Raw genomic sequence first — 118,745 nt, 5'->3', positions numbered from 1 at the left:
GGGATTCAATCTCTGGTACCACCTGGTCCCTGAGTACTGCACAAAACATTTGTGCAAATAACTGCTTTTAAGTACACCATATTAAATAAGAACAATTAACTGGCCCTCTTTCCTCTGCATTTAGCCCTAGAGCACTTCTTCAATGTGACTCCAAGACCCAAAATATCAAAATTACCTGGAAACTCAAAAAAAAAAACAAACCAGCTCCACCCTAGACCTATGGAATCTGAAACTAAAGGTTGGGCCCAGTGACACGTTAATAAGCTCTCAGGTAACCCTGGTTGCCCTGTTTGGGCTTGAGAACACCTAGTAAAGGATTAGACTAGAGCAGATGTTTCAGGTTTGGGTTTCTTATGGGAAGAGGAGGGGAGTCGAATATCACCCTTAATACTAATAAAGATAATGGAACATATGGTTTCTGTCAGGCAAGTGAAACTTGTGGGGGTTTCGTTCATGGGGGGGTGCATTATTTTTTGTTTTGTTTTTAGGCACACCCTGTGATGCTCAGGGCTTACTCTGGGCTGTGCGTTCAGGGATCACTCTGGCAGGGCTCAGAGGATCATATGGGGTGGCAGGGATAGAACCCAGATCAGTCATGTACAAGGCAAGCACCCAACAGTTTCTGCACTCTTTTTGACTTTTATTTGTTCTTTTGGCTTTTTTTTTTTTTAGTGCCAGGAATGAAATCCAGGCTATCACACGCAAATGCCGATGCCACACATCCCACCCCTACAAATGGAATTTTTGTTCTGTTTTGGGCCCAGACATAGTGGTGCTCGGGGCTTATTCCTGGCAGTTTGGGGCACCATATGGGGTACTGGATACCCCAAGTAGGCTTTACCCAAAGCAAGTGCCCTTCCTGCTGTACTGTATCTCCAGCCCTGAATTTAGGTTCTCTTAACTGAAAAGGGTAAGGGGCCAGTGACTTGATACAAAGATGTAAAAGCCTGCCTGCCCATTCACCTCAGCAGTTTGAGGTTCTTGGTTGCAATCCCTTCAACCTTTCTGAGCCTGTGTGAAGTGATCATTTTCTCTTAGAGAATTATTAGGAGTGAAATGCATTCAAATGTGGTTCAGTAGTCCTCTAAATCAGTGTTTCTCAGTTGGCTCCAGGAAATTCCAAGGGAGCCACAGATGAAAAATCACTTAAGTGGGGGCACAAGGCATGAGACTAGGAGTCCACAGTAGGAGGGTTGAGAAACACTGCTGTAAAGAGATCTAGAGCATTACTACAGGATAGACCATAGATCTGGCGAGGGAACAGCGGTAGGGCACTTGTCTTGCATATGGCCAATGTTCGGTTCTCAGCATGGCCTATAGTCTTCTGAGTGAGCAGAGCCAAGAGATCCTTGAGGAACACACCGAGTGTGACCCAAAAACACAATAAAGAAGTTTCAGAAGCCCTTTTAGAGTTAAGAAATCAGGGACTGGAGTGATAGCACAGCGGGTAGGGCGTTTGCCTTGCACACGGCCGACCTGGGTTCTAATCCCAGCATCCCATATGGTCCCCTGAGCACCGCCAGGGGTGATTCCTGAGTGCAGAGCCAGGAGTGAGCCTTGTGCATTGCCAGGTGTGACCCAAAAAGCAAAAAAAAAAAAAAAAAAAAAAAAAAGAAATCAGGGGCAGGGGGGCAAAGGGGAAGGTATAGAGCTGGATCCCTGCCCAGCATGGTCCTGGTTCACCCCAGACCCCCGTACTACAGGGGAGATTCCCAGTGAAAAACACTTGTAGACCAAAGACATAGATAGAAATGTGAGTAAACCAGGACAAGGTGCCACGGCCCTCAAAAGTCCCTGCAAGACCAGTAATGGGAGAGGATGTTTAAACTAAACACCATACAAAGAGCACGGTTAGGAAAGATTTTGTCAAAGGAGGTTTTAGTAATTAGCTTTATCCTTGATGGAGACTAAAGTTCCACTGAGAAGCTCCTCACCTTCTACATCACAGGCAATGTCCACATTATTCTTTCCTACCATATAGAGCTGGGGGCCAGGGGATAGTAGAGAGGGCAGTGTGCTTGCTTCGCACAGGCAGACCCAGATTCGATCCTTGACATCCCATATGGCCCCCAGGGCCCACTAAGCACAAAGCCAGGAGCAAGCTCTGGGCACAGCTGGGTATGACCTTAAAAATAATAATAAAATAAAATACCAGGGGCTGGAGCACAGCGGGTAAGGCGTTTGCCTTGCACGCGGCAGACCCGCGTTCCATTCCCAGCATCCCATATAGTCCCCCACGCACCGCCAGGAGTAATTCCTGAGCGCATGTGCCAGGAGTAACCCGTGAGCGTCGCTGGGTGTGACCCAAAAGGCAAAAAAATAAATAAATAAATCCCACAAATCCTGGCCCTTGGGCCCTTTAGCTAGAATTAGGCGTTCCGGTCAATGAGAAAAGTACATGCACACAAGAACTTGAAAACAGAACAGAGACACGGTATAGCGGGTCCGGCCCCAGCTCTGCACACGGCCGACCAGGGTTTGATGCCAGGCAGTGGAAAGCGTCCTCCCAGCCCCTTCAGGGGTGGTCCCTGAGCTCAGAGAGAAGAGTAAGCCCGAGTACCACCGTGTGTGATCCAAAGCCCCTCACCCTCCAAACACTGCTATCAGCAATTTTCTCAAAAGAACTCAAGGCAGAAGGGAGCCAGAGTCAAGCCTCCCTTTACGTCCAGCACCAGAAGGGCGCTCCCGGAATAAGCCTTTTGGAGCACCTGCAAACCTCCGCTCCTTTGTGAGCCGCAGCCGCCAGGTCCACCCCGGAGATTAAAGAAGCCCCGCCCCGCGAGTCGGAGCCCGGCCCCAAGTTTCCGGGTTAGAGGTGACCACGTGCTTGTCGCCAATAACAACCCAGCACCGCTCCCTCCCGCCTTCTGGCTGAAATTCGCGAGCGACAGTCGAATACACCAATGGAACCCCGGAAGTAGTCTGAATGATAGCCAAATTAACCAATTAAAGAGCGATAGGCACGCGCCTAAGGCGGGACTCTGAGTACGGAAGCTGCCCTAGGACATGAGGAAAGGCGAGAAGGAAAGACTCGGTGAAGGGGCCCGAGAGGCAGGTGAGAACCTGGAATGGCTCAGTAGCCTGAACGTAGTGGGAAGAACGGGATTCCAGGCTTGAAAGGGTGCGGAAGGTTGCGAAACAAGGCGACTGAATTCTGGTTGGGGGTGGAGAGAGGACAACGCATTTAAAGGGGCGAAAGCCCAGGATAATGTAGACATTTAAAGGGACAGGTGCCCCAAGGAAAAGAGACATTTAAAGGAGCAGATAATGTAAGATTTGACAGACATTACAGGAGCCAGCCTCGGCAGACAAAGGACATTTTAAGTAGTAGGTACACGGAGGAGCAGAACACTTTCAGGAGCCTGGAGCCACGCTTGTAAGGCGTTTAAGGAAGCATGGGCTGGTGTTTGAGAACACGATTGTTAAAGCGGAGGTAAAGGTCAGAGTCAAGAAACTGACTAGAATGATATGCACTTCTGCTCTCCCATTGACCTTTCTGGCTTCTCCAGGTTCCTGGACCATCGGCCCCCTGTTCGGGCTATGGCCCCCAGTGTCCTGTAGACCTGGCGGGACTCCCATTCTTGCGACCCCTATCTTGGGGTCTGTGTGGCTACTGGAGGGCCCTGCAAAGGGCCAGAGAAAGCAGGACCATGGCGTCTGGGGCCTCTGATCCTCCCCAAAAGCACAACGTGACAGCGGGCATCATCATTGTGGGAGATGAAATACTCAAGGTGTGTGGGGACAGAAGCCTGGGAGGGAAGGTGTGGCCTTCTGTGCTTGGCTCTGCATTCTGTTGAGGGAGGGGCGGTGAGGGCCCCCTACTGCTGCATGAATCCAGAGAGAGCCGCTTTCTTTCATCTGTGTTAAAAATCTTACAGGGGGATGGCACTAGCTTCACATGTACCCCATATGGCCAGGTGGGCCCCAAAACCAAAGAAAGAAAGAGTTATAACGCGCCTATTTGGAAAATGACTCAAGACATTCAAAAGAATGGATCAAGAAGGAAAGTACTAGATAGAATGAGGTAGAAGGAAAGTACTAGAAGGGAGATATCCTCTAGAAGCTTAGGGAGGTATTACCTGAGGCCACAGTGGACATCTGGGTTCATTGTACTATTAATTAACCTCTGTTGACTTAGTGGTTACCGGGTCTGGCAGTGTGCTTATTATAACACCTGTGTGATTTGCTTATTCTCAGAGCAACCCCACAGTCAGTACTTTTATTATTAATCTTATGGGTCATAGATAAGTTATTATAAGTTTATCCTAATTATAAGTTATAAAATTAATAGATTAGGAGACTCAGACCGGGAGGAGTTCAGAAGGAGCCACAGGCTGAAGAGCTAATGGCAGGGTTCAAGTGCTCTCCTTGCACATGACTGTGACCATCCTGAGTGAATCCCAGCACCCCAGCACCACGCGGGGTGTGACCAGAAACAAAACAAAACAGGGGCTGGAACAATAGCACAGCGGGTAGGGTGTTTGTCTTGCACCCAGCCAACCCAGGTTCGATTCCCAGCATCCCATATGGTCCCCTGAGCACTGCCAGGAGTAATTCCTGAGTACAGAGCCAGGAGTAACCCCTGTGCATCACCGGGTGTGATCCAAAAAGAAAAGAAAAGAGAGGAAGAGAAAAGAAAGAAAGAAAGAAAGAAAGAAAGAAAGAAAGAAAGAAAGAAAGAAAGAAAGAAAGAAAGAAAGAAAGAAAGAAAGAAAGAGAGAGAGAAAGGAAGAAAGAAAGAAAGAAAGAAAGAAAGAAAGAAAGAAAGAAAGAAAGAAAGAAAGAAAGAAAGAAAGAAAGAAAGAAAGAAAGAAAGAAAGAAAGAAAGAAAGAAAGAAAGAACTGGAACTGGGGTTCTGGGCTGGGCTGGAGTGATAGCACAGCGGGTAGGGCGTTTGCCTTGCATGTGGCCAACCCAGGTTCGATTCCCAGCATCCCATATGGTCCCCTGAGCATGACCGGGGTAATTCCTGAGTGCAGAGCCAGGAGTAACCCCTGTGCATCACCAATGTGATCCAAAAAGAAAAGAAAAGAAAAGAAAGAGAGAAAGAGAAAAAGAAAGAAAGAAAGAAAGAAAGAAAGAAAGAAAGAAAGAAAGAAAGAAAGAAAGAAAGAAAGAAAGAAAGAAAGAAAGAAAGAAAGAAAGAAAGAACTGGAATTGGGGTTCTGGGCTGGGCTGGAGTGATAGCACAGCAAGTAGGGCGTTTGCCTTGCGCGCAGCCAACCCGGGTTCGATTCCCAGCATCCCATATGGTCTCCTGAGCATGGCCAGGGGTAATTCCTGAGTGCAGAGCTAGGAGTGACCCCTGAGCATCACTGGGTGTGACCCAAAAAGAAAAAAAAAAAAAGAACCGGGGTTCTAATCTCCATTCTCCTTTACTCCATATTACCCGTAACCACTAACCCTTCTGTAGAGAGAAGTAGGGATGGAGCTGGAAGTGAGGATGGACTCACAGGAAAGACAGTCCCAGATACTCTTAGCAGGAGTTTGAACTTTATTCTGCATAGGGCTGGAAACAACAAATAGCTTTGGGGCCCAAGAGTGAGGCAATCCCAGTGACACTTTGGGAGGTTATCCAGGAGCAGAGCGCTGTGGACCGAGGCCGGGAACCTGGCCAAGAGGCTGTTGCTGCAGTCCAGGTGAAAGGTGCCAAGGGCCTGCTGGGTGGCAGTGGAACCCAGGACAGACATTGCATCAGGCAGTCAAGCTGACAGGCTGAAGGACTGAGTGGCTGCAGACAGTGTCTGGGGCTGCCCTTGACCCAAATGATGCCATAAAGATGCCCCAAGAAATCCTGGGGACTAGGGCCATTCATCGGGGCTGAGGCAGGGGTATGTTTTCAAGCCTGAGTCATTGGTAGAATAAATAAGCTCAGACAAGGGCTGGAGCAATAGCACAGTGGGAAGGGCACTTGCTTGCACGTACTTGACCCAGGTTCAATCTCCAGCCTCCCACATGGTCTTCTGAGCCCCACTAGAAGTGATCCCTGAATACAAAGTCAGGGGTCAGCCGTGAGCACCATCAGGTGTGGCCCAAAAACCAAAACTAAACAAATCAGCCCAGGGAGGGAAGATGGGGGTCACTGTGCAGAAACCTCCCTGGGGAGAGAAGGAGAGGGTCGCTGTGTGCGGGAACCTCCCGGGGTTGGGGGGTGAAGGTGGGGGTCACTGTGTGTGGGAACCTCCCCTGGAGTGAAGCGTCATACATGCCCAGTCCAGCCTTTGTGGCTGCCCGAGGTACTCCCCAGAAGAGGGTTTCATTGTCAGGTTGCTGCTGCCCCCCAGCCCCACTGCACTGATGCTGTGGCCTTCCCGACCCCAGGGACACACTCAGGACACGAACACCTACTTCCTGTGCCGGACACTGCGCTCCCTGGGCGTCCAGGTTTGCCGAGTCTCCGTGGTGCCCGATGAGGTGGCCACCATCGCGGCCGAGGTGGCCGCTTTCTCCAGCCGCTTCACCCACGTGCTCACCGCAGGGGGCATCGGTCCCACTCATGACGACCTGACATTTGAAGCAGTCGCCCAGGCCTTCGGGGATGAGCTCCAGCCGCACCCGGAGCTGGAAGCCGCCATCCAGGCGCTGGGTGGGCAGGGCTGGGAGAAGATGTCACGGGTGCCCGCCTCAGCCCGTCTGCACTACGGCACCGACCCACACACGGGCCAGCGCTTCCGCTTCCCACTGGTGTCCGTCCGGAATGTCTACCTCTTCCCGGGCATCCCCCAGCTGCTGCGCCGCGTGCTGGAGGGCCTGAAGGGACTCTTCCAGAACACAGCCGTGCACTTCCACCTGCGCGAGCTCTACGTGGCGGCCAATGAGGCCTCCATCGCCCCCGTGCTGGCCCAGGCCCAGGCCCACTTTGGGCGCCGGCTGGGCATAGGCTCGTACCCAGACTGGGCTAACAACTACTACCAGGTGAAACTCACCCTGGACTCAGAGGAGGAAGGGCCGCTGGAGGAGTGCTTGGCTTACCTGTGTGCCCGACTGCCCCCCGGCTCGCTGGTGCCCTACGTACCTCATGCTGTGGAGCAGGCCAGTGAGGCCGTGTACAGACTCACCGAGTCAGGTACGGGCCTCCAGTGCAGAGGCAGCCAAGCCTGGGCCCCTCGTGTTGGCCAGTGAATGCAGGAGCTGTGGTGGCTCTCAGCGCCTCCCGGGAGGGTAGCAGGCGGCTGCAGGGCCGTGCTGGTCTGATAAATGTTGAAGGGAGCCTGCTTTCACTAGAACCAAACACTGGGGCTGGTACCCCAAAGGACAGTTGTGCAGTGTCCCTGCTGGCTGGGTCCCTATCGCACCCCAAGAAATGCCCTGATGCTTGAGAGTACCTCCAGGTCTGCTTCATGGACTGGTGGTTGGCTTATTTTGGAGTTTTGTTTTGTTTTTGGGCTTTATGAATCACACCAGCAAAGCTCAGGAGTTACTCTTAGCTCTGCACTCAAGAATTTAAATTCTTGGCGGTGCTTGAAGAACCATAATGGGATGCTGGGGATTGAACCCAGATTGGCTGTATGCAAGGCAAACACTCTAGACCCTGATTTCTTTTTCTTTCTTTCTTTCTTTCTTTTTTTTTTTTTTTGCTTTTTGGATCACATCCGGCGATGCACTCATGAATTACTCCTGGCGGTGCTTAGGAAACCATAACGGGATGCTGGGGATTGAACCCGGATTGGCTGTATGCAAGGCAAACACTCCAGCCCCTGGTTTCTTTTTTTTTTTTTTCTTTTTGGGTCACATCCAGTGATGCACAGGGGTTACTCCTGGCTCTGCACTCAGGAATTACTCCTGGTGGTGCTCAGGGGACCGTATGGGATGCTGGGAATCGAACCCAGGTTGGCCGCATGCAAGGCAAACACCCTACCCGCTGTGCTATTGATCCAGCCCTTTCAGCCCCTGATTTCTTTTGTTTGAGATCACATCAGTCATTGCTCAAGGGACCCTAGATGGTGCCTGGTCAGCTGCATGCAAGGCCGGCGCCTTCCCCCACTATCCTGTCTTTCCAGCTCCATGGGCTGGTGGTGTCCCAGGACAAGACAGCAGATGTCTGTGACAACAGAGATTCTGTAGTGGCCTCTCAGGAGGCAGAGAAAGTGCCTCTGAGTAAGTGACAGATAAGCAGATAGACAAGGAGGATTTGGCCAGACCAGGAGGTGGGCAAGAGCATGTTGTGGTGTGCTTGGAAGATTTAAGAAGGGACCATGATTGCACGCGGCCGACCCGGGTTTGATCCCCGGCATCCCATATGGTCCCCCAAGCACCGCCAGGAGTAATTCCTGAGTGCAAAGCCAGGAGTAACCCCTGAGCATCGCTGGGTGTGACCCAAAAAGAAAAAAAAAAAAAAAAGAAGGGACCATGAGGGGTTGGAGTGATAGTACAGCGGGGATCATGTTTGCCTTGCACACAGCCAATCTGGGTTTGATCCCTGGTATTTCATATGGTCCCCTGAGCACCTCCAGGAGTAATTCCTGAGTGCAGAGCCAGGAGTAACCTCTGAGCATCACTGTGTGTGACCCAAAAAGAAAAAAATAGAAGGGAGCTGAGTGATAGTACAGTGAGTAGGGTGTTTGCCTTGCAAATGCGACCCGGGTTCAATCCCCAGTATCTCATATGGTCCCCCAGCACCACCAGGAATAATTCCTGAGTGCAGATCCAGGAGTAACCCCTGATCGTTGCTGAGTATGACCCCAAAAATGAAAATAAAAAAGAAGAAGGACCATGAGGGGATTGGAGAGAGCTCTGTGGGCTTCGCATAGGCTTCGCATGCTGGAACCCAGCTCAGTTCCCCCAGCACCACACAGAACCCAGCACCCAGCCAGGAGTCAATTCTAGCACTGTTATATGTGACCGAAAACCCAAACCAGAGAGCCAGAGTGATAGTGCAACAGGTAAGGAACTCATCTTGCACGTGCCCAACCTGGGGTCAATCCAGCACCTCTTAGGGTTCCCCGAGCACCTCCAGGAGTGATCCCTGAGCACAGAGCCAGGAGTAAGCCCTGAGCACACGGGTGTGACCCAAAAAACAAATAAAAAGGGAAAAGGGTGTGGAAGGGGAGAGGCTGCAGCAGAAGAGGGAGGTGGTGCAGGGCCGGGCATCGGTACCACGTGGGGCGAGAGTTGGGCTCTAGCATGTGTGCACGCAGGGGGCTCAGCCAGAGGCCCTGGCTCTGTCTCACGCTCTCCCCGCTGTCTGCTGCCCGGCAGGGTCTCCTCTTGGAGACAAGGTGGCCGGGGCCCTGCAGACCATCGAGATGGCCCTGACACGCTACAAGCTCAGCCAGCTCTGCGTGGGCTTCAACGGAGGCAAGGACTGCACCGCCCTACTACATCTCTTCCATGCGGCCGTGCAGAGGTGAGTCGCTTCTCTTCCTGGAAACCGCCCACTGAGGACGGGCCGGAGGGAGCCTGCCGGCCTCTCCCCTGCCACTGCCTGGGCCTGCCAGGGTGGGGAGGACCTGTGTCGGGACCTCTCAGGGGCGAGTGCCCAGCCTGGGGAGGGGAGAGCTCAGGGGTTGCCTGGAGGAGGCGGGTTCTGGTGGCCAGGAAAGACCTGGGAAAAGGAGAAGGGGAGGATGTTAGGCCAAGAGATAGCACAGATAGGGGCTGGAGTGATAGCACAACAGGCAGGGCGTTTGCCTTGTATGCGGCCAACCCGGGTTCGATTCCCAGCATCCCATATGGTCCCCTGAGCACTGCCAGGGTTAATTCCTGAGTGCAGAACCAGGAGTGACCCTGTGCATCACCGGGTGTGACCCAAAAAGCAAAAAAAAAAAAAAGAGAGATAGCACAGACTCGGGGAGCCCTGGCCCCCACACCAGCGACTGTGGGTTCCACCTTCCCCAGGAGGCACCCCGATGCTCCGGAGCCCCTCCAGATCCTGTACATCCGCAGCGTCTCACCCTTCCCCGAGCTGGAACAGTTCCTACAGGACACCATCAAGAGGTACTGAGGCCTGGAGGCGGGGGCTCCGGGAGGGGCTTGGCAAGGCCCCTCCGGACTGCCCCCACATCACCATCGTGCACCTCCCCTGCACACCCCAGGTACCACCTGCAGGTGCTGGAGGCTGAGGGCGACATGAAGCAGGCCCTGAGCGAGCTGCAGGCGCGGCACCCGAAGCTGGAGGCAGTGCTCATGGGCACACGGCGCACAGACCCCTACTCCCGCAGCCTGTGCGCCTTTAGCCCCACCGACCCCGGCTGGCCCAGCTTCATGCGTGTCAACCCACTGCTGGTAACTAGCAGGGCCCACCCAGAGAAAGTTGGAAGTGTCCACTCAGCCTTTTGGCCAGTATTGGGGGAAAGCACCAAGCAGTGCTCCCAGGACCTAGTGACACCAGGCCCGAAGTCTCTGCCCAGCCATCCCAGGGGCACCTGGGCTGCCCCCAGTCATGCTGGGGGGCGGGGGGCTTGCCGTGTTGAGGAGGAAGCTCCGGTCTTTGAGCAATCCTTTGGGCCCATGTCCACTGTTGACTGAGCCTTTATTCAGAGGCAGGTGTTGTTCCTGCTGTGGACAGACACTGCCTCACGCCTGCACTCTCCCCCGAAGCAGTGACTCTGCATTTATGCTCACCTTGTAATTACAATGAAATATAAATTGACAAGCCTAGCTACTTGGTTGTGGGGCCAGAGCAATGGTACAGTGGATAAGGCATTTGCCGTGCACACAGCCGACCCGGGTTTGATCTCTGGTTCCCAGGGGTGATTCCTGAGTGCAGATCCAGGAGTAACCACTGAGTGTTGCTGGGTGTGGCCCCAAAAAGCAAAAAAAGGAGGGGGGCATTTCTGTCTCCTCAGAAAGCAAACACCACAGTCCATAGACATAGTTCACAGGTCCACGGAGAGCAGGCCCCGAGCTAAAGCTTCTCCATGTCTCACTGCTTGGCCTGCGCAGAACAAGCTGTCCCAGAGACTGGGACAGCAGATCTTTAGTCGAAGCCAAGGGAGGGGGAGGGGAGACGGCTGGAGCAAAGGCTTTGCTTGCAGGCAGCCTGGGCTTGATCCCCAGTGCTGCAGCATCCCTGGAGCACTGCTGGGAGTGACCCCCCCCCCCCAAGCCTAGAACCGGGCATAGCCCCTAAGCACTGACAGGTGTGGTTCAGATGCCAAACACTGGGGCCAAAGTGATAATTCAGAGGGTGGGGGCATTTGCTCTGCATGCAACAACTCAGGGTCGATCCTCAATATCCCACATGGTCCGGAGTATCCCATGAGGTCCCCTGAGCACTGCCAGGGTAACTCCTAAGCTCAGAGCCAGGAGTAAGCCCCAAGTATTACCAGGAGTGAACCCCTCCCCACAAAGAAGAAATAAAATGCAGCGGATAGCCACCTTGTGTGTGGCTGGCCCAGGTTCAGTCCAGGGCACCGCATATGGCCCTCCCCCAAGCCTACCAGAAGTGATCCCTGAGCTCAGAGCTAGGGGTAAGCCGTGAACATACAAGGCGTGGCCCAAAATCAAAACCAAACACCCCCAACACAGCAGCCAGCAAGCAGCAGAACTGGGCTGGGCCCTTCCTGAGCAGCAGGGGAGAGGGGGGCAGGGGCCCTGCGACCTTCCTGCCTCTCTGCCCTTCCAGGACTGGACCTACAGGGACATCTGGGACTTTCTGCGACAACTCTTTGTCCCCTACTGTATCCTGTATGACCGAGGGTAAGGGTGCTGGCGGTGGGGTGCGTGAGGGCGCTGGGAGGGGGGGTGCCGGGCCGACCCCAGCCTCTCTGCCCTCCCTGCTCCCGGCTGCAGGTACACGTCGCTGGGCAGCCGAGAGAACACCACGCGGAACCCAGCCCTGAAGTGCCTGAGCCCGGCGGGACAGCCTACCTACCGCCCGGCCTACCTCCTGGAAAACGAGGATGAGGAGCGCAACTCGCGCATGTGACCCGCAGCGGGCAGCCGGGCGGAGGGCCCAACAATAAACAGCCTCTGCTGTGTGCGTTGTGGTGTTGCTCTGGCTGCATCTTCCTGCCGAGGGCGGAGAGAGGCCCAAGGAGGCCATGCCCAGCTTGCACCAAGGGCCCAGGATGAGGCGGACGAGGCTGGACTGCAACTCTGATGGCTGTCAAGGCCCCATGGGCCAGAGGAGGGGGGGAGGGGGAGGGCACAGCACCAGCCAGGTAGGCAGGGCTGCAAGGGCTGACCCAGCTGGTGTAGCTTTGAAGAATGAAAGGTGGAGTGGCCAGGCCCTCCTGCCCACCCCCTTTCCTTCCCTGTTCCCTCCTGCAGACCCAGTGGCCACAAGGGGAGAGGGGGGGAGATGATTGATTAGCACGTCGATGCCGCGGCTGCCATTTGTATTAATTAAGCCACATCCAAGTGTGAGCCACCGGTGGTGCACACCGGGCATCAGTGCCTTGAGATCCCCGGATGCAGTTTCCACGACCTTCCTGGGCTCGGAGCTGCTGACCACACACACAGCGCTGAGCCCAGGCCCCCGCCTGCACTTCTCCCTCGGTTGCAGATGCGGGGCTCCTGGTGCCTGTCAAAAACTGGTGTGGGGTGGGAGGACCTGCTGCAGCCCCTGAGGGGAATCAAGTCCCCCTCTGCTGCTAGTGCACCCACAGCTGCTGGATTAGCACAGAGCTGGCATGGGGGGGCGTGGTTGGTATCAGACATGGCGGGGAGGCATCCCCTTACCTGAGCCTGTCACAGCTTCCTGTTCTGCTCTCTGCTGCCCCTCCCAGCCCCCATGAAGACTCCAGGGAGTCAGGGCTAGAGCAATAACACATGGGTAGGGCGTTTGCCTTGCACATGGGTTCGATTCCCAGTATCCCATATGGTCCCCCGAACACCACCAGGAGTAATTCCTGAGTGCATGAGCCAAGAGTAACTCATGTGCATCACTGGGTGTGACCCAAAAAGTAAAAAAGAAAAAGAATCCAGGGGATCTTTGTGTGCTTTAGCAAAAATGGACAAAGGAGAAGCAGGGAGAGCACTTAGCCTTCCATGCAGTCCACCCCGGTTGGATTCCTGGCATCCCCCGAACACTGCCAGGAGTGATCCCTGAGCGCAGCCAGGAGTCAGTCCTGTAGACTGCAGAGCAGGACTGAGTCGGCTGGCTAGGTCCCCTGCCATCGGACCTGGCACTCTGCCCCTGTGGCACTGTGGGCCCACCACCAGGAACAGACAGCTCCTGAAGGCTGGATCAGTCAACTCATCGGCAATAAACCCACCTTGAGGCCCACAGCTCAAAAGAGCCTAAGGGAAGCCGCCAGTCGGCCCCCAGAAGGGTGTAGAAGCAAGCTGATGGGAGCAGGGAGGGGTGAGCTGGGCCTGGACAAGGTCCTCGAAGCACTCCTTTATATGCTTCCCAGCGTGCCGGGAAGGAGTCTCTGGGAGGCCTGGGCTGGATCTTCACCCCACTTTAGGGAGCAGAAAGACTCAGCCTGCCAACTCACTGCTCGAGACGCCACTGAGACAAGATTGCTCGCAGAGGCCCAGCCTGCCCTCCCCCCCACTGATGTGGAGCTGAGAGAAGGGCCCTGTGGCTGCAAGACCCCTTGCTTATCACAGAACCCAAAGTGCCAGCCGGACACAAACAGCCCGTGAACAGAACCACGCCTGCCTTCCACTCTTCTGCCTGGCTACCCCCAGAGCAGGCTTGCCCTGGACCTCCCCACCGGGGTCAGCCCTACATCAGCCACTTCATTGTCTCACTCATGATTACTGAGGTGCTCACTCAGCCCCCCACAATCTCAGAGCCAGAAATAGAGCTTATTCAAAGTATTCTGTGGGGCTGGAGTGATAGCATATCGGGTAGGGCATTTGCCTTGCACACGGCTGACCCGGGTTCAATTCCCAGCATCCCATATGGTCCCCTGAGCACCGCAAGGAGTAATTCTCAAGTGTATAAGCCCTGTGCATCGCTGCGTGTGACCCAAAAAGCAAGAAAAAAAAAAAAGAGAAAACCTTCCAAGCAGTACTATCTCTCTGGCTCTCAGTGCATCTTCACTTACTAGATTCTTTTTTGTCGGGGGGTACCACATCCGGTGGTGCTCAGAGCTTACTCCTGGCCCTGTGCTCAGGAATCATTCCTAAGGAGATTTGGAGGACCATAGTGGGTGTCAGGAATTGAAGCTACATCAGTTGTGTGCAGGGCAAATGCCCTACCTGATATACAATCTCTCCAGCCCTGTTTACCAGATTCTCAAGCATCATCCATTCTATGCCAATTTCGGTGCTTTGAATATAACTGTGACAAAGAGATTGTTTTATATACTAGTTTGGAAATAGAATAAACTAAAACTACAACAATACCCAGAAAACATAATTTCTTAGATTTGGAAGGATGTGCTATGGCAAAAGGCCAGAATCAGTCTGGAGGCGGGTGTAGTGTAGTGATGAAGTCATAGTAGGAACTTTCTCTGAGTGAAATGAAGAACTATCGCAAGGCATTGAGTATGTGCTAAAGTTAATATTATGGGGGCTGGAGAGATAGCACAGCGGGTAGGGCGTTTGCCTTGCACGAGGCCAACCAGGTTCAAATACCAGCATCCCATATGGTCCCCTGAGCATGGCCAGGGGTAATTCCTGAGTGCAGAGCCAGGAGTAACCCCTGTGTATCGCCAGGTGTGACCCAAAAAGCAAATAAATAAATAAATAAATAAAGTTAATCTTATGGATCATGCTCATGCTAGGGACCAGAGAGCTAGTACAAGGGTATGTTTTGTTTGTTTTTAGGTTTTTTTTTTCTTTTTGGTCACACCCAGCGTTGCTCAGGGTTTGCTCCTGGCTCTGCACTCAGGAATTACTTCTGGCAGTGCTCAGGGGAACTTATGGGATGTTGGGGATTGAATCTTGGGTCAGCCACGTGCAAGGTAAATGCCCTAACTGCTGGACTATTGCTCCAGCCCCAGTACAGGGGTTAAAGCACTAGCTTTGCATACAGCTGAGGTTCGTTTCCCTGTACCACGTATGGTCCGCCAAGCATTGCCAGGAGTAATCCCTGACCATAGTCAGATGAGTTGCCCCCCACAGAGAGAGAGGAGAGAGAGAGAGAGAGAGAGAGAGAGAGAGAGAGAGAGAGAGAGAGAGAGAGAGAGAGAGAGAGAGAGAGAGAGAGATTGGGAAAAAATGGGTGTAAGCAGGCTGGAGGCTCAGAGCAGGCTGAATGCAAACCTGTGGGGAGAAGCCGGCTCCTGCGTCTGCCTGGCGCAATGCTCTCCACTCTGTTTCCAAACGGTTTTCTTCCCATCACAAACCCGGGACAGCGCTGTATCAGGACATTTAGTCCCAGCTGTTTCTGCAGTGTCCGGCCAGCTCCAAGGCCCCACACCAAGGCAAAGTGGCTTACCCCTGAGTCAGCTCCCCAGCACGAGAGCCTCCCCATTCTTTTTGCCTTGTTTCAGGGTTATTTTTGTTTGTTTGTTGGCATTGGGAGTCACACCCATGAGTACTTAGAGCTTACTCATGACTCAGTGCCTAAGGAATCACTCCTGAAAGTGCTGTGGAATAAACCAGGGTCAGCCACTTGCAGGACAAGTGCCTTAAACCCTATGCTATCTCTCTGACCCTAATTTCAGTTGATCTTCTTAAAATTTGGTTTGAGGGCCACAGCTGGCTCTGTGCTCTGGGTGACTCCTGGAGGGACCCAGGGGACTATTTTGGTGTCAGGGATAAAACCTGGGTCAGCCTTGAATAAGGCCTCTGACTTGTGGCTCTGCATTCAGGGTTCTTTCTTAGTGGGACTCAGGAGACCATATGGGATGCCAGAGACTGAACCCAGGTTGGCAGCTCGCAGGCAGGCCCACTATCCACTGCACTCTCTCCCTGGCCCCATGTTGAGCCTTGATCGCGTATCTTGTTTGTCTCTGCATCTCTTTGCTTTTCTCCACTTTGGAGAATCCCATGTTTTCTCTTGAACAGTATTCTCTCTCTCTCTCTCTCTCTCTCTCTCTCTCTCTCTCCCCTTTCACATTCTTTTTTGGGATTGTTATTCTTAATGGGCCACACCTGGCTGTGCTCAGGACCTACCCCTGGCTCTGCACTCAGGGATCAGTCCTGGGGATCTTGAGGGACCATATGTAGTGTCAGTGATTAAACTCAGGTGGGCCACATGCAAGGGAAACACCCTACCCCCTCTACTGTATCATTTTAGCCCCCAATGTCCTTCTAAATAAGTTTCATTCAATAAAAATTATCTTACTTCACTAAAGCTCAAAAATTTTAAAAAAGTTGGGGGCTGGAGCAATAGCACAGTGGGTAGGGCATTTGCCTTGCACACGGCCGACCCAGTTTCAACTCCCAGCATACCATATGGTCCGCCAGGAGTAATTCCTGAGCGCAGAGCCAAGTAACCCCTGTGCATCGCCAGGTGTGACCCAAAAAGCAAATAAATAAATAAGAAATGAAGTTTCTGGAAGCATAAACCCATGTTGCATTTCTCAGGGAATAAAGAATCACAAATGGAAGCAAGTTTTGTTTTCTTTATATTAATTTTTAATTTCGTTTTAGTTAAATTTTAAACAAATTATTTATTTTAGGGGCTGGAGTGATAGCACAGAGGGTAGGGTGCTTGCTTTGCACATGGGCAACCCAGCATCCCCTATGGTCCCCCGAGCACCACCAGGAGTAATTTCTGAGTACAGAGTCAGGACTAACTCCTGTGCATTGCCGGGTGTGACCCAAAAAGCAAAATTTTTTAAAAAATATTAATTTTGTTTAAATTTTTCAGCACAGGGGTCAGAGTGATAGTACAGCAGGTAGAGCGTTTGCCTTGCACGCAGCTGACCTGGGTTCGATTCCCAGCATCCCATATGGTTCCCCCAAGCACCGCCAGGAGTAATTCTTGAGGGCAGAACCAGGAGTAACCCCTAAGCATCACTGGGTGTAACCCAAAAAGCACTGTCACTGTCACTGTCATCCCATTGGTCATTGATTTGCTTGAGCGGGCACCAGTAATGTAACATTGTGAGACTGGTTGTTACTGTTTTTGGCATATCGAATACGCCACGGGTAGCTTGCCAGGCTCTGCCGTGTGGGCAAGATACTCTTGGTAACTTGCCGGGTTCTCTGAGAGGGATGGAGGAATCGAACCCGGGTCGGCTGCATGCAAGGTGAACGCTCTACTTGCTGCACTATCGCTCCAGCCCACCCAAAAAGCAAAAACAAACTAATTAATTAATTAATTAAATTCACTTGTATCACTTGTCACTCCGTCAATCTTCAATTTGCTCGAGCAGGTGCCAGTAACGTCCTCATTCGTCCCTGTCGTGTGCTAGTGATGGTATCTGCTCGCTCCAGGAACAGGAAGAGCCTCAGACTGTTCATTCAGGATTTTGACAAAGAAGTCTAACCATCTCCTCGTAAGTGGGCGGCCATGTGGTCTTTTGATGTCCCGTGGAATCCAGTCGATAACAGCTTCTAGTCCAGCAGTTGTCTCTGATTTGAATTACATGTCTGGACCATCTGATTTTCGACGCCTTGGCAAAGGAGACAGTGTCCCTGATTCTTGATCATCGACGGAGGTTGGAACTCCGGATTCCTTCTCTCACTTGAGTGAAACGTGATACCCCAAGCATAGCTCTTTTTTGATTCCTCTTTGGGATACTCGAATAGTGTTCTCATCCTGTTTTAATAGGGCCCAGGTCTCTGAGGAGTATGTTAGTGCAGGAGAAACGGTGGAGTCGAAAAGATGTGCCCGGAGTCAGAGTTTCTTTGTCCTCTTAACCACTTCTTTGACACTCTTGAAGGCGTTCCATGCTGCTCTCTTCCTCCTGCGCAGTTCTGGTGCCAAGTCATTGCTCATGTTGAGTTCTCGACCCAGGTACACATAGCTGCTGCATTCGGAGATGTTCGTTCTTTTGAGAACAAATGGAATGTCAGGGACTAGTTCGTTTTTCATAAACACTGTTTTGCTGAGATTCAGCTGCAGTAAAAAAGAAAAAAAATTTTCAGCACAGTTTAGGTCATCCTATTTAAGTTTATAGTATTGCTGTACAAAGTTACTTCCACCATCACCAAAGTGCAAAGGACCCTGAACCAGTCTTTACAAGTGGGAAAAGCTTAAGAAGCCCTGATCTTTTCCTTGCTAAGGCCCCACTCCCACAACTCAAAGCAATTCTCATTTTGTTTGTTTTTGTTTGGGGGTCACACCTGGCAGTGCTCAGGGGTTTCTCCTAGATCTGTGCTCAGGGATCACTCCTGGCTGTGCTCAGGGTTTCTCCTGGATCTGTGCTTGGGGATCACTCTTGGCAGTGCTCTGGGAACCACAGGCCATTCTGAGGACTGAACCTGGACCGACCTGCTGCACTCTCTTCAGCTCCTGTGAAACTATTTCTTATCCACAAATGCCGATCAGTGTTCCCCTGTTCTCTCCTCCGTCCCCCCTCCCCCGCTAGCCAGAGGTCAGTCCAGTAGAGTGGAGTGGTATGCAGTGGGGAGGTATCAGTCACAAGGACTCTTTCTGCACCTTCTCACACCCTGCAAAATGAATTTGCTCCCTACAGAGAATCTCTGATCCCAGCCATTTACAATTTTATAATCCAGAAGTGCATGGCCACTTTTGCAGCCATATGACCCCTCATGATATTCATAATAAGCAATAGAAAATAAAATATCTAGCATCTGCCCCTGGCAGGAAGACTTGAATGGTGGTGGGAACATTCAAAATAATGATGGTGGGAATGTATAATGGTGGTGGGATTGGTGTTGAAATTATTGAATGCGATCAGTTAATGAAAATAAAATTAAAAATAATTAAAAATAAGGGGCTGGAGCGATAGCACAGCGGGTAGGGCGTTTGCCTTGCACGCAGCCGACCCGGGTTCTAATCCCAGCATCCCATATGGTCTCCTGAGCACCGCCAGGGGTAATTCCTGAGTGAAGAACCAGGAATAACCCCTGTGCATCGTCGGGTGTGACCCAAAAACCAAAATAAATAAATAAATAAAATAATAATTAAAAATTAAATTAAATTAAAAAAACAAAACAAAAAAACATTGCGTGACAGGCAGAGGTGCGGTGGGGTGGCACCTGCAGGCCCCAGGCCGGCTTAGATCTTTGTGCAAACACCTGGCTTGGTGGTTGAGGAGCCCCGCATCAGGCTGAGTGTGCGACCTCAGGGCACTGCAGCCCAGGGTTCGAGCCCCACGACAGAGAACACCAGTGAGATCCCTGGAAGTCTGCAGCTCCTGTCCCAGCACTGCAGCCAGACGGCGAGCAAGTGTGTGACCTGCTCTCTGCCACCACGACAAAGGCAGGAAGGGAAGAGGAAAAAATAAAAATTCTGGGCTGGAGAGATAATATAGGGGTTAAGGTGCTGGCCTTGCATGTGGCCGCCCTGGGTCTCATGGTCTCGTCTGAGCCCAGCCAGGAGTGAACCCTGAGTACAGAGCCAGGAGTTACAGAGTGAACCCTGAGTACAGAGCCCTGAGCTCCACCAGGGTTGGACTCCACTCCGCCACCCCTGCGAAGAAAAAGAGTTTATGAGTAAACTACCATACATTTTAGAAATAAGTCACATCATACAAAAAAAAAAAGTCATTCATGAAATCATTAAACCTGAGTGCTGCTTTTAAATATTATAGGAACAATTAACTACATCATTCTGTGCTGGGCCAGAGAAGGTTAAATGACTGACCAGATGCTTTGTAGGCAGGAGGCCAGCTTAGATCCTTAGATCCAGCCCCCCCCACGCCCCCACAAGGAGTGATCCCTGAGCACAGAGCCGGGAGTAAGCCCTGAAGCCCTGAGTACAACCGGTGTGGTACAAACAGACTGCTTCCAAAGTAGGCAGGGTGGAGGAGGGTCCTTATTCCACGTTAATATGAAAGAAAGAGGGGCTGGAGCAATAGCACAGCGGGTGGGGCGTTTGCCTTGCACGCGGCCGACCCGGGTTCGATTCCCCGCGTCCCATATGGTCCCCTGGGCACCGCCAGGGGTGGTTCCTGAGTGCAGAGCCAGGAGCGACCCCTGTGCATCGCCGGGTGTGACCCAAAAAGAAAAAAATATATATGAAAGAAAGAGGCTGACTGGAGAAGTAGGTCCTGGGGGTCATCCCCACAGCGCCTTCCAACCCCATACTCAGTGAACCCACAACTCGGGATCTTAGAGTCTCCCCAATGAGCCGTTCTTCTGAATCAGTGCTGGTGGCAAGGCGGGAAGCAGGGCCGGGCAAGCAAAAGCAGATTCCGCATGCGCGCGAGGCTCTCCCCTTCCATCTCTATCCTGAGCTGCCCCAGAATTGGGGGATCATCTGCCTCCTCCTTCCCCCCTAATTCGGACAGGCCAGGAGATGGCTCTCCAGGACGCCCCGCTCCGGACTGCTGGGGGCCTTGGGTGGGGGAGAGCCGCCTCCTCTTCCTCGGATCTTCCCAGCTGGGGCAGACGGGGTTTGCGCGTTCAGACCAAGACGTCCCCCACCCGCGGCCTCTAGTGGCCACCGCGGGCAGCGGAGCGCGGCGGGGGCAGGGGCAGAAGGGAGAAGCGTCTGGGCGGAACTGGCAGCGACCCCCGCAATTAAGCAGCGTGCAGGAGGGGGAGGGCCTGACTCCCCGATCGCGCCGGCTGCAAGACCCTCAGTGTCGCTTGGAGAGAAGGGTCCGGGCCAAGTAGTCCGAGGCGCGTTGGGCAACAAACTGGCCCTTCTAAGTAATAGTCTTGGGAAGGTCCCCTCACCCGCAGAGAGGCGGGTGGGTGGAAGCGGGCACGTGACAGTCCCTGTCCCCAGGCGCGCCGGAGCCAGACCCTCGGCGCTCCGCGCGCCCGTGTGCGTTTCTATTTGCATCTCCAGGGCACAGCGCTGGACGTATTTCTCCGTCCAGACGCGAGTCCGGCCCCTCTTTTCAGTCCCTCCCTTCGGAGGCTTTAGCGCTGCGGCCTTTGCCTACTTCGGGGCGTACCCTCTTGGCCAGCCTCTGGCCCCTGTGACCTTCGGCCCCGGTCCCCTGCCACCTTTCGCCCGGGGCTCCTGCCCTGCCCCCCGCAGCCGAGCCGGCCCCGAGCCCCGGGACAGCGCCGCCTGCTGGCCGGCCGGGGCGAGCGAAGGGCGGGGGGCTCGGGGGCGCCAGCGCCCGGGCGCGGAGTTTGGAAACGTTCCCCCGAGCTTCCTGAGGCTAAATTTACCCTCCCCCGCCCCCCGGCCCTGGGGGGCGCCGAGATCCCCGCGACGATTAGCAGCGCCGCGCCGCAGCCGGCTCCCGCCCGGAGGCCCAGAATAGGCGCCGGGTTATAAATAGTGCCGCCCGCAGGTGTGGGGGGAGTCGGCGGGAGGGGGCAACCCTGGCAGCCGCGGCCCCTTCAGGTGGGTTGGGCGGTCGCGGGGGGCGCCGGGGGGCGGCGGGGCTGCGGTCGGAGCGCCCCCGGCGGTTTCCTGGGCGGCGGGTTTTTCGAGGGAAGCGGAGGCAGCTGTGAGGGAGGGCGGGGAAGAGGTGGGCGCCCGCTCCGCTCCGCGTCCAGCTCAGCGGCCCCCACCTCCAAATGGGCCCCCAGACCCCCTGGCTCCAGATCCCTGCCCAGCCTTCCCCGGCCCTCTGGCAGCAGCCGACTCCGCCGCTGCCGCGGGCGCACGTGGTCCGGGCCCGTGGCCCCAGGTACCGGCCTCCCTGGCACGGGGCACACCCAGACGGGGCTCCGCTCCGGGCCACTGACCCACACCTCCCCCTCGGACCCTCGACCACCTACGACGGGAGTGGCCGAGTGAGGCACGACGCCCCCTTCCCTAGGAGGCCCCGCAGCTGCCTAGCAGTCTCCCGTTCGTCCCCCCACCCCTGGCGCTCGTGGCCACTGGCCGCAGGGGCCCCGTCGGGGATTTCGGGGCGGGGGGAGGGACGGCCCCCAGTCCGCGTTTCTGGGCCACCGCGGCCTCCGGGGCTCTGGCGCGGCGAGGGCCGGGAGTTGTGGGGGACCGAGGGGGAGGCGGGAATTTCAAGTCGGGGTTCCCCCTCCGCCTCGTGAGCCAGAACGGGAGCCGTGTGGTCCGAGGGAAATGGGAAGCAGTCCTCTCGGAGGGCTCCCTCCGCGCTGTCGCGGCTGCCGCACTGCCGGCGGCCTCCTCCCGGCCGCGGACCCCGCAGGCGGGCGCGCCAGCCCGGGGCCCCTGCGCTTTTCTGCGCCTAAGGCGCGTGCCTGGCGCCCTCCCATCTTTAGCCTCGGGAAAAGCAGCCTCTTCCCCGGCGCCAGCCACTTTCCTGCCCCTCGCAGCAGGCCCCTCTCCATTCCACTGGCGCAGCTACCCAGCCGTCGGGGCGCAGCTCGGCCCCTGCACCGCCCGGGCCAGCCGAGCGGCAGTGCTGAGGGGAAAATCCCGGCCTGGAACCCCGGTTCTGCACTGGTCCCGCGGGGCGACAGGAAACCCGGAGCAGGGGGCTGGCCTCGGGACCCCAGGGGGCCAGGGCGGCCGAAAATCCCGGAGTGGAGTCCCCCACGTAGCAGCGCCAGTGTGTGCCACGGCCCCCCACTTCCCAGAGCCCCCCTGATTCCCCAGTGAGATAATGTCTGGGGTGGGGGGCTGTTTGGTTTGGCCTGGGCCCTCGGGGCGCCTCACACTTTCCGCCCCTGGCTGGGGCGCAGGGCAGCGGCCCCGAGGCTGAGTCACGGCCGGAGAGGGGGGGGAGGGCGGCCCAAGGCTCCGCCCCTCCCCTGCGCGGGGATCCCGGGTCAGCCGGGGTGAGGGCCGGGGCCCCCCTGGCGCCGCCCATTGTGGTCCAACAGGTTGAGCTGGTGTCCCGCGGAGCCACCTGCTGGAGAGAGAGGACGGGCCCCCTGCCGAGGGGGCTGGGGAGGGGACGGCGGAGCCGGCCCGCTCCGGCCCGCGGGACCCGATTCCGTTGCATAGTCGTGGGAGGGGCTTTTTGGGGTACGTAGTGCGGCAGAGGCCCATCTGGAGCGCGGTCCCAGGCTGCCTTCCCCAGGACGCGCAGCCCCTCCTCCAAATCCTAAAACTCCCTGTCCCCCTCACCACCTGAGTGTCTGAGCGGATCCGAGTGAAGACGAGCCTCCAGAAAAACTCAGTTTCTCCACTTAGCAGCAGGCGCGAGGGAGGCGGGGAGCAGGGCCACGAGCGCGCCTCCCCTCCCCCTTCGCGGCCTGGCCCCTCCCCTCCGACAATGCCAAGGCCGCAGCGGGCACCGGCTGGAGCGCACAGGCTGCTGGCCCTGGGCGCTGTGCCCTCTCCGCAGGGCGCCGCCACGCGTGGGGAAGGACGCAGGGTGCCCGCAGCCTCAACTCCCCCGTTCCCTCCGGAGGTGTGGGGGGCGTAGGTACTGGCGCGTCCCCCACTGCGCTCCCTCCCTGGGCTCTGACCTGATTATTGCCCTCGCGGGACCCCCAACCCCACCTCAGACCCTGACTCCCGTCTCACTCCCTTCTCGCCTCTCTTGAAGCGCAAAGCCTACCCTCCCAAGGGGCTGAGCCTACAGAAGCCGGTTTAGGAGAGGGAGCCGGGCTGGGAGCGCTGTTCCCTGGCCGCGGCGGACGCTGCCCCCCACCCCCCACTCCTCCCCCGAGTTTCAGGCCAGCCCCCGGCTCCGCCCCTTCCCTGGCCGCACGCTAGGCGGGACCCATCTTGGAATGGGCGGGTGCTCGGGCCAATGGGTGGACTGGGCGGTGGCGTGCAGGGGGCGGGGCGGGCCTCGGCGGAGGGAGGGCGGTGTGGGGGCGGAGCTCCGGTTAAGGTGGACCGAGGGAGATAGGGGCGAGAGGCGAGAGAAAGCGAGAGGGAGGGGGAGAGGAGCGGCGGCAGGTGAAGGGAGAAGGAGAGAGAGGAGGCCAGAAGGAGGAAAAGAGGAGGGTGGGAAAGAACCGAAGAGTAAAAGTAAGAGCTCGGAGGAAGAGGGCGAAATAAGGAGGGAGGGACCGGTCCGCGCTCTGCAGGGACTGGCTGGACCAAAGGGTTGAAGTTTATGTCCTTATTGGGCGGAGGGAGGGGGGCCTGGGGGGGCGGGTGAAAAACCAGGAAGTGACAGAGGGTGTTGCTAAGGATTGGGGGGGGGAGTTTAGGGGGTGGCAGGGGGCGGGGGGGAGGGAGGGGAGGGATGGGGGGAAAGCAAGCAGGAGGACAGGTGAGACAGCAGGACAGGTGAGGCGGGCCCTGAGGGGGGGGCGGGTGGGAGCCAGGTGAATGTGCGGTTCCCGGCGGTCGCGGGGGGGGCGGGCGTCAGGAGGAGGCTGAGGGCTGCGGAGGAGGAACCCCCCAGCAGAGAGCGGCGAGCGACTGACCGCGGCCTTCTGACCAGGACCGGAGCAGGGCCCCGAGCCCCCGGGCCTGGCGGGAGACGCGCTTCTCCCCACACCCTGTGCTCAGCAGTTCCAACCCGCGGACCCAGCGGCGGAGAGGTGAGTGGACCCTACTTTCCCCTCCCTGCCCGGGGTCCCCGAGTCTCGAGATTACTGCAGTGTCCTTCGTCCGTCCTGTGAGTGGGACCCCCCCCATGCCTGCAGGCCGGATAACACCCCTCCACACCTTCCCTGCGCTTGCCCAGCTCCCTGTGCCTGGAAATGGATTGGAACTGGGCGCAGAGACCCAGGGCGGATTGAGGCCGCCCCCCACCCCCCACCCCAGCCGCGCCGCAGGATCCCCAGAAACTTTCTCTGCACTTCGGCGATCAGACAGACAGGCGGCTCCGGGATGGAGAGGGCGAGGCGGCGCCGTGCGCCCCCGGCCCAGCCCCTGCGTGACTTTTGGGAAGCCCCCGAGCCCCCGGTGGAGACACTGGAAACGCTGACGGCCTCTAACTAGGACAACGCGCCCCCCTCCCCGCCCGCGCCCCCTGGCGTGGTGGGCTGGCCCCCGGCCAGTTGCATGGGGGGTGAGGGGAGCCCAGGAGGAGCCGCGGCTCGGGGGAAAGTTACCGGCTGGACGATTCGGTTTCTGGCGCTCGCTGCGCCGCGCTCTGTCGCTCGGGCACTGGGGCTCCCCGATCGCCTCCGGAACCCTCTGCCCACAGCCCTCCCTCCCTTCCACCGGCCTCCCGTCCGGCTCCCCTACCCCAAGTCAGCCCCTGCCCAAGGAACCCGGGAGCCAAGGTGGGCAACTGGGAAGAACCTCCCCAGACCCGTCAGTTACCCCCACTCTCTGCACCGGCGCACCTGCCCTACCCAGAGTGGGGGTCGCCCCTATGGTGCCAGGGCACCGAGGGCAGAGAGCTGCCATTGAAAGGGGTGGGGGCGCCGCTCGCACTTTCCAGCTTCGTTCTCTCCTCCCACCCCACCCCGAGTCAGAGAGCGACGTGTCCCGGGGCGCGGGGGGGGGGGGGGAGAGCTCTGGAGTGGGGGGGCCGCGTGGGCAGCGGGTTGTGCCCGGACACGTGCCTGCCCAGGCGCCCCGGCCCTGCTGGTGTTTGGAGAGAGGGCGAGTCCCCTGCCCCCCGCCCCGCACAACCCCCACGTATCAAAGGGCGGCGGAGACGTGGTGAGACCTCGGGGCGCCCTGGGTGGGTGGGGGGGCGGGGAGCCCGGTCCGGAGTAGGGGAGGGGCAGAGGCGCCGGTGCTAGCTGACCCACAGGAAGCCAGCGCTGCTGACCTAGTTTGGGACACCGGAAGTGGGTGCCGGGGAGAGGGGGGAGCCCAGCAGGCTGTCCTGGCTTCCGGGCCAGGTGGAGGGCGATCTCGAGTTGACCCCCACCCGAATGCCAGGGAGGCCCCCGGTTGCAGCTGAGAGTGGGAATGCGCCCTCTGCAGCTCTTCCCTGCTTCCCCAACTTCTTCCTGGACGAGAGAGACAAGGTTGATGAGGGTCGGGGGAGCCAGATTGGACGGGGAAGGGTTAAGGCAGAATGGGAACTCTCTGTTCCCAGCGGTGGGGTGGGGAAGTCCGTGGAGAATTATGGGGTTTGACTCCTGCTGCCCCCACCCCACACCAACTGGTTTGGTCACCCCTAGACCCGCCTGGCACCACTGGGAGAGCTGCCATGGAGTGGGCTCCGGCCAGGGAGGGTAGAAGGGGCATATTTGTGCCTGAGATTGGAGAGTGGCTCATGTTCCTCCTTTGTGGTGACTGGGGACAAGGACAGGGGGCTCCCCCCGGAGCAGCTGATGAAACAAGAAGAAACCTCTGTCAGTGCCTCCTGTCCCTGGCCCCCGGGACCCCAGCTCCCCCAGCGTGCCTCTGTTACATGGTTGCTGTGGGCACCACGCAGCCTGCAGGCACCCCCAGACACTGTCCTCTCCCCTGGGTACCACACCCCCCCTCTCAGCGTTAGCCCAGGGGTCAGGAAGGGGTTAATGCCACCACCAAGGGCTCTAGGGAAGAGGCTGTTGCCCACTCCCCTCAGGTGTCAGGAGAGAGACCTGCCCTGGTAGGGCCCTGCCTGGACCCCAGCATCAAGACAGGTGCTGCCCACCTCTTTCCTTCCCTATGCTGCCCCCTGGCACCCAGGGCCCCCAGCTCCTCCTTGGCCTGGTGCCCTCCCGGGGAGGGTGCGGCGGGCAGCGGGGGCTGGGCTAACAATGCACCATCGGGCCCTTTGTGTGCTTGCACTTGGCACCCTGGGGAAGGGTGGGGGAGGGGGCGGCCATGGGGGGCGGGGTGCCTCTGGGGTGGGGACATGAAGGCCTGGGGAGAGGCAGAGAGGAGAAGCAGGTGGGAGAGGAGGGAAGAAGTAGGTCAGAAGGGGTGCTGTCCCCCATTCTCAGGCCAGGCTGAGTGCTGCAGCCCCTGCCCTACGGCTGTGCAGATGGCATCCCAGCTGCAGTACACAGCCTGGCACTAGGCGTCTGGGGGCAGCAGTCAGGGCCCAGGGCTGCGCCGGTGGAGGAGGCCTGTCCTAACACTGCCCCCTTCTCGGGCCTGAGAGACCCGGGCCTGGTGCCAGGTCGGGGCTTCAGGATGGGTAGTAAGTGGGCGCCAGGTTGGGCTGTGCCTTCTGATGCAGCCTCTGGGCCTGCTCGGGGCCTCCCTGCTCTGGCCTGTGACTCCCGGACTCGCCAAGGGCTGAGGCTGCTTTGCCACCAGGCCCTGGGCCTGTGCCTGTTTGGGCCTAGGGCTGGAGAGGAGGGTGGGGGAGGAAGGAGGGGACAGGCTGACGGATAGGACCCTGGCATGGGGTGTGCCTGCCCTGGCCTCTTCCCCCTCCTTCTGCTGAGTAAACTCGTGAGTAAACTTGACGTTTTGCCCGGACAGTTTGAAGTTGCCTCGCCGCGCCCCCCCCCCCCCCCCAGTCCTGCCAACACACCGGCCAGGCGCCAAGGCGGGCCTGGGGGACTGGGGGGAAGGGGATCGAGCTACTGTCGTCTGCCATTGAGGGCTTGTGAGGGGCAAGAGGGACCCCACCCAGCCAGTGAGAGCCAGGCCCGGCAGGAGTCTTGGCTGGGACCGAGAAGCATCTGTCCCAAGGGAAGTGGCCTCAAAACACTGCCTCTGCCCACTTCTGACCTCCACCCCCAGTCGGGAAAGGCATCCAGCTGCCATCTGGCCCCTGGGTTGCCACCTTGAGTGTTCACAGGCCCCCGGCACATGGGAAAGCCAGATCAGGACAGTTTCCCCCAAAGACCAAAGAGGCCTTCCTGAATGTATCTGGGGGTGAGGGCTGGAAGGGAGGTCCCGGTGTCTCACCCCTCTTAGCCAGCCGCCCACAGCCGTGGCCCCTGCCCTGGGCAGAGAGCAGGCTTCCCAGACCCGCCACCATCTTTGCCTGGCTGACTGACCCTGACCCCCCCTTAGCCCTTTACCCTGCCTGCCTGCCTCCCGGGCACCTCGTTTGCCCTCAGTCCCCAGGCCAAATACCTGTGCCCGGGGCCAGGAGGGGAGCCCCGATCCCCACAGAGCCCCGCCAGCTCCGACTTCGCATCACTGCCAGCTCCTGTGCCTTGCCAGGCCCCTGAACATCAGGGACAAGGCCTTCCCGGTCCTCGCCCGGCCTCCCAGGGGCTCCCCCAGGCCCTTGCTTTCGACCTCATGTCTCTGGCTTCAGTTTCCTTCCTGTTTCCACCCACCCCCCCAACACCCCCACCCATATGCCCCTTTCAACAGACATCCTCTCCGCCTTCCTTCCTCCTTTCTTCCCCTTTGCGGGGGACTGGGGGGTCCTCTCCTCTAAGCCCCCTCCTCTTGGAGATGCCAGGTCAGGCCGCCAACTCCGCTCTCCCCGCCCGGGCAGTGAGGCCCTGGGACAGAGGCGCACATGGACCTCCTCCAGGGAACTACAGCTCCCGAGGTACAGACAGCTCCTCTGGTGCACACTGGGAGTTGTAGTCCTTCTGGGTCTCTTGCTGTAGTTCGGAATTGCTCCTGGGCCAGGGTTAAAGCCAGGCTTGGTGTGGAATAGAATGGGGGGTGCCCTTTGCGTCCCCCAACCTCATTCTCGTCACCCTGCTGCCACATGACATATGCCCGTGGTTGGCATCCATCTCCCCTGCTGAGACATGCTATCCGCTCTCACCTTCGGGCCCCACCCAGGAGATGCCCACACCCTGCCCCTCTGCCCCGGCAGGGGCGCCACGAAGGGCCCGTGAACTCCCTCCCTGCCCCCTGCCCTCTAGGCTGGTTCCCTCCCTTTATGAGGATCAAAGGGCAGAGAGCGGCCCCACCCCACTCCCTTGCAGGCTGCGGGCACCGGGGCTCTCAGGAATTGCGGGGACTTTGGTGCCCAGGCGTCTGCTCAGGCAGGGGCAATGCCGGGAGGCTGGCTGGCGCCTGGTGGCAGGGAGCGACACTGGCCCCACCTCTGGACGTGGAGCCTGCAGTCAGCACCCTGTCGGCAGCCCTGACCTCCACGGGTAGGTCCCCACGCTTGGGGACAGGGTCTTGGGCCCAGGCCTGGCCGACTGGCACTGAGGCACAGGGTGACCCTCCCCCCCAGGCCCATAGTTGGCATGGGGTGCTGGGAGCAGGGGGTGGGAGGGAGAGGAGGGCAGGACTGCCAGCATCCTGGTGGGTAGGTGCCAACCGGGCCGGGAGCTGGTGAGGGGCAGCAGGCCAGCAGCACAGTGCCAGCAGCTGTTGGGGGGAAAGGGGAGGGGAGAGTTTAGGGGACACTGCTGCGGCCCCCTTGCAGCCCATCAGGACTGGAATGCTCTGCCGTCTGGGAACCACCAGGGCAGCCCTGGCGGCAGGCCTCAGAGACCCCAGGAGCTATCTGAGCGGCCCTTTGCGGCCCACCCGTCTCTGGGCCGTCTCTGGGCTCGGCGCCCTCCTGAGTTGCCCCTCGGGCCCAGGCGGGTCCCACCCAACCGGCCAGGGTGGCAGGCTTGCGCAAGGGGCGGGGCTCAGCGCTTCCCAGCAGATGCCCCCTCCCGCCTCCTTCCTCTTTCGGTGCCCACAGCTCCCCCCATCATGCGTCCCCTCAGGCCTACTCTGTCCCCCTGATGCCCCTGGCCTTTGGGGGCTGGCACCAGTGCTGCCCCCTGGCCTGGTTGGCAGGGTCTGGCGCCCAGGCAGGGAACTGTGGTATGTGAGTGGGTTTGGGGTGAGGCACGGGGAGGGCGGGGTGCTGCCTTGCCCAGCCCCTGAGGGCCCCAGCCCAGTACAGGGTGGGGAACATTCGGCCAGCTCCCAGGGGGACGGAAGGCCCGGCGGGGGTCCCCTGCCAGACCTAACCCCCTTCAGGGCTGGGGCCTGGGCACCTGTCACCCCACTGGGCACCCAGGGTGGAGCCCCTCCTCCCTGAGGCCACCTAGCCTCCTGGCCTCCCCGCCCTTCTTCCTTCTCCAGGTCCCACCTCCAGCGCCTCTCCCGAGCTCCTCCTCACCTCTGTCCTCCTGGACTGCCCCTGGCGTCCCTCGCCTACCGCTCACCTTTCCCCCGTGGACCCAGGCAGAGCGGGGGTGGGCACGCGGGGCTGCGGGCGCCACAGGCAGACTCCAGGCCCTCTCCCACGCTGCCAGCCAGGGTAACCCCTCCCTCCAAGCTGGGGGGAGGGGGACAGAACCCAGAGGGTTAAGGCTACAGGGGGAGGGGCTGGGCCAGGTCGTGGGCGGCCCCTTTGAAGGAGGGAGCAGGAGCGGGGAACAGCCACCCTGCCTACCCCGGCCCTGCCCTCCCCCACCCTCCCAACCTGTACCCCCCCAGGGGACAAGAGGAGTCTCTGCAAGGCCCCTCTGCGCACTCAGGTGAGTAGGCTGCTGCCCTGCCCCGAGGTCAGGCCCTGGGGGATAGCTGGAACCGGCCAAGGGTCAGGCAGGAAGCCGAGAGGGTCCCGGCTGGTGGGCTCAGGAGCCCAGGCTCTGAGGCAGCCCCAGGAGGCCAGGAGAGCAGAGGGCCCAGTCGAGCTGAGAGATCTCTGGGCTAGGACAGGAGGCCGGACAGACTGGCAGGGAGCCGGGCTCTGGGGACCGGGCTGGGGTGTCCTCTGGGGCTGGGGGGCTCAGGTTTCTCCTGGTGGCTTGGCGGGTGTGGGGTTACCAGCCGGCTCGGTTACCCAGCCCCAGACGCTAAAGCTGGGGGAGGGGGTGGGCACCGGGCAGACCCTGGCACCTTGTGTGCCTCTTCAGCCCTAAGGGGAGAGGCCCTTCGGGGAACCCATCCCATGTGCCTGGTCCACGGTCGGCCCCATTGGGCATGGGGCTGGGGTGGGGACGCTCAGCCGCTCCACCTGGAAACTTCACAGGCTGAGAGGCCTAGCTGTCCCCCTCACCCCACCGCACATCCGCTTACTGCACCCCCTCTCACCCTCGCCACTCATCCCCAATATTCACCTCATGCTTCATCTAGAAGGGGGCCATGAGTACCCCAGATGGCACCATCATGGCCAGACAGAGCCTTGGAGAAAGGCCTGGCCCCTGCTTGAACGCCCAGGGTGGAGGGGGGCCCCTCTCCCCACCCACCCGCTGGAGAGAAGAGACGGAATCTTGGGGCAGGGGAAGTAGGAGAGGCTGAGGGAGAGAACCGAAAAGGGAAAGGAGGAAGGCACCAGGCAGGGATGGGTCCCTGGAGGCGGCAGACAGGCTGTGGAGGGCCACGAAGGATGAGGTGAAGGATGAGGCAGGCGGAGGGGGCAGCCGGGCTCCGGAAGAGGCCCCCAGTGAAGGGGAGCCAGTGGGCAGGGGGTCCCCGAACAGGGGGTGCTGAGACAGGGAGCTGCCCCCATTCCTTCCTCCGCCATCTTTCCTCTCCCTACTGTCGCACCTGGTGTGCTAGGGGGTCTGGGGCCCTGGAGGAAACAGGGTGGGGGAGCACAGAGGTGCCCCTCACCTCAGGAGTCCCCACCCCAGGAATTGGGGATTTGAGGGAGGAAAGGCTTAACCCCCACGGCGCCTGGAAGCGGCGGCTCCCCCGGCTCCTTCCCCCTTCGTGGCTTGCGGTCTCCCTTCCCCGCCTTGGCCCCCAGGAAGTGTGAGTGCTGGGGGCGGTGAGGTTCAGGGGAAGCGGCACGTGGGGGTGGGGATGGTGTGCGCCGACCTGGGGGCGCTGGGGGACTTGCAGAGGAAGGCTCCGGCCACCTCGGCTCCCGGGCACCCCCAGGCACAGGGCCTCTCCTTGGAAGCCTTCCAGCTCTCGAGGGGCCGCACCCCAGCCCTCCATCCCGCCTTCCCAACGGGCAGTCCAGATGGCTGCAGCGCCAGGGGGTGGGCGAAGCTGGGGCGCAAGGATTCCTGGGTCCCCGAGGACTTTGGACTGGCCGCCCCATTTCCCCACCCCCTGGTCCAGCCACAGGCCAAAGCCCAGGCTTCGTGCAAACTTAGCTCCAAAAAAACAGGAAGAGAACCTGAGGCTCGAGTTGGCGGGGTGGAGAGGAGAAAGAGAGGGAGGGGTAGCGTGGCCGCCTCTCCATCACCCCTGGCAGGAGGGTCTCAGGGCCCGAGCTCACCCCAGACACCTGCACCTGGACAGGTCCTGCGCGCCCCCCCTACAGCCTGGCGGGTGGGGGTGCCGAGGAGTGCTGTGTCTCAGGCCCATATCTATTTTCTCCGTCGCTAATCCTGGTTCCGCCTGCTGCCCCCCACACTAAGCCTCACTCCCCTAATCCCCAGGGGTGGGAAGGGGGGCCAGCCTTCCTCAGCTGCCCTGTTCCCGCGGCTCCAGCCCAGAGCCGGACACTGCCTGAGGTCAGTGCTGCAGCACCGCCTCTCCCGGCCGCTCCCCAGGCCCGCTTTCACCTTTGGGTTTCTTGGGGATGGACACACCCTGGCAGGTGCCCTTGGGCACTGAGGGGTAGGCGATAAGGGCTCCCACCTTTGCCCCCTCCCACCTCTCACCCCCAGTCTCCCCCCACCCCCCCACGCCAGAGATGGGCCAGGCTTGACTCAGGGCCCAGTTTCCAGAGAGCTGCCCACCTGCTCGGCCGGTCTAGCAGGCCAGGCAGTGAGGGGAGCCTGGGGGGAGTGGGGCGGGGCCCCCGGTTCTTCCCCCTACCAGGCAAACAGACCTCACCTGGTTCTTCCCTGGCACCGCCGCCCCCCCCCCACCACCACACACCCATGCCCACAGGTCTTAGCAAGAGGGGGCATGCCAGGCTGGGTGGGGAGGATGGGCCGCTCTCATGGGGCGTTGGGGGGCTGGGCCCTCTGGGCGCAGAGGTGGGAAGGGTGCCCAAGGTGGGGTGGGCATCCTGGCACAGGGGCCCCACCCTGGGAGAAAGAAGGGGGAGGCTCCCACCCCACCCACCCCTCCCAGATAATGGGACTAGGAGTGCCCCCTTGGCCTGCTTGGCACCCGCATAGCTCCAGGTGGCACCGACGTTGGCCTGGGTGCCAGAGCCCTGGATAAGGACGGAGGGAGTTTCCGAGAAGCCAGGGGCCGAGCTCAGGAAGGCCCTTCCCTTCCTACCGGGCCTCTGCCTCTCCCTTCTTCCTCAGCACCTCTCCCCCAGGGGCATCCAGAGTAGGGCCGCAGGGGTTAAACACCCACCCTAGCAGAGCCCAGTGCTCTGTGCAGAGAATCAGCCAGAGCCTGTGACCTGACAGCAGGGTCAGCCAATCAGCGCCCCCGCCACGCCAGGTTGCCAGGGAGACTGGCCCTGGGGTGGGAGAAAGGAGGCGGGCTTAGCAGCAGGAATGGGTGGGGTGGAGAGGGAAGGAGCCAGAAGGCTGGGCAAGCCACGTGCCTGTGGTGCCCAGCTCTGGGCCAATGGACTTTGAGGACAGCCCCACCCACCCCCCCCAGAGGGACAGGAGGGACAGGATCCACTGGACCCAGGAGGGTGCCCTGCCGTGTTGCCCACTGCTCCTTGCTTGCTCCTAGATCCTGAGCCTTCCAGCGTGTGCACTCGTGAAGTACAGGCCGGGGACCCTGGCGAGGAGAGGCCAGAGACTCCCTGTTGCCCTGTGCGTGGGCTTCCTAGGTAGACAGCCACCTACATGGGCTTCACTCAAGGCCTTCAGGCCAGAGTCCTGCATTGCAGTGACGGTGACAGGCAGACACTGCAGTTCTGTGTCATACAGAAGGACTATGTGCTCTTGATGCCCCCATTCCCCCCAGCCAAAAAAAAAAAACCCTATCCCTTCCCTACCCATGGCCAGAGCCAAGCTGAGCAGCTGGCCCTGGCTGAGGCCGGGAGAGTGTCAGCAGAACTGGCCTGCCCTGGGGATCATCTGGGTCAGCCTTTAGCATCGTAGATGAGGAAACAGGCCTCCTCGGGAAAGGAAGTGACTTGTCCAAGGTCACGCAGCTCCCGTGGGGGTGTGGGAGGGAGGGGGCAGACGTGTCTCTGGCTGGTTCTGGGCCATCTGTGTTGGAAATGTGTCCCAGGCCGGACTGCTGGTGGCCCCTGTGTGTGCCAGGCAGTGGGCCATATGCAGGCTCTGGCTGGGAGGCAGGTGGCCGATCCCCACGTTAGTGGTGCAGAGATTAAATAACTCCTTTGAGGTCACAGCACTCATCAGCCAGAGTAAGAATTCAAGCTCAGGACTGGCTCTCTCCGGGGCCCCAAGTCTGTCTCCAGTGGCTTCAGGCTGCCAAAGGCTGAGACTTGGGCCCACGGCACCCTTGCCCAACCTCCACTCCCACCTCTTCCCCCCCATTCTCCGCAACCCCCCCCCCAGTACCCCTGAGGAAATGGAAGCACAGAGAGAAATGACTTGTCCAAGGTCATTCCGTGAGATAGCACTGCAGCTAGGACTGAGCCCAGCTCCCCGCTTCCAGACTCAGCTCACTCCTTCCCCCTCCCCCACCCCCAGCCTTGGGATCGCTGGCAGAGCCCAGCCTCCAGGTCCATGCCCGGGGCGCCTGTGCCTGAGGCCCTCTGGAGAAGGGGGCATGGGGAGGGGGAGGTGCTGTGGGGGGAGGTGCGGGACTGGAACTTGGCCTATTGGCAGGGGGAGGGGGCGGGCCGATGCTTATCTGTGCGGGCCGGAAGCACCCGCGCCAGCGACACCCCTTAGAAGGGTGGCTGCTCCTTGGCCCCCATGGGGGAGGGGAGGATGTGGGGGGAGGGATGCTGGGAGCCGTATTTCCCTTTTGGCCTCTTGAAGGGGGAGATCTAGAAGGGGAGATGAACTTTTGCAGTGCAGGGGAGAGGCGGGAGGAGAAAGAAAAGGAAGAGGGTGCGGGAGGCCACCTCTTGTTTGCTTAATGTCTTAGAGCGCCCATGGAAGTGATGGACAGTGTAGGGAAGGCCGTGGGCAAAGCCCTGGCCACTCTGCCAAGACTGGGGCCGGCCCTGGGCCTGGTGCTCAGGCAGGCCCTCGGCGGAGGGGAAAGCAGGGTCCTGCGCAGAACGTCCGCCCGCTGCGCTGGTGACTCAGGCCCACTCCCGAGCCGCCCCAGCCCCGGGGCTGAGCAAGCATCCTCTTGCCTGGCCTCCTGCTTCATCCAGAGGCACCCGGATCAGGACAGTGGGGGAGAGGGCCAGAAAGCTGGGCGCCTTCCCTCAGAGGCCAAACAGCGACCTGCGGTTGGGTTTGAACCCCGTTCGTCCTGACTTAACTCAGAAAGGCCACCTCGCCTATCTGTGCCTCGGACTCCTTATGTGTGGAAGGGCTAAGGATCACTCCGGCGGGCGGCAGAGAGCTCAGCCCCTGTGGCGGAGCCCACTGCACCGTGAGGTGTGGCCCCAGAGTCAGACCACCAAAGGGAAAAACTCATCATTCCACAAGGTTCTGTGTTTTTGTTGTGCTTTGGCTGGGGGGCCACACCCAGCAGTGCTCAGGACTTAACTCCTGGCTCTTCTGGTGGTGTTTAAGGCCAGATGTGCTGCAGGGAATTAAACGGGGCTGTAAGTCAAGCACCTTCCCGGCTGTCCTATCTCTTCAGCTCGCCAGAGTGTTCTGGAAGGTCGTATGGGCACTTGGGGCTTGGGTGAGGACCTAGTTCTGCGGCATCCCCGCCTGCGGCAGCAGCCATGCTCTCCTCACCACCTCTCTCCTTGGCTCTGCAGGGGAACATGGGGAGCCCCGAGGATGACCTGATCGGGATCCCATTCCCGGACCACAGCAGTGAGCTCCTGAGCTGCCTCAACGAGCAGCGCCAGCTGGGCCACCTGTGCGACCTCACCATCCGGACGCAGGGCCTGGAGTACCGCACGCACCGCGCCGTGCTGGCCGCCTGCAGCCACTACTTCAAGAAGCTCTTCACCGAGGGCGGCGGCGGTGCGGGCGCGGGGCCGGGCGGCGGGGGCCCCGCGGCGGGGGGCGCCGGCGCGGGCGTGTGCGAGCTGGACTTCGTGGGGCCTGAGGCCCTGGGGGCGCTGCTCGAGTTCGCCTACACCGCCACGCTGACCACCAGCAGCGCCAACATGCCGGCCGTGCTGCAGGCGGCGCAGCTGCTGGAGATCCCGTGCGTCATCGCTGCGTGCATGGAGATCCTGCAGGGCAGCGGCCTGGAAGCCCCCAGCCCCGATGAGGACGACTGTGAGCGCGCCCGCCAGTACCTGGAGGCCTTTGCCACCGCCGCCACCGTCTCGGCGGTGCCTAACGGGGAGGACAGCCCCCCGCAGGCGCCGCTCCCGCCGCCCCCGCAGCCGCCCCCTAGGTCTGTTCCGCGTCGCAGTCGCAAGCCCCGGAAAGCTTTCCTGCAGACCAAGGGGGCCCGGGCCAACCACCTGGTGCCCGAGGTGCCCGCCGTGCCCACCCACACCTTGACCTACGAGGAGGAGGAGGGAGCCGGCCGAGTGGGCAGCAGCGGGGGCAGCGGGCTGGGGGACAGCTACAGCCCCCCCATGGAGACGGCCTCCCCCTCCGAGGGGCCCCTGAGCTACGAGCCCTACGAGGGCGAAGAGGAGGAGGAGGAGCTGGTGTACCCTGGCGCCTACGGGCTGGCACAGGGCGGCGGGCCCCCGCTGTCCCCCGAGGAGCTGGGTTCGGACGAGGATGCCATCGACCCCGACCTGATGGCCTACCTCAGCTCCCTGCACCAGGACGCCCTGGCGCCCGGCCTGGACGGCCAAGACAAGCTGGTGCGCAAGCGCCGCTCGCAGATGCCCCAGGAGTGCCCCGTGTGCCACAAGATCATCCACGGGGCCGGCAAACTGCCCCGCCACATGAGGACCCACACGGGCGAGAAGCCCTTCGCCTGCGACGTCTGTGGCGTCAGGTTCACCCGGTGAGTAGGGGGCGCGGGGCGCCGTGACAGCTTAAGTCCCGGGGACTCGCGGGCATCCGTGGGAGCGACCGCACAGCGGCTCGGGTGCTTGCCTTGCGCGCAGCAAACCCGCATCCGTCCCGGCACCGTCGCTGGTCTCCTGAGCACCTCTGGGTGTGGCCCCAAAACCACTAGAAAAATAGCCCCGGGGAAGGCGGGAGGGAGGCAGGAGTGGGGCCTGCCTTCGAGGCCGGCTGGAGGGGGGCTTCCCTAACGCGCCCTTGTCCCCCGCTCCCTGTCCCAGGAACGACAAGCTGAAGATCCACATGCGGAAGCATACCGGGGAGCGCCCCTACTCCTGCCCGCACTGCCCGGCCCGCTTCCTGCACAGCTACGACCTCAAGAACCACATGCACCTGCACACGGGCGACCGGCCCTACGAGTGCCACCTGTGCCACAAGGCTTTCGCCAAGGAGGACCACCTGCAGCGCCACCTCAAAGGCCAGAACTGCCTGGAAGTGCGCACGCGGAGGCGCCGCAAGGACGATGCTCCGCCCCACTACCCGCCGCCCGCTGCCGCCGCCCTGCCCCCAGCCGGCCTCGACCTCTCCAACGGCCACCTGGACACCTTCCGCCTCTCTCTGGCGCGACTCTGGGAGCAGTCGGCGCCCGCCGGGCCCCCGATATCCACTCCCGGGCCCCCCGACGAGGAGGAGGAGGAGGGGGCGCCCACCACGCCGCAGGCCGAAGGGGCCATGGAGTCCTCTTAGAGGGGGCGAAGGCCAGGCCGGAGGAGCACAGGCTCGGGGCCCGCATGCCAAGCAGTGGGGGCACACGCGGGACGCGGGGGTGGGCAGGGGCCCGAGCTGGTGCCCGCGGGGCCTCCTGGGCGCAGTTTCCAGGCTAGGAAGGCCTCGGGAGGCTCGGTTCCCGGGTCGGGTGGCGTCCCCCGGAGCAGTACAGAAGATATTATGCCCATATTCGCGCTCGGGTGTCAGGTGGGCGCCCGCCCCGGTCCTCCACTGCTGCTGGGGGTAGAAGCAATAATGTATTTCTGATTCGTGGGGTTCTTCGGCTATGCGGGTTTCCAGGGGCTGGGAGCGGCTTGGGACCAAAGCCCGGCCCCGCCCCCACGCCCCCTGGGGTTCGGGGCCGCGAAGGGGGCGAGGCCGCCCCTCCCCTCCAGACCCTCCCCCCTGGTTTCTGTTCCCTTTTCCTGCCCGTGAATTATGCAAACGGGGGGCGTCCGCGGGACGCGGGTGGGAGCGCGGCGGGCCCCGCCGGCCGCCCTCCGCCCTGCCGGGGCGCTGAGTCATGGGGTCCCGGGGCAGAGGGGGCGGGCTGGCCTGATTGGCCCGCCCGGCCCCGGGGGCAGCGGGGGCCCCGCCCAGGGGAGCGCGCGGCCCGGCTGGCTTCTCCTCCCCTCCCGTCCCCGAGTCCCCGGGCAGGGAATGTCTTGTTCCCGCCGCTCCCTCCCTGGGGCCAGAGGGCAGGGCGGGCCGGCGTCCTCCCCGCCCAGGTGCGAGCCGGAGCCGGAGCCGGAGCCGCGCCGCCGCGGCCGCCCCTGACTCACGCCGCCCCCGGGCGCGCGCGGGGGGCGGGGGGCGGGCGGGGAGCGCGCCGGCGACACCTGGCGCCACCTGGCGGCCGCGCCGCACCCGCGCGCCTTCGCTCCCCGCCCGGGGTCGAACCCCGCGGCCCCCCGCCCCCGCCCCAGCTCCCGCTCTGTACATAGCCTCCTCCGGTCTCGTCGAAATCTAGTTTCCGATTTTTAACTACCCGATTCTGCTGCGGGCGGGGGTGTCTCCCTCCCCTTCCTCGCTGGGTGCTGGACCCCCCCACCCCCGACCCAAGCGGCCTGGGCTCCGCCTTGCACTATTCACCCTCCCGGCCTGGGGGCTCCTCCCCCTCCTCCACAGGAGGTTCAGGGGCCCGGTGCTCTCCCTCCCTGCACCCCCATGCCCATTTGCACAGCTGCCCAGATACCCCCGACAGTGGGGGGTCACAGGGAGGGGGTAGTGGGACCAGTCCCCGTATCTATTTAAAAAGTGATGTAATATATTGGTTGGGGTAGGGGGGGCGCGGGTTGCCCTGGGCCTCATCTTAGCATTTCAGGGGATAGTGAAGCCCGGGGCTGGGGAGACCTGGGGCCTAGCTCCGGGACTGAGGACAAATGTGCTCTCCCTCCCCCTGCGGCTTCTCCACTCAGTGCCTTAGGGGGGCCATCCCCCCTCCTCCTGTTCCACCCCTGCCCCCTACCCTGGTGTAAGCGACAGGAAGAAATAATAATAATTTAAGATTCAGCCTCGTGTCCACCTTGCGTTCCTTTATTTTGGAGTTGGGGGGGGGTGTACTGGGCAGCAACGTCTGGTGTGGGAAGGCCGGAGTGTTCAGTAATGGGGCTGAGGGGCGGCCTGGGCTTCCTCTGTCAGGATCTCTCCTACTCGTCCTGCTCACTGGCGAGGGAAGGAAGGGGGCGTTCACACACAGGCCGCCCTGACTCTGAGACCCCAGGGAGCTATGGCCTGCCCAAGGGTACGGGGTTCGTAAGGACAGGCTGGCATGACCTCAGTGATCACTGTTGTCAGGGGATAGTCCAGGGATCGCCACTCGCCTTGCACATGACCCTGACCTGGGTTTGCTCCTGCAGCAGCTTGGGAGCAACCCCCGAGCACGTACCCCGGGGTCGCTGCCAAATAGTGCCCAGTGTGACCCAAAACCCTGCACAAGGTCCACGCTGCCCTCGCCGGCCACCCAGCTCTGCCTTTTTCTTTCTTTCTCTCTTTCTTTTTTCTTTTTGGGCCACATCTGGCCGTGTGCAGGACGTATGCTTGGCTCTGCTCAGGGATCCTTCCTGGGGCCTGTGCGGTACCTGGACCCAAACCAGGGTCAGCCATGTGTGAGGCAAGTGCCTCTCTGCTGTAGGCCCAGCCGGCCTCCCACCCGCCACCCCCCCTCACCCCCCACTGCCCAGCACCGGCTCCGCCCAGCCCCTCTCCTTCCTGGCCTGGCTCCTGTTCTCAGTAGCAGGCGGCCTTTGTTTTTCCAAATACCCTGCCACCCCCAGCACTGCATTTGGGTTTTCTCCCCCACCCCTTAGCCAGCCCCCTCCTCCGGACTGTGATGGTGCCTCCCCTTGACCCTGTGACCTTCCCCACCCACTAGACTTACTCTTCATTTCGGCCCTGGCTGGGACCCATCCCCTGTGCCCCTCCTTCCTGGTCACTGGCCCCAGGCTGCACACCTGCACTCTTCTCCCCAAAGCCAGTTATCCCCAGGATGCCCGCTCTCTCCTCCTCACCCCTGCCCACAGTAGCCACCTGTGTTTCCACACCAGTGGGAGCTCTAGGCCTGCCTCTGCCCGTGGCTTTTGTGCTCACTCCCCCAGGCAGGCGGTGCCCACCCCCCAGACCCTGCCTCCCTCCCAGAGAAAGTGAGGCCAAGGGCTGTAGGGGCTCTGACTGTTACCCCCGAGCCTGCCCAAGGTCAGCCACGGCCCTGGCCTGGACCCAGAGGGCCCCACCTGCCCCTGCCATATATGCTGGCACTGCCCACAGGCTGGGGGAGAGTCCCCCCAACTCTGGAGCTCTGAGCAGCCGACTCCCTCCTCTTGACAAACCCACCCCACCTCAGCTTCCTTTTTTAAACTAGAGAAGTTCTAGTTCAAATAAAAAAAAAAGTCTGCGTTGCTGTAAGGAGCCATGTCCCCCTGTTTTTCTGTATCTGAGCCTTCTCCGTCACGCCTCAGAGCCTCACCCCCACCACCGCCCAGGAGAAAGCCAGAGGAAGGTCTCCCCTTCCACCCCCCCTACTCCCCCTGTGCCCTCTCCCAGCCACACTGGAACTCTCCTACACCCAAGGGCCTCAGATGCCTGCTGTCCCCTCCTGCTGTCCGCCACAGGGTCCCCAAAACACCTCTTGCAGAGCCCTGCAGGGTCCTGCCGAGCCTGGCCCCTCTGCTGCCTACCCCAGGGCCTCTGCTAAAGCTCCCCGCTGGGGCCCAGCCTCCAAGCAGAGCTCCAGGCCTTGGGTAAGCCGCCTCAGGCTGGTTCTCAAAGGCCAGTCGGCCCAGGCCTGCCCACCTCCCCCACCCCTTCCCACCTTATCTCCCACATTCTCCGCCCTCTGCCTCCCCTCCGAATGTCTAGCATTCTCCACACTCCGAGGGCCTCCCCCTGGAATGCTTCTCTGTCCCTGCCTCGCTCCCCTCCCCCCTCCATTCCCCCCCTCTTCGCCAGCTTGCCCCCAGTCCCAGCTCTCCCCTTTGCCTCTGACCAGCCCCTACCCATCCCGGCTGGTCATGCAGCTGCCTCTGACCTTCTCCAGCCCTGTCCTGGGGCATGTCCCCCAGTCCTGGCAGTAGTGGCTCCTCAGGCCAGTGCCCCCAGCGCCCGCTCACCTAGACTCAGAGCTGGAGGCCAGCTCTGGGTCCCCTGCTCCTGGCTGGGCCGCCCCCAGCAGCCACTCCTGCTCAGGGTCCTTCCTCCAGGTGGCGGCTGGCCGGAGCTCCAGTCCCTCCTCATCACTGGAGTCCCTGGAAAATTCCTGCACCTCAGTGGGGGGCCACCGCCCACTGTGCCCAGTGCCCCCTCTTGCCCGCCAAGACTCACCCCTCCAGGTCCACCGTGCCCTGGTAGGAGAGGGGCGCCGAGCACACGGGGCAAGTGTTGTCCAGGAGTCGGAAGCAGGTGGGGCAGAAGAGACCTGGGCGGGCGTGGGCACCCCTCACAACCCTTAGCCTCCGTCCCCCTCCCAGTTGCCACCTTCCAGCCAGAGTGGGGATCGGCGAGGGTGTCCCTGAGGAGGGGGAGAAGGGAGAAACCCAGGCGGCCAGGTCCACTGCGCCAGGTGCCTGACCAGGGGTGGGGGTGGGGAGGGTGGTGACTCCCGTGGGGATCACCTCACCTTTGCAGCCTGGGGTGCTACAGGGCACCAAACTCTCGGTGTCCACTTGTTCCTGGGTCTGTCCACACCCCAGGCAGTAGGGTTTGGGCAGCCAGAAGTGACTCAGAAATGGGACAAGGTAGGAGCACCTGAGGAGCCAAGAGCCAAGAGTCCCAGCGCTCAGCAGGGCGGACCCCGACACACCCACCCTCCTGGTCTGGAGACCTTTGCAGCCTGGCACCAGCCCTCAGCGGGCAACCCCCCTCCTCCACCTTCCACTCCTCACCCCCCAATTCTGTATTTCCTTGGGGGGGCCACACCCCGCAGTGCTCACACTCCTGGCTCTGCACTCAGAAATTACTTGGGGGACCATATGGGATGCTGGGATCGACCTGGGTCGGCTGTGTCCGAGGAATGCACCCTATCTGCTGTACTATCTCTCTGGCACCCCTCAGCCCCCAATTCTAACCCCAAATCTCCCTCCCAACAGCATGGAGAGAGAGAACACCACCTTTTCTCCTGCCCAGCCTCCCTCACTTTGGGTGGATTGAGGGGGTCTATATGGACCTCAACCTCTTTTTCCTTGTTTTGTTTTTCGGGAGGCCACACCTAGTGATGCTCTAGGGACCATGTCATCAGCTTGCAAGGTGGGCTCCCAGATTAGGTTTTTGTAGCACAGCAAACACCCCATTTATAGCTTACTCAAGTTGTTTTTTTATTTTTTTCCTTTGGTTGCCACATCAGTTGTCGGCTGTGCTCAAGGTTTCCTCCTGGCTCTACATTCAGGGGTCCTTCCTGGTGGGCTCGGAGACCACATGTAGTGGCAGGAGTCAAACCCAGGTTGGACCAAGTGCCTCCCTGCTGTACTCTCTCTCCAGCCCCTTTTAAAGTGCCTTTGGTTCAGGGGCTAGAGTGATAGTGCAGTGGGTAGGGCATTTGCCTTGCACCTGGCCGACCCGGGTTCGATTCCCAGCATCCCATATGGTCCCCTGAGCACCGCCAGGAGTAACTCCTGAGTGCAGAACCAGGAGTAACCCCTGTACATTGCCAGGTGTGACCCAAAAAGAAAAAAGTGTCTTTGGTTTTGGAGCACTTCCAGCAGTGCTCAGAGTTTACTCCTAACTGCGTGCAGGGATCACTCTGGTGGGGCTCGGGGACCCTATGCGGTGCCAGGGATCGAATCCTGGTCAGTGGCATGTGAGGTTTTGTCTTGCCGGGCTCACCTCTGGGCCAGCACCTGGAGGACACTCACATAGCCCTGGTCAGCTGCCCGCCGAAGCACTGTGCGGTGCAGGGCCGCTGACAGGGTGTGCCGGCGGCTCAGAATCAGGTTGTAGAGGTAAGAGATTCTCTCCTGGGAACAGAGATGGGGTGGCCACTTGCTCCTGCTGCCTCTCCCCCAGGCCCCCTCCCTTCTCCCCGCTCCATGCCTCTCTGAGACTCCTCTGGCCCCTCCCACGCCCCTCCCTGGGAGGGCACCTCTGCAGGCTCCTTCCCTGGGCCCCCCACCCCCCCACTCCCCTGCTGCACTGCCTTCCTGCAGCCGGGGCAGCCGCTGTAGCTGAGTGTCTTGGGGAGAGCCCATCTGGCTGCCCCGAGGTCTGAGCTCCAGCAGGTGTCCAGACAGCACAGGCACGGATGGACAGTCAGGACTGGGCAGATGATTGTGAGAGAGGACTCCGGGCCCAGCTTCCATGCACACCCCAAGACCTGGCCACCGAGGTCTTTGTTTTTACTGGGGGGAGCACACCTGACTGCGCTCAGGAACCACCCCTGCAGGGCTCAGGCCCTTGTGTGGTGCTGGGGATTGAGCCCTGGATGGCAAGGGCAAGCTCCCTACCCAGACCACTGTCTCTCTCCGGCTTCCACCAAAGGTTTTTTGTTGTTTTCTTTTGCTTTTGGGGTCACACCTGGCAATGCACAGGGGTTACTCCTGGCTCTGCACTCAGGAATCGCTCCTGGCGGTGCTTGGGGGACCATATGGGATGCCGGGAATAGAACCCAGGTTGGCCACGTGCAAGGCAAACACCCTACGCTGTGCTATCGCTCTGGCCCCTCCACCAAAGTTTTAACCAAAGCTGGAGTCAGACTCTGCCCCAGGAAGCCTTGTTTGTCTCAAATGGCATCATTTCTTCCTCCTTTTTTTTTTTCTTGGCATCATACTTGGTAGTGCTGAGGGCTGACTCCTGGCTGGCAGGGCCATAGCGGGTGCCAGAGACGGACCCCAGGGCAGCAGCATCAAGGTTGCCTGTCTCACTCCCACCCCCAAGAGGCATCATTTCTCCCAGCCCCTTCTGGAGTCAGAGACCTCCCAGTAGGGCACTTGGTTTTGGGTTCCTGCAGAGAGGAGGGGCTGGGGGTGCGGGAGGGGTCTAAGATCCCCCACAATAAGACTGCAGCCAGGAAGGGAGCAGCTGGGGGGGAGATGCCAGGGCCTCACCTGCTCCCTGGAGGGGTAGTAGCAAGCACAGATGAGCCGCCGCAGCCGGCTGATGTAGCTGCCAAACAGGGTGACGAAGAAGCACAGTCCGTACATGGCACCTGGGCACAGCAGGAAGCTGGTGGGCACAGTTTCAGCCCCGCCCAGCTGCCCCCTCCCCTGGAAGGTGCCAATACCGATAGCGATGTAACCAGTGGGGTCGGGCTCCGAGGGCCGCAGGAGGCAGCGGCGAGATAGGACGCTGACGTTCCCTTGCTGCAGGACCTCGAAGGCCGACACCAGGTCCCGGAAAATGGTTCCCGTGTAGCCTTCACCTTTCACCGTTATGGAGACCAGCATGGGGCCTGCACAGGACGGGGACACTCTGGGGGCCCTTCAGCCGGCAGGGGGCTGCGTCTCCCAGAGCGGGGAGGGGAGCAGGCAGGTGGCAGCTCTGCGTCCCTGCCCCCGGGGCCTCGGATACCCCAGAACCGCTCCTGGTAGCTGGGGCCTAACATCTGCCCTGGCTCCTGGGACTGCTCCATGGGCAGCTGCCTGGCACTGATGCCTGTTCTCCTGCCTGGGCCACAGGCTCTGAAAGGACCCAGACATGCCCGTGAGCCAGTGCCCTGCCTGGTGAAGCCCCCGGAAGCATTTATTAAAGTGTTTCCTGTGTCCTGACCATGTAGCAGGCACTGGACGTAATGCTTTCTCAACGTAGCACTGTCGTCCTGTTGTTCATCGATTTGCTCGAGTGGGCACCAGTAACATCTCCATTGTAAAACTTGTTATTGCTTTTGACATATCAAATACGCCACGGGTAGCTTGCCAGACACTTGAGTAGAACCTCGCACATGAGTGAAGCCCCACAGAACCAGGTAAAGCGTAACTTTGTGACCTTGGACTCCAGGCTCAACGAGACCCAAGACCCAGAAACAAGATCCTGTCTGTTTCCTCCAATCTCCAGCGCTCCAGGGATCAAACCCAGATGCCCCACCCTACCGGAGCCAGATAAATACCTCACCAGGAGGTCTCCACTACCTCCACTACCTAGCCACCGCCACGCTCCAGGCCGCTTTCCGGACACACCATAAGACACTTAATACCCACTTCCCATAATTTCTGCACAGTATTTGATGGAATTCAAATATGGTGTGAACCATGGGAACACCTGTAAGAGCGATTTGAGCCGCCCTAAAAGCCTCCATCCCTATTGGTGGTGGGGAATGTGCACTGGTGGAGGGATGGGTGTTTGATCATTGTGTGATTGTAACCCAAACATGAAAGCTTGTAACTATCTCACAGTAATTCAGTTAAAAAAAATAAAAAAGCCTTCATCCCTCTCAGAGAGCCCGGCAAGTTACCGAGAGTACCCCGCTCACATGGCAGAGCCTGGCAAGCTACCTGTGGCATATTCGATATGCCAAAAACAGTAACATCAATGGGCCTCATCTGCCTTACACTGAAAGAGCCTCCAATACGGCAGCGTTAAGAAAGATGAGCAAGGAGAGGCTGATAAAATCTCAGGGACGAACTAGACTGCCAAAACGAAGGAAGACTAAAATGACCGTACTTTCACGCATGTACGCTGGCATCAGAAGCATTCATCAAGGACCTGATGGTGCAAGCACAGAAGATCAAGTACAACATCATTGGTCTGACCGAAACAAGAAGGTATCGATCACATCACGCCTTTTTTGACACTGGAGAAGAACTGTTCCTTGGAACAGAGGCGTTGGTGGTGTCGGTGTCCTTGTCAACATGAACTTGGCCGTGAGCACTGATTCATTTGAATGCCTAACAACCCGAATTGGACGATTACGCTTGAATAGATGTGACTCACTGCCAGCAGTTTCTATCTTCATCATCTATGCACCAACATCCAACTATGTCATCATCATCATCATCATCATCCCGTTGATCATCGAATTTCTCGAGTGGTCTCAGCAACATCTCCATTCATCCTAGCCCTGAGATTTTAGAAGCCTCTCTCTACTCAGCCTTCCCAATGATGCCGAATTGGAGGCTCTTTCAGGGTCAGGAGAATGAGCCCCAGCTTGTAACTGGTTTGGGCATATTAATACACCATGGGGACCTTGCGAGTTTCTCCCATGTGGGCAGGAAGCTCCTGGTAGTTTGCCAGGTTCTTCCAGAGGGAGAAGTAGGCTATAAGATATTGCGTGGCCGTGAATCTTGCTTTTAAGTCAACTACGATGAAGAAGAAATTGAGATAGCTCTACATGGAGCTGGAGAAGGTCTATAAAGAAGACCACACCTTCTACAAGATCATTGTTGGTGATTTTAATGCCAAGATAGGACGGAGAAGGTCGCCTGAAGAACTCCACATTGGGACCCATGGCCTAGAATGGAACGAACAGGGTGAGAGACTGTCTGAGTTCATCATGTCGACCAAAACCATCCTAACTCACAGTTCCAGAAGGCCGAATCTAAATGTTGGACATGAGAGTCTCCCGGTGGACAGTTCCCACAATAAAATTGACCACATCATATTCAATCGAAGGTTTTGCCTGACTGATATTGCTGTTGTCCCCAAATTCCAAATGGGATCAGACCACCGTCTCCTTCATGCAAAATTCTACTTCAGAGTAGGGAGAAAGGTCTGCAAAGTTTAAATTTAAGAAGAGAACTCCCAGAATGACCAACTGCTCTTTGGCACTATTGCGGCAACAAGAGAAGATGCCATCACTGACAACATCAACAAGGAATACGATCGACTGGTTCAGCACCTCCATGACTGTGCGAAGAATGCCGAGAGTGGGAAAGCCACAAACAGATACCTGTCTTTGGAAACCCTCGAACTCATTCATCAACGTGGTTTGGCATGAGCCTCAGGCAACCACAAGCTAATGTCCAAGCTCCCAAGCTCGCAGAGCTGTGCAGAGAAGCGATAAAGGAAGACCTCAAAGAGAGAACAGGAGCAGTGTTGGCCGATGTGGAAGAAGCTGGGAAAAGTATTTGCAACGCTCGCCTGTCCTTCGCCAACTACAAGACTAAGATGATTGCCCTCCGACGTCCTGATGGATCTTACAGAAGAGCAATGGAAAGGATTATTCACGATTTCTACTTGGATCTCTTTGACAGTCAGGTCCACCTGCCCACATACCAAATTCTGCAGAACGGATATGTCGTTCCCAACGTCCTCCCTTCCGAAATCCAACATGCCATTTCATCGGTAAAGACATGTACAGCACCCGGTCCAGACAAGGTCAGACTCGAACACCTGAAGAATCTGCCACCAGTACTTGTCAATACACTGGCTCGGCTCTTCACACGCCACCTGTCTGTATGCAAGGTTCCGTCACAGTGGAAAACCAGCAGGACTGTTCTGTTGTACAAGAAGGAAGACATCCACGACATCAGCAACTATTGCCCAATCTGCCTGTTGTCTGTCGTCTACAAGTTGTTCACTCAAGTCATCCTGAATAGAATAGATGAAGGACAAGCATGTGAGCAAGCCAGGTTCTGAAAAGGACTCAGCACAATTGACCACAAGCTCATTTAAGTTTCTCGAGAGTTCAAGATGCCACTCTGTCTAACGTTTATCAACTTAAAGAAGGCCAAAGATTCTTTTGAGACTAAGTGGTCATCGAAGCCCTAGACAAACAGGGAGTTCAAACTCAGTACATCAAGATCCTCTGAGAGCTATATTGTGTATTCACCACCAGGATCTCACCATTCTACAAGGAAGTGATCATTGACGTAAAGAGAGGGGTTCGGCAGGGTGATACCATTTCACCGAAACTCTTCAGTGCCACCCTCGAGAACATCATGCGATGACTGGAATGGGAAGGAATGGGAGTGAAAATAATTTATTTATTTTTTTACTTTTTGGGTCACACCTGGCGATGCACAGGGGTGACTCCTGGCTCTGCACTCAGGAATCACTCCTGGCGGTGCTCAGGGGACCATATGAAATGCTGAAAATCGAACCCAGGTTGGTCATGTGCAAGGCAAATGCCCTACCCACTGTGCTATTGCTCCAGCCCCTGGGAGTGAAAATAGACGGTCGGCAACTGCACCACCACCTTCACTGATGACATCATTCTAATAACACCAAAGATTAGCCAAGCAGCACAAATGCTGGTCAACTTCGACCGCAAGTGTGGAAAGATCGGACTGCAGTTGAATCTCAGCAAAACAATGTTCATAAAAAATGAACTAGTCCCTGAAGCTCCATTTGCTCTCAACGGAACGAACATCTCCAAATGCAGCAGCTATGTGTACCTGGGTCGAGAACTCAACATGAGGAATGACTTGTTGGTGCCAGAACTGCGCAGGAGGAAGAGAGCAGCGTGGAACACCTTCAAGAGCATTGAAGAAGTGGTTAAGAGGACAAAGAACCTCTGGCTCCGGGCACATCTTTTCAACTCCACCATTCTTCCTGCACTAACATATGCCTCAGAGACCTGGGCCCTACGAAAACAGGATGAGAACGCTGTTCAGGTGTCCCAAAGAAGAATGGAAAGAGCCATGCTAGGAGTATCACGTTTCACTCAAGTGAGAGAAGGAATCCAGAGTTCCAACCTCCGTTGACGATCAAGAATCAGGGACGCTGTCTCGTTTGCCAAGGCATCAAAAATCAGATGGGCTGGACACGTATTGAGATTCAGAGATGACCACTGGACTAGAACTATTACTGACTGGATTCCACGGGACGTCAAAAGACCACGTGGCCGCCCACCTACGAGATGGTCAAACTTCTTCGTCAAAACCCTGAATGAAAGGTTTGAGGCTCTTCGTGTTCCTGGAGCGAGCAGATACCATTGGGCTACACAAGCACGCGACAGGGACGAATGGAGACGTTACTGGAGCCCGCTGGAGCAAATCAAAGATCAGTGGGATGACAAGTGATACAAGTGAAGCTTGCCAGGCTCTGCCGTGCGGGAGGATACTCTCAGTAGCTTGTCAGGCTCTCCAAGAGGGACGAAGGAATTGAACCCAGGTTGGACATGTGCAGGCAAACGCCCTACCTGTTGTGCTATCACTCCAGTCCAATGCTTTCTCATTATTTTTTTTTTTGCTTTCTCTCCTTTTTTTGGCAGTATGGGGGCAGCGTGGCACATGGGCAGTGCTCAGGGCTGACTCCTGCTCTGTGACCCCTCTGGCCCAGGGGTCACTCCTGGCTGTGCTCAGGAAACCCACGTGGTACTGGGTTAGAACCTGGGTCAGTCACATGCAGGGTAAGTGACTTAGCCTTGAACTATCTCTCCAGCTCCTTGTTTACACTCTTTTCCCCTTTTCTGTTGTTGGTTTTTGGATCACACCCAGCAGTGCTCAGAGGCCTCACCCTGCACAGTGCTCAGGGACTCCAAGCCAAGGCTCCCACATACAAAGCATAGGCCCAGCCCTTTGGGTCGTGTCCCCACCCGGCAGGTGCCATCATGACCCCATGGTTCAGATGAGGAAACTGAAGCACTGCAAGGTCGAGGGTGAGGGAAGCCCAGAGCTGGACTCACACCTGGCCAGTCACCTCTACAACTTGTGACTTCAACTACCCTGTCAGGGCACAACCTTGTTTTTCTCTTTTGCTTAGGGTTCACTCCTGGCAATGCTCAGGAGGACTTTACACAGCTCTAGGGATTGAACCCGTGTCAACTGTATGCCAGGCAAGCACCCGCCCCTTTACTCTCTCTCAAGACAGCATTGAACTGGGCACTTTGTTATGCAGGGGGACCAGGCAGGTAAAAATAGGGAGCCTCAGGCTGGAGTGATAGTCCAGTGGGGACAGCGCTTGCCTTGTGTGCAGCAGATCTGGGTTCAGTCCCCAGCATCCTGTATGGTCCCCTGAGCACCACTAGGAGTGATTCCTGAGTGCAGAGCCAGGAGTAACCCCTGAGCAGTGCCGGGTGTGACCCAAAAACAACAAAAAGAATCAGGAATATTCAGGACTAGAGTGATAGACGAGCTGGTAGGGTGTTTCCCTTGCATGTGGCCAACCCGACATCCCATAGGGTCCCCTGAGCACCTCCAGGAGTAATTCCTGAGTGCAGATACAGGAGTCAGCCGTGAGCACCACCGGGAGGAAGCCCTGAGTGCTATCAGGGGTCAGCACCCGCCTGAGCACTGGCGGGAGGGAGCCCTGAGTGTAAGGTCAGGAGTTAGCCCTGAGCACTGCGGGAGGGAACCCGGAATGCTGTCAGGAGTCAGCCCTGAGCACCGCCAGCAGAAAGCCCCATCAGGGGCTGGGAGTCAGGCGAGAGTCCGGAGCAGGGAGAGGTGTGGGGACTCACTGCGGGCCACAATCTCTCCCTGAAGGTGGTACCGGGCCAGGTCCAGCAGCCAGAAGACAGCATAGTCCAGGAAGACCAGCAGCAGCACCAGGAGGATGTGGCGGATGAGGCTGAGCGTGGACAGGAGGTAGAGCAGCTGCTCCCACCTGGACAGGATGATGGAGCCTGGGGGGGCGGTGGGGACGTGGTCAGGAGGCACCCAGTCTCCACCCACCTCTGAGCGGGCTCTGCAGGCAGGGGTCTCTCTTCAAGAGGGCCCGCGCCCTGGCCTCACGCACCCCACCTGCATCCACGGGAGCCTTGGCCGCCCTATCTCTGGCCCCCGCATCCCTGCGGCCCGCGCTGGGGATCAGGGTCAGGGCCCCTCACCCGGCCGGATGTAATGCTGCGACTCCTGGGCGCTGAGGGGCAGCACGGTGGGCAGCCCGGCCCTGGCGCGCAGGGCCTCCATGCTCAGGAAGCGGTCGGTGATGTAGATGTTGTCGAAATGGTCCCAGTTCAGATACCCGTACCGGTAGAACAGGGCTCTGCGAGCGAGGGGCGAGCCTCAGGGCGGGGGCAGCCCCGCGGGCGCGCCCCTCCCGCCCGCCGGCGCCCCCTGCCGCTCACTGGAGGTAGAGCAGCGTGAGCAGCAGCGGGGTGCTGTACCCCATGAGCGCCAGCACCTCCCGCACGCGGTACACCTTCAGGCCCACCGCCTCGCGCAGGTCCAGCGCCACCTGCGACAGGCTCCGCGAGGCGTTGAGATGCACGGAGAAGTGGTGCGTGGCCGTCACGTTGAACTCGAACTCCCGCCGCACCCGGTTAATGAGCTTGATCACGGCTGGGCGGCGGCGGACAGGGCAGTGGTGAGCCAGGACAGGGGTGGGGTGGGGAGCACGGAGACGCCCCCCACTTCCCTCGGGGTTCCTGCTCTGAGAGCTGCCAAGGCGCCTCCACCTCACTGTTCTCCTAGGCTTTGTCTTTTGATTTGTACTCTGCATTCAGGGACCACTCCTGGCAGGGCTGAGCCCCCCCCATGCCCTGCTGGGGCCCCAGCCCAGGCTTGGCTGCCTGTCAGGCAAGTGCCCTGCCCACTGCACCATCTTGCCAGCCCTCACGGGCTCTCTTCTCCCGTGTCCTCTGTTCTGGGAGTCCCCCGCCTGGCCTGGGTCTAGCAGGTGTGGGGAGACCCCAAGTGCAGGTGCTGCGCCCGCCTGGGACAGGAGGGGCCACTCACGGGTGCCGATGGTCTGGCGCAGGAAGGGCTGGATATACTGCGGGATGACACAGAACACCTGGACCACTGAGACAGCCGCGGGTCAGCAGGGCCTGGACGCCCCCTGCCCCACACTCAGGCCCCTGCTTTCCCTCCAGGTGCACTGGCGAATCAATGTCTTGTTTGTTTTGTTTTGTGGCTCACACCTGACATGCTCAGGGCTTATCCTGGCTCTGTGCTCAGGGATCACTCCTGACTGGGCTCAGGGGCCCTTTGCAGTGACAGGGATTAAACCCTGGTCAGTCACATGCAAGGCAAGCAAGCTCCTTCCCCCCTCTGATCTCTGAGGTCCCCCTCAACACCTTTTGGTTTTTCCATATCACCACCCCCACACCACGTTTGTCCTCTTCCTTCCTTCCTCCCTTCCTCCCTCCCTCCCTTCCTTTTTTCCTCCTTCCCTCCCTTCCCCCTCCTTCCTTCCCTCCTTCCTTCCTTCCTTCCTTCCTTCCTTCCTTCCTTCCTTCCTTCCTTCCTTTCTTCCTCCCTCCCTCCCTCCTTTCCTTCCTTCCTTTCTCTCTCTCTCTCTCTCTCTCATTTTTGGCCCACACCCATCAGTGCTCAGGATTATTCCTGTCTCTCTGATCAGGGATCACTCCTGGCAGGTCTCAGGGGACCATATGGGGGTGTCAGGAATCTAACTCGGCTTGGCCGCGTGCAAGGCAAGGACCTGCCCTCTGCCCGCTTGCTCTGCCCCCATTAGTCCCCTTTTCACTGTCCCTCCATGCTGGGCCCAGCAGTCCTAGATCCTCCCTGTACTGACCCCTGCCTTTGCCCAGCTGGTGCCACTCCCAGCGTCCTCACCGCTCGCGAGCCCGCACAGCACCAGCTTGAAGGGCATGAGCACATAGCACAGGTGGTAGGCGTGGGGGACGAGCTGCATGCAGTGGGTCTTGGCGTCGTCGAAGGTGTGCGCACACTTCGTGTAGGGGTTGCCCAGCTCCGCGTTGCACACGTCCCCGATGTGCAGGAGCCAGAACCACACGTTCCGCAGCGTCCTGGCTGGGATGGGAGGCAGGACCGGGCCAGTCAGGGAGGGGACCTCAGTCTGTGCAGGGGACGGTGCCCCAAGCTGTTGGGGCCTGTGGCCGGTCCTGATGGGCACCCGAACGGGGCCTGGGAGTCCTGGGCAGGGATCAGGGTGAAGACACTGGGGCTGTGGGGGGTGGATACCCCTCCCCGAGAAACCCCCAGACGTTGAGCCGCGCTGACCTACGTGCTTGACGTTGTCCATGATGGCGCGGAAGAACTTGCGTACTCGGTCAGCCACCTCTTTGGCCTTTATCACGATGGCTTTGATCTTGCTCAGGGCACCTGAGAGGCAGTGGGCAATGGGCACTACAGGGATGGCTCTCGGGATACCCCCGGGGCTCTGGGGAGGGTGCTGGTCACCCAGCACGGGGCAGTGTCTGCAGGGACAGAGGACGGGGGCAGGGCTGCACGCCTGTGACCAGCACTTGGGTGGGGGCTGTTGCCAGGGAAAAGGGAGCAGGGGTAGTGCGGCTCTTACTGACGAGGGGCTGCCGGGCCCGCTGCAGTGTTTCCGCCGTCTGGTTCAGCGCCAGCTCTGCCCCACAGCCCACAGCCTCGCTGGCCCGGGTGAAGTTGCGCAGGGTGTTGGTACAAGGGCCCTGTAGCACCAGCCCGAAGGCAGCCACCAGGAGCAGTGTCCGGCCCTGCTCTGGGGGGGGGGGGGGGGAACGGCGCCCTCAGAGCCAGGGCCCAGCCCCCACAGAGCCCGTCAGAACATTCTAGGGCCGCTGGGGAAATGGCCCAGCAGGGAAGGCATAGGCGGATCTGGATTCAAGCCCCAGCACCAGGGGCCGGAGCGATAGCACAGCGGGTAGGACGTTTGCCTTGCACACAGCCGACCTAGGTTCGATCCCTGGCATCCCGTATGGTCCCCCGAGCACCACCAGGAGAAATTCCTGAGTGCAGAGCCAGGAGTCACCCCTGAGCATCGCTGGGTGTGACCCAAAAAGAAAAAAAACAAACAAGCCCCAGCACTGCATGTGTGCCCCAAGCTCAGGAGCGAGCCCTGAGCACTGCCCCCCCAGCCCTGCCCTTCCCCGCCCCTTCCCCGCTCACTCGAGAAGACCTGGGGCAGCACCAGCAGGACAGTGACGCGGACCTGGCGCGAGAAGCCCATGCCCAGGCCGAGGAAGGCCGCCAAGGAGAAGGTGCCCACCAGGCACACCCAGGGGCTGCGTCCTTCCACCACCAGCTCCAGGATCCCGTAGGCCGTGGCCAGGGCCAGGCCAAAGGTGAAGCCCCCCACGCTTCGCACAGTCGCCCGCGCCATGCCGGGCTCCCGGGCGCCACCAGGCCGCGAGCCGGCCTTCATGCCGGACTCAGCAGAGAGCCCCAATGTCCTCGTCTCCAGGAGGCACCCCAGGTTCTGTGGCTCTCGCCGAATTCTAAGGTTCCTCACTGTGGCCACCCCAGAATTCCATACCTGGTTCCGCAAGGCCCAGGAGGGACCGGCAGGGTCTATTTCCTTCCTCGTGTCCCCCTCAGCCAGGCCGTGGGAGAGGGAGGGGCTGCAGAACCAGAGCGTGCCGGAGGAACCTTCCGGGCTGACGCCTGGGCCCCCAGACTCATGGACACAGAGCTTCAGCATGGAGCAAAAAGACCGCAAAGGAAGCTGGCGCGCACCAGTGAGTGGGCAGCGGCCCCACCCTCCCCCTTGCGGCCCCCCCCACCTCTCAGCTGACCTGAGTCCAGGAAGCCCGAGGTCCACATACCCACTCATTCGAGCCTTTCCCCTTCTCCTCTGGGCTCCCCCCCTTGGGTATTCCCAGGTTCCCACGCCCGACCTTCCCCTTTGTCCCCCTTGCCCACCCCTGACCCTGGGACGGGCCCTGCTCAGCGCACCCTTCACCCTGCAGCCGTGCAGAGGCTCCTGCGCTGGGGGCTGCCCGCCTCCTGGAACCGCTTCCTGGAGCGCCAGCCCGGGCAATTTCCCTTCACTGCGGTCCTGCTGGGGGCAGGCACCGGGGGGCTCCTGACCCTAGGTGAGTGTGTGGAGGCCGGGTTGGCGCGGGGCGGGGGCCGTCTCGAGCCTTTGGCAGGACCCTGTGCCCTTAGGTCTCTTTCAGCTCCTGGTGAACCCCATGAACATCCAGGAGGAGCAGAAGATGGCAGCCTTGTACGGCGCTGCGGGTCAGTGCTGGTGGCAGCCCCGTGCGTGGGGCCCACCCCTCTGTCCTCGAGGGTCCCTCGAAGCCTCCGCCACCGTGAGGGCAGACGCAGGAGGGAGAAGCCAGTCCTCATCACAAGGGCCCTCCCGAGTGCTCCACGTGACCCAGAGCAGACCTCAGCCCCCGGGAGCCCTCCTCTCCTGCAGTCCTCCCGATAAATCTGACTCGGGGGACAGGACAGGGCTTAAAGCACTCATCTTGCACACAGCCGACCCTGGTTCCAGCCCCGGCACCATATAGGATCCCGAGCACCGATAGGAGCAGCCCTTAACACTGCAGGGGGCCGTTCCAGCCATTTGTTCATTCATGGGTTCCTTTGATCAGTCATTCACTAGGCATCAGCCATGGACGCCTGGCAGCAATGAAGTCTGACCAGCACCCGTTCTTTGGGAATTGACACTGTAGTGGAGAGGCAGAGTATCGGAAGGAGAAATAGATGGCATTCCCAGTGATGTGGAGTATGAAAAAATGTCAACCACGGGTTGTGAGACAGGTTGAGAATGACCTCAGCTGAAGGAGTCAGGGAGGGCTTCGCGGAGGAGGTGACATTTGAACTGGCATATTGTATCCCAGAGAGGGCTGCTTCTCTCCCTGGACAAGCTTCCAGATACCATGGTCCTAAGTCCTGGAGACCAGCACAAGAACCCACATTCCTCTGGTATCATTGCCTGTTTCTGGGGGCTGGGGGGTACACCCAGCAGTGCCTGAGGTTGAAATTGGGTCTGCCAGGTGTAAGAACCTAAGCCATTGTTCCTACGTCTCTGGTGCTACTTTCTGGCTATTTTCTTTTAGAAGTCCCAGCTCTGTCTCAGTAGTTAGCAATTTTTTTGTTTGTTAGTTTTGTCTTTTTTTTTTTCTTTTTCAGTCACACCCAGCAATGCACAGGGGTTACTCTTGACTCAGACACTCAGGGGTTACTCCTGGCAGTGCTCGGGGGACCATATGGGATGCTGGGAATCAAACCCAGGTTGGCCACGTGCAAGGCAAACGCCCTACCCGCTGTGCTATCGCTCCAGCCCCTGTTAGTTTTGTCTTGGGACCACACCCAGTGATGCTCAGGGCTTATTCCTGGCTCTGCACTTAGGAATTATTACTGGTAGGGCTCAGAGGGACCATATGGGATCGAACCCAGGTCAGCCACATGCAAAGCAAGAGCCCTCCCTGCTGTACTATTGCTCTGGCCCCAGGTTTTGGGCTTGGGGCCATACCCAGCAGTGCTCAGGGCTAACTCCTGGCAGAACTTGGGAGACTCTAGGAGGTGTCAGAGACTGAACCTGGGCTGGCTGCATGCACAGCAGTCACCTTCCGCTCTGTACCCTCTCTGTGGCCCCCAAGTGCCCATCCTTACAAAAACAAAGGAAGAGCATGAGGCAACTCTTTGTGAACTATCACCCACAGCTGGAGTCTTTGGCCAAAAAGTCTAGGCCACAAAACAAGTCCCTCTGAATGTCCTGTTGTGGCAGGACTGGGTGAGACCCAGCCGTGTCTCCCCCAGGGGCCAGGGCAGGGACAGGCATGAGCCCTTGAACAAAAGCCAAGTGTGAGAGTGACTGGGAGCAAGGCAGGAGAGACTGCTGGGTGGCGCGAGGTTGGCTGCAAACCTGCAGGACCAGGCGAAGCAGAGTGGGTGGAGGCACGCTGGCGGGGCGCACCGTGGGGAGCCCGGGTGAGAGGGAGTTTGGCCACAGCCCTGGCAGCGTGGGGTCCCGGCAGCACGGTCTGCAGAGCCCATCGTGGGACCCAGGGCTTCCCGTCCGTGCGTGGCCTGAGCAGGCCTTATGTCTCTGGGATGTTCTCACGCGATTGCTCGGGCTGCCTGGTGAAAACTGAAGTCTGGGCCACCCAACAGAGGACGGGCGGCTGCTAGGTGCCACGGGGTGCTGGGGACTCCCGTGGAGCTGACGGGGAGGCTTTGGGGATCGGTGGGCGACCCCTGGAGCCTTCTGGGCTGCCTGAGCGGCTGCCGCGGTGGCTTGGCCCCAATGCCGGCTGCGCTCCTGACAACACTTAGTCATCCCGCGGGCCCAGCTGATACATCACGTCCTTTGTCCGGCCTTCCCCACCCCACCCACCCTGCAGAAATCCCCGCTCCCGGCGGCTCCCACAGACACACTGGGCTGCAGTCATTTGTTTACTCGGCTGTCTGTCTCCCTGGATTATGGGCTTCCAGGAGCACACTGTCTTCTGGCCGAGACCACATGGGAAACTGCTAGAACATTCCAGGAGAAACAGATGAAGGCCTGGAATTGGGGACCAAGATTGGAGGGCCCCCCGCAGAGGGGCTGGGGAATGTGCAGGGGGCTCTGAACTCTCTTCCAACTACTCTGAGTACCATGTCTAGTTCCAGAATTTTCCTCTTGCTCTCTCTGCCCCTGCAGTTCCTCTTGTGTGTCCACCCATTGCAAACACACACACACACACACACACACACACACACACACACACATACATACACACACACACAACACACACAGAGTACAGAGCCAGCCCTGGTGTCTTTTCTGGGTGCACAGATGACAGAGTGGGAGAGTGGACTCTCACTGAGAGTGAATGAATGATTAAGTGTCCAGGGACAGTCATGTAAGCAGAAACCTGGGCTGTGTGGTGGTTTGAGAAGGGAGTTGTGGGGGCCTGAGCAGTAGTACAGCGGGTGGGGCACTTGCTTTGCACATAGCCAACCTGGGTTTGATCCCCGGCATCCCACCCTGAGCCTGTCAGGAATGATCCCTGAGCACAGAGCCAGGAGTAACCCCCAGGCACCACCAGGTGTAGCCCCCAAAACCAAGAAAACAAAAAATAAAGAGGGAAGGGAACAGTGGGAGCCGCGCTGGGGTGGGCCAGCTTTCTCAGTGGGCTCTTCTGGCCTCTCCACAGGCCTGGGGGCCCTAGGCTGGGGGACCTCACCCCACATCCGCTGTGCTACTCTCCTGCTGGTCCCCAAGATGCTGGGCAAAGAGGGCCGACTCTTTGTGCTGGGATATGCCTTGGCTGCCATCTATGAGGGTGAGTATGTGCCCATGGGCACTCATCAGAAACCTCGACGACAGGAACCAGAGGGAAGAAAGGCCACTGCCCCAGCAGGCTGTGTGTCCCTGAGAGGGTTCCTCGACCTCTCTGGACTTGTACAGTTATAGCTCATGCCGTATCACACATGAGGTCTTGGCTCAATCTCCAGCACAACAGGCTGTATTCTGGGTCCCAGCATGGCCAGGCGCAGCCCCTAGACAGTGAAAAACAAAAGACAAACCAGGGCCAAGGAGAGAACTCAAGGAGCTGAGCGCAGGCTGGCATGTCAGGGGCCTGTGTCTGATCTCCAGGCCCTCACAGCCCCCAGCACCGCTGGGAGTGACCCTGAGCCAAAAAAGAAGCAAGGATAAAGCTTTACATATGACCAGCCCAGCACCCCACAGGGTCCCGGGCCCTCACTCAAGTGATCCCTGAGCACAGAAACAGGAGTAAGCATGGGGGAATGACCAGGTGTGGCCTTAACAGAAAAAAACAAAAGCAGTGTGGCTGACTGAGCCCTCGAGGGCTTCTGCGGCTCTATGAGGTGGTCGCTCTGCAGGGCAGGAGGGGTTCAAAATGTCCACCTGGGGCTGGAGTGATAGCACAGCGGGGAGGGCGCTTGCCTTGCATGCGATTGACTGGGTTCAATCCCCGAACTCCATATGGTCCCCTGAGCCCTCCAGGAGTAATTTCTGAGTGCAGAGCCAGGAGCAAGCCCTGAGCATTGCTGGGTGTGGCCCCCAAACCCAAACAAACAACAAGTCCGGACCACAAGGTCTGGGGCCAGAGACATCCTGGAAGGTCACTTTGCGCAGGACTGACTGCTGAAAGCCGGCACCACACAGGGTCTCTGGAGCCCGCCAGGAGGGAGCCCTGAGCACCACTGGGTGAACCCCAACCCCCTTCGCGCCCCTCCAGCAGCCTGCTGGGCCCTCAGGGCTGACTCCCAGCCCCGCCCCCCCCCCCCCCCCCCCCCGCAGGGCCTGTAGCCAACCTGCGCCACAACCTCAACGAGGTGATCGCGTCCCTGGGCTGCACGGTGGAGCTGCAGGTCAACCACACGCGGGCGGCCTGGCGCGTGGCCACCACCCCTCTACGGACCGTCTTCAAGGACCTGCTGGTGGGACCTCCTCGGGGGCTCCCTGTCCTGGGGGCCGGGAGCTGGTGCCCAGTTTCCCGGGTCGGGGGGGCGACAGGCACACTCTGTGTTTGGAGGAGAATGTACCTGGACCCGTGGCACTGCTCATGGCCCATCCCAATCCCAGTTGCCCAGAGCAGTGTCCCCTCCCACCACTGCCCAGGCACAAGGGGTGTCGGGAAGGGGCGCGGCTCTGGGCAACTGAAGTAGAGTGTCAGGAGATTGGGGGCCGGGCCTAGGAAAGTTTGGAACCTTTGAGGACGGGTGGGGGGTAGGTTGGGGAATTCTGGGAGCTGGGGCAGAGTGGGGGCGGAGGTCAAGTCCAAGGGTGGTGCCAGGCCCAGATGGGAGGCAAGAGGGGGGGTCCTCAGACTGGGAGAGGGCTCAGGGGGTCAGGGGGAGGGGCAGTTGGCGGGAAGCTCTGTTCTGACAACGCTGACCCCACCTCAGAGCAGCAAAGACACCCTGAAATCTGAGGCCTGGAACATCTCCAAGTCCTTCATGGACCTGGACGCCCAGGTCAGCAGTGAGCAGGGCTACGTCTCCGAGGCCGGCACAGCCCCCGAGACGCCAGCCCGCCTCCCGCGGGCCCCCCGCGTCCACCTCTCCACCCAGAAGATGTACGAGCTGAAGACCAGGCTGCGCTGCTCCTGTGAGGCACAGCCCGGGCAGGGCGGGGGGACGGGCTGCAGGCGGCAGCGGGGGGCCTCAGGACCCTTGCCTCCCCAGATGTGGTGGACAAGGCCATCCTCAGCTGCCGCCTCTGGTTCGACCAGAAGCACGAGCGCTGCCTGCAGCGCATCTGGGTCCCACTCCTGAGACACCTCCTCTGCCTGCCCATGAAGTTCAAGTTCTTCTGCAACATCGCCAAGGGTCAGCCTGGGTGGGCAGCTGAGGCCGCGGGGACCCCCGGGAGGAGCCCGGCCCCAGCACGCACCCCGCTAGGGTTCCGAGGGCTGAAGGGGAGGAGCAGGAAGAGGCTGGATAGATGGCACAGCAGGAAGGTCACGTGGCCCACAGGGATCCCAGCCCCAAGCACCCAAAGGGTTCCCCGGGCCCTGCCCAGAGGGGTCCCTGAGCACAGAGGCAGGAGGAAGCCCTGAGTACCGCCAGGGGTGGCCCAGGCAAACCATCGAGCATGTGAAACAGGCGCTGGCCAGAGTTTCTGCCCATGTGTGGGGTGGGGCCGTCCTCCTGTGAGAGAACCGGGCCACTGGGGAGGCGAAGGACTCAGTGCCACCACGTCACGGGCAGAGACAGGAGAGCAGAAAGCAGGTGAAGAAGAGGCGGGGTGTGCTCTGACCTGCCCCCACTCTCCGGCCCACAGCCATGGAGGTTTGGTGCCGCAGTCGGATCCCCGTGGAAGGCAACTTCGGGCAGAACTACGACTCCCTCAACCAGTCTGTCCAGGGGCTCGGGCAGGAGTTCTCAGCCAGCATCGAGCTCAGGGTAGGGGCACATGGCAAGAAGCACGTGCAGGAGGAGGGAGGTAGGGAGAAGGGGTGCAGGAGAAGAGCAGGTGGGGGGCAGAGGAAGGGCAGGTAGAAGAGGGGATGGAGGAGACAGCAGTGGGGCAGGAGGGAGGGCAGGTGGGGAGGAGGGAGGGCAGGTGGGGGTGGAGGAGGGCAGGTGGGGAGCAGGGAGGGCAGGTGGGGAGCAGGAAGGGCAGGTGGGGAGGAGGGAGGGCAGGTGGGGGTAGAGGAGGGCAGGTGGGGAGCAGGGAGGGCAGGTGGGGAGCAGGGAGGGCTGGTGGGGAGCAGGGAGGGCAGGTGGGGAGCAGGGAGGGCAGGTGGGGAGGAGGGAGGGCAGGTGGGGGTGGAGGAGGGCAGGTGGGGAGCAGGGAGGGCAGGTGGGGAGCAGGGAAGGCAGGTGGGGAGGAGGGAGGGTAGGTGGGGAGGAGGAGGGCAGGTGGGGAGCAGGGAGGGCAGGTGGGGAGCAGGGAGGGCAGGTGGGGAGGAGGGAGGGCAGGTGGGGGTGGAGGAGGGCAGGTGGGGAGCAGGGAGGGCAGGTGGGGAGCAGGGAGGGCTGGTGGGGAGCAGGGAGGGCAGGTGGGGAGGAGGGAGGGTAGGTGGGGAGGAGGAGGGCAGGTGGGGAGCAGGGAGGGCAGGTGGGGAGCAGGGAGGGCAGGTGGGGAGGAGGAAGGGCAGGTGGGGGTGGAGGAGGGCAGGTGGGGAGCAGGGAGGGCAGGTGGGGAGCAGAGAGGGCTGGTGGGGAGCAGGGAGGGCTGGTGGGGAGCAGGGAGGGCAGGTGGGGAGCGTAAAGGGTGAGTGTGCTTGTGCTGGGGCTGGTGCAGAGAGGCGGGGACAGCTGGCCCCTTGGGAGCGGCCCTGCCACTAGAGGATCCACTGAGGCTGTGTCAGGGCTGGTGCCTGCAGGTCCTTGGGAAGAGCCAGGGATGCTCAGGGCTCGGCCCGGGGGGGCGGCACCCGGAGGAGGGGGTGACTGGAGGCCAGGGGACTGAGGGTCCATGCACTGCCCCCCAGGAAGAGAAGCAGGCCGTGCTGGTGGGCATGGGCACGGGCTGGCAGCATGTGAGCGCCGAGGTGCAGGACTACGTGAGGCGCCGGGAGGCCCAGCTGGAGGGGTCCTTGGCGCTGCTGCGGCTGCTGCTCTCCTGCTCCTTCCTGCTGCTCCTGCACGCGTGAGCCCGCAGGCCGGGGTGGGGGAGGGGTGCGCAGGAGGCTGCCCCCTGCTGGGCGGGTCCCCCACAGGGTCGGCCCCTCCCGCGCCACGTTCAAGGAAACAGACACGTGGCCCTGAGGAGCGTGACCCGGCCCTGCCACTTGAAAAGGGCGACAGTCTGCTCCAGCCTTTGTCCCGCGCCCGCTTCTTTGCAGCTCACTTTGACTTTTGATTTCTCTTTTTTCCCTCTTGCCCTTCATATTCCCCTTGGCTCCCACTTTGTGCCATTTTTATCATCTCACTCTGCTTTCATTTTCTCCCACATGCTGTGTTGGCAGCTACTTTTCTTCCATGAGGACCAAAGTCCCCAACCCCACCCAGCCCTGCGTCCAGCTGGGCTGCCCCCGCCGCTCCCATCCCCTGCTGACCTCTGGACCTTCCATTTCCTGCCCCCACCCCACCCCCTAAGGCCTGGGGTGGGCAGGAGCTGGCACAGACAGCGGTGGAGGCGCCTCCTCCGTGCGCCCTGCCCCGAGGGACCCGGGGCCTGTACATGTCAACCAGAATGGGTGAAGGTGACCAGGCCAGCCTCCTGCCCTCCAAAGGCCCAGAGCCCAGGACAGAAAAGAAACATCCATAAGACAGACCAGAGCAGCAGTGCGGTGGGTAGGGCACTTGCCTTGCGTGCGGCTGACCTAGTTTTGATCTCTGGCATCATCCCACATGTTCCCAAGCACCACCAGGAGCAGAGCCAGGACTTACCCCTGAACACTGCTGGATGTGTTCCCCAAACAAACAAACAAACAAACAAAACCCCAATCCAGAGGCGGCCCAAGGGTTAGTGCGGGGCGGCCTTTGAGCCAGGTGTTGGAGCCACAAGTGGGGCCCAAAGGGCTGCAGATGGGGGACTGGTCAGAGGGAAAGGCCTTCTCTTGGGCCTCATCCTGGCCTCTGAAAGATGTGAAGGTCGTCTGGGGTGAGGACAAAGCCTGAGTGAGCTCGGCCAGAACACTCTAGAAAGCCTGCCTGAGAGTCCTAAACTGGGGCAGCGTAGGGGTCAGGAGTGGGGCCGGGTGGGGTGGAGCAGGAAGCTGGCCCGAAACAGTCAGAGGAAGGGGAAAGGGGCGGCAGGTCTCAGGGCCAGCGTGGGGAGGGGAGGAAGGAGGCAAAGAGTCAAAAGCCACTTCCGGGCTTTCAACCTGGATGAGGTCACTCACACCAGGGCCAGAGCTGGCCAGAGGGCAGGGTGAGGCTGCAGCAGAGCCGCCACGAGGGGGCGCCCACAGCCTGCCTTTGCCTTCTTTTCTAGCTTGAAGGCAAACTGACTTTTACAGAACCAACAGCCCGACAGCATCTATTTAATAGTTTACAGGTTTATTTAATGTGAGGCTGTAGGTCTGTTTGTTTTTGTTTGGCTGGGGACACACCCGTCTGCTCTTAGCGCTCACTCCTGGCTCTGAGCTCAGGAATCACTCCTGGTGGTGCTGAGGTGACTGTATGGGATGACCGGGTTCGAATCGGCTCCGCTGATACAAGGCAAGCGCCCTATCTGCTGGACGGTCGCTCCAGCCCCAAAGCTGCAGTTTTAAGCACATCTCCGGCAAGGAGCAGCTGCGCTTTAGGAAACTAGTTTTCTGCGGGACTTTGTGGCCCCTGCACAGTCTCACCCAGAGGAACCATGAATGTCCTTAGGTCTGGGGGAGAGGTTTGGGATGAATCACAAAGTCACAAGAGTTTTCTTCCAAGGTCCCAGGAGAGAGGCAGGGACCTGATGGGAGTGTGGGGCCCACGGGATCAGGCGATTGCCACGGCTGACAGGTCTCCCCATCCTGTGTCTTTGCTCCTGCTATTGCAACTCTGCTTGCCCCGCGCCTAGCCCGGGGGTGCACAAGGCTCTGAAGCACGACCTCCCTGCGCCAACCAAGGCCTCACCCCATCCGTCAGCTCTGCTTGTTTGCGCCTTCCATGGGGTTGTAGGCCTTGGGGGGCCAGCAGAGAGTCCTCTCACAGGCCAGCTAAGGTGCCCCTTCCTCCCCACCTCATTGGCTCAACTGAATGCCGGGGTCTCAAGGAAGCGTAAGATGGGGTCGCCGGGGGGTGGCTGAACTGAGGCGCCCACCTCGCCCGCCCCCAGGTGCTTCTCCTACACCGACAGCTATAACAAAGACATCCGCTTCGACAACATCTACATCAGCACCTACTTCTGTCAGATCGATGCACGCAGGAAGAAGCTGGTGAGTGTGGGCGGGCCCTGCAACGTCAGTGGGGGACCGGCAGGCAGGGCCAGCGGGACCGGCCCCCCTCCCTGCACACACTTGTGGGGTTTCAGGGCCGAACATCTCTGCTGCCGCTCCGCAAAGCAGAGAGGAAAGCCGTCATCTTCCCCTTCCAGCCCACCATTCAGGCCTCGGAGATGAGGAATGTGGTGAGCAGGGCTGAGGGCTGGAGCGGAGGGGAGGGAGCCTGCGGGGGAGTGGGGGGGGGCGAGGCCCACCCCGGCCTGGCTGGCCCGCAGGCGCGGGAGCTCCTGGAGACGCTGCCTGTGCTGCTGCTGCTGCTGCTGGTGTGCGGCCTGGACTGGGCGCTCTTCGCCATCTTCGACACCATCCGCCACTACTCCTTCCTGCAGTACTCCTTCCACAGTGAGCCGGACCCCCGGGACTTGTCCTCCTTGGGCCCCTCCCTGTCCTCCAGGGCCAGATCTCATCCTGAGCCCCTGACCTGCCGCTGTCCCGGGCCCCCCAGCTTGCTCTCACCTACAACAGGAGGAGGAGGGCAACCTCTCCCGGCGCCCTTCCCCACCCTCCCCTTCTCCCCAACACTTTTTTTTTTTGGGTCACACCCGGCGATGCACAGGGGTTCCTCCTGGCTCTGCACTCAGGAATTACTCCTGGTGGTGCTCAGGGGACCATTTGGGATGCTGGGAATCGAACCCGGGTAGGCCGAGTGCAAGGCAAACACCCTACCCGCTGTGCTATTGCTCCAACCCCCTCTCCCCAACACTTTTCCGACTGACCCCTTCCTCTCCTGGCCTCAGGCAGTCATAAATTAGAGGTGAACGTGGAGGGAGACTCCATGCTCGCCCGACTTCTCCGGAAAACCATCGGGGCCCTGAACACGTCCTCGGAAACGGTGGTGGAATCGAACAATCTGCGTGCGTGACAGAAAGTTTGCATCCAGGGAGTGAAGGAGCGGGAGGGGGAGGCGTGGTCCTCTCAGGGCGGCAGAGAGATGGGGAGAGGGGCTGGCAGGCTTGTATGGGGCAGCGCTGGGTTTGATGAGCTGAGGTGTGACAGGTGTGACAGGTTTGGGTCAAGCAGGCTGGGGCTGGGGGCCTGAGCCAGAGTCCCAAGCCTTGAGAGCAGCATTGTCCCCCAGAATTCTGTGCACGGATATTTCCTCTCCCTGTGCCATGTCGAGCAGACAAGGCACATGGGCCCTGTGGTGCTCCCAGAATTGAGAGTGGGGCCAGCGAGCCAGCTGGAGCGAGTTTTACTGGGGGGAGGGTTTGCACCGTATTCAGGGGTGCTCAGGGGGGTCCTTCCAGCTCTGGGCTCTGCGCTCAGTCCTGAAGATACTCAGGGACCACATGGTGCCAGGGGCCAAACTGGATTCAGCATCCTGCAAGGCAAGACCTGAGCCCTGAACTATCACCCCAGCACTGCATGGTCCCCTGAGCACCCCTGGGGAGTGATTCCTGAGCGACTGCCACAAGCAGTAGCCCCCGGAGCACCATTTGCACGTTTGGCCCCCAAAGCAAACACCTAGAAGCAAAGCAACAGAACTGAATTTTGAAGGGCTGGAGCGATAGTACAATGGGTAGAGCATTTGTGTTGCATGCAGTCTACCTGGATTAGGTCCCTCGCATGCCATATGGTCCCCTGAGCCTGCCAGGAGTAAATCAGGAGCACCCCCCTACAAAAAAACAAGAACAAAAACAAAAAAACACCCTGAATTGGGCGTTCAGCTACACAGGGGAGGGGTGGGGAGGAGGAGGGCAGGGTGGCGACCTAAACCACACCGCTAGCGGGCTGGGCGCCCCCTGAGCCATGTACCCTCTTGCAGCCTGCCTGCCCCAGACGGTGAGCCTGAGCACCGGTGCCTACGTGAGGACCGTGCTCCCGGTCGCCCTGCTCGCGAGCCTCTGCCTGCTCCAGGCTTTTGCCTACCGGCTGCGGAGGGTCATCGCCGCCTTCTACTTCCCCAAGGTGCGCGCGGACCCCGGGCCCCCGCCGCGCCTGTGCGCACGGCCCTCCCTCCGCCCGGCTCGCGCTCACGGCCGCCGCCTGGTCTCCCCGGCCAGCGAGAGAAGCGGCGGGTGCTGTTCCTCTACAACGACCTGCTGAGGAAGCGGGCGGCCTTCACCCGGCTGCGGAGGGCCGCCGTCCTGCGGCGCGCGCGGCAGCAGAGCGCCCCCGTGAGTGCAGCGCCCCGCCCTGCACCCCGGGCCGGCGGCGCGGGATGCGTGCTCCGGGGGGTCTCACTTGCGACCCTCTCTGTGCCCCAAGATCCACTCCAGCCTGAGATAGTCAGTGGATCCCCAAGGAAGAAAGCAGATAGCGGGAGTCAAGGCTGGAGAGAGAGGGCAGAGGGGAAGCCCGTCTGGTATATGGCTTACCAGGGTCCGGTCCCCAGCACCGCACAGGGCTCCCTGATCCCCGCTGGGAATAATTCCAGGGTGAAGAGCCCTGAGCACCGCCAGGTGTGGCCCAGAAGTAAATAGCACAGCGGGGGAGGGGGAGTCAAGCCAAAGGGAATCATTGGGAATTCTCTATCCAGGCCAAAAGGCAGGTTGAATTGAGGGGCTCAGAGCAGGTGTTCAGCACCACTCAGAGGAGGGGGCTGTGGGGGGCGGGGTGGGCCTCCTGAAAAGGCACAGGGCAAGTGGAAAGGCAAGTTCTAGTCTACACTCTCCCATAAGCACTGTGATCTTGGCCACCGTTCTCCTTGGGCCCATTTCTCCCTCTGAAGAGTGGGGGAGGACCCATTTGTAAGGCCCACTCTATGATCAGAGCAGTACAGAGTGGGGGCAGCTCAAGGGTCTGACCCCTGCCTGTTCCCCTTATAACTCTGAGAGCTGCCATCCTGAGCCTGACTGAAATCCTGTACCTTTCCCTGACTGTGAAGTGGAGTGAACTCCTACATCAGGGTGTTGCCAGGATGGACCTATATTTTGATGAGCAGATGGCATATGAAGGGCGTTCGTTTCAAACTGAGAGGACAGAACTGTGCAGAGTGCTGCAGGGGCCACCTCCTGCCATACTTTGGGGAAACGTGTGACACATGTTCCAATCCTTTGAGCTATCTCCTTTGCTGGGGTCAATTTTGGCAGGGGGCTTTTTATGGGTCACACCTGGTGATGCTCAGGGTTACTCCTGGCACTGTACTCAGGAATTATTCCTGGCGATGCTCGAGGAGCCATATGAGATGCCGAGGATTGAACCTGGGTCATCCATGTGCAAAGCAAATGCTCTACCTGCTATACTATTGTTCCATCCCTGGAGTAAATTTTTGTTTGTTTTTTTCATGGGGCAGTGCTCAGCATTTATTCCTGGCTGTGTACTCAGGGGTCACTCCTGGCAGGGCCCCTGGAGTCACAACATCCTGGGGTATCAGGGATTGAACCCAGGTCAGCTGCATGATGGCCTACCCACTATCTCCTGGGCTTCTGGGGTAAAATTTCTTTTTGGGAGGAAACCACACCTGACAATGCTCAGAGGTTACTCCTAGCTCCACACTTAGAAATTACTCAGGGGACCATGTGCAATGCCAGGGATAAAACCCAGGTTGGCCACATGCACAGCAAATGCCCTACCTGCTACACTATTGCACCATCCCCTGATGTCAATTTTTGTTTTATTTATTTATTTATTTATTTTTGTTTTTGAGCCACACCAGGCAATGCTCAGGGATTACTCCTTACTCTGCACTCAGGAATGACCCTGGCGATGCTCAGAGGACCCTATGGGGTGCCAGGGATCAAACCTGGATCAGCCATGCCTTACCTGCTGTACTATCATAGCTCTGGCCCCTGGGGTGGAAAAAAATTTTTTTTTTCTGGAGTAAAAATTTTGAGCAAAGATGTGATTTAGGGGCTGGAGTGATAGCACAGCGGGTAAGGCGTCTGCCTTGCACGCGCTGACCTGGGTTCGATTCCCAGCATCCCATATGGTCCCTTGAGCACGGCCAGGGGTAATTCCTGAGTGCAGAGCCAGGAGTGACCCCTGAGCATCGCTCGGTGTGACCCAAAAAGCAATATATATATATATATATATATATATATATATATATATATATATATATGATTTAGTGGCCTTGCAATTTGTGGGGTTCGGGGTGGGTGGGGAGAACATAGCCTAACCAAGTGGAATCAGGGTATTCCTGTTTTCCGATGGATTTAATTGTTCACTCTCTGTACTGCTGTCGCTCCCACCCAGGATTGGAGTTAGGGAAAGCAAGTGATCTCTGTTGCTCCTCCAGACTGGCAGGGCGCGGCTCTCAGCTGCATTTTTTGCCACTCCATCACCCAGGAGGAAGGAAAGCTCTCTCCATCTATTTCCATAGCACCCTGGGCCAACCCAGCTGTATCCAACACGTGGCATTGTCAGGCCTTGAGAGGCGCTGCCAGTTCCCCCCACACCCTTCCCTTTCCGCCTCACTCCCCAGCTCAAACCCTCCTCGCTTCTCCACAGCGCCGCCGCCTGGCCGACTGGTTGCACCGCCGCTGTCCGCTCCTGCGCCCCTGGCTGCGCCGGCGCTGCGTGGTGTGCGAGGCACCCGAGACACACGAATCCTACGTGTGCCCAACGTCGGGATGCGAGGCCGTGTACTGCAGGTCCTGCTGGGATGACATGCAGTATCGGTGCCCGGCCTGCACACCCCCAGAGGAGCTCTCCTCCTCCGCTTACAGCGATAGCAATGACGACGCTACCTACGCGGAGTGAAGGGACTCGCCCTCGTACCCTGCTTCTCCCTGTCCGATAAAATGTCTTGTACGTTTCTGCTGCTCATGCTTCGCAGGTGCCCTGAGCCCGGCGCTGCTCCGCCCGCAGTTGGCATACACTTGCTCTGGCGATCCCAGCAGAACTGGGCGCGGACGGTGAGACCAAGGGCAGCGAAGGAGTTAGGTCTGAGCCCTAGCCCAGCGGGAAGAGCATAGTGCCCAAGCGGGTCGGACCGGTCCTGGACTCCCACTCTGCGCAGTAGCGGGTACGAGACTCCTGCCGCCCCCGGACCCTCGAGGGGAGAGGGCGGGGCCTCCCAAGAACAGATCCTTGCTGAGGGGCGGGGCCTCCCAGAGAGGGGGGGGGCCTGGTTCTCGGGAGGGGCGGGACCACCCGGGAGTAGTGCCTGACTCGGGCTGGACGGAGCAGAGCCTTGTTTTTAGGAGGCAGGGCCCTATGGAGGGCAGGCACTGACCCTGGCGGGACAGAGCCTCCATGGAACAGTCTGGCTCTTGGGGGAGGGGCCTTATGAGGGCGGGGCCTTACGCGGGAGGGGCGGAGCTTCCCAGAGGAAAGCGCGTCTCTTAGGGGGCGGGGCCTCAGGAGGGAGGCGGGGCCTGACACGGACGGGGCGGAGCCTCTTGGGAGCAAAACCTGGCTCTTAGGGACCAGGCCTGACTTGGGAGGGGCGGGGCCTCCTGGGGGCGGGGCCTGACTCCGGCGGGCGGAGCCTCCTGGAGCAGAGCCCGGCTCCTAGGGGCGGGGCTTGAGTCGGGCGGGGCGGAGCCTCCTGGAGCAGGGCCTGGCTCTTAGGGGCGGGGTCTCGGGGAGGGGCCTGGGCTGCGGGGCGGCCCCGGAGGCGGCACTGAGCGGCTGGTGAGCCCGGCAGACCCTGCAGCACCGCTCCCGCGAGCAACGCTCCGCACCTGCTGCCCTCGCCCGGCCCGGGGCGCCGCTGCCATGCGGCTGGCGCTGCTCTGGGCCCTGGGGCTTCTTGGCGCGGGCAGCCCGCTGCCTTCCCGGCCGCTCCCCAATATAGGTGAGTGTCGGGCCGGGAGTGGGCCGGGAGGACCGGGAGGAGGCACTGGGAAGCGGGGAAGCATCGGGGTACTCGGTCGGCCTGGGAGAGCCGGCCGCCAGAGCGCCGTCCGCCCTGGGCGGGGGCCAGGTCACGGGGAGTGGGGTGAGAGCAGACGGGGATGCTGCGGCCCGCGTCCTGTCGCCCTCTGCGCGGTCCCCGCGGACTCTCAGCTCCCGTGCCAGGTGCCGGAGGGGCCGGCCCGGCGCCTTCTCGGATGGCGCGGGGGTGGGGGCTGGTGCGCCCGGGGCTGACGTCTGTGCCTTCCCGGGGCCTAGCTGAGTCTCCGTCGGGTGCCAGGGCCGGGGGCACCGGCTCGCGGGGCGGCTCGGAGGATTGTCACCGCCCCCAGCCCAGGCCGGCACTCGTCCCGGTGCTGATGCCGCCAGGACCGGGCCGCGCGGGCGGGGCCGGGAGGAGTCGGGAACGGCGGCCAGGAAAGAGGCTGGGACCCCGCTCCTGCTTGGAACTTTCACTTCCCGCTGGCGTCTCGGGCCGGGGGCCGAGAGGGCAGCGGGGGCGGCGTGTCCGGCGGGCGGAGAGAGGGCCATTGTGGGGGGCAGGCGGCCGGAGAGGAAGCGGAGGCTGTGGGGAGCGGGTGTGTCTGCCCGGGCATCAGGGGTGTTTGCTCTGCTCACCCAGAAACGGGCGTGTCCACATGCGTGTCCACATCTCGGATGGGAGGGCAGGGGAGGGTGCGCCGGCAGCCCGCCACGAGACTTGCCCAGTGGAGAGGAGGCGTTCTGGGAGAGGGGGGCAGGGGGAGCAGGGGGAGGTTCCCTGGAAGAACCTGGGATTGGTCCGAGGGGCTAGGGAGGGGGCTGGGTTGACCAGCAGTACTTTTCTCTCTTGAAGGAGCCACAGACATTGGTGAAAGTGTTCCTCCAAGGGGTCCCAGCAAGCACTGCGGGGGTCCTGGGGGGAGAGACCTTGATACTGGGCACGGGACCCAGTCCTTGTGTTGATTCTCTCAGCACTTTCTTGGGGTATCTCGGGGATCCTGCAGGTGGCACGGAGGAGGAGCAGGCAAGGCCAGAGGGGGCCTGGAGTGGACCCTCGGAGGTCTTTCCCCTTGGGGACCACCAGGAGCTCGGCCAAGCTGAGGTGCTGGAGGTAATCACTCCTCAGTGGGGCATTTTCAGAAAGCCTGACCAGGAGTGCAGTGCAACTGTCCAAGACTGACAGGCTCTCCAGGCCCACCCCAACACCTGACCCCACTTACTCCTCTCCCCTGGGGGAGGGGGCTTGCTTCCTCTGTCCTGTTTAGAGAGGCTCAGTACCCACCCTCCATCCCCCCACCCGAATTCTAATGCTGAGTCAGAGGAAGGGCTGGAGTCTCCCTGGGTCCTCCATGAGCTTCCTCTCTGGGCAGGAAGCCGAGAAGGGGGCGGCTCAGAAACCTTCCTTGGCCTCCTTGAGCAACCCCCCAGAACAATGCCCCAGGCCAGGCAGGGCTTCCGGGCCCCTCCCTTGGGGCCCCCCTCCCCCAGTGAGCTCATCCATCGCTGGTGCTCTCGAGAGAGCCTGGGAGGGGAGAGGGCCTTCCGGCAGGGCCAGGGGGGCTGACATGTCCTCGGATGCCACAGACACACCCGCCTGAGGCACTGGAGATCAAACTGGAGCTTGAAGGGGAGAGTCACGTCCTGGAGCTGTTGCCAAGCAGGTGAGGGAATGGTGGGCCTCTCACTAGCTCCCTTCATCCTCCGGAACTATATTAGCAGTGTCCTTATTGCGATGTCATTTACTTAGGCTTGGGGGTCACACCTGCCAGAGTTCGGGGGCTGGGTCTGGCTTAGTGCTGGGGATCAGTCCTGGTGGCGCTCTGGGGGGCCCACGCAGTACTGAGGGTCAGGGACAGAACCTGCGTGGGCGTCCCGCCCACGAAGCCTATGCTCAGCCTGTTGAGCTGGCACTGGAGGGCCCCGGCCTCACTGTCAGGGTGGAGAGGTCCAGCACAGCCGGTACAGGGGGAGCCACGGAGAAGCCAGAGAGCCTGGCGAGAGCTTACGGCCCGAGCACTGTGCTCAGCTGCCTCGGTGGGGGGAGCAGGAAGGCTGGGGCACCTCCTGCCCTCGTCCACCCCATGCTCTCCTGCCCGGAGGAAGCTGCGACCACGCTCTTTCTCTTCATCTGCAGGGAGCTGGTCCCTGGCCGCCCAACCCTGGTGTGGTACCAGCCTGATGGCAGCCGGGTGGTCAGTGAGGGACACAGTCTGGTGAGCCCAAGCCTCCTGCGTGGGTCTGGCCTGCGGGCGGGAAGCAAGGAGGGGGCTGGCTGCCCCACACACCAGTCGCTGGGAGCGACTCAGGCTCTGCTGTCCTGTGCTCCAGGGGAGCTGCTGCTTTCAGGGCCGGGTGCGAGGCCACGCGCACTCCTGGGCATCCATCTGCACCTGCTCCGGGCTCCGGTATGGGGGGTCCCAGGCAGTGGGGAGAATACAGGGGTGGGTGGCACAGAACACAGTGCTCTCACCAGCTGCTCCCTTCCCAGGGGCGTGGTGGTCCTGTCCCCAGAGCGAAGCTATGCCCTGGAGCAGGGACACGGGGACCAGGCGGCTTCTCCCCGCATCTCTCAGATCCGTGGCTCTCTGCTGCCACATCACACCTGCGTCCGGAGCAGGCAGGGGCCTGTGCCCAGCCACGTTCTGACAGAGCCGCCCAGCGGACAACACCGTGGCCGCCGGGTAAGAAGGGATAGTAGGACTGGCGGGCGCCCCTCAGAGCCTCCCACACAGGGAGCACCTGCCCACACGAGGCATGTGTGGGGCTTGACTGGCCCAGGCCCCTGGGAAGGAGGGGGCCCTCAGCAGCGGGAGTTACTGTGGTTCCTTCAACGCTCAGCAGTGCTCAGGGGACCCCAGGCATCGCTGGGGATCGAGCCAAGGTTGCCCACACACAGGCGAGCGCCTTCCCCACTGTCCTGTCTCTCCTGTCATTGTTGTTACTATGAGGGCAGCGCGCTGGGATCAGACCCTGGGCCCCGCATGTGCCCACCACCTGAGCAGCACCCTTGACCCTTCCGTAGCTGTTACTTGTTTCTGGGCCATACCTGCACAGGGGCTACTCCAGGCACCGTCAGGGGTCAAACCCATGTCTCCTGCATGTGAAATGTGAAGCCTGCACTTAGCCCACTGAGCCGTCTCTCTGACCCCCGATAGCTCTATCCCTCCCCACTTTTATTTTTTGCTTTTTGGGTCACACCTGGCGATGCACAGGGGTTACTCCTGGCTCTTCACTCAGGAATTACTCCTGGCGGTGCTCAGGGGACCATATGGGATGCTGGGATTCAAACCCGGGTCGGCCGTGTGCAAGGCAAACGCCCTACCCGCTGTGCTATTGCTCCAGCCCTCCCTCCCCACTTTTGTCTCTTCAGTCACACCCAGCAATGCTCAGGGTTAACTACCTTGGCTCTGTGCTCAGGGGTCATTTCTGGGCTCTGGTAGGCTCAAGGGATGCTGAGCAAAGCCAGGGATGAAACCGGCATCAGCTGCATGTAAGGCCCAAACTCCTGTCCTCTTGCCAGCCGCAGCTCTATTTTTAAGTGAGGAAACAGGCTCAAGGAGGTTAAGTGACTTGCCCGAGGTCTTTGACGAATACATGGTATACCCTAGGGCTCAGATGCAGGTGCTTGAGTGAGCCTTCTCTATCTGTGACCCTATGAGCAGAGAGCACACACATGAGCACAGGGAATCCGGAGCTGTAATCAGCAGGTCCTAACACCCACTTTCCTAAAGTGTAATGGTGAGGGAGATGACTTAGCTTGTAGGGTGCTGTGAAGACTGGATGCATCAGTATGGGAGTGAAATCCTTAGATCTGGGCCTGGCATATATGATCAGTACTCTGGCAGTTTGGAGGGTCACTCCCTGCAGATTTCAGGGTCTGTGGGGTGCTGAGGCTCAAACCTCGACTTCCCACATTCAAAGCATATGCTCGGCCCTTTGTGTTGTTTCCCTGGCCCAAGCATTATCCATGTATATGTGCATGTGTTTGAGTCATCCCCCCTTGAGGCGAGTACTCCTGGATCTGTGCTCTGGAGTGACTGGCAGTGCTGGAGGGACCATATACAGTGCCAGGTAGTGACCAGAGTCAGTCCCATGCAGGGCAAATATCCTATCCCCAGTACTATCTCTCTACCTCCCCAACCAAATAGAACTTTTTTTTTTTTGCTTTTCGGGTCACACCCAGCGATGCACAGGGGTTATTTCTGGCTCTGCCCTCAGGAATTACTCCTGGGGGTGTTCAGGGGACTATATGGGATGCTGGGAATCAAACCCAGGTCGGCCACGTGCAAGGCAAACGCCCTACCCACTGTGCTATGGCTCCAGCCCCCAAATAGAACTTTTTTGTAAGTTGTATTTGTAAGTTGTATTGTAAGTTCTATACCTGGCAGTGCTTAGGGGCTACTCCTGGCTCTGCACTCAGGAATCACTCCTGAGGACCATATGGGGTGCTGGGGATCAAACCTGGGTTGGCCACATTCAAAGCAAATACACTGCCTGCTGTACCACTTGGGCCCAGTACTTTTAAGAATTTGGAAAATGCACTGAACTTGGAGCCAGAAAAGCAGGCACTGCTCCTGGTGGTTCATCTGTGAAATAGGACCCACACCCTCCTCTGTGGGCCACGCAGGCTAGAAGTGGGCACTTGGGGGACAGCTAGTGGCCACACAGGCAGGAGTGGGCCCTGCATGCACAGTGTGTGGCTGGGTACCTGACTCATTTACTCAAAACATTTTCCAAATTTTCTTTTAATTTTATTTAAATTCTTTTATTTAGGATAGGTGTCTGGGGGAGGAGTTGGACTACTCCCAGCAATGCTCTGGGCTGACTCCTGGCTTTGTGCTCAGGGATCACTCCTGGTGCTGCTTGGGGGCTGGGGGTTCGTATGCAGTGCTGGGGATCAAGCCAGGGTTGGAAGTGTGCAAGGCCTCCCTGCTGTCCCGCCGCTCCGGCCCCATCAGTCTGTCCTTCCTCCCTCCTTTCCTTTAGCTGCTGCTTCTGTGTCTGGGGCTTGCACAGACCCTGGGACTTGGGTGCTGGTAGTAGAACTCGGGTACAGTCGTGGGTGCATGTGGGGTGCAGGAGGACCTTGTGCTATGCCCAGCCTCTCGAGGTCCTTCTTGCCCATTGCAGAGAAGAGATGTGGTGACAGAGACCAAGATCGTGGAGCTGGTGATCGTGGCGGATCATTCTGAGGTGAGCTGACGGGCAGCGCCCCAAGCCCACCTGGCCCCACGCCGACCCCCACCTGTCACTTGCCCTGCTCTCGACCCTCAGGTGCAGAGGTACCCGGACCCCCAGCAGCTGCTGAACCGCTCACTTGAGGTGGCGATGTACGTGGATACGGTGAGTGTGGGGGACTCAGCCCCTGCCGCCCGGCCATGAGCACCCCTCCTGATCCCCCTCCCTTTCAGTTCTTCCGGCCCCTCAATGTCCGGGTGGTGCTCGTGGGCCTAGAAGCCTGGACCCAGCATGACCTGGTGGAAATCAGCCAGGACCCAGGGGTCACTCTAGACAACTTCCTGCGCTGGCGCCAGACGGACCTGCTGCCCAGACTGCCCCACGACAGTGCCCAGCTGGTGACGTAAGGCCCAGGGCTCAGTGGCACAACCCCACAGTCCTTCCCCTCTCTGCCAGAGCCCTGGAACTTGGGTCCTCCAGACCATGCCCCCTGACCTTTGCCTCTTGGCCCCCAGTGCAACCGTGTTCTCTGGGCCGTCCGTGGGGCTCGCCGTGCAGAACTCCATCTGCTCCCCAGAGCTCTCGGGAGGCGTCAACATGGTGAGCCATCTCCGCATCTCGGGGCCAACCTGTCTCCTTCGGCTTCCTTTGGCCACTGCCCCGGCCAACAGCAGGGTGCATGCTGGGACCCTTGTCTCAGGCTCGTGTCACTTCTGCTCTGACCATGAGCCCTTCCCATCAATTTCTGTTCTTATTTTATTTTTGGGGGGAGTGGCCATGGGCGTGGTTATACCTTGCGGTGCTCAAGGGCTTCTCCTGGTTCCCCACTGCGGATGGTCATTTCCAGTGCTCTGGGGACCCTGCAGTGCCGGGGATCGAACAGGGCCCCTCCCTACACACACCCTCCAGCACGGGACTCCCCAGCTCAGTCTGGAACCATCCCCTGCCCGCTGCCCATTTCCTGGCAGGGAGTGGGGTGCAGCTGAGGCCCAAAGGACAGAGCTGATCTGCTGGGCCAGGAGGGGGCACAGGCGAGAGCCTCCCTGCCATCGAGGCCTGAGCTCGCCTCGCCTCGGTAGAAGCAGTTAAGGAGGGAGGCAGAGGCTGCAGGCCCTGGAGGGGAGCGGAGGCGAGAGCAGCGGCCAGGCGGGTGCTGGAGCTGGGGTGCCCCCTCCCCACTGACAGGACCATTCCACCAGCATCCTGGGAGTTGCCTCCTCCATTGCCCATGAGCTGGGCCACAGCTTGGGCCTGGACCACGACGTGCCTGGGAACAGCTGCCCCTGTCCAGGCCCAGCCCCTGCCAAGACCTGCATCATGGAGGCCTCCACAGAGTGAGTGGCCTTGGGTGTGGAGAAGGGGGGTCAGGGGTGCAGCAGGCGGGTGCAGCTGACCTCTTGCCACTCTCCCCACTCAAGCTTCCTGCCAGGCCAGAACTTCAGCAACTGCAGCCGCCGGGCGCTGGAGCGGGCCCTGCAGGCCGGCATGGGCAGCTGTCTCTTTGACCAGACGTCTGGTCAGCGGGCCCTGGGCAGCCTGTGTGGAAACCAGCTTGTGGAGCCGGGGGAGCAGTGTGACTGCGGCTTCCCTGACGTGAGCCCGCCCACCCCGAGCCTCAGCCCTGTACCCTTGTAGACGGGGTGCTGTGATGTGGGGTTGCGGAGGGGCCCCAGCCTGAGCCCCCCCACTCTGCGCCCCCCAGGTCTGCACTGACCCCTGCTGTGACTACTTCACCTGTCAGCTGCGGCCAGGGGCACAGTGCGCCTCCCAGGAGTCCTGCTGTCAGAACTGCCAGGTGGGCTGGGGGGAGGGGCAGCAGGCGGCTGTCTCCCATGAACTGGGTTCCATCCCTGGCACTGTCGGGTGTGGCCCCTCAATACACGCATACACACGTGAGCACACACATCTCTCCCAAGCCCTTTCAGGTGGGCATATTGGCCTCGTTGGCCTGAGCTCACAGCCACCAGCGGGACGAAAAGGGTGGCACTGCCGTCTCAGGCGCTCATGCTTCTGCTCACCCAACTCCTGCAGCTGCGCCCTGCTGGCTGGCAGTGCCGCCCGGCCCGAGGGGACTGTGACCTGCCGGAATTCTGCCCCGGAGACAGCGCGCAGTGCCCAGCAGACATAGGCCTGGGGGACGGCGAACCGTGTGCGGGGGGCACGGCCGTGTGCATGCGGGGGCGCTGCGCGTCCTACGCCCAGCAGTGCCAGGCGCTCTGGGGCCCAGGGGCACGGCCCGCCGCACCACCCTGCCTTCAGGCTGCCAACACGCGGGGGGACGCGTTCGGGAGCTGCGGGCACCGCCCCAATGGCAGCTACGTGGCCTGTGCGCCCAGGTGCGTGGGGGACCCTGGCTTCCCCCGGGTCGGTGGCAGTCTCCACGCCCTCCCGCTGACCCCTCGCCTCTCACTCCAGTGACGTCATCTGTGGGCAGCTCCAGTGCCAAGGGGGCGGTGCGCAGCCCCTGCTGGGGGCGGCCGCAGAGCTGCGATGGGAGACCCTGGACGCCAATGGCACCCGGCTCAACTGCAGCCTCGCGCACCTGGACCTGGGCAGCGATGTGGTGCAGCCGCTCCTGGCACTGCCTGGCACCGCCTGCGGCCCTGGCCTGGTGAGCAGCCTGTGAGGGTCTGGGTGGGCAGGGCCCCCATCTTACCCTCAAACACAGACTCGGGTCTGCCAAGGAAGCCTGGGCACTTCCCTCTGGACAGGGGGCTCCTGGCTTCTAGGGGGGCCGTGACCTCTGTTCCTCCTCCTCCCCGCCAACAGGTATGCATTGAGCAGCGGTGCCAACCCGCCAGCCTCCTGGGAGCACAGAAATGTAGCAGCAGATGCCACGGGCATGGGGTGAGCTGGCTCCTGAGAGATGGAAGGGGTGCGGGAGCATCCCCCACCACAACCCCAGGAAAGAGGGGTACTCGGGATAGGGCAGGCCTGGCCTCGAATCCCTGCTCCACTGTTTTCTAGCTGTATTACTTGGGGCAACTTACCCAGCCTCTCTGAGCTGTCTGTGCATCTATCAGATGGGCACAGCTAGGTGGGGCCTCTTCCTGGGGGGATTCAAGCTGGCCAGGGAAACCCCCTAGCATCAGGATCCCCGGGCGCAGGGCACTCAGCGCCCACTGGCTCTGACCAGGATAGAGACTGTTACCCCAAAGCTTGGGCATGGCCCATCCACAGTCTGGGAAAATGGGGCTGGGGCACAGCCCCCTGACAGGCCCCTCACTGCTCATCCTCCCTCCTAGGTCTGCAACAGCGATGGCAACTGTCACTGCGAGGAGGGCTGGGCGCCCCCCGACTGCGCTGCCCAGAGCAGAGGTGGGGAGGGGCCAGCAGCCTGTCCTTTCTCTGCCTCCCCCCTTTTTTAATTATAAAGAAGTTGAAGGGCCAGAGACATAGTGCAATTGCCTTGCACACAGGGGACCTGAGTTTGAGCCCTGGTACCACATAGAATGGGCTGAATGGGCTGGAGCGATAGCACAGTGGGTAGCGCGTTTGCCTTGCACACGGCTGACCTGGGTTTGATTCCTCCATCCCTCTTGGAGAGCCCAGCAAGCTACCGAGAGTATCCTGCCCACGTGGCAGAGCCTGGCAAGCTCCCCGTGGAGTATTCGATATGCCAAAACAGTAACAACAAATCTCTCAATGGAGATGTTACTGGTGCCTGCTCGAGCAAATCAATGAGCAACAGGACGACAGTGCTACAGTGTAGTGCTACCACATAGAATCCCCTGAGCCCCGCCAGGAGTGATCCCTGAGCACAGAGTCAGGAGTAAGCCCTGAACACTGCTTGGTATAGCCCCCAAATCAAACCAAAAGAAAAAGAAGCAAAAGTATGTATTTTTTTGTAGGAGAGAGGACTCCCAAATAGTGCTGAGGGATTCTGGGGGCTCTGCCCAGTGATGTTCACTGCTGGGGGCTTGGTGCTCACATCTGTGTGTGAGGGGCTGCTCAGGCCCTGCAGTCCTGGGTGTGGGGGCCACCCAGCATTGCCAGCACCTCCAGAGCCACACCCAGCAGTAGAGGGGGCCTGTGTGCCAAGGGTCAGATCCCGGGTGCCCTTTACTCCGTCATGTGATCGTCCCTGTCTGCCCCCTGCCCCTTTCTGGGTACAGGGCTCTTAGCCTCCTCCTCGCCTTTGTTTCCTCCCTTGCCCTCTCTTCCCCGCCTGCATATTTTATTTTTAATATGTTTTTGGCTCGCAAGCAGTGCTCGGGAGCATGCAGTGGCAGAGCTCAAACCTGGGGCTCCCTCCAAGTCTGTGCTCCAGCCCTTCGGTTCCCCTTTCTCTTCCTCTGGCTGCTGTCTGCGGTGGTGGCCGCGTGCCCAGGCCACGGCTCTGGCGCCAGGGAGAGCATTAAGCCATGTGGGCCAATTCCAGGGATCAAACTCAGGGCCCCCCACCTGCACAGCAGGTGCTCTGCCCGGGGCCCTATCCGCAGGCCTCCGCGCTCACCCCTCCGAACCATACCTCGTCCATAGCAACCAGCTCCCTGACCACCGGGCTGCTCCTCAGCCTCCTGCTGCTGCTGGTCCTGGTGCTGCTTGGTGCCAGCTACTGGCATCGTGCCCGCCTCCGCCAGAGGCTCTGCCAGCTCAAGGGGCCCAGCTGCCAATACAGGTACCAACTCTCTCAACAGCTCTGCCCCAGCCCAGCAGCCCCTGTGCCCTGCCCTGACCCCGCACACCACAGGTCTCCATCCCCTACCTGTACCCCAGCTGGCATGCAAGCACCCTGGTTCCAAGGAAGCCCCGGGGCTGGCTGAGGGGGGGTCTTCTCCAGGGCTGGTCAATTCCTGCCTACTGGTCTAGCCCGAGCCAGCCGCCAGCCCTGCCCCGCAACGGCTGGAGAGTATGGGGCTAAGCTGGCCCTTCTCCATACTCAGGGCAGCCCAGCCCATCCCCCCTGAACGCCCAGGACCCCCGCAGAGGACCTTGCTGACGCCAGGTGCCAAGGTGAGCTGGGATGCCAGTGGAGAGCCCCCCTACCCCGTACCCTCTCCAGGCCAGGAATCCAGGCGAAGGGACGGATGGCCCTAGACTCAGAGACTCCAGCGCCCAAGAGTCATTCAAGGAGTGAGGCCAGCCTCCCCCTGGGCTCCTCCTGATCGCAGGCCCAGACACAGAGTGGACAGGCAGGGGGTGTGGCCACCACCCACAGGAAGATGCATGGAGTTCTCTGGGATTGGGGGTGGCCTGGGCTCCAAGCAGCGGCCCCACAGGGCCAGGGGTGGTTGGTGGCACTCAGAACCGCCTTGGGTGTACCAGGACCCACCAAGGCCCAGGTCACCACGTGTAGGAAGAAGGGTAGGTGAGTGTACCTGCTCTGCCAAGAGGGGACCGTGTACCACCACCCCCACTGACACGGGTCAGCCCTCTGCACGCAACTGTATAACCGCATGCACCGGCCCCTGCCCCGCCCGGCGCCCTCCGGCACTAACCCCCTCTGTCCACATGTCTCTGCTCCTGCTCCCGCGCCTGTCCACTCCGCCTCTCTCGCAGGCCAGCTCTGGCAGCTTCCCGGCTGCCCCCTCCAGGCCGCTGCCTCCTGACCCTGTACGCAAGAGACTCCAGGTAAATCTGGCCCAGGGCAGGTGGGAAGCTTGGCGCCTAGCCTCAGCTCTCATCCCTGTTCCCTGCCAGCGGTGCTCTTCATTCGGGGACCAGGGTGCCCCTTCGCCTTCAGACACTTTGAGCCCCAGAAGCAGCAAAGGGTGAGCCTCCTGCCTTGGTTTCTACCACCACCTGGTGGTCAGCGGCGGGACTGCAGCCATCCAGGGACACCATGAGGACCTATACCTTCTCCCCACCCCTTCCCCCTCCATCCCCCAGGCATCTGCTGGCATGCACCCCAGCCCTGTGCGCATGTCAGTTTCACTCCTACCCTCTGGCTGACTCTGCATGTTGACTTAAACCCCAGGGGAGAACCTCTGCATGCCACTGCCCCTGGCGGTGCTCTCACAAGCCTCCGCCCCTCTCTCTGTCCAGGCTGAGCTGGCGGATCGACCCAATCCCCCTACCCGCCCTCTGCCCGCTGACCCAGTGGTGAGGCGCCCCAAGGTAACAGTGTGGGAGAGAGAAGGGCACAGCCTCCTCCCCCACCTAGGGCTGCTGTGCTGGTGGCCGTGGCGGTGGTGGCCGTGGCGGTGGTGGCCGTGGTGAGATGTCCCTTTGGTGCCCCAGTGGCTTCTCTAGTGGTGACAGGTTTGTTTGGAGACAGAGGTGCCCACTGATGCTGCCCCTGGCCCAGCTGGTGTTCCCCAGCACTGGGGCATGGGAGGGGGCAGTGTGACACACTCCCAAGTGACTCCCCCCTGCCTTCTCTCTCTCAGTCTCTGGGGCCCACCAAGCCCCCACCCCCAAGGAAGGCACTGCCCACCGACCCTCAGGGCAGGCGCCCTTCTGGGGACACACCCAGTCCAGAAGCTGGATTCCTGCCTTTAGTGGTACCCTCCAGGTAGGTGGAGAAGGGGGCTGAGGATGGACGGGCAGGCAAAGGAGCCCTCCACCAACTCTGGCCTCTCTCCTGCAGGCCTGCGCCACCGCCCCCTTCGGCGTCCTCGCTCTACCTCTGACCTCTCCTGGGGCTCCGCTGCCTCCGCCGTGACTTAGGACATCTAGAGGCTGACTGCCCCCCACCCCTGGGATCCCCCCGCGATGACTGAAGGAGCCCAGCCGTGATGGAGCAGGCGTCCCGCGACCCTGGGCACCTTCAGGAGCTCTAGAGCATCACCCTGGGGATCCGCCTAGCAGCTTCAGACTGAAGTTGGGGAAGGGCTGGGCGCTGGCCGGGGCTGGGGGAGACATGCACAGCTTGTTTCTGTTTCTAGAGGACGGTCGCAATAAACGTGAGAACTGGGGACAGCGCCTCGGAGTTTGTCCAAGGTCGCCCCAGTGGCGGTTCCAGGTCTGGCCGCCAGGGGACGCTACCGCCTCGGAGGTGGACGGAGCGGGAGGGCGAGTCCCGGCTGGGGTCTGCGCGTGTCCGCCTGCTGCTCGCGGCTTGCTCCTGCCCAGCCCCGGGCGGCCCTCTGCGCAGTCCAGACCACCCTCAGCAGGCTGGTCCTCGGCTCCAACCTGGGGGACAATGGTCACCCCCGGCCGATGCGGCCGCTGTCCCGCCGCCCCCACCCCCCACTGCGACAGTGTCCGGGAAGGGGAAACGTGGGTCTGTCTGGCAGCTGTTCCCGGAGCCCCGGAGCCAGGGCGGAGAGGGGTGGCGGCGGCTCCCACGATCCCAAGGCCGCACACCTGCCTCCTCCCCCTCCTCCGCCCCCACCTGAGGGCTGGGGAACAAAGGTGCTTTGTACAGGCCGCAACCACCTTATTACCTCGTCTTCAGGACGGGGAGCCCAGAACCAAGGTGTGGGCAAGAGAAGGGACCCGCGCCAACCCCGAGGTGGGCATGGAGCTGGCCAGTGAAAACGAAGTGTGCATGTGTGAAGTGGGACGGGCAGTCCCAGGAAGCGATCTGTCTTCCCCTGGCGCCGCACCTAGATGTGCAAAGAAAAATGTGGCCGGTCCTCATCCGTGCCTCATTTTCCTCTTGGGGTACAGGGCGTGTGCAACTATAGAAATCCTCCGAGGAGCTTTTTTCTTTTTAATGGTTTTTGGGCCACACCCGGCGATGCTCGGGTTACTCCTGGCCCCAAAGCACTCAAGAATCACTCCTGGAGGTGCTCAGGGGACCATATGGGATGCTGAGGACCGAATCCGGGTCGGCCGCGTGAAAGGCCAGCGCCCTCCCCGCTGTACTATCTCCTTGGCCCCCAAACCCTCCAAACTTCTAATGAGGTTCTCCACCGCGTCCCAATGCAGCCACGAGACACTCAGCCTTCCTGGAAGCACTTCCTAGCCGGCGGGACGGGGCCCCGGCTCCCGCTGGCCCGGCCGGGCTGAGCCTGTGCACGCGAGGTGGCGCGCCGAGGGTTAAGGCGACTCGGCGGGGAGCAGGGGGGCGGAGCCACGCCCGCATTGGTGGAAAGTTATCCCGGGGCGTGGCCCGCGAGTCTCCGCACCCCACCCCCCTTTTCGGAGCACCCCCCCACCCCACCACCTTCCACTTTGTACCTTTCTCGCCGCCACTGCGAAGCGGGCCGGGGCGGGCCGGACCGGAGGGACCGGAGCCCGGGGGGCGATGCGGCTGCTGCCCCTGCTGCGGACGCTCCTCTGGGCCGCGCTCCTCGGCTCCCCTCTCCGCGGGGGCTCGGGCCTTCGCCATCCCCTCTACTGGAACTCCAGCAACCCCAGGTAGCCGGGCCGAACCCCGCGCGCCGCCGGCCGGGCCCGCGCGCGCTCGGGCCGGGCGCGCCGCCGGCCCCCGCTCCGTGCGCGCCGCTGCCCGCGCCGGGCCGCGCGCCGGGACTCCTTTGTCTGAGTCGGCGGGGGAGGGGCGGGGGAGGGGCGCGGCGCGCTCGGGGCGCCCCCCACTCCTTCCGCACGTGTGGGCGCGGCGGAGCACTCGTGCCCCGAGCGCCGGGGCTGGAGTCCGGGAGCCGGGCGCTGGGGGAGGGGGTCTTGGCCCGCGCTCCGAGCCCCGCCCCCCGCGCCGCTTTTTGGGGGAGCTTCCCGGCTCGCTGGGGCGGGCGGATTGGGACGGAGGAAGGGAAGGGGCTTCAGGAGCGGGTGAGCTGGGCCGGTCCCGCGAGGCTGCCCACCTCCTTCGGGAGTTCTCTGGGGCCCTCTGGCTCCATCTCGTCTCAGCCTGCCCTCCTGGCTGATTCACCTTTGGGCGACTTGTTTGACCTTCCTGACCTCAGTTATCTCATCTGTACAATGGGCTAATAACACCCGGACCCCTGGGAAAGCAGTCCGGCTGCCCTGAGTGTGCAAGGCATTCTCTGCAGAAGCCAGCTCTGATTTCTTTCCCTGCCTTTGAACCTTGGTGTTTTTCTGCTGCTTGCTTCCATCCTCCTCCTGGTTTCTCCCTGCCTCTCTGCTTTCTCCATCTGTTTTCCTTTCTGATTTTCCTACTTGAGACAATCTGCGCCTCTGACGTGTGTTAGCTCGCTAACATTTTACTCATCCTGTGCGGTGCCTGGGCCTGTGTTTAGGGGATTCCAGAGATAGCCGTCTAGACTCTGCCCTCTGGGAGCTGACCCCCCTTCCCGAGGCAGACCTCTGCACGGGTCATTATAATACCAATGCGCTGTCATAAGTGCTATTGTCCTGCAGCGGGAATGCCTCTCCCTGTTCCAGCCCAGTGCCCCTGAATCGCTTGGAAGAACGTTAAAGATTCCTGCCCCTGCCCCCCAGCCACTCACCCTAAGGTTTCTGGTTCTTCTATTGGACCCACAAAAATTTTGGTGGAGAAGGACCTGGTGCAGGACTCCTTCCAGACACCGAGGGCCTTGCCTCCACTCGTGCCAAGATCTAGCTTGTGTTGGCTGGGGCCCTGGGCCCAGGAATCTGCATTTCTAATCCAGCCACCTGCTGCAGGGTGGTCCTGGGGCTACTCATGGAGAGGCAGTTGGAGGTTTTCTTTAGTCCACTGGGGTTCTGTGTGTATGTGGGCCTGGGGAAGTGGGTGCCCAGAAGCTGATGGAGGGAGGAATGAGGGGTACACAGCATGGCCAGCCTCCAACTCTGCTGGGGAGGGGAGTCCTGTGGGGCCCAAGGGTTGGATAACAGTTGGGTGACCCCTACTCCTGGCATGTCCTTGCCCTGGGGGGAAGGGGAAGCACCCTCTTGCCTCTCCCTGGCTTGACCCTGGTGTTCTTTCTAGCAGAGGCTGGAGCGATAGGACAGCAGGTAGGGCGCTTCCCTTGTTCATGGCTGACTCGGGTCGATCCCTGGCATCACCTATGGCCCCCCAAGCATCTCTAGGAGTGATCCCTGAGCACAGAGCCAGAGTGAGCTCTGAGCACCACTGGTGTGACCCCAAATCCAAGCAGTAAGTCAGTAATACATAAAGGGCAGCCTGGTCCTGCACATCTAGGGTGCTGCTGCCCTGGCTGGCCCTGGCTGGCCCTGGCTGTGCCTGCAGCCCGCAGCCCAGTCCACACTCTCGCATCTGTCCCCCTGCTCCTTCACAGCACCCTCCATTTCTCAGATGCAGGCGCCAGGCCACGCCCACTGGGGCAGCTCGAGTGGGAACGGCAGGGTGGGCACGGCTTTCTCCCCGTTGGAGACACTCAGCCCCTCAGCTTCTCTGAGCTGGGAGGCCTTCACTCATTCCTTGTCCAGAGCTGTGACTCACGGGGACTGGGGCCTTGCCGAGCGGCCCCCTCTCTGGTGAGGGTTGGGGGAGCTGGCAGGGACCTGATGGCCCTGGGGGCCTGTGCCGCCCCCCTCCCTGAGCCCCTGACTCCTTCCCCACACCCACAGCTTGCTCCGAGGCGATGCGGTGGTGGAGCTGGGCCTCAACGATTACCTAGACATCTTCTGCCCCCACTACGAGGGCCCGGGCCCGCCGGGAGGCCCCGAGAGCTTTGCGCTGTACATGGTGGACTGGCAGGGTTACCAGGCCTGCCGGGCCGAGGGGCCCCGGGCCTTCAAGCGCTGGGAATGCTCTCGGCCCTTCGCCCCCCTGGGCCCTGTCCGCTTCTCAGAGAAGATTCAGCGCTTCACGCCATTCTCGCTCGGCTTCGAGTTCTTACCTGGAGACACGTACTACTACATCTGTGAGTGAGACGGGGGCACTCTCGGGGCTGAGGTGGGGGAAGAGAGGGCCGGGCGGGGGCTGGCCCAGGACTGACATGGCCCTCTAGTAGGAAGAGGGCTTGGGAGGGGGGCCCAGGGGCCCAGGGGCGGAGGACGGGCAAGAATGGGGCCTGAGGGGCCAGAGTGATAGCACAGCGGGTAGGGCGTTTGCCTTGCACGCGGCCGACCCGGGTTCGATCCCAGGCATCCCGTATGGTCCCCCAAGCACTGCCAGGAGTAATTCCTGAGTGCAAAGCCAGGAGTAACCCCTGAGCATTGCTGGGTGTGACCCAAAAAGAAAAAAAAAAAAGAATGGGGCCTGATACGTGGGAGTGCCCCCTGTAAGGCACAGCTGGAGAGAGGCAAAGCTGGGGGTCTGGGTGGGCAGATCACACTGTGCTCACTTCTCCCCGCACCCCACCCAGCGGTGCCCACTGGAGAGAGTCCCGGCCAATGCCTGAGGCTGCAGGTGTCCGTCTGTTGCAAGGAGAGCAGTAAGTATGCCGGGTGCTCTGGACCCCTTCTGGGAATGAGGAGGGAGGGGGGAGCACGAGACTCTGAGTTCAGGAGGGCTCCCTCACCCAGCTTTGGGCCCAGTGCTGGTGTCTCGGGAGGCAAGGCCCATCTAGGCCTCCCTGGGCTGGCAGTCACGGGGCAGTTTGGGGGAGCCTCTGAAGTTGGATAAGGAGGTAGGTGAGGGGAAGGGACAATTGATTTTGGAGAGTGGTGGGCACAGGGGGTGGCAGGCAGAAGCTGGGGCCCCCACCAATGCGCACCCTCCCATTCGCAGAGTCCGAGTCGGCCCATCCTGTGGGAAGCCCCGGAGAGAGTGGCACTTCGGGGTGGCGAGGGGGAGGCGCCCCCAGCCCCCTCTGTGTGCTGCTGCTGCTGCTATTTCCCATCTTGAGGCTCCTGCGAGCTCTCTGAGCCCTCCCCGGATGCCCTGCAGGGGGCGCTGCCCCTGAACTCTGTCCAGTGCCCCGGAACCCTGTGAGAGGACCTCAGAGGTCAGGGGCCTGCGGACCCCTACCAAGTGCTGGCCCTGTGTGAAGAGGAGCGTGGGGCAGCCTGCCATGGTCTGCGCCACCCCAACCCCCAGGAACACAGGACTCGGTGGCACTGCATCCTTGAAGCTGCAGGGGGCCAGAGCCCAAGCCCCCAAGGACAGACAGGTGGATGACCGGCCAGGGTGAGGAAGAGGGCCAGGCTTGCCATCTGCGTCCACCGCCCTGGCACCTCTTCCCCAAGGCAGCACCTTTCCCTCCGGGGGGAGGGTCAGTCACATGTCTTCTGTGAAGATGGACTTGGCATGAGGTCCCTGTTCATGCCACTTTGTATTTTTATAAGTATCTGGACCAAACCCTCAATAAATTGTCATCTGTCCCCCACACCCAACGGACAGGCTGCTCCGCAGATCTCTCCTGGACACAGGATTCCCTGCGGCCCCTGCTCTTGGCTGGCTTGGCCTGACCTCCACGCCAGCTGTGCCCAGGCCATCAGAGCCAGGCCTCAGTGGGCGCCCCTATGGGCAGCATGGGGTGGGTGCCAGCGGCAGCTGTGGACCCGCTTGGCATCCTCTCCCACCTCGGAACTGGCTTCCTGCGCTGGGAGGAGCAGGTGCTGTGATGACCCAGCCAGCTGGGGTGTGGGGGAGGGGGACACTGCCCTTACCTGTGCACCCCGCTTGTCGCCAGGGGGCAGAAGGAGGGGTGGGAGAGAGCCAGCACCTGGATTTCAGGACGCCTGGGTCCCCAGAGCTGGATTTCCCTCTCCCCCCCACCCCACGGGCGCTCTGGGCGGTGCCCGGCCTAGAACTGGGGAGGTGGGTCAGATCAAAGCCTCCTTCCCCAGCGGCCTCTTTGTTCTGCGCTTTTATAAGGAGGAGGGGGTGGGGCGAGGAGGGAGGGCCCCCTTTGCTCTCAGCCACCCGGTCGCTCTCCCCACCTCTGGCTGGTGAGGCTTCGATCTCCCCGAAACCCGATCCAAACGGAGCTCTCTCTCCAAACGGGGGTCCTGGGTGGAGCCGGGGAGGGGGCGCCCCTTCCCCCCCGCACTCCACTCTCGCGGCCCGGTGCCCCGCAGCCAGCGCTGGCGCCGTGCCGGCCCGCCTGGCGCCCGGCCAGCGATCGATAGGTGGATGTTGTGCTGATTAGCTCGTCCGGCTGCGGCAGCGAGAGGCGGCGTGTGAACACGCGGGGGGCCGGGGGGTGCCGGGGGTCCAGCGCCTGACAGACAGCGCGCGGCTAGCTGGCGCGCCCCTCCCCCGCCGCCTGGCGCACCACCGCCCGCCCCTAAGGCGAACCGTGCCCCTCGCCGCCTTCCCGGGGTGCGGGACTGCCCCCGACCCCTTGGCCGCCACTCTCAGGGAAAGCCACGGCGATGGGTGCAGCGTGCTTGCGCGTTCGGGTACCGGGGCCCGCACCCCGAAGTGCGATCTTCTGCCGTGGGCAGGGCGGGCGCGAGCTAAGCTGCAGGAGGCGCTACAGTCTCCGTCTTTGGTCCTGGGTTCCAGTTCCGTGTCAACTGTCAAGCAGAGGGGTCTAAGTGTCGCCGTGGCAACCGACTGTCACTGCTCCGCCGGCCCGTCCCCCGTGCAGCCCTGGACGGCGTGGGGGCGGGCCGGGGAGCGCACGGAGCCCCGCGAGCGGCCCACCCTGCTCCCCGCGGAGCCCACACCTTCTCCGGGCCGGGCCGGGCCGGGCCGACCCCGCCGGGCGCGCGCGCTGCCGAGCCCGGCGCCGGCGCGCGGATCCGCAGCTGATAAGAGCGCGAGAGCGCGGACGCGGGGCCCCGCGGCGTCCCCGCACCCCGACGCGCGCGCGCTCCCAGACACGCGCCCCCTCCCGCGCGCCTCGAGTCGCCCCCCGCCCCACACCCTCTCTCACCACCCTCCCGGCCGGGGCCCGAGCCCCCCGCCGTGGGGCCGAGGCGCGCTGCAGGCACTGGCCTTCCGGGGCTGGGCCCTAGCCCTGAGAAGTCCTCGAGGCGTGTTCCGGGGCGCGGTTGCAGGAGGATGGGCAGGCCTGCAGGTTTTGGGGCGTCACCGGTCTCCCCTGAACTCAGCGGCGGTCCACGGCCCAGGGCGGAGCCCTCAAATTGCTGGGCTTGCCCTTGGCTCTCCGGAACGGAAGCGAAAACTCCCTCATCTGGGGCTCCTTGTCCCGAGGGCTGCAAAGACCCTCCTTTCCCGAGTCCTGCAGGGCGCTTGCAAGGAACAGTCCCCTTTTCTGTGTAGTTTTGGTCTTTTCAGGAACTCCTTCTTTTTTCTTCTTCCCTCTCATTAAATCGGCCTTCCTTTCCTTAGTCATTCATTTGTTCATCCATTCAACAAACTGAGCTCCTGGGGTGCCCTTCTTTCAGTGGGCCGCTCCAGCTGAGGTCGCGGGGGATCCCCAGCGGTGACGCAGTTGGAGAGGGGCTTTCTGCCTTCCAAAGAGCCACACCGAATCCCGGGCCTGGGGCATGAGGTCATCCTCAGTGTGCCCCATTGGCTCAGACCTCACTTGGAGGGGAGGGGGCCCCCATAGCAACCGTGGGTGCATCCCCGCTGGACCTGAAGAGCTGTGGTCGCCTCCACCGCCTTTTGGTGCCTGGGATGGGGGCTGGGAAGCTGGTGGGGAGATCCACCGCTGGGGGGGGGGTGCAGCCCCAAGGCAGCCAAGTTGTTCTCCATTTCGACTTCCTGTATCTCAAAGTAATGCCCAGTGTAACTCACCCAGGAGGCTCAGGAGAGGGGTGTTATTGGTCACAGGAAATACTGCCATCTAGAATGTTCATTCTGAGATCCTGGTGCTCATCTGCATATCGTCTGCATCTCATTTGCATTCTCTTCATTTAAGGTCAAACTGGGCAGACAGCTCCACATTCCCAGGCCTGTCGCTTGTCTGGATCCAGAATCCATCCCTTTGCTGCTGGCTCGCTGGCGTCCAGCTTCCCTGCCCGCTCTCTCCCAGCCTCCCGTTTCTCAGGGGCGGCAGAGCTAAAGGCGAGTCTAGCTCTCCCTCTGGACATGCAGTGGCAGATGGGGAGGGCTGGGTCGCTCGGCCTGGAGTCTAAATTGGCAAAGTAAGTGGTGGGGGAGGTGCCCCGGCTGGGCTGAGGGTCTCCAGGGCCAAATCACCCACACGCCTGGCAGGGTGCTGGAAGAGGGATGCCTGCTTCCAGCAAGGGGCAGGCCTGCCCACCTGTCTGGTGCCAGGGCAGCTTCCTTCCTCCAATTAAACACTAATGAGGTGTCATTAACCCTTACCTTGCCTGCCAGCCCTCCAGTGCAACTTGAATTCAAGGGCTCACACTGAGGGAAAAGAGGGTCTTTGCAGAAAGTAAGAGCCAGGGAACAGGAAGTCAGGAGACAGACACCAGGGTAGGTCTGAGGCCACAGTGACCCCACACCAACTCTGTGTTTCCAAAGAGCTTGAATAAGGGGTCTCCTTGAGAGTGTCTTTATTTTTCTGTTAATCAATTCAGCAGTTATTTATGAAACATCTCACCTAGTCCTGCTAGTGCAATACCAGGAGGTATGCTTGATGCTAGGGAGGGACACACACATGAGACCAGACCCCCTTCCCTAGGACTCTGCAGATTACTGGTGAAGATAAACTGACCCACAAATACTGATGATGTCAAGTGCTTGTACAGGTGCTGTGGGGGACACAGGCAATCGAGAAGGACAAGGCTCAGAGAAGCCAGGACAGACAGCTCCTGTGCGTCTTAGTAGGGGAGCCCCCCAACCCCCATCTGGGAGCTGCCCTGCCTGAACTCTGTGTTTGGAATGTGGTGTATGTATGGGTGACTGTGCGTGTGTGTGTGTGTGTGTGTGTGTGAGTGCATGTATGGATGTCTGTGTGAGTGTATGTGTGGGTGTGCATGAGTTGAGTGTGAGACTTAAGAGTATGTACGAGCATGAGTGTGTATAATTGTGCGTGATGTTGTGACTTGTGTGTGTTCATAAGTGCATGTGACTGTATGAGTGTGTGTGTGACAGTGTAAGCATGTCTGTGTGTATGTGCATGTGTATGTTTGTGTATGAGTATGTGACAGTGTTTGTATGATGTGTTCGAGAGACAGAGAGACTGTGAGAGTGTGTTGTTGGATCTCTGTGTCTGGAATCCCTTCTCCTGAACACACATTGTGGTTTTATTGCAGATCAATGTTTGCTGTGAAGCTCTGGGCAGATTAGCCTGGACCTGCCCAGCCCAGGGGAGGGGAAGTAGAAAACCAAGGTTGGTTCTCTGAGAAAGGGTGGGCAGGCACCACCTTTACACTGAGGCTTTCAGAATCCTGCTCCCCGAGTAGCAGCCAGTTGACCAAGGGAGGCCGAGGGAGTCTCTGGTGTGGGTGCCCAGGTGAGTCCCCAGGGGCCTTGGCTCCTGTTGGAGATGCAGGCCTTCCAGTCACCTCTCCCCACCAAGCCCCCTCCCCGGCCTGCTCTGTCTGCAGGCACAGGCTGGTTCAAACCTGTCTGCTGGCTCCTGCTCCTTTCCAGGGGACGCAGGGCTGGGGAATGCTGGGCTTTCCCAGGAGGCCCTGGACTTCACCCTGGCCTTCTGTTCCTCTCCAGCCCTGACTCCTCCACCCACTCTGAGGACCTCGGCCCGAGTTTTGCCCGGGCATAGCTATCTTGGCAGGAAAACCCTAGAATGATTGCTGGGGGCAAGGGGAGAGAATGGGTTGGGGGGTGTCGACGGTGACACTACTCAGAGACCACTCCCCCAGTTCCCTGAGTGGACCATGCTATTTCTTTCTTTCTTTCTTTCTTTCTTTCTTTCTTTCTTTCTTTCTTTCTTTCTTTCTTTCTTTCTTTCTTTCTTTCTTTCTTTCTTTCTTTCTTTCTTTCTTTCTTTCTTTTCTTTCTTGCAGTGCCCTTTCTGTGGCAGGAGAGAACAGAGAGCCAGAATCAGGGGTGAGGAGTGGGGCTGAGGTCACAGAAGACGGTCAGAGCGCCTTATTTCCCAGCCGAGCAATGGGCACAGGCCTCTTTGATGGTCAGCCCCCCTCCAACTCCCATCCCTGCTTGGCACCCGGGGTGCCCCTCATACCAGGTCAGCCAAGGGAGAAGGTTGGGAAGAGAGTACAGAATCTGGGGCTGGTCCCAGGAGAGAAACTTTTTTTTCGGGGGGAGAGGTCACACCTGGCATTGGTCAGGACGGACTCCTGGCTCTGGCTCAGGGATCACTCCCGGAGGGCTTCAGGGGAGCCTATGTAGTGCCAGGGACCGAGTTGGGGTCAGCCACGCACAAGGCAAGTGACTTCTTGTTGTCCTGTCTCTCAACCCCCCAAGAGCCCCTCCGATAATCATACTGAGGCTTTCCTTAGCCAGGCGTCTCCCCAACACTTGCCTCTGACTCGTAACACCCTGTGCCTTGAAGTCGGGTGTTTCCCTCCACATTTTACAGATGGCAAAAGTGAGGTGATGAGCAGGACTTCGGACTGGAGGAACTGGAATTTACGTCCTGTTCTGTGTGGAGCCCCACTGCCTCCTTGTCAGAGGACTCATCCCCCACCCCCATGCCTCCTGCTTCAGGCTTCACGGCTGGCGGGACCTGTTAGAGGGATCAGGGAAGGACTCAAATGGGAGGTGTCACGCCCAACCCCACCCACGAAGTCTGGCGTCCCGATTGACGTCTCCATGGATCACACATCAGCACGTGGGGCCCGGATGTCTGTCGGTCCTGCGTGTGGTTCCCTGTGTACTCATGTTGTTAGGGCTCTGTATAATCACATCCACACACAGACATGCACATACGCATGTCAGAACACATGCTTGTCACCCTCCTGATAGCACCAGGTCTGGCCCCTGCCAGCAGCTGCCCGAGCTGGGGCACACACATGGCTGGGCAAGGTGCAGAACCCGTGAATATTTCATGGCTGGAGCTGGCGGCTGCCTCTCCCACCCGCACACATGCCCGCGCCTCCTCTCACAGACTTCTTGTTTATTTGTTTAATGAATTATTTATCTCTTGCTGCCCCCCCCACTCCTTTCCCTGCTGGCCTCCCCCTCCCCCAGGCCCTGCCGCCATGATTTATTGAATGCATTTCAGCTCCATGGTTGCCACTGAAGGTCCCGTGAGCCACCCTCGGCCACACAGCCTGAGCATTCCCTCTGTCCCCAGCCTGCTCGGTTCCCTGCTCCCATGGTCCCCGGGGCCGAGAGTGAGGCACCGTGTTCAGAGAGCTCCCGGGAGCCTGCGCTTGGAGTGTCTCGGGAGAATATGGCAGTGGCATGGGGCAAGGCGGGGGTCAGAGAAGACTGAAGGCAGAGCCTGCATGTGAGAAAGGTCTCGGCCCCGGAGAGAGAGGACCAGTCCTCAGGAGACAGTCCCCGGCTCTCAGAGGTCCTCGCCCTCACGAGAGGTGCCTGTCAGGGCCCTGGGAGACCAGGCCTTCCCACTACAGCTTAAGGCCCACCAGGGGTGGTGAAATCAAACCAGTTGTATGGGTCTCAACAAGTTTTTGTTTTATTTCGCAAAGTATTAAGGCTACAACAGCAGGACTGGAGAGAAAACTCAACGGACCGGAACACATGCTTTGTAGGCAAGAGGCTTGGGTTTGAGCCTTGACCCCACAACCAGGTCCCCCAGCCCTTCCAGAAGAGACCCTGACCACAGAGCCAGGAACAGCCTCTGAGCACTGGCAGGTGTGGCCCCTGAGCACTGCTGGGTGTGTGGCTCACAAAAGCAAAAAACATAAGAAAGAATTGAATAGAAGAAACATATCAGAATGCATCAGAGAAAAAATTGTTACAGGGCTGAAACAGAAGTCCAGCGGGTAGGGCACTTGCCTTGCACCCAGCCCACCCGGGTTCAATCCCCGGCATCCCATATGGTCCCCTGAGCACCACCGAGAGTGATTCTTTTTATTATTTTTTTTTTTTTGCTTTTTGGGTCACACCTGGCGATGCACAGGGGTTACTCCTGGCTCTGCACTCAATAATCACTCCTGGCGGTGCTCAGGGGACCATAAGGGATGCTGGGAATCGAACCCGGGTCGGCCGCGTGCAAGGCAAACGCCGTACCTGCTGTGCTATTGCTCCAGCCTCATCCGAGAGTGATTCTTAAGTGCAGAACCAAGTGTAGGCCCTGACCAGTGCCAGGTGTGCTCCCCCCCACACCCCTGCAAATATAGCATGTAACTTAAGTTTGTTACATGTGAACATATGCTTATACGTGTGTGCGCTAAACCATATGAAGAGGGTTACAAATGTAAAATATAGATCTTAGAGCCTGGGAAAATAGCACAGGGGTTGAGGCACTTGCCTTGCATGTGGGTGACTCCAGTTTAATTTCCATCACCACAATGGGTCTCTTGAGCACTGCCTGGATGATCCCTGAGCACAAAGCTTGGAGTAAGTCCTGAGAACTACTGGGACTCTAAATCACCTAGATGTTGATATATATCATCTTCCTGTAAGTCACAGGTGGGGAAAGGTCTGAATCACAAAATAAACACTGGTGGAACCCTGGACCATTTCATATCCCAGATGCCACTGAGAGAAGCCTCAGCTTCAAATCAGGTCCCAGGGCTATGGACGGTGACCAGGCTGCCTCCACAGAGACCCATCTCAGAGAAGACCAGCCCCCTGCACAGAGACCCACAGACGGCCAAGTGCCATAGCTAAAGGCAACCCTCCCAGGCCCCAAGGGCCACAGAAGAGGGCCCTCCTCCTGGGGAGACATGCAGGCCATCCTCCCACCAGAGGAAGCTACACTTTGTCTTTTGCAGAAAGGCACCACTGCTCATCAGAGACACGCCCGAAGGACTAGGTCTGCACAGAGAGACGCTTTCTCTGCTCCACACAAAAGCCTGACGCTCAGCAGCTCGCTTGGAACGAGGCCTGTGAGAACTCCAGGGTCAGAGGCCCCTGGCTTCAGCAAGCACTGCTGGGATCCCAAAGAAAGGGGTTGGAGCAATAGGACAGTGGTCAGAGCCCTGCCAGGAGTGATCCCTGAACATTACTGGGTATGGCTCCCCAAAAAAACAATTAGATGAGAGGCGTGCTAGGGAGAAGGGCACAGCTGTTGCTGGAGATGAAGAGGACGGGGTGCGAGGGTCTAATGAGAATAGGGAGCTCCGTGGAAATGGGCCCATAATGGGAGGCAGGTTACAAACAAAGACTTGGGGTTCCATTGTGGAACCTGAGCCCCCCTCCAGAGCAGTGCATTCTGATTCCTGCTGGTGGACAGCTCCCTACCCCCATGTAACCTGCACATTGCCAGGCGAGTTGGGGGCACTGGGGCTGGGTCCCCTAGAGCCAGCAGACCAGCATCATTTGGGTGAAACCGTCTCACTGGGGATGAGGAGTCTGGGGGGTGGAGGGCTGTTTGCACAGTCCCCCAGTCCCCCGCCAACTCCCCCAAGGGGCCTAATTTATCTTCTGACTCTTGAGAAGGGAGGTCTCCTGGGGTGGAGAGGAGCCCCAGAGGGTAGCCTGCGTTTGCCTGGCAGCAGGAAGGCACCATCCAGGCTTCTGCACGGTGCGGTGACTCTCCAGTCCTGCTCTGCGCAGGGCCGTGTGCCTGGGCTGCACAGAGCCGGCCTGTACGTCCTTTTCCTGAAAGAAGAGAGAAGAGCCTCGGGTCTGGCTTTCTGGGCCCAGCTGATCAGAACCTGGTCTGAAGCCCTGTCCTCTGGCCCCTTATGGTTTTGTTTGGGGGCCACACCCAGTGGTGCTCAGGGATCACTTCTGGTGGGGCTCTGGGAATCCTATGTGGTTCCTGGGGTTGGCCACAGTGCCTTACCTGGTGGACTATTGCTCTAGGCCTGTCCTGGCCACACTTAAGAGTGAGCTGGGTGAGGGGTGGGCACCCCAGTGTGGGTGTCTCACTCTGTGTGTGTGTGTGTGTGTGTGTGTGTGTGTGTGTGTGTGTCTGGCAGCCAGTGCATCCCTGACCTTTGCCTCTGGGTGTCTGTGCCTCAGCTCCTGAATATGTCTGTGCCATGTTGGGTTCTGTGTCACTGAGGGCATGATGGCTGTGTTGAGAGCTGCACCACAAGTGGCTTACCCTCTGCCCTCTGCTCTCTGCTCTGTGTCTGGGAGAGCAGGCATGAGGATAGCGGGGAGACCACTGACTGCCCTGGAGTGGAGGCCCGCCTGAGCGTATGTGTCCCGCAAAGCCTGTCACTCTCCTCTGGCTCCTGCCAAGAAATCTTCACCTGACTTTTTTTTTTCTTTTTGGGTCACACCCGGTGATGCATAGGGGTTACTCCTGGCTCTGCACTCAGGAATTACCCCTGGCGGTGCTCGGGGGAACATATGGGATGCTGGGAATCGAACCCGGGTCGGCCAGGTGTAAGGCAAACACCCTACCCACTGTGCTATCGCTACAACATTCTTGAGAGCCTCAAAACAACAACACCACAAAAAACAAACGAATCAAAACCCCAGCAACAAACAGTGGAGCTGGAGAGAGAGGACAGCAGGTAAGGCACTTGCCTTGCACGAAGCTGCAAGGCTGACCTGCTCTGATGCCCGGCACCATCTGGGTGCCCAGAACTCCTTCAGGAGTGATCCTTGAACTCAGAACCAGTAGCAGGAGCACTGCCAGGGGTGGCCCACAAACAAACAAGCAAAAAACCCAAACCAGTAGCAGGCTGTGGGGTAGGACTGTGGTGGATGCTGTCAACCACTGTGTGCTGCCCGCTGCCCTCCCCCACCCACCCCAGAACCCACCTGCCCAAGAGGAAAGGGGCAAGAGGCCAGACGTTCAGAAAGGAGGGGGCTCCAGTTCTACTTAAGATCTCGGGGACCTCCCCCCATTGAATGCCAGACTCCTTCACGCCAACCCGGAGAGGAGGGTGCCCACCTACACGGAGAGCTTGGGCTGGGCCTCTCAGATCCATCTCCAGGGAACTCCAAACCTGGGGTGCAGGAGGCCCAGCACTGGAAGGAGCAAATTAAACCTAGAAGGGCGAGGCAGGCGAGGAACGCTCCGCCTGTTCCTCGGGGTGTGTGTGTGTGAGGAGGGGGGGGGACAAGGCGCGCGCCCCCCCACCTCCCACGCGCCGCCGAGCGGGGCGGGGCCTGGCGGGAGCGCGCCCGGGGCGGGGCTTCGGGGGCGCGCCCGGGAGGGCGGAGGGAGGGCCGGGGGCGTGGCCTACGGCTGGGGGCCGGCGGCGGCGGTGGCGGCGGGGAGCTGGGACGCGAGAAGCCGGGAGCGCGGGGCTCAGTCGGGGGGCGGCGGCGGCGGCGGCTCCGGGGATGGCGGCGGCTCCGCTGCTGCTGCTGCTGCTGCTCGTGCCCGTGCCGCTGCTGCCGCTGCTGGCCCAGGGGCCCGGGGGGGCGCTGGGGAACCGACATGCGGTGTACTGGAATAGCTCCAACCAGCAGTGAGTCCGGGGCCGGGGAGCCGGCGGCCTGGGGAGTCCTGGGGGAGCGCGGCTGGGGGCGGGGAGGCAAGGGAGAGGGGGGACCCCGGCTGTGGGCGTCTGTGAAACTCGGGGGGCCGTCTGGAAGGGGCCGTTGAGGTAGAGTAAGGAGGGCTCGGGCCGTGCGGAGGAGGCAGCTCGGGGACACCCCACCCCACCTTGGCTTTCCTCCACATCCGCCTCTGGAATAGCGTACCCCTACTCCCCCCATCTCCTCCCCCGTCGCCAGACTGGGGCTTCGGAGTACCGTGTGCCGGGGCTAGGCCGCCGCACTTGGGGGGCCCAGGCATGACCTGTTTTCGGCCCTGAGGGTTTCCAGGGATTCTGTGCAAGTCTCCTGTTCTCCAAAGTGGGGTCCACGGCCGAACGGGAAATCCGACCCGGCGCCTCCTGCGAGCCGAGGCTCGGGGGTCGCTGCCCCGAGTGGGCGCAGCGACCGAGCTGGGGCACCGGATCGGGGGGCGCGGGGCGGGGGTGCCGGCGGCGGGCGCCGTGTGAGCGGGCGTGCGCGCTGTCAGCGGGCGTGTGTCTGAGTGTGTGACTTGTGTGTCTGCGTCGGCGACCGTCTGGGGGGGCGAGGGCGGCGGGTCGGGGAGGGGGCTGCGGTGGCCGCCGCGTGGCCGGCCGCCGGGGCCGGGTGCCGGCGGCGCCGCGGCGGGCTGGGCGGGTGTCGGCGGGGCCGTGCGGTCCCGGCTGCAGGCCGGCTCCTCCCGCGCCCGGTCCCCGCTGCCCTTGTCCTCTCCTCCCGCCGAGCCGCGCTGTGCTTCCCCCGGCCGCCTCCGTGCGTCTGTGTGTCTGTGTGTCTGTCTGTGCGCGCGCTCGCCGGGAGATCCCCAGGGACGCGGGGGTCACTGTCACACCTGCCCTGGCGGCGGCGGCGGCGTCGCCTCTGGCTCCCCGCCTCGGAGGGCGACTCGGGAGTCCGTGGCGAGGCCCCAGGGGAGGGGGCCCAGAGGGCCGGCGGCCGCGACCCCCAACCTCCCGGGGGAGGGGCTGCCGCTCGCCGCTCCGCTCTTTGTTGTTTGGGGCTCCGCGCCTCCCCCCCACCCCCGTCTCTCCCTGCTCGCACCCGGAGTGTCAGACGGGGGGTGGGGATGAGCCAACGACGCCCCCCTCTCTCTTCCCATGGAAACCTCGGGGGTGGGGAGGCGGCCCCTCCCCCCCGGAGCGGGACTCGGAGAACTCCGGGGGGCGACGGGGGCTGCCTCGCCAGCTCCATCAAGCTCGTCCCCCTCCCCCAGACTCACACGTCCGCCCCCCCCCGCCCCGCTGAGTCTGGCGGGGAGTGGAACGCCAGCAGGTGAGGGGCCCTGGGTCCCCCCAGCCCCCGCCCTCGGGGGCACCCCGGCGTTCTCAGGGGAAGCCAGGTGATGCGGGAATGGCCTTGGGTGAGGGGGTGTGCTGTGGATCGGGTTCCCCTCCCCCGCACACACCTGGGCGCAGGTGAAAGCTTAGGGAAGGGGGTGCGGGAGCCCGGGGGCCGGGCGCCTCGGTTGCGTCCTCCCTGCGCCCCCGCAGGTCTGGGCCAGCAGAGGTGGGAGGGGGTGCGCCCCGGGCCGGGAGGCCGCCGCCGCCCCCACCTCGCTTCCTCGGCCTTTGTTGCCGCTGCGCCCGGGCTCCCCGGCTCCCTCACTGCGGCAGCCGCGGCCCCATAAATCGTGAGAGCGACGTGCTCCGGAGCCGGGAGTGGAGAGGGCCGGGGAGCTGGGGGCGGGGCCCCGCCGAGCCACAGGCTCCCGCGCCCCCTCCTCCCGGTCACGTGAGCCGGCCTCCCGGCTCCCACCGGCCCCCAGTCACGTGCCGAGGGTCTTTGCCCCTTGGGTCACGTGGAGAGGGTCTTGCGACCCCGCCTCCTGGGGTCACGTGGGAGGGCACTGCTGGGACACGTGCGACTGCCCCCTTTGACATACCTGCCCCCCCCCTCCGTTTAGGCCCCGAGACTAGGCGTGAGACCTGTTCTCAACCTGATCTAAAAGCTGAGGACGGGGGCGGGGGGACACTATAGGAGAGACACTAGAGAAGGTGAGGTCGAGGAGGGGTCCCTTGAATCGGAGCTGAATTGGGGGCTGCTAGGCGGGGTTGGGGTGAGGACCGACCCGGGAGCAAATGCGTGCCCCGGGCGGGTGCTTTCTTTGCAGAGCTGAGCCAGGGTGTTGGGGTCGCCCCTGTCTCCAGAAGCCTGGGGCTCACTGTCTCCCTCCCAGTCTCTGCGTCTCTGCACGGTTTCCGTGGCTCTTCATTCACACGTTCATCCATTCATTCGGCAGATACTTATTGAGGTTCTACTACGTCCCCTCTGGGTCGGTCTTGCTGTTTCGCCTTGTCGCCAGTCTGCCCTGCACCCCACTTCTGCCCCTACTCTCCCCCTGCGTCTCCGCGCCTGCTGCTTGTGCGCCTCTGGATCGGTATCCACGGCTCCGTGGCTCTGTTCTCTCGTCCTCTCTGGCGTCGGGACATCCTCCCACCCAACATTCTTTCGCTGGGTCCCACTCCCTTGCCCGTCTCGCGAACCGGCCCCCCCGCATCCCCCTTCTGGGTGTGTGTCTCGCTTTCGGCGGGTCTCTCGCTCGTCTCCGCCGCTGCAGATCAATAAACCTTCGCTGCCGCCGCTGTCGCAAGGAGGAGGGGCGCGGAGGTGGGGCGTGAGGAATCTCCCCCACCCGACGCGGGCCCGGGGTGGCGGGGCGCGGAGGGTGCCCGCGGGGCTGCGGGGGTGTCGGCGTGCACACGCCTTCCCGAGAGGTGCCCCCCCACCCCGCCGCCCCCGGCCTGGGTGCGCAGACCCCACGCTGCGCACACGTGGCGCGGCCTCTCCGGCTCCGGCGACCAACTCCAGCGTCGGGGCTCAAGGCGGGGGACAGGGGCCGCGGCCCAGTGGGACCCCTCTCCCCACCTCTCACCTCCTTAGCTCCTCACCCCGGCGTCTCGGGCCGGGGGCGGGGATCTTACAAGTTTAGGCCCCCTCGGGAACCCTCCCCAGCTCCCAGGTCTAGTTAGACACCCTGTTTACCTGCCCCTAATTGCCCCTGGGGGAGAGCTTTGCTCCTTCCCCGATCCCCCGCCTCCCACCCACCAGCCCCCTCCGGCTCGGGCAAGGCGGGGCGCTGCAGGTGTGAAAGACTGGGGTCGGGAATCACCCCGGGGGCTTGAGAGCTTCGAGAGCCGAGACGAGGAGGTGAGGGGGCACCCGCTCTAAGTGGCGCGGGTCGGTACGCGCCTTCCAGCGAGCGTCCGCCACCTCGGGGATCCGGTGCTGAAGGAGAGTGGGCAGCGTTTGAAGGGGCCCGGCCCGTGGGGGTGTGGTCCCGGACTGGGGGGGTGGGGCCGGGGAGGCGGGTCCCTGCTGCGCCCCTGCCCGCGGCCCCGCCCTCTCCACTACCTGGGCTGGGAGCATGACAGATTCAATTAAAGTGCCCCAGTCAGGCCGACACCTCCGCTCTCTCGGGAGCTGTGGCCGCAGATGCCTGGCACCTGGCCCTTACGCCCCCCCCCGCCCCATCTTCCGCTGTGGGTACGGCCACTCCATCAGGGGCCCTTCTCCCCCGCGCCTAGCCTGGGGACGGCTCTCGGGGGCTGTCACTGACACCAGTCCCCGGGAACAGTAAGCGCGGCATCTCTCACTGGGGTCACCCTGCCACTTTTCTGGAAGCGAGGCCCCCACCTCCTAAAGGAAACGGAGGCGCGGGGAGGAATAGCTCCGACTCGGACTTAATCCCTGCTGGAATGGGGTGTGAGGAAGGGAGGAGTGGTTAGCGCCCCAGGGAGGCACCCCTGGGGAGTGGGCTGGACACCGGGTGCGTCTCTGTTGGAGGACTGAGGCCCCAGTGTTGGATGTGAGGCTGCTCCGCGTGGCCCCCTCCCCATGCCTGTAGGGGAGGATCACCAGCCCACATTGGGCTTGGGGATGAGGAGGCCAAAAACGTGGGGAGGCGGCTGGGAGCCAGTGGAACTCGTTTTCCCGCTCCCGGTGCCCCAGGCCGAGACTCCTGCCCACCTGAGCGCCAGGGCCCGGGCGGCGCCCAGTGACCCATCGCTCCCGTGGGAACCAAGTGGGGCCGCTGGCGTCCCGATGATGATTCAGAGGCGGTCCCTATTCTGGGGTGGCCACTCGCACCGGCGCCCCACGCCTGCCCGCGTCGCATCAACTTGGAGGGGAGTCCCTGGGGAGGGGGCTGCGGGAGGGAGGAGAGACCCCCAGGCCCCACCCTGCACAGAGCCGCCAAGCCTCTTTCCCTAATGGATCTAATTACTGTTTGTGGAAGCCGGAGGTGCCAAGCGACCCAGGAGCCAGTCCCTCCCCTCAGGGAGTTCCCAGGAGCGGGGGACCCCAGTGGTCTGACATCTTGCCAGGTTCCCCCATACCTTCCTGCGCCCACCGCTTGACTCGCCTACCTCTGCGCCTCCCCCCGGAAGTGAGGGAAGCCCGGCCCAGCCTTTGAGTTTCCCGCAGCCCCCTGGGCAGCGCCTCGGAGGCTTTGGCGACCCGCACTGGGATGCGGACTGGCCGGGTAGGGGGCGACTCCTGGGGTCCCCGCCTCTGCTCGGCCCAGAGCAGGATGTGGGGAGCGCAGGTACAGCCATCTTGTCTGGGCCCGGTGCCCACCGCTCTGCCTCCGGGTCGGGGTGCCCAGGTAGAGGAGGGAGGTGCGGAGAGTCGCGGCAGCTCGGCCTGGTGCGGGGAGCCTTGGTTTCGAGTCCCTCCCCTCGGGGACCTGAGTGACCGTGGCCTCGGGATGGGGGTCCGGGGCACACGGGGACCCTGGAGACCGGTGCGCGCGCGGGCCGGGGGGAAGCTCGAGCTCCCCGGGATCAACCCACACTTGCACGCGAGTCCTGCACGCATCCCGCCGAGCTCTGCGCGCGCCGCCTGCGTGTGGGCGGTGGACATATTTGTGTGTGCCGCGGAACTTGTGCATGTGTGTGCATGAAGCCTCGGTGCACGCGTGTGTGCGGGCAGGTCCCGGCGCCTGACCTGGGGGGCGTGCGGGAGACCTCCCAGCCTCACCCCGCGCTCGAAAGCCTGCCATCCCGCCTCCCCGCCGCTGGATTATGGGGGATGGACGGAGGAAATCCGGGCCCGGGTCTGGGAGTCGCAGGGGCCTGCGCCGTTTCTGTGGTAACCGAAGCGCACGTTCCCCGCTTTCCTCCACCCTTCTCCTCCGCCTCTTTTCCTTCGGAGGCCGCCGGGCTCCCCGCGCCGCTGCTGCCCTCTGCCGGCCGCCGGGAGAAGGCGCGGGCCGGCGTGGGCCGGGAAGGCGCGCGCGGCTCTGGCGGCGCTAGGGCCCCGGGGAGCCGCCGGGGGACCGAGACTCGGGGAGGCTCCGAGGACCCTGGGGGAGGACTGCGGAGCGGGGGGGCGGGAAGCGGCTGGCTTTGGGGTTTCTCGCCTCTGATCCGCTTCCTCTCCACCCACCCCGTCCTCCACTCTCCCATCGCAGCCTGCGGCGAGAGGGCTACACGGTGCAGGTGAACGTGAACGACTACCTGGATATTTACTGCCCGCACTACAACAGCTCGGGGGTGGGCCCCGGGGCGGGCCCGGGCCCGGGCGGCGGGGCGGAGCAGTACGTGCTGTACATGGTCAGCCGCGCCGGCTACCGCACCTGCAACGCCAGCCAGGGCTTCAAGCGCTGGGAATGCAACCGACCGCACGCCCCCCACAGCCCCATCAAGTTCTCGGAGAAGTTCCAGCGCTACAGCGCCTTCTCGCTGGGCTACGAGTTCCACGCCGGCCACGAGTACTACTACATCTGTGAGTGGGCGGGCCCCCGGGGGGGCGGGGGCCGGGGGTGCAGTCAGCAGCCCTCCAGCCCTGCGAGCCTGAGGCCTCGGACTCCGGGCTCAAAGAAGGGCGTTGGGGGCAAAGTTGCATTCTTGGGGGAGGGTCCGCAGTGGAGCTCCTAAGAGGGGTTGCTCCTAAGAGGGCTTGTAGGCCCAGGGCGAAGCTGGCGCGGCCACTGTCCAGAGAGCGGGAGGGGGCCAGGTCAGGGGCCTCCCTATGGGAGCAAATGGGTCGGGGGCGGGGGGCGCTTGCAGAGGTGCGCTGGAGAGTTTCTGAGGGCGCGGGGTGGAAGTTGGGAGAAAGCGACTCAGCCCCGTCTTCTCCCCAGCCACGCCCACCCACAACCTGCACTGGAAGTGTCTGAGGATGAAAGTGTTCGTCTGCTGCGCCTCCAGTGAGTACCCGCCCCTGCTAGCTGCGCGCCCCTCCTTGGCTCCCCCTCCTCCCCCGCTTTGGGCCTCCCCCTGGCTTCCTGGGGATGGGGGCGGAGGGCACAGGTGAGGGGGACTAGCTCCCCAGCTATAGCAGGAGGGAGGGGATCCCGGCCCTGACTCTCCCCTCCTCTCTCCCCACCCGCACCCCACCCCGCAGCATCGCACTCCGGGGAGAAGCCGGTCCCCACTCTCCCCCAGTTCACCATGGGCCCCAATGTGAAGATCAACGTGCTGGGTGAGTCTGCGCAGCGCCCTCTGGTGGCCACTGCTGGAACCGCAGCCCCCTCCCCGGTGCCTGCTCACCTCGCATGTCTTCCCTGGGACCACGGATCTCCCCGACCCCCCGTGGGTGGCCACGTCCCCCCCACCCCCACCCCTGCTCCACCGCTGCTTCCCTCCGCTGCCTGCCTGCCCCGCTCTGGCACGCGGTCCAGCCCTCACCAGTCTGTTTATTCATTTGTCCACAGAAGACTTTGAGGGAGAAAACCCCCAGGTGCCCAAGCTGGAGAAGAGCATCAGCGGGACCAGCCCCAAGCGGGAACATTTGCCCCTGGCGGTGGGCATCGCCTTCTTCCTTATGACGCTCTTGGCCTCCTAGCTCTGCCCCCCTTGGCGGGGAGAGATGGGGTAGGGTCTCTCCATGGAACCCTCCCTGACGGCGGGGCCTGGACCCCTCCACCGATGACTGGAAGTGGGGTCTGCACCACACATCTGTGCTCCCCCGCCCTCTCCCCGTAGGGCTCAGCCGCGGACCAAGCACAGGGACAGCCTTGGTCCCAGGTGGCCTTGTGGCTCTGGGAATGTCTGGTACCAAACACGGGGCGCAAAGGGCAGTGCTCAGGTCTCCCTGGCCCCTGGTACCTTCCTCTGACCCCTGTCCTGCCAGGAGACCCATGTGCCCGCGAGCTGGGCATGGCCAAGTGTGCAAGGCACCCCATCACTCTCCAGGGGCAGAGCTGGGGAGGGGACTAGATGGGCGAGGGGGTGGCCCGACCGCAGCCCCCTCCCCCGGTTTACAGCAATAAGCACGTCCTCCTCCCCCCACTCATACCCCCAGGGTTGTGGTTTGGACTGAACCCACGTTTACAAGTAGACCCCCCTGAGGGGCGGGCAGTGGATAAGGGTGACAAGGGGTGGGCACTGGGCGCCAGGCAGGCATGTACAGACTCTATATCTCTCTATATATAATGTACAGACAGACAGAACCCCTCCTCCTCCGCCCCACCCCCGACAGTCCGACTTCCCCACCCAGCTTCAGACCCGTCCCCACCAGGCTAGGCCCCCCTCTGGGGGACCCGCTGGCCCCTCTTTTGTCTTCTGTGAAGACAGGACCTATGCAACGCACAGACACTTTTGGAGACCGTGAGACAACGACGCCCCTCCCTGCCCCCAGCCCCCCAGCCCCCAGCCGGGACCCCAGGCCAGGCCCTGGCCCCACCCACGTGGCCCCGCCCCACGTGGCCCCGCCCATCCTCCTGGGCCTTTTTCAAGTGCTTTGGCTGTGACTTTCATACTCTGCTCTTAGTCTAAAAAAATAAACTGAAGATAAAAATAACCGAGTGTGTGTGATTTCGAGGGGCCGGCAACCTTCTCTAAACCCACAGGTCACAGGCTGGCCGGGGAGGGGACTCTGGGGCCCAAGCCACGGCTCAACACCCTTTGCACTTTTAGGTGGTTTGGATGTGATAGTCTCTCCTGAGGCGGGGGAGAGGAGTGGCAGAGGGCTCCTTGGCTGCCCCGCCTGATTCCTGAGGGACGTCCTGGACAGGAGTCTGTGGGTTGTAGTGGGGTGTGAACCTAGTTAAGAGAAAAGTCATGTCTTGATTTTCACTTGCCTGTCCCTGAGATTGAACCTTCTTTGATGTACCTAGGCAAGATGCCTCAGTAGCGGAAGGCGCTTGTGGCTTTGTAAGGGGCAGAAATCACAGATGTTTCAGCCTGCATTAGGACCCTGAAGCTCTTTCAAAATATCCAGACAGTAGTTGTTAGACCTTCATTGTTTTTAATGTGTTAATAAACATATATATATATTGCTATACCTCCCAATGTAAATGTTTTGATAACGTGTTTCAATATAATTGCTTTCCTTTATAGTCCTTTGTAACTTTTTTTCATTGTGATGTCTTGGCAGAAAGACTGAGTGTTTCCTGGTTTGGTGAGGAGGTGGGGGTGGGGGTCCAGGCCTCCAGCACCCTGCAGGGGCAGGAGAGGGAAGACCCCTCCTGTGGGCTGGACCAGGTCAGAGCCACGCAGCTGGGCTGTGATGCGGTGTGGAGAGGGACAGCGGGCTCATCTTCCCTCACCCCTGCCCCCAGGGACAGGGCCTTATCCACATGGCCTTGCCCTGTACCCTTGCCACTTGGTCCCAGGGAACTTCACTAATTGGCACTGGGGCAGGGGGGAGTCCTTGGTGAGTGTCTCTCCTGGGGACTGCAGGAGAGAGCCAACCCTTGGTGGCAGGGGCCAGGCCTTGTCCCTCTGTGCTGCTCATAAAACATGGGGAATAGAGAGTGGAGACAGAAGGGGCCGGGGGAGGGAAGAATGGAAGGGGGAGTTGGGGGAGAGCAAAGGGAGGAGAAGTGGAGGGCCGGGGTATGCCACAGCTCCCCTCAATTCTTTTTGGGTTTTGGGCCACACCCCGCAGCGCTTAGAGCTTACTCCTGGCTCTGTGCTCAGGACCCATTCTTGGCCGTGCTTGGGAGATCACATGGGGTGCCAGGAAGTGAACCCAGGCCGGCTGCTTGCAAGTCAAGCACTCTGCCTGCTATCCTGCTATACTATCCATCCCTCCCTCCCTCCATTTTTTTCTGCTCTTTGTGGGGGGCCACAATCAGCAGTGCTCAGGGCTTACTCCTGGCTCTGCACTCAGGGGTGACTCTCAGCAGCCTTGGAGGACCAAATGTTTTTTTCTTTTTGACTTTTTGGGTCACACCCGGCGATGCACAGGGGTTACTCCTGGCTCTGCACTCAGGAATTACCCCTGGCAGTGCTGGGGGAACATATGGGATGCCGGGGATTGAACCCAGGTCAGCCACATGCAAGGCAAACGCCCTCCCCGCTGTGCTATCGCTCCAGCCCCCTGGGGGATCAAATGGGGTCCTGGGGATCAAAACTGGTTGGCCACAGTAAGGTCAGTGCCCTCCCCGCTGTACTATGGCTTTGGCTCCTGAATCTTTTTTCTTTTTTTTTTGCCACGCTTTTTTGCTTTAGTGGTGCTCAGGACTTACTGCTGGGTCTGCACTCAGGGATCACTCCTGGCAAGCTCAGAGGACCGTATAGGGTGCTGGGAAGGAACCCAGTCGGCCACATGCAAGGCAAACAAGCGCCCTGCTCGCTGTACTATCACTCTGTCCCATCCCTCCCATTTGTTTTTAATGAAGGAAACAATCGTTCCATAGAGCCTGAGAGATGGTACAGGGTTTTAGGGCACTGTCCTTGCAATGCAGCTGGCCTTGGTTCAGTCCTTAGCACTGCATGAGGTTCATGCAATTCCCCAAGGAAACACCAGGGACACCTCTGAGCACAGAGCCAGGAATAGCCCCGCTGCATTCCTGGGTGTGGTCCCAAATCCCACCCACCCATAAATAAATAGAAATGCAAAGACTGAAATAATTTCTTCATGGTAACAGAACTTCATATGATATATAAGAAATAAATGCTCCTCGGCATGGTTATTTCTCTTCTGACAAAGAGGAATATGCTTTTGGAAGTTAAAAGTTGGTCTCGGGGCTGGAAAAATAGCACAGTGGGTAGGGTGTTTGCCTTGCACGCGGCCTACCCGGGTTTGATTCCCAGCATCCCATATGGTCCCCTGAGCACCGCCAGGGGGTAATTCCTGAGTGCAGAACCAGGAGTAATAACCCCTATGCATTGCCAAGTGTGACCCAAAAAGCAAAAAAATATAAATAAATAAAGTTAGTCTCCAGGGGCCAGAGTGATAGCACAGCAGGTAAGGCACTGACCTTGCATGAGTCAATCCTAGTTTGATCCTCGGCCTCTCACCACGAGTAGCACTTAAGTGCAGAGCCAGAAGTAATCCCTGAGCACTTTTTTGGGTATTGCCCAAAAAAGCAAAAGACAAAAAACAAAGTTTGGTCTCAAGGTTTCTTTGAACTGGAGAAAATGAGGTGCTAGGAGATGCAGTGAGGTGTCTAAGGAGCACCCCTCTGTTTTGAGTCATGTAGTGATTCTCCAGGAAACTAAAGAACCTCTTTTGTTGAAGGGAGTGGGGCGCTTCACACCTGGAAATGCTCAGGGGTTGCTCCTGGCGGTGCTCAAGTTACCATAGAGGATGCTGGGGATTGAACCTGGGTCGGCCGTGTGCAAGGCAAGCATCCTACCCACTCTGGTTGTGAAGACTCTCTCTCTCTCTTCTTTTGAATCTCTTTTAAAATAGAACTTTGGGAGGGATTTTGGGGTCACATCTAATGGTGCTCAGTGCTTACTCCTGGCTCTCTGCTCAGAGATCATCTCTGGCGGGGCTCAGGGGGCCACCCGTGGTGTTGGGCACCAAACCCAGGTTAGCTGTGTGTAAGACAAGCACCTTACCGACTGCATGATCTCACCAGGCCCCTGAAGGAAACTCTTAAACCACTACCCGGGGCCAGAGAGATAGCAAGGGGTCCAGGCACATGCTTTGCACACAGCCAACTCGATTTTAGTCCCCGGCACTTCCTCTGACCCCCTCCCAGCATCACCGGGTGTCCTGGTGCATCCTCAGGCCCACATACTGGACCACTGACCCAGTTGGTCTCAGGTCACCAAAAGGGTCCCTGGTCCCCCTCCTGATCACCACTTGGGAGCCCCTGCACAGCAAGATTCAACAGCTGTGAGGAAAGAGAATGACTCACCCCCCCAAAGACACCTTTTCATTTCTCTGGGGATTCTGAGGAGCTGGGGTCCTGTCTGAAATCCCACTCTGCCAAGACATGTCCAGATCAGGGGATGAGGGCTCAGCACTCTCAGGAGACCAGGGACCTTTCCCTTGTGGCCCCAAGGGGTCTCTGGTCAAGGGCAGTGAGGAGGTGGCCCCAGTGGCCCTAGGGACAGACAAGAGGTGGTAGGTAGCAAGGAGGCATGAGTCCTCAGTACTGACTCCATACTCCAGCTGTGCACATGAGCGCTCAATCCCCAGGGACAGGTGTGCGTGTTTACTGGGGCGGAGGGCATCCTCTGGGAACCCTCCTTGAGGGACTTCCAGCTGCATTGCAACCGGTGTGGCAACAGGAGGGTGTCAGCCCTGCCACCGGGAAGCAGAATTCAGCCCCTGCCCCCAAAAGCACATGTGCATACACCACGGTGAAAGGCTTGCAGACCCAGTGCACCATGGTGTGTGTGTGTGTGTGTGTGTGTGTGTGTGTGTGTGTGTGTGTGTGTGTGTGTGTGTACACCTGTGCACAGCTCCCCATGTCAACAGCAGCAAACCCTCCTTGAGGGACAGAGCCAGACCTGAGTGGGAGAGTGAAGGCCAGCAGCAGGCTCAGACCCCTCCTCCCCATGCCAGCAGCTGGGGTCCAGCTGTCTGGGACTTCCTGCATGAGGCAGAGGTTGGGGGACGAGGGACGCAGGGCTTGGGGAGCTGTGTGGGCACCCCCAGCCTGAGCCCTTGAGCGAGGTCTCACTCCTCCCTATTTGCACAGATGTCGCTAAAAAGGGCACAACTGTCCATGCTGGAATTCCCAGGGGACCCTCTCGGGGGAGGCCCCAGGACACAGTGAAGTGGAACCCTCCTGAGGACCATCCCTTCCCTGCCCCCTCAGGGTGAAAATAACCGTGTGATCAACCCGCATGGATGGGGGCGCCTTGCCCAGTGGGTGGACTATTCCTTGGGCCTGTGTGGGCCTGGGTGGCCATTGGCAATCCTGCAGAGCTGGAATCCTTGTGCCCTGGATGTGGGCCCTTGAGGGGAGCAGGGTGCTGTGCTGAAGGGGGTCCCAGTCTGGGCCCTCCCGTTCTCCAACCCCTGTTCCAGAATTCCTCCTTCCTTCCCATTCTCCCTCCTTCAGGTCTACATGTAAAGTTTTGGGGGAGGATGTGAACTCTATCCACTCAGCCCCGAGCCTCACTTGGTCTGTCCAGCTGACAAACTGTGGGCATGAGCAAGGCTTGGGGCACAGGGATGGGCCACACAGGCTGTACAGAGCAGTGACATGGACTGAATGGGAGGGCATGAGTTAGGACCAGGAGCATGGATCGGGGTAAAGTGTCCGGGGCAAGGGCTGGTCCAACAGACTCAGGAAGTGGAAGGGACACAAAAGCCAGAGGACAGACGGGCACAGGGGAGAAGGGTTGTCCAAGGCCTGTCCAGCGTCTGGGACCAGCCAGAGCAGGAGTTCGGAGGGGAGATGGGCCTCTGTCTGGGCCCCGCCTGACGGGGCAGGTGTGGCACCCCCCCCCCGCCCCCAGGGTCAGTGCCAAACTTCTGGCTTTCCCTACAGCGTCTGGCTCCCAGTAATTACAGGGCAGCCACCAAGTCTGGCCATAAAAGGCTGGACAGACCAGCCTGGGATCTGGGAGGACTCAGTTCAAGTGGCCTGGGGTCCTTGGCTGCCCCCATGGGCTGGTCCAGACCCGAGGACACTCAGCGCATGCAACTGTGCCTTGGCCCATCACCCCCAGTTGTGTAAGATCACCAAGTCTGGGAGGGGTGACTCCTGAAGAAGCCTCCGGAAGAAAGGCGGGGTTTCCACAGTGCCATGGACGGAGGCTGGGGGGAATAGGCCTGGCTCAGGCAGGTGGGTCCAACAGGCCCCAGCACGCCCATCTGGCTTGTGGCACGCTCCTTCCACGCACATCCGGGTGGGTGTGTCCCACACTGCCAGGGCCGCCAAGACACACGCGTACACAGCCCCCATGAGCCCTGTGGGGCGGGACATTCTTGGGCTGGCTTCCACCACAGACCAGCAGAGGGTCCCCACTACTGAAACACCTTTCAAAAGCGGCAGGCCAGCCCCTGGGGGCCCAGTCTGCAGTCCAGAAAGCAGTGATGTGGCGGGCAGCTATTGCTCCAGCGGGTAGGGTGTTTGCCTTGCATGCGGCCGACCCAGGTTCGATTTCCAGCATCCCATATGGTCCCCCGAGCATCGCCAGGAGTAGTTTCTGAGTGTATGAGCCAGGAGTAACCCCTGAGCATCGCCAGGTGTGACCCCCCCAAAAAAAAGAAAAAAAGAAGAAAAAAACCAAGCATATTGGACCCAAGAACAATCCTGAGAAAGCCCAGGGTGTCCCCAGACACACGAGCCCGGGAGAGGCGATGCCTGGCCTACTTCTGCATGGACACAGACTTGGGCAGACGTTTGTCACCTCCTCCTGTCCCACTCCCGGCCCCCACCCAAGGTGAGGGATGCCCACACCTTGGGATGAGGGATGGAACTGCATCTGGGAGAGACACCCCTCTGTACGGGTGCATCGCCAGATCCTGAGTGGGTCAGGAGAACAGCAAAGCCTGAACAGAGCCTTCCCAGCCCCTTGGGGTTTAATTTGTTTATTTCTTTGTTTGGGGTTTTGGGCCACACCCTGCAATGCTCAGGGTTTACTCCTGGCTCTGTATTCAGGAATTACCCCTGGCAGTGCTCGGGGGACCATATAGGATGCCAGGAACCAGGCCCAGGACAGGTGGTGTGCAAGGAAAGCGCCCTAACCCGCCCTACCCTCTGTACTGTCGCCCTTCCTCTCACCCCACTCCCACCCCATTTTGTCCTCACCTCTACCTCTATGTGCTTTTGTTGCTTTTATTTGTTTGTTTTTGTTTTTCGGCTTTTTAGGTCACACCCCGAGATGCTCAGGGATTACTCCTGGCTCTGAACTCAGGAAGTACTCCTGGTGGTGCTCAGGGATCATATGGGATGCCGGGGATTGAACCCAGCTTGACTGCGAGCAAGGCAAATGCCTTCCCTGCTGTACTATTGCTCCTGCCCCTTTGTCGCTACTTTTGAGCTTTGAGCCACAGCGATGGTGCGCAAGGCTTAGTCCTGACTCTGAGCTCAGGAGTCACTTCCGGGGGTGGGGGGAGAGGGGCTCGGTGGGTCCTATGCGGTCCTGGACATGGAACCGAGTCAGCAGCGTGGCAGAGCTCGAGCCGCCTCTCTTAGGGCCTCACCTCTGCCTCTCTGCGCACCCGCACTGCCAGGTGTCAGCCCTGGCGTGGAGGAGATCCTCAGTGCTCCTCTGTCCCCTGACGTTGAAACACGGATGCCGTCCAGGATCCCCAAGCCAGACCCCCAAGGAACCTCAGGACTATTCCTTACTCTTCCAGGGCCAGCCACCGGGCCTCGCCACGCAACCCAGAATCAAAGGGCCATTGGCCGAGTCTGGGAGGCACGTGGGACGGCTCTGGGAGACGGAGAGGCTTGAGGGACGATTGGCGCACTGCCTGCCTGGGCGTGGGTGTGGGCCAGGAGGCCACGCGGGGACGACGGCCAGGCAGAGGGGGCGGTGTGCCCCCGAGGGCCCGGGCTGTCTGTTTATGTTTCACAGCATAAGCAGCCACAGAAACATTCCTCCTGGCCGCCGAGCGCGCCCTCTCGGCACAGTGCGCCTTTGTGCAAGCATCCCCGCCCCGCGCGCGAGCCCCGGCCCCCGGCCCCACCCTGCCCTCCGCGGTCCCACGGCGCCCCCTACAGGCCACGCGCGCGTTTGCTCCTCACGCAGGAGCATCTTACCCCACCAAAGGGATTGATTAAACCTCTCTGGGACGGGCCATGGGAGTCCAGGTGAGGTGGACTAGGCACCTTCATTACCAGGGAGAGCCAGGAAGCCAGGGAGACTGTGGCCACTGGGGGCTCAGAGGCTGCAGGTTCTCTTGCAGCCAGAAGCACTTAAGCCGAGGCCTGAGTTAAAAATAGGCTGGATTTGCTGCCAGAAGGTGTCAGGGGAGGAAGCTCTGACTGTCCTTACAGTGTCAGCTCCAGGAGACTGGGCGGCCCCCTCTGGGCTGAGGGACCAGCTTTGCTGTTTGCTGCAGGGGCACCACCTGTGGCCCCTGCCATCCGTCTGCATCTCTCCCCTTTTCCCTTTTCTCTTTGGAAGCTGTAACCGACATTCATGGTCCTCTAGAATAGAAAACAAAATGATTTTTTTTTTATTTGGGGGTGACACCTGCCAGTGCTCAGGGGTTACCTTTGTGCTTGGGGGTCTCTCTGGGTACTTCCAGCATGGAGCACATGCACTCAGCTGTTTGAGCCATCTCCCCAGCCCCTAATACTCATTGGAAAAATTTATTTTTATTCATTTTTGTCTTTGGGCTGCATCAGGCGATGCTCAGGGCTTCCTGTTGACTCTGCGCTCAGGCTTACTCCAGGCAGGCCCCGGGGACCATACCAGGTATTGGGGGTATTGGGTGCAAGGCAAGCACCCTACTCACTGTACTGTTGCTCAACCCTAAAAAGCAAAATTGAAAGGCAGAAAAGGCCTTTTCTATTTACCCACAATTTACCATTCCTCTTTGTTCCTCTGCGCGGACGGAGATTTCCATCTGGTATCATTTTTCTTCTGCTTGAAAGAATTTTAAAATGACTTCTGATGCAGGTCGGCCAGTGATGAATTCCTCCTGCATTCGAGTGTCTGAACGTATCTTCACTTCATCTTCATTTTGAAAGGTATCTCCACTGAACTCCAGGTTGACCACTTTTATCTTTCGGGGCTTTGAAGACGGTCCTAAGCTGGTCTGGTTCGCAGAGTTTTGACGAGAGTCTGCCTCTCTCCTCCCTCTGAACACAAAGTGCTCTTCCCTCTGGTTGCTCCTTAGGTTTTCTCTTTGTCTCTCATCTCTCAGGGTCAGCCGTGACTAAGGCAGATTATGCTGCTTTTATTTCTGGAGGGTGGCGTGGCCCATGGCTTACTCCTGGCTCCAAGCTTAGAGACCATTCTTTGTGGTATTCAGGGAACCTCTGAGTGGTGCCAGGGATCAAACTCAGGCCAGGCATATGCAAAGCAAGCGCCTCACCCGCTGAACCATCCCTCTAGCCTCACACCCCTTACCTTGTACCTTTCCCTGCCCTCTTCATATTTCTTGTGCTTAGGGTTAGTTGGCCTTATTGGATGTGTGGCTTTATCATTTTTATCAAAAATAGAAAGAGCTGGAGAGGAGCCAGAGCGATAGCACAGTGGGTAAGGCACTTGCCTTGCACGTGGTCGACTCAGCACCTCTCAGGGTTCCCAAGCACACTAGGAGTGATCCCTGTGATCACTGAGAGCAGAGCCAAGAATCATCCCTGAGCACTGCTGGATGTGGCCCCCAAACAAAAACAAACAAACAAAGCAATGTTTGGGGCCTGAGAGATAGTACGAGTATGGTGCTTGGCTTGCACATGGCCCACACAGATTTATTTATTTATTTATTTATTTATTTATCGAATCACCGTGAGATACAGTTACAAAGCTTTCATGTTTGAGTTTCGGTCATACAATGATCAAACACCCATCCCTCCACCAGTGCACGTTTTCCACCACCAAAATCCTCAGTATCTTCGCCATCCCCATCCCCACCTGTGTGGAAGACGAGTTCCACAATACTCTCTCTCTACTTTCATTACATTCAATATTTTGACACCAGTCCCACCATTATTATTTAGAATTTTCCCGCCACCACTCAAACCTACTGAGAAGGCAATACCAAACAATTTAGCGCTCCTGGAATTTCAAAATTTTAGATAATTAGGGTCTGGAAAGTAAGGAGAGGCTTCTAACATCTCAGGGCTGGGGCTGGAGCGATAGCACAGTGGGTAGGGCATTTGCCTTGCACGCGGCCGACCCGGGTTCTAATCCCAGCATCCCATATGGTCCCCTGAGCACCACCAGGGGTAATTCCTGAGTACATGAGCCAGGAGTAACCCCTGTGCATCGCCGGGTGTGACCCAAAAACCAAAATAATAATAATAATAATAATAATAAATAAAATCTCAGGGCTAGTACGAATGGAGACGTTACTGAGACCGCTTGAGAAATTCGACGATCAATGGGATGATGATGATAATGATGATGAGGGTCTGGAGAGATCATGGTCCTTAAGGATCTTAAGTAGTACCTGGGGGCAGTTCGTGGGCATCATCTCAGGGTCCCATCGGGGTGGGGGGATGAGAGGGACCAGCTCATCCCCTATCCCGTGACGCCTGGCTTTTGCCATTATTGCTCCCGCATACCCGGCTTCTATTGGTTTCTGGAAGATGAAGGCCGCCAAGATTCCTAGGGGGCAGGCAGAGGGACAGTGCCTGCTCCCTCTGGGATAGCCTGGTGAAAGTGGCCTGGTGCAAAGTCTGGAGGCATCTCTGCAGCGAGCTACTCGGTTCCGAGATTCTTTTGTGTATGCCTACCCAGATTTGATCTCCAGAATACCCTATGGTCCCCTGAGCACTGCCAGGAGTAATTCCTGAGTCAGAGCCAGGAGTAACCTCTGAGCATCTCCAGGTGTGGCCCCCAAACCATAACAAACCAAAAGCCAAAACAAAACAACTGCCAAACAAAAAGAATGAATTGGAGAGATGGTAGAGAAGGTTGGGCGTTTGCCTTGAATGCAGCCAGCCTGGTTTGATCCCTGGCACCCTAGATGGTTCCCTAAGCCTGCCAGAGGCGGCCCCAAAACAAAACAAAACAAAAGTTGTGTTTTTTTGGAGTCATACCTGGTGTTGTTCAGGGCTAACTCCTGGCTTTATGCTCAGGCGTCACTCCTGGAAGTGCTTGGCACCTAGGGTGCTGTGTGGTGACAGGGATTGAACTGGAGTCAACGTCGGCAAGGCAAGCACCTACCTACTGTGCCAGCCCTCTGGAGCGCTCCCAATCTTATTAACCCCTTAACCCCTTATTTTAAAAAAAGTATTTATTTTTGTTTGTTTGTTTTTTTGTTTTGCTTTTTTGGTTACACCTGGCAATGCACAGGGGTTACTCCTGGCTCTGCACTCAGGAATCACCGGTGCCTGGTGGTGCTCAAAGGACCATATGGGATTCTAGGAATCGAACCCGGGTTGGGTCGGCCGCGTGCAAGGCATCCTACTCGCTGTGCTATTGCTCCAGCCCCTTTAAAAAGTATTTAATTGGGTCCCTTAAGCCATTTTTATTTATTCATTTATTTACTTCCTGTTTTTGGTTCACATCCGGTGGTGCTCAGGGCTTGCTCCTGGTTCTGTGCTCAGGACCACATGACATGCCAAGGATCAAACCCAGGCCAGGTATGTGCAAAACAAGCACTCTGTCCACTGTACTATCTCTGTGGTCCCACTTATTTTTTGGTTTGGGAGCCACACCAGACAATGCTCTGAGGCTACTCTCAGCCTGGTTCTTGGGGTCCCTCCTAGTGATGCTTGGGGGGGCCCCTGCAGTGCCAGTGGTAGAACCCAGGCCACCTGCATGCAAAGCCTGTGCTCAGTCCTTTGAGTCATCCCTGTCAGCCCCTTCTTAATGCAATAACTGGCATAAAATATAAAACATAAAATATCCAGGTATAGTCCTTAAATGAAAAGGGAGGAGGCTTTATTTTATGTCACTGTCATCACTGTCATCCCATTACTCATCGATTTGCTCAAGCGGGCGCCAGTAACATCTCCATTCATCCCTGTTGCATTCAGGGGCAGGGGGATAAGGCCCATTATTGTTACTGTTTTTGGAGTATCAAATATGCCACAGGTAGCTTGCCATGTGAGATTCTGCATAGCTCTCTTCCAGGAGCTTTGTTTGATAGTCTCTGAATCTTGGCTGTTGATGAGATTACATGGTGCCAGGGGCAGTTTGTAGGTGTGACTGCCAAGCTACTGGAAAATGAGGGATCTGGGGGCTGGAGCGATAGCACAGCGGGTAGGGCGTTTGCCTTGCACGCGGCCGACCCGGGTTCTAATCCCAGCATCCCATATGGTCCCCTGAGCACCGCCAGGGGTAATTCCTGAGTGAAGAGCCAGGAGTAACCCCTGTGCATCGCCGGGTGTGACCCAAAAACCAAAAAAAAAAAAAAAAAAAAGAAAATGAGGGATCTGGGTGGAGGAGGCCCAGTCCCAATTTTTTTTTTTTTTTTGCATGGCTGAGCTGGGTTCTGGAGGTTTTTGGCTGCTGGGGCTCTGCTTGGGGCAGGGAGGGAAACTTAACTTGCCCCTCTCAGCGGGCAGGACATTTGTTTGCCTTGCACGAGGCTGACCCAGGTTCAATTTCTCCATCCCTCTTGGAGAGCCCGGCAAGCTACTGAGAGTATCATGCCCACACGCAGAGCCTGGCAAGATCCCCGTGGAGTAATTGATATGCCAAAAACAGTAACAACAAGTCTCACAATGGAGACATTACTGGTGCCCACTCGAGCAAATCGATGAACAATGGGACTACAGTGCTACTACTACTATACTTTTTTTTTTTTTGCTTTTTGGGTCACACCTGGCAATGCACAGGGGTCATTCCTGGCTCATGCACTCAGGAATTACCCCTGGCAGTGCTCAGGGAACCATATGGGATGCTGGGATTCGAACCCGGGTCGGCCGCGCGCAAGGCACGCCCTACCCGCTGTGCTATCGCTCCAGCCCCACTACTATACTTTTTAATTGTACATAATGAATTTTGTTTTACACAATAATTTAATAATCCAGTGCAGATTATTTTTTTTAATCAGAGGACTGGAGAGATAGTAGGGGGTCAGGTAAGGAGCTTGCCTTGCACATGGCTGACCCAGGCTAGATACCCGACACCCCGTGTATTCCTCTGAGTTCCACTAGGAGTGATCCCTGAGCACAGAGCCAAGAGTAAGCTTGGAGTGCCACCAGGTACAGCCCCAAATCAAAACAAAACAATACAAAAATCAGGGTCTGGAGGGATAGTACAGCGGGTAGGGCACTCACCTTGCATGGGGCAGACCCTGGTTTGATCTCCAGCCTCCCATATGGTCCCTGAGCACCACTAGGAGCAGAGCACAGAGCCAGGAGTAATCCCTGAGTATCTCTGAGTGTGGCCCATAGGCAAAAAACAACAACAACAAAAAAAAGCAAAACATAAAAAAGGACGACTAAATAGCTTTGATGAAAACTGAATAGCTTCCCATATTCTTTTTCAACTCTATTTGTTTTGGAGCCACACCCAACAGTGCTCAGGGATCAGTCCTGGCAGGGTTCGGGGGACCCTATGCAGAGCTGGGGAACGAAGCTGGGTCAGCTGCATGTAAGGCAGACTCCTGAACCCCTGTAGGAATTTCTCTCTTTTTTTTCTTTTTGGATCATACCCAGCGATGCACAGGGGTTACTCCTGGCTCTGCTCTCAGGAATTACCCCTAGTGGTGTTCAGGGGACCATATAGGATGCTGGGAATTGAACCCGGGTCAGCCGCGTGCAAGGTAAATGCCCTACTCGCTGTGCTATTGCTCCAGCCCCAGCAATCTCTTTAGATTCTCAATAATCCTATATAATCCTATTTTTCTAGTGTTGCTGTTTCTTCCTTCCTTCCTTTATTTATTTATTTGTTTAGCTTTTTTGGGTCACATCCAGCAATGCACAGGGGTTACTCCTGGCTCTGCACTCAGGAATTACTCCTGGCAGTGCGCAGGGGACCATATGGGATGCTGGGAATCGAACCCGGGTCAGTCGTGTGCAAGAGAGCCGTACCTTTTGTGGGGCTATTGCTGTGCTATTGCTCCAGCCCCCTCTTCCATTATTTTTGTCCAATTTCAGACTTTATCTATTGGCTTTTCCTTATGGAAGGTGTGGGGGGGAACAGTATTAAGTCTCAGTTTCTCAGTTTCCAGCCCACAATTCACAGATGCATACTTTATCTCTACCTTCCCAGTATGGTCAAATGCCAAAGTTTGGTTCCATCCCTAGTTAGCATTTAGAGTGTCATAAAATTGCAATCATCATCTACAATAGAGCCATGTAACATACTACAATCCATTTTTTGTTTCTTCAGGAACCTTCTTCTCTCCGTTATAATTAATAGTGATCTGGAAAGACCAATAACCCATAGAAAAACAGCCCAAGAACATAACATTTCACAGAAGAGAAATGCAAATGGTTTGTAAATTTTTAAAAGGATGCTCGATCTCACACAGAAGACACATGAAAATGAAAACTACATTGAGATCGCTTTTCTCATTTATCAGCTTGGCACAGATCCAAAAGTTTGCAACACAGTCTGTTGCTGAGGCTTCAGGGAACAGGCATTTCCAGACAGTGCCAGTGGGAAGCAAACCCCCGCTCCTAGGAGGGAGGGGGGCCACCAGCAGGCTTACAAATACATTTACCCTTTACCCCCACAATTCTTCTTCCAGAAGATTGTCCCGTAGTTCTAACTGCACGTATTTGAAGTCAACTATACGATTCACTCTGAAATGCATTTACCATAGGAACATTGAAGGAAAAAACCCAAGGTTCTTTCTATAGACAATTGTCAAAGAAATCTGGTACCTGTGGACAATGGGACAGAGTCACAGGACAAAGGATGAGGAAGCCCTCCCTGGAAAGATCTCCAGCGTATAATGCAACGTGGAAACAGCAAAATATTTTCTAAGAGGAAAGAAGGGCTGGTAAATACCTTTTTCTTTTTGTTTTTTGGGTCATACCCAGCGATGCTCAGGGGTTCCTCCTGGTCCTGCACTCTGAAATTACTACAGGCCGTGCCGGGGAGTGATCCCTGAGCACAGAGCCAGAAGTGAGCCCAGCTGGATGTGGAAGAAAAAAACAAAACACAAAACCTATATTAAATAAATATAGACATACATAAAATAAAAAGATAACGTTAGAAATATTCACATGAGAGGACCAAGGGTGTGGGGTCAGAGAGAGGAGATTAGGGAAGACTGGCGCTCTGCCACTCCGGAGACCTGAGCTCGGTTCCCGGCACAGCCAGGAGTGATCCCTGAGTACAGATCCAGGAGTAAGCCCTGAGCACTGCCAACTGCGGTCCAGCCCCTCCAAAAAGAAAGACAGAAAACTGTAAGTGGGGTGGCTGTTGAGGAGATAATAATGGGAGTTAATACCCTTGCCCTATGTGCCCCTGCTTTGGCTGACCCTGGTTTGATTTCCAACACCACCAGGGGTCACTCCTGAGTACAGAACCAGAAATTCCAGCCCCGCAGGCTATGGCCCCAAGCCACCCAGGGGGCTGGAGAGATAATGCAGGCGTTAAGTGCTTACCTTTCCTTAGTTACCCACTTTCTACCACTGCATATGGTTTCCCAAGCACCACCAGGAGTGGTCCTGGAGTACAGAACCAGGAGTAGCCACAGTGCCTAAATAAAATCATGAGAAAAAAAAAAAAAGAGAGGGCCAGAGC

General features: G+C 60.0%; 7 protein-coding genes across 14 annotated transcripts; 6 read left to right on the top strand and 1 right to left on the bottom strand.

Annotated features, from left to right (window-relative positions):
- The first annotated feature begins 2,927 nt into the window (after positions 1–2,927).
- FLAD1 (flavin adenine dinucleotide synthetase 1) lies at positions 2,928–11,924 on the top strand. The gene is made up of 8 exons (XM_012935157.2): positions 2,928–3,055; positions 3,510–3,731; positions 6,323–7,067; positions 9,200–9,347; positions 9,839–9,937; positions 10,036–10,225; positions 11,568–11,641; positions 11,735–11,924. The coding sequence occupies exons 2-8, from the start codon at positions 3,651–3,653 to the stop codon at positions 11,868–11,870; spliced, it is 1,473 nt and encodes a 490-aa protein (XP_012790611.1). The 5' UTR covers positions 2,928–3,055; positions 3,510–3,650; the 3' UTR covers positions 11,871–11,924.
- An 11,695-nt stretch (positions 11,925–23,619) lies between these two features.
- Positions 23,620–38,623, top strand: ZBTB7B (zinc finger and BTB domain containing 7B). Of its 2 annotated transcripts, none has more exons than XM_055139457.1 (4): positions 23,620–23,741; positions 24,163–24,262; positions 35,179–36,341; positions 36,625–38,623. In XM_055139457.1, exons 3-4 carry the CDS (start codon positions 35,185–35,187, stop codon positions 37,088–37,090), a joined length of 1,623 nt encoding a protein of 540 aa, XP_054995432.1. In that variant the 5' UTR covers positions 23,620–23,741; positions 24,163–24,262; positions 35,179–35,184; the 3' UTR covers positions 37,091–38,623. The 2 variants fall into 2 exon arrangements, with proteins under 2 accessions (XP_054995432.1, XP_054995431.1); XM_055139456.1 differs by lacking the exon at positions 23,620–23,741 and adding an exon at positions 23,975–24,005.
- Positions 38,624–40,715: 2,092 nt separating this feature from the next.
- DCST2 (DC-STAMP domain containing 2) lies at positions 40,716–53,473 on the bottom strand. Its single transcript, XM_004619192.3, has 14 exons — positions 53,218–53,473; positions 52,640–52,810; positions 52,342–52,443; positions 51,934–52,131; positions 51,094–51,159; positions 50,484–50,697; positions 50,244–50,401; positions 49,875–50,039; positions 43,821–43,988; positions 43,645–43,745; positions 42,428–42,558; positions 41,226–41,353; positions 40,931–41,024; positions 40,716–40,854 (listed from the first exon to the last, which is right to left on the bottom strand). Exons 1-14 carry the CDS (start codon positions 53,471–53,473, stop codon positions 40,716–40,718), a joined length of 2,091 nt encoding a protein of 696 aa, XP_004619249.3.
- A 255-nt stretch (positions 53,474–53,728) lies between these two features.
- DCST1 (DC-STAMP domain containing 1) lies at positions 53,729–68,300 on the top strand. The gene is made up of 16 exons (XM_055139912.1): positions 53,729–53,786; positions 54,018–54,143; positions 54,217–54,291; positions 57,204–57,332; positions 58,316–58,455; positions 58,924–59,125; positions 59,203–59,346; positions 59,801–59,922; positions 60,957–61,114; positions 63,230–63,329; positions 63,425–63,520; positions 63,611–63,737; positions 64,133–64,249; positions 65,161–65,303; positions 65,399–65,512; positions 67,788–68,300. Exons 1-16 carry the CDS (start codon positions 53,729–53,731, stop codon positions 68,037–68,039), a joined length of 2,103 nt encoding a protein of 700 aa, XP_054995887.1. The 3' UTR covers positions 68,040–68,300.
- A 567-nt stretch (positions 68,301–68,867) lies between these two features.
- On the top strand, positions 68,868–81,157 carry ADAM15 (ADAM metallopeptidase domain 15). 6 transcript variants are annotated; one of them, XR_008630243.1, is made up of 23 exons: positions 68,868–69,078; positions 70,124–70,230; positions 70,704–70,780; positions 71,254–71,332; positions 71,448–71,524; positions 71,608–71,800; positions 74,250–74,312; positions 74,394–74,462; positions 74,531–74,700; positions 74,813–74,897; positions 75,483–75,631; positions 75,716–75,890; positions 76,000–76,092; positions 76,329–76,633; positions 76,713–76,908; positions 77,067–77,144; positions 77,543–77,615; positions 78,780–78,918; positions 79,184–79,253; positions 79,800–79,871; positions 79,941–80,011; positions 80,286–80,754; positions 80,830–80,853. XR_008630243.1 is itself a non-coding variant. In XM_055139368.1 (23 exons), exons 1-23 carry the CDS (start codon positions 69,000–69,002, stop codon positions 80,870–80,872), a joined length of 2,589 nt encoding a protein of 862 aa, XP_054995343.1. In that variant the 5' UTR covers positions 68,868–68,999; the 3' UTR covers positions 80,873–81,157. The 6 variants fall into 6 exon arrangements, 4 of the variants coding, with proteins under 4 accessions (XP_054995343.1, XP_054995344.1, XP_054995345.1 ...); XM_055139368.1 differs by lacking the exon at positions 79,941–80,011 and having other exon boundaries at positions 80,286–80,357; positions 80,630–80,754; positions 80,830–81,157; XR_008630242.1 differs by having other exon boundaries at positions 79,800–80,011.
- Positions 81,158–82,374: 1,217 nt separating this feature from the next.
- EFNA4 (ephrin A4) lies at positions 82,375–86,305 on the top strand. Its single transcript, XM_055140428.1, has 4 exons — positions 82,375–82,547; positions 84,624–84,919; positions 85,364–85,432; positions 85,729–86,305. Exons 1-4 carry the CDS (start codon positions 82,435–82,437, stop codon positions 85,863–85,865), a joined length of 615 nt encoding a protein of 204 aa, XP_054996403.1. The 5' UTR covers positions 82,375–82,434; the 3' UTR covers positions 85,866–86,305.
- A 9,724-nt stretch (positions 86,306–96,029) lies between these two features.
- EFNA3 (ephrin A3) lies at positions 96,030–104,565 on the top strand. 2 transcript variants are annotated; one of them, XM_055140426.1, is made up of 5 exons: positions 96,030–96,263; positions 101,741–102,054; positions 102,413–102,478; positions 102,676–102,753; positions 102,986–104,562. In XM_055140426.1, exons 1-5 carry the CDS (start codon positions 96,136–96,138, stop codon positions 103,114–103,116), a joined length of 717 nt encoding a protein of 238 aa, XP_054996401.1. In that variant the 5' UTR covers positions 96,030–96,135; the 3' UTR covers positions 103,117–104,562. The 2 variants fall into 2 exon arrangements, with proteins under 2 accessions (XP_054996401.1, XP_054996402.1); XM_055140427.1 differs by lacking the exon at positions 102,676–102,753 and having other exon boundaries at positions 102,986–104,565.
- Positions 104,566–118,745: the final 14,180 nt, after the last annotated feature.

This window comes from Sorex araneus, chromosome 5 (assembly GCF_027595985.1).
Source record: "Sorex araneus isolate mSorAra2 chromosome 5, mSorAra2.pri, whole genome shotgun sequence".
Classification (NCBI taxonomy): Eukaryota; Metazoa; Chordata; class Mammalia; order Eulipotyphla; family Soricidae; genus Sorex; species Sorex araneus.
The sequence above is the reverse complement of the archived record's forward strand: the minus strand, read 5'-3'. Positions and strand labels throughout refer to the sequence as shown.

Bases quoted from the DNA above. Each gene is read 5' to 3' on its own strand.
- FLAD1 (XM_012935157.2), top strand. From the start codon at position 3,651: ATGGCGTCTGGGGCCTCTGATCCTCCCCAAAAGCACAACGTGACAGCG. The intron at 7,068-9,199 runs GTACGGGCCTCC...GCTGCCCGGCAG, and splicing joins GTACAGACTCACCGAGTCAG to GGTCTCCTCTTGGAGACAAG. The intron at 9,348-9,838 runs GTGAGTCGCTTC...CACCTTCCCCAG, and splicing joins TTCCATGCGGCCGTGCAGAG to GAGGCACCCCGATGCTCCGG.
- ZBTB7B (XM_055139457.1), top strand. From the start codon at position 35,185: ATGGGGAGCCCCGAGGATGACCTGATCGGGATCCCATTCCCGGACCAC. The intron at 36,342-36,624 runs GTGAGTAGGGGG...TCCCTGTCCCAG, and splicing joins TGTGGCGTCAGGTTCACCCG to GAACGACAAGCTGAAGATCC.
- DCST2 (XM_004619192.3), bottom strand. From the start codon at position 53,473: ATGAAGGCCGGCTCGCGGCCTGGTGGCGCCCGGGAGCCCGGCATGGCG. The intron at 52,811-53,217 runs GTGAGCGGGGAA...CCCCCCCCCCAG, and splicing joins GCTGCCCCAGGTCTTCTCGA to AGCAGGGCCGGACACTGCTC. The intron at 41,025-41,225 runs GTGAGGTGATCC...ACGCCCGCCCAG, and splicing joins TAGCACCCCAGGCTGCAAAG to GTCTCTTCTGCCCCACCTGC.
- DCST1 (XM_055139912.1), top strand. From the start codon at position 53,729: ATGGACACAGAGCTTCAGCATGGAGCAAAAAGACCGCAAAGGAAGCTG. The intron at 54,144-54,216 runs GTGAGTGTGTGG...CTGTGCCCTTAG, and splicing joins CGGGGGGCTCCTGACCCTAG to GTCTCTTTCAGCTCCTGGTG. The intron at 58,456-58,923 runs GTGGGACCTCCT...ACCCCACCTCAG, and splicing joins CCGTCTTCAAGGACCTGCTG to AGCAGCAAAGACACCCTGAA.
- ADAM15 (XM_055139368.1), top strand. From the start codon at position 69,000: ATGCGGCTGGCGCTGCTCTGGGCCCTGGGGCTTCTTGGCGCGGGCAGC. The intron at 74,463-74,530 runs GTGAGTGTGGGG...CCTCCCTTTCAG, and splicing joins TGGCGATGTACGTGGATACG to TTCTTCCGGCCCCTCAATGT. The intron at 80,755-80,829 runs GTAGGTGGAGAA...TCTCTCCTGCAG, and splicing joins CCTTTAGTGGTACCCTCCAG to GCCTGCGCCACCGCCCCCTT.
- EFNA4 (XM_055140428.1), top strand. From the start codon at position 82,435: ATGCGGCTGCTGCCCCTGCTGCGGACGCTCCTCTGGGCCGCGCTCCTC. The intron at 82,548-84,623 runs GTAGCCGGGCCG...CCACACCCACAG, and splicing joins TGGAACTCCAGCAACCCCAG to CTTGCTCCGAGGCGATGCGG. The intron at 85,433-85,728 runs GTAAGTATGCCG...TCCCATTCGCAG, and splicing joins CGTCTGTTGCAAGGAGAGCA to AGTCCGAGTCGGCCCATCCT.
- EFNA3 (XM_055140426.1), top strand. From the start codon at position 96,136: ATGGCGGCGGCTCCGCTGCTGCTGCTGCTGCTGCTCGTGCCCGTGCCG. The intron at 96,264-101,740 runs GTGAGTCCGGGG...CTCCCATCGCAG, and splicing joins TGGAATAGCTCCAACCAGCA to CCTGCGGCGAGAGGGCTACA. The intron at 102,754-102,985 runs GTGAGTCTGCGC...ATTTGTCCACAG, and splicing joins TGTGAAGATCAACGTGCTGG to AAGACTTTGAGGGAGAAAAC.